Here is a 138,512-nt window from a genome sequence, read left to right as displayed (position 1 = left end):
CGGGAACCCAGACAACGACTGGAGTTCCGTACAGTACCCTCACATCCCGGTCCTGGCCTGTAACATGGACCTGCTGTGGATGGCTGAGGCCAAGGATCCCAGGTGCGGTGCATGTTTGTTTAAAATATACACATTATTATATACATCAAACCCAAAGACTATATTAGAGGATCTGGAGGACCACAGAGTTACTATAGTGAATGTGTTATTATCTTTGTGTTATAGGTTTGGTCACGGTATGTTTCTGGTGTGCTTGGAAAGCCTTTACAAGAAGATCACAGGCTATGATCTGAAGTACGAGGCTCTGATCGGTAAACCCAGCGTCGTCACGTACAACTACGCCGAGCTACTGGTCAGACAGCAGGCGGAGCGACTCGGCTGGACCACACCGGTGAAGAGGCTGTATGCCATAGGGTGAGCCAGTTATCTCCTGACTTTGAATCATTTAGTTTTTCCCTTTTAATTTCACAGAGAAAAAATTTGACTTTTCCTTTTATTGTCTCCATCTACAGAGACAATCCCATGGCAGACATATACGGCGCCAACCTCTACAACAGCTACCTCCAGGCTTCTCGGTCTTCCAAGGCCCAGAAGCAGGCTAAGAGTGGGGGAGGTGGTCTCGAGCCCTCGGCAGAGAATGTTGACCATGGCCCTAAGTTGACATCAGCCGAGCTCGGCGGAGTGTCCAGCGTGTACGGGGCAGAGGAAGATCTTCCAGACAACTGCAGCTCCATCCTGGTGTGCACTGGCGTGTACAGCAGAGACCAACAGGAGCTGCCCTCGGACACAACACAGACCGTCACAGAGCAGCACATCTTCCACGGCCACCGGGACTTCCGCTTCGACCCCAGCCTCACACAGCCATCCTTCATTGTGCAGGATGTAAAGGAGGCGGTGGAGCTGGTGTTCCAGCAGGAGGGCTGGCCCCTGGAGTAGGACCAGATCTAACACCTCCTAACCAATTGTAGCAGAAGCTCAAGGGTTTGTATTCTGTTTTAACATAAGCTTAACCACAGGGTAGATGTAGCTGTTACTGTAGCTAATTCTTAAAGATTTTCATCAAGTGCCCTAGAATCTGCTGCATAAACAAGTTTTAACACCAAATGTATAAAGCTATAGACGTTTTAATGCGGCATGTTTTTTAAATTAATATATTTTTCACAAACAATAACCGCCTCACTGTTTCTAGTCGCACAAACTACACTGACGTCTGCCCTTTCTTACCTTTGTACGCAATAATATAAGATGTCCTTTACAGATAGTGTAGGCGCTGAGTTACTTTCTTTTTTTGCGAAACTCAAAGACTTGAAATGAAATATCTGTATGTTCACTGACCAGAGCTGAGAAATCTTTTAAGTCTAGACTGATCCAGAAAAGATCTGTTGACTGTGTCGCAGATAAAGATGAATCTTCTTATTTTCTCAACAGTCTGCCAAACTAGGTCATCCTGCCTTCCCAGATACACAGACCCCAGCAGGGCTCATGTAGAGCCGTCCTGCTGCTTGTTTGCACTGCTCTCACATTTCAGCTGGATTTGTTTTTAAACTAGGATGAACATGTAACCACTAATGCTGATGAGATTAAGTCGCCAGGTTTCAGTTTAGTACATCACCAGACTAGATTTTTTAGCCTTATCTTTTATTTAACAGAGGATCTGCAATAACCAGATAGTTCACAGCAATGAAAAGGGTGCTATCTTTCTGTCAAGTAGTTTTAGTTGTGAAAATTTTATGAAGGATTTATGTGAATTTCTGTATTTTTTTGTGTGGAGAAAATATTTAATTACATCACCAGCACTAGTCAAAATGTCATAGTGCTGTTTGTCATCTTTGTAAGTGACAGCTATACAAATGTATGATTGGTATTTGACTTCAATTACAGGTTGAAACCGGTAAACACTGGGAATGTACTGTAATAGCCAAACTTTGTGAGAGGAGAATTAAAAAAGGCACAAAAAACTGCACATCAAGAGAAAACCGTGTTTTTACAGAGTCCTCTGGCAAAGGTGTGGTTTGTAAAGTCATCACATTCAGCAGCAGTTATCCTCAGGAGAATATTACATATACATTTCCCATTTAAAACCTTCGATGGAGGTTTTTTATCCAAATAAATAATAATAAAACCTACATTGATTCACACACAATACAACCGATAAAAAATCATGTAAATAACCTCCCTGCTCTTTTTTTGTTTTAAACATACATTTAGTTTTCAGGCTGCCGTCACTATCTTTTTTTCAGACAAGTCTTAATCTACACATTCCTGCTTCAGTCCGCTTAACACCCACACTTTTTATCTGAAGACCCAGTACCATAGACAGGGTGAGAGCTGTTATTGAGCATGAACTGAGACTGGTCTTGAGAGGCCTCGTCTACCATCGGCATGCCGTTGCGTGCCAGCAGCTCCCGGGCCATGAGGTTGAACGCTGTATCCACATTCTGGGCTTCCTTGGCCGAGGTTTCTAGAGCAGCGAGGACACCGTTGTTTTCTGCCAGAGTGCAGGCATCCTCGAACAACACCTGCCGCTGATCCAGGAGGTCTGACTTGTTACCTGCAGAGGTGAACAGAGCAGCAAATGTTGGAAACACAGTGGATATAGAGGTTTGTGGTTACAACTACAAGTAGGAGATTGCTGTTCTAAAAAAAAACGTTTTAGAGAATCTGCTGATTCAAATGTATAAAAACCCCAAAAGAATGAATTTATAGTTCACTTTATTATCATATAGATAGAACAGCATAAAATCCTCACATTTGGAAACCAACAGTGTTCAGAGTTATGACTTATACTGTATCATGGGGAGCAAGTACAGCTGATATAAACACATCTCCACAGGTCAAACCAAAACTTTCAAATAAAACCCTAAAGTTCAAAAATATTAGTGATGCGTGTAATTTATGTGTTTTTTGTGTATTGCAGGTAATTCCAACAATGGGCACATGTCCCTCAAAAAGTACGCAAGATTTATCCAAACAATCAAACCATTATTAAATTGCTACAATTCAATGTGTTGTGTTTGGGAGAACAGTGAACGAACCACTAGCATCACAAGAGTGATCTTTTGTATATTTACTGCAGCCATAGCCTGTAAACTTCCAACCGCAGCTGTAACACCTGAACACCGCCACCTGCTGGAGCGCAGAGTGCATCAGTGAAAAGTAGTGAGTTAGTGAATTAGAAGTTCAGCTTTAAACGTGCACAGTCGGCACAAATGCAAACTTCAAAACGACACCCAGCCGAGGCACCGTCCGTTCTGAGATCCCTGTGTGTTGTGTAGTGAAGCAGCACAGAGAGCATCATGGGGGGGGGTCAGTGAACTGTCACTAGAGCTCACCTGACAGGGCTGAGGGGGAACCACACTGACTGACAAGTTTGATTTCTTCTCACCTATGAGTATCAGGACCACGCTGGAAGCTCCGTACTGCTCCACCTCCCTGATCCAGTGGGGGACGGATTCAAACGTGTTGCGGCGGCTGATGTCGTAGGCCACCATCGCCCCATGTGCGCTGCGGTAGTAGCTCTGAGTTATGGTGCGGAAACGCTCCTGTCCGGCTGTGTCCCACACCTGCATCTGTGAAAACACACAAATAAAACACACCAATCCAGTGAAACTACAGTTGCTACAAACTGTGGGTCTAATAGCAACTAAATATAATTCATATACAGTTATTATATTATATAGGAAGAAATGTTGAATTTTTCCATTTATGTGAACAGTGCTCATGTCAACAGAACCCCTCATTAACATGACAAGCAGGTAACAAGTTAACACACCCAGAAAGCTAACACAGAGATGGTGTCAGTTAAAGGAGCAGCCACTCCTCTTACTAACGTAGGAAAAACACTGATTAACTTAAACAAGCAGACGCACTATTTACTATAGACTAAAGTAAGTATAGATACATATCACATGCACGTGTTTTCGTTACTATATATTTATAAAAATGCAAATTTTAATGACTTTATACCTGTGAAAATGATTGTGCAGTAGCACCATATGTCTGATGCAAACTGGACTCAGCAAACATATGTACTAACACACACATCAACATACCTTGATTTTCTTGCCATCGATGTCCAAGGTACGAACAGTGAAGTCGACCCCGATGGTGTTTTGCTGCTTTTCGATGAAAATGCCAGATTTGAATCTCTGAACCACGCACGTCTTCCCCACATCCGAGTCCCCAATGAGGATGATTTTAAAAAGAAAGTCAAAGGAATCCTCAATCTCCGGTCCTGCAGACTGCATGGTTGAAGGGAGGAATATACACAAACACACACAAAACTGAGGCTGAAACTCTGGATCCAGGACCTCTATGCCTGTTTGCAACAGAACGGGTTCCTTCTGAGTTGTGTCAATAACAAATTTGACTATTTACAGAGACAGCAGTCACATCCTTGTTAGAAAAAGAAGCAGCTGGAGCTGAACAGTCTATGAGGCTCGAAAAGGTGATCGTCAGGTGAAAGGTATCCAGGTCAGACGTAAAAAAAAAAAAAACTATATGATGAATAATTTAAACTGCTACAGCTGCAGTCGGTTCTATCAGTAACAAATAAACATACTTATCTCATAACAGAGGATTCAAAAAACAAGTAAAAACCGACATCTTCGTTTCCATGTCTACGTTACACTATTCACCACATTGTTCAAGTCCTAACAAGTGTAATCTCTATTTCTGCCCTTTAGACTGTCAGTCACTCTGCCCTCTACACCTCTCACTTTCATTCTGCGACTGTGTCAGCCACGCCTCCTACCTGTCCTGGTAGGTGTGATCTCCAGCTGCCGGCCCACCTGCACCACTGCATCTTGGGATATGGATGTGTGTTTCTTCAGGCTGCAGAAAGGGACACAATACCTGGAAGAGGTGAAAAAGAGATATCATTTATTGAAAGCATGGAGTGGCAGATACATGGAGACAAGATTGAGCTACACTTGTTTTTAGCTGGTTGAATTGTACAGAGAGAGCCAAAATGCTGGAGGCGTTGTTGGAACGGAGGCTTAACTCTTTATGCACAGTTCTGCTTACAAGACTCAATGTGTAAACTCTCCTGAGCAAACATCTCAAACCACTCCCACAGTCAAAGTACTGCCGGCAGAACGTAAACACCCGGCGTCTTTGTATTAGAATGTTTCCTTTGAACCTCGCAATTTTTCGTTGTGCATTTAAAAAGTGTCAAACATAATCAGCGTCCTCATTATGAGCCCACCTACTGACTCCTGTCAACACATTCCACAGCAGCAGACAGAGACCCAGAGGAACGTCCATCACACAAAAGACAAAAAGGAAATACAAGGGAAGCAGTTAAACACAGTCATTGAGGAATAAGGTGATCATTTTACCTCCGGCTTCAGCGCGAGATGCTTGAACACAGAGCGAGTGTAATGCTTTGAGTCTGAACCTCTCTCCTCTGCTTCTCTCTCCCTCCACCCCCTCACTTGTTTCTGTCGTCATCTCAGCCCACTGAAGAGCAAGGCACAACAGAACAATGTGTGAGTGTGAGGGACTCTTGGTCATGCCGGGTTTATCTATCTTTGGCTGTGACCGAGAGCCAGTGTCTTTGTGAGGTTGGGTTGACATGTGGTTCTGCTGACCACCCAGTGATGGAACCAAAGAAGAAGAGGACACGAGCCAGCTGGAGATGTTTAAAGTGTATTTATTGCAATAACAAGCTATGTTAATTTACACAGTGTGAGAATAAGACAGAAAAAAACAGGGTGATGTGGGTGAAGCCATCTTAGAATTTAAAAGCTGATTAAATGGTCAGAACAACAATTAACATCTTTTGGGTTAGATCATGTTTAAATCATGTAAACATACTAAAACCTGAATATTTCTTAATATAATTAATTAAAGTTTACATTAAATTCATTCAACAAATTGCTCCGGTGTATAAATCAAAGACAATAATGAAAAACATCAACAGGACACGTTGGACCATGTCTCGATTACCATACTAGAGAACAGAAATCCTGCTGTGACTCATCATGGTGTCAGTTCAGGAGCTGTGGTTGAACCTAAACAAAGCTGCAGTGTCACAGACTCTGCTGTGTCATCTCCCCGGCAGCATCTGCGCAGCACTCACCACATTTCTTAGTCTATAAGTCGTCCTGGAGCTTTGCTGGTTTTTTCTTTGTTTCTGAGGTTTATTCCCAGAGGTCTCCTTCAGTGATGTCTCTGGAGGGGGTGTTTGAATCGGCTTCCATGGGATGGGATTGAAGAAGCTGGGTGATGGGTAGGATTTGTCATAGGGACCTGAAGGGAATCAAACCGATAAGATAAATACCAAGGATCCACAAGGGAAAAGAAACTGACAAGCTATGATCCCATTTACAGTCTGAAACCAAAATAGAAAATGTGTTATGCCCAAAGATAGATTTGTATCAGTTGTAGGGTTTCAAAACATTTTTAAATGATTAATCCCAGTGACTAATTCCCACATGACGGAAATGACCTTACTTGTAGGGCAGCAAGGTGATTTGGGAACTGTTCTGCTCTTTTCATTGGTTGTCGTCACCCATTCCTTAAACTTCTCCTCTGCCCTCTTACGGCGCTCTTTTTCCTGCTCCTCCTTCAGAGCAGCTTCCTCCTGTAAAAAAACAAAAACATCCAATCTTCTCTCACATCATCAGACTTTATTTATAAATAGTAAAATGATGACAAAAGTTCAGCATTACTTTCTCCTTCTTTTCTTTTTCTACTTTTTCTCGGTTCTTCTTCTGCAGCCAGTCTCGGTACTTCAGCTGAGCTTTCTGTTCAATCTCCCTCTGTTTTTCCAACCGCCTCTGCATCTCCTCCTCCTCCTTCCCCTGTTTCACGAGCTGCTCATGTTTCTCCTGGAATTGTAAGAAGAGAACAGATTAGAGAAACAACAAATGTAGATAACTGTGGCAATACTGTTGAGAAACTTGGATTGTGTTGAGTTTAAAGAAACTGGTATACCTGTTCTGATTTGATCTTAAGCCATTCTTGGATCTTCTCTTCCATGACCATCTTTTTCCGTTCACGCTCCCTTTCTTCTTGTTGTTGTTTTTCTTTGAGTAAGCCCTCCTAATTAATAGTGTACAAAAAGTTGGACTCAAACATTCAGATGGTGTGAAGGAATAAAGATGGTAAACACTAAAACAAAAAGAGGAACAACGCTGCTGTTCCTTTACAGTGACAGAGATGATGTGAACCAGTGGCTGACCTCCTCTGCTTTCTTTTCCAGTTTGAGTCGATCCTCTTTGGCTTTGTTCACCAGCCACATCTCCCATGCACTCAGTGTGGGTGAGGCCGCAGGCTGCACTGCCGAACTGAACCTCTGCTCAACGGGTCTTTTCGGAAGCTCACACCTATAACCAAACCAAACAAGATGAGTATGGTGGCCCTGAAGGGCAAGAAACTATGACAAAAAAGAACATAAAGAAAACACAGTGGCATTAAATTCTAATAGTGAAGGTAGGTAGTGAAATATTGACACGGCTCATCACTGATTGGATGAACACACTCATAGACACATAAGGAAATGCTGTGTGTGTGTTTTGTTATTTGTTGTTTTGTTTTGAGAATAGCTGTGTGATTTGCACTTATAGGTTCAGTGTGTAGGATTTAGTGACATCTAGTGGTGAAGTTGCATGTTGCGGTTGAATACCCCTAATCTTCTATTCTCCTTCCAAACATTAACGAGAAACTGTGGTAACTTCAGTTTTTCATAAAAACTCAAAAGGTGTTTAGTTTGTCCAGTCCAATATTAAATATATAAATATAAAAGACCCACTCTATCATATCACTAGGATTATTGTATATATTTATTTCTGCCAATAGATCATTTTCACCTAAATAGTACACACTGAACCTTTAAGGGCCAAGATAAGAAGGAACAAGATCATTTTCCACTGCAAATATAAGACATTGAAATATAAGTAAACACATTTACTTAAAAAACATATTCCATTATACACAGACATGTTACCAGCCTAGAGCCTGATGGTGTTTGAGTCGGTTCAGAAAGTGTGATCAGCTTTAAAAACTGATCTGTACCTGACTGGAGAGACGCTGAGTCCGGACCGGAGGCTCTGCCGGGGTGAGTCCTCCTCACCCCGACTCAGCTCCAGATCCTCATCCTCACTATCAAAGCTGTCATGGTAGATGGGGGAGAGCAGGGAGAACGTGTCCTCGTCGTCGGACAGGACTCCGTCATCCAGGCCCCCGGGTGCGTGGACATCTTTCCCCCGGCTGCTGCTCTTCAGAGGGGTCGAGCTGAAGACCTCCGAGGCAGAGCCGGGAAAGTTCGGCATCTTCCCTGCAACGCCAGACATCACTAGCCGATGTCTGCCGAGGAGCACATGTCGTCACACAACAAACGTTATTGCATGTAGTTGTGAGCAACTTCTGTCTTTGAATCGAAGTCAAATAAACACACGCAGCGTTCAGTGTGTAACAACACAATGCAAACACAACTCACCCGCTGACGTTACACAATCATGTTTACAGCTCGTTTCGGCGGTTGGCAGAGCGGGGCTAACGTTAGCATTAGTGAGCTAACTTAGCTAAGACATAGCTAAACGTCTGATGCTAAGTGCTAACTCCGCAGGGTCCGTGGCTCACACTGTGTAACAACAGAGAACAACAAGTAGTTTACCCGTGTGTGTGTGTGTGTGTGTCTGTTTGTGTGTGTTTGTTAGGAAAAGCGTGGCTGTAGTTCTCGTCTCTTTCTTTCTTCCAGGTGATTTGTAAACAACTCCGCTTCCCATGATACGCCACGCCCCCACGCTCAACTGGACTCTGCCTCCGTAACCATGGAGATCTCATCATGTTTTCAGTCTCAATCAGCTTTACTGTCAGAGAATGTGAACAAGTTAGTTTGCCTCACCAACTGTTTAAAGAACGACTAGCTAAGAGGGCCTTTAGAGGTATTAGATTGTGTCATGGTGTGGTTAATTGTTGTTTGACAAAAATTATAAAAAATTTCAACCATCCTATGGCTAAGAAGCTCAAATAATTGATTTAAAAAAGTTTTATTCAACCACACAATGGCTAAGGAGCCCGAATTCTGTTTAGGATGAAGACTATATTAATGTTCCATATGGAATAGCAAAGATAACTGCTAAAGAACTCCTGAGTTGCAGCACCGTTGTTTTGTTTATTTATGAATATAGAAAGAAAACATGTTAAATGTATATATCCGTCTTTTGTCATAAATCTTTTTGTTTTCACAAAAATATACCGAGAAAATCGGTAATGTGATTAATCATGATTAATCCATAGAAACCTGTGATAATTTGATTAAAAATTTTAATCATTTCACAGCCCTAGTTTTCACAGGATTCACCATGATGAGTTTATGTTTTTCGGTTTAACATTCAATTTAATAGGGAATTTGAATGTTAATGTTATTGTATTCCCCAGCATTACATTGTACTGAGGGGAGGATGAAAGTTTTCTGGGAAATATAATTTAAGACGACACATTTCAAGTATGTATATCAGCTTATATTGTGTAAATAAGCAAAGGAAATAAATACAAAAACTGCAGCAGATGAAATATATATTTTTCTTTATAAAAGGAACTTGAGGATTTTATATTATGAGAGGGAAAGTTCATTTCTAAACGATTCCACGGGAGAACTGATGCTGCACAGTGACATGTTCAGACATGCTCCCTCAAATTGGTGCCCCCCAACATAAACACACAAACTGTCATGCATCCCCAAGAACTTTTCGACTGTATACAGATGCACACACAGGCAGACAAAATTGTAAGCTATAAAAAACAATAATCCAGGAGGATGTTTTAGATGCTGGCTTGCCTGTCCACGGAGCCACGGGTGGTGACATCAGCAAATGTCCCTACTATGCTGCCAAAATGAGTAGGTTTTTATACTTCTCTTTGTATGCACCATGCTGCTATGAGGAACTGTTGTGAGGTTGTTGTTGTTCAGGTTTGTTTTTCTCTTTGTTGTGCATCCAGCGGCGTCGAGCGGAACGGCATATGCCGGTCAACTCGCCATGGCCGTACTTGACACCCAACGGGACAGGTTCTGTTTGCGACCTTGGATTACTGCTCTGGCTGGATTCGCTGCATGGTATCTGATGTGATCCCACCTCCAGCCTGTCATTCTGCTGCTGAGAGAGGGATAGGGAGGAGAAACATTGAGGGAAGGCGAATAAGGAGATTATTTCATAGTTTAATACAGACATTCTTTAGGGGTCCAAGCTAATTCAATATTGCACATTGCAAAAGACGGAAGCTGACAGGAAAAATATTTGGTTTTATTGGACTATTAGCTCATGAACTCATCCATCTCTCATGCTCTGCCTTCATGTGTTGTTTCTCCGCTTCCTTTGGACTATCCCTCCATTTTATGGAGGGATAGTACCAGAGTACCAGAGTATCTGGTCGTACCTCAAAACCTTCTGAAGCTGTTTGCTGATATTGGCACAGGAGAACATTGTGTGAATAGTTTGATTTTATAATTTTTTTCATTTTTACTTGAAATTACTTTTTGATGCGACCCACATAAAAACTGTCACTGGCTATACAGCTGACAATGATGCACCTATCTACAATACACTGTTACACAAGTAATGTTCTTTTTAATTCTTTGCTTTGGGATTTTAAGCTATATTAGGATTAAGATGTAAACAGAGACAGTTTCTCTGTTAGAGAGGGAAATTCTCTTCTTCTAATATTAATGGTTTATCTAAATTCTTCTAGTAGTTTATCTACTTGACGGTTAGCTATGTACGAGATAGGTCTTTTAACAGCTCATTTGTTTTGAATACACAAGTATCCACCATCGCTACAACTGTGTACCCATCATCCATATCGTGTTGTGTTCGGCTTTGACGGAAGTGTTCTCCTGTTAGTACAACACGTTTGTGTCGCTTGTACTGTATGTAGTGTAATTCATCTTAACTTTCACCCTGACTCAGTATGATTGATGCACACAGAGTACCAAAGGAGATGTGTTGGTAGTAACATTTAAACCAGGATGCTATGCTCTCAACGCATACTGCGTGTGACTATGCAGTATTCTTTCATTAGCAAAGCAGGACAGCAGCTGGAGTGCAGCTGTTTGGTCACAGCCATGGAAACCTAAGTAATGATACTGATGTGTTATGTATTCGCGTTTCTCAGGTTTGTGCTGCAGAAAGATTGCTATATAGTAGGTTGGGCATGGAGTGCCTGATATACCCCTGTAGTGTCCATGTTTAATTCCTGGACACTACACATACTGGAAATTAAAAGTAGAATGAAATGTTTTTAGAATTTCTAAATAGTTGACAGGGAATTTACTTACTCGAATTATCAATTAATTTTTTAAAAGCTCATTTCCCCCTACTACTTAGTCTATACGGTTTTTATATTGTGTTTTATTTACATTGTTTATATTGGCTTATTTTTGTTGTGCACTGGTTGCTGGTTGTACATCAAATTGCCCTTGAAGGATAATAAAGATTTTCTTTTATGGACAACTTTAGTTAATCACAAGCTGCACAAACCAAGCAGGAGCAGCGGAGGAACCCAGCAGCCAGTAGGGGGCAGCCTCAGGACATCACATGGAAAGAAGCTGCAGCAGACTGTGATTCTTGTAAGGTGTCAGAAGACGAAGAAGGTTGGAAACTACTGCGTTATTCTCTAGCAATAGGTTTTTAAAGCATGTTAAATCATCCAGTATCTAAAATCCCAAACTATAAAAAGTAACTTCTAAGTAGGGCTGTCAAATATAGACACACACACACGATTATATTTCCATCTTCTTAATGTGCTTAGTTCCTTGCATAAATCAGCAGGCAATGTGGCCTAGTCGGTAGAGTGACGGTCCTCAAATACTAGGGTCTCGGGTCCTTCCCATCTTCTTGCCGGCAATAAAATGAGCTCTTAAAATTGGCAGGATTTAATGTAATAAATTAAATTAATAAAATATAAAAAACAGAAAAAAAAAGGGAAATTAAATTTTTATAAAATTAATAAATAAAAAAAAGCTGCGGGCGCAATTCCTGCGCACTAGGCTTCTGCACACATGTGTGCAATGGTCTTCTGCGCACATGTGCGCAGTGGCCTACTGTGCAGGATATGCGCAGTGGTCTTCTGCGCACATGTGCGCAGTGGGCAGGATGTGCGCGCAGGTTTTTTTTTTTTTTAATTTAATTTAATTAAAAAAAATGTAAAAAAAATTTTGGGAATTAAATTAAATTAATTTGCTGGCAAAATAATAATAATCATTACAATTTCAATAGGGCCTCACTGTCTGTCAGTGCTCGGGCCCTAATAAATAAAATAGTGTGACATTTTTATCCCTCTCTCAGTCCATCACTTTGATTCAGATTAAAAGATTTCTGGTGAAGGATATCTCATGAATGCTGCAGAGCATTAGAGTGAAGTGTAATTTCCCTATTTTAAAGTGGAAAGAGTTTGAATTGTAATAAACTAACAGAGTGAGAGAGTGTATATTTTAAGGATAGGTGGAATTATGCTCAGTTTAATAACTGTAAACTGAACTACTTTATAAGACTGCTATCATTTGAAAATATGCACCGTTATCCCCAGGAAGACGAGACATAGTGTTGCATTCAGTTGTGCTTTTGAAAAGTGTTTGGTGATAAATGAATACAAATAAAACAAACTAAAAAACAACCTTAAAAGACTGCGTGAAATGTGTTTGAAGATCGAATTGTGAAAGTTAAGTTACAAAGCTGGTTTTACTGTAATGAGTCAAACAGCGCTGTTCCATTTGAAAATATTCCCTGAATACAGTCGAGAGGGCGAATCTCTCTTTTGAAATGTTAGTGACACAACTGGTGCAACAGTTGTTTCGCCCTAATCCAAATCAGTTATGAGTTCGGACCCAGCTCCTGTGTCCACTGGTGTCCTGGTTCCACCCATGGCAGCGTAGTGGCGTGGGGCCGGCTCATCCCTGTGGCCCAGAGAGCGCATTTCTCCGCGCTGGTTCAGGGGTAAATGATGCTGGTCTTCACAGGTGGCTGAGCTACGCAAGCCTGTAGCCGCAGCCCCTGCACAGTAGGGTGGGTGTGTGTGTGTGTGTGTGTGTGTGTGTGTGTGTGTGTGTGTGTGTGTGTGTGTGTGTGTGTGTGTGTGTGTGTGTGCAGGCCCGGCCCGAGGCATAAGCGATACAAGCGGGCGCTTGGGGCCTCCTGACCGCCAGGGGGCCCCCTATCGGAAAAAAAAAATTATAATTAAAAATAATAATAATAATATTAAATAACTTAAACAAGTGACCTGATTGAATGAAATAAAGAATACATCTATACAAGAAAATTCAGATTTTACGATCAATATATCTGCCAGCGTTCAAGTCATGCATATCAACTGCGTGCTCAATCTGCTGACAGACACTGCATAATACTCAAGGTTAAGTTGGAAGGGACATATATAAGCATGTCATCTAAAAGGACGTATCTCTCTGGTGCCCAAAAACGGAAAAAGAAAAGGACAGAAGATGAGAAAAAAGAGCAAGATAAAGGTATGATTGCATGATTATTTAAAATATGTTTTGAACTCATTTGAGGGAGGAGCAGCTCAAGCTATCATAGGAGTTAGCTAGCTAGCTAGCGAGTTAATGTCATCTTATATTTGCCATCACATGAGCTATATTCATCAACAGTGTATGTATCTCATTAATATACATTTATCTAGGTGTATATCAGATGTCAACGATATTGGCAGTGTTTAGGATGTTCAATCAAACATGTACTGCTAGCTCTTGCCAGGCTTAATCTAACGTTAGCTCGCTGACTGAGGTGGACATTAGCACTAGTAGCTAGCTACATGAAAACAGTACTGTTTTATAAATGTGACATAGTGGTGAGTCTGACAGCGACTAAGAGTCTTAGTCCGTGAGATATCGGTTTATATTGGAGGAAACAGCCAACGGTGAACTTAACCTTCTAGGTGTAAGGGATGCAAGCTAGCATTGCTGTGCCTGTGCACGTTAGTAAAAGTGACATCTCAGCCAAAGATGGAGCACAATGTGCGCTCTGCTCTAAGATCTTTGTTGAGAGATGGCCTATTGGTCTTTATGAGAAAACACCATGTTGAAGTGAGGAGACGTCTGTGATAAAAATATACTTATATTGTATTAATATTATATTTAGGATGTTAAGTGTTCACCACACTGCAATTAGGCTGTGCCTAATTTTGCCTCACTAGAATAGGAATGGTTAGGTGTGGAATTGTTTGTTGATGAGTGTAAGTAATGATGATAAAATAAACTCATTTTTCATAAACTCACTATCAACTATGCACTTTTGCAATGTTATTTTTTCAGGAACACTGTTGAAGTATTTTGGAGCACAACCAACTGTACCTGCCCCCGATGTGTCATCAAGTGTCAGTGCCTCCACAGCTGATGATACAGCAGGTGAGGTTTTTCTTGATGGCAAATGGCTACATAGTCTTTTAATATGACATGACACATTTAAAAAAAAATAATTACATTTTTTTTATTTGTTGATTTATTTATTTTATCTTTGCAGGTTCACCCCCAGCAGACTTACAGTCACCTGAAAGTGAGGAAGAACTTTTACCCATTGAGGAACAGTTACCAGCATTGACAGTCACTGATACACCGACTTCAACCTCTGCCGGCATAACAGGTCAGTTAATCTAACAGTTTTTGTTTTGTGTTGCCTTACTTAACTGTGAAATATCTTGTGTTATGTTATGATTCTATTTTTGTATCTTTGTATTAGTATTAATAGCAAAGTTGGCCAAGCAATATCATATAATGATGTCATCAATGACTTTGCCTCCCGAAAAGCTAGGAAGGAAAGATTTTGAGGACAGTTACATTGTATTGAGACAGTTGGGAATATTTTCACAATAATTGATTGTTGAACCCTTGCTGTCATGTAAGTGACTTATCAGTTTTGTTATTATCGTTTATTTGAATGTTTTGAAACAGTTTGATTTTAGAAGTTCCAAATAGTTAGTTTAAAAGGTTAATTGAATACTGAGTCACTTTCATTATTTAATCTATGTATCTATGTAACGTTCTATTTTTTATTATATTCATGCTTGTCTATTTTGGTTTTATTTTGTAATTGGAAATTGCTAACTTAATACGCATTTGCACAGTTGCAAATTATTTATTTAATATGTTTGTGATCGTTTGTTTGGAATACAGAGGCACTATCATTATTTATTTTTTATTTTTTAATGTTATTTTTGATAATACTAATGTTTGTGTATTTTGATTTCAGTTTAAGATTGCACATTTACAAATCTGTTGAAAGATCTGTTTATTAAACTGATACTTTAAAAAAAAATACAAATGCTGTTGTATTTAATTATTTTACAATTTAACTTCAGTAAACCACACTTGATGCTTTACTTTGAATATGAAAGTTTAAAATAAATCTGTGATCTAAGTGCCCTCTAAGGTTAAAAGGTGACTGTTTTGGTGTAAATAACGACTATAATAATACAGGGGTCTATCAAGGGACAAAAGTCTAGAATATTTTTGGCATGAGAGCAACTGAATGAGCCTTCCAGGCCCAAGAGGTCAAGGGGCACTGAAGCCCAAGCCCAAGTCACCATCTCAATAAGTCAAAAAGCAAAATGCTATGAATATGCTTAAATTTAGGTATTTCCCTTCTCCAGCTGGCCATATAAAAAATACAGGAAATCACATCTACGTAATTCAGTATTAATACAATTGATAATGTCGATTAATTAATTGTCAAATCATTGTAGTGTGACATTTTTGTCAATAATCGTCGAGCGCAAATGACTCCGCTAGGTGGGAGGGGGGGCCCCAATATCAAATTCTGCTTAGGGCCCCCGAAAGGCTTGGGCCGGCCCTGTGTGTGTGTGTGTGTGTGTGTGGCCGCGGCGTTTCCCGGTTTTTCCCAGCACTACGCAGCCGGTGTGAACAGCCGGTGTGGCTCGCTCGACCCCAAAGCTGGATGAGGTGGACAACAGGGAGGGAGAGAGAGAGAACCAGGGAACGTGAGAAGTCGTCACATGTGCAGAACACGAGGGAAGGTATCATCGGACAGGTATGAGATGAGATTTCATATAGATGAGTTTTTTTTCTACAGGAAAAATATCAGGAATATTTTGGAACTAAAAAGGTATAAAATAAAACACTCTGCTCTGGTCAGATCATGGAGTCAGTACACGGAGTGACCACGGAGGAGGTTCATGCTGCACTACAGCGCTGTGACTGGAACCCTTTGCGAGCTGAGCAACAACTCAAGGTCTGAACCATGAAGAAAACACATTAACTACCTGTTTCTGGTTTGAACCAACTGATAATACACACATATACAGCACCTTTAAAAAAAAAGTCATATACATGAGACATAAAAGCCGTTTTCAGGCATGAACTCTGGTAAATATCTACTGAATTGGGTTTGGACGTTTTCTGGAGTTCACAACTAGAGGAAAACGTTATTGTCCTCTTGTCTCCCCCCCCCCCCCCCTTAAATAACTTAAATAAGTAAAAAAAAGTAAACGTAAAATAGGTAGAGTGTAGTCAATCTAACATGCTAGTTAGGTGAAATGGTCAGCAGCTGGTGGTAATGACCGTCACTCAATAATAGTGACTCCCTATTGGTTGAGAGGCGGGATCTAAACAAACACACGGGAGAGTGCACAGAGAAAAAGAGATGAGAAAGGAGACCGACTGAGTTGAAGTAACGGTGAAGTAAAAGAGGGAAATTAATAAGGATACTACAGCAGTATCAATCAGAGTTTTTTGTTTTCATTCAGCTCGCGAAAGGGCACAGTATTGTATCTTCCGCTTTCGAGATATCTAGCTTGCTCAGCATTGTGCACGTATACAGTGCTAACTGATTTAGCGGAGTTGTACCGCCGCCATCTAGCAAGATAACGTGCTGCTCAAATAGCATCCGAGCAACCCGGACGCTCGTGGTTCCTTTGAGGCAGCCTACGTGGGAGCTACGCCACTGAATAGCGCCGCTAGCTACCGGGAACGTTAGCGGTTCCATTCAGCTACGTGGGACGACCAGTTGGCCAGGAACGATTGCCGGTTAGCTACGTGTGGATGCTAGCGGACCTACTGAAGGCAATATTATCGGTGCACGCGCCACAAACGTGGTGGTCGTGAGTAGCCCTTATACGGCGCCAAAGAACCCAGTTAACAGGACCTGCAACGGGGGGTTGAACTGATCGTTTTATTTGTGCCTTTCCAGTGACGGCTTTTGTATTTTCTTTTATACCTGTATGATGTTCCGGTTTGTAACAGGTGACTGTCATTTCATGTGACCACAAAGTTTATGTTATACCAGGGAGAGTTTTGTGACGGTCACTATTCTGTCTGGCCTATTATTAGCTCCCATATTGATAATTCAGTTTTAAATGTGAAGTGCTGTTTTATGCAGTTAATTGATAAGGGAGATTGCTATTGTCATTATTGGCCTAGTGCCCATATCCATTGAGTTTGTTATACAGGGACTAAATATAGTTTAAATGGCCTAAACATAACTACATATTATTTCCGGTAGCGAATCATTATTATTTCAACTACATGACTGCTTTGGTTAGATAAATTATTTGTAAATAGTTGACAATGTGTTATGGACTCCACTCATTTCCATTAGTAGACATTATTCAGGTGGTATAAAGTGAACTCAGGTAAAAGCCAAGTCCTAACAGGGAATTGACTATAGGGCTACATATATGGACTATTACAATCAATAATATATTGAAATTAATTAGAATAAATCTATTTCTGTACAAAAATGTCGGTCTTTTTTGTATGCGTGTGTCAAGTTATATACAGCCTATGCCTACCGTGCGCAAAAGCGCTGCTCGCTGTTTAGCCTTGGTAGGCTATGTGCGTGGTGCGCCAACTTTTTTATGAGATAGAGACCCCCTTAGAGACAAAAAGATAATTCGAACCCTGCTTCCACATGTAGTACCCATTGGTTTGCAGGAGGTGGAGCAGTCAGACACAGAAGCAGAAAGGGGAGGTGTTGTCTCGTTTATGGCAGCTGAAGTGGAGCATGGATATAACCTGTAAGATAAAAGCGAGCAGACAAAACTGAGGGGAAGCGGATACTGTAACCAGAGAAGAGCGTTTTGTACTGGGCAGGGGAACCAGCAACTGGAGCAGAGTTTCTGTGGAACATGCACATGACTAATTTCTGTTACTGGATTTCCCTCAGATGCCATTTTTTTCCACCTCGATCCACATCTCGGCGCCTCTGAAGGGAAGTCCGCAGCACTTGGGCCACGGAGACCTCATCCCTGAACGCGGCTTGAGAACAGGAGAGCCTGGACGAGTCAGTCACACCCCTCATCCTCCTCGTTGATTTACCTGGGCTCATCTGTCTACTTGATATTTTTCACGTGTCTAAAATGGGGAAAAGCATTGGGCTCGGTTTCGGTTCCTTTGCATAAAATACAGATACAAATTTCCCCTGTTTTTCCTCTGCCTTTACCATTTATGAAATCATGTAAACTCCCACCTCCGCTGCCCGAGTCCCTGAGCTTTATTACAGAAAGATAACCAGACTGCAGCGCGGACCTTTCCCCTGCTGTCAATCTGTGAGTCAAAGCTGTCAAACTAACTGTGTTCACTTTTGTGACCTGTGCAACAGCAGCGGCAGCTGGAGGACGAACCCTGTCAGAGAGAAGCACGGATCCAATCTGCAGAAAATGGCAGGTAGGAACTGAAAACACAAACGGCTGCAGAACATGGTGAGCGGAGCTGCAAAGACCATGAGACAATATAACGTCAGCAGCAGGATAGAACCATGCATCTCCTGGTATTATAATATTGTCTTGGTCCTGGTCTGAAAACAGCAGGACCGTGGTTTGTAGAATGTACAATTCTACAAACCAAATCTAGAAGGTTGGTGGTTCAATCCCAGCACCTCCAGTCCACAAGTGTCCTTGGGCAAGTTACTGAATGTGTGCGGGAACGAGTGAAAGCAACTTGTACTGTAAAGAGCTTTCAAGGGTCTTTATAAATATCTATATAAATACATTGATCATGACCTACTACCTACTTGCTTATTATTTAAATTATATTTCTTTATTTAGTTGTACAATTATTTTCATTTCACTTCATTTGCATCCCTTTATCTCCCATAAATCACTTGGCTTCCAAAGGTTTGTTTGTTAAACCACTCACTCATTCAGTCACATTTGACCAGTCTGCCCCCTAGTGGCCATTTTAGGCTAAACCAGGTTTGTTTTCTCAGCACTGATTCTGTAATCGTGTATTTCCTGCGTTACAACGACTCTTTGTGTCTCAGGGTTGTCTCAGAGCCTGGAGTCGGTCCTCGGCGGACCGCGGCCTCGGGCTACCACAGGCGGGATGATTAGAGTGGACCAGCATGGCAGACTCATGACCCCCATGATGGCAGCTCACAACGCGCTGATGCAGCAGGACACCCGTCGCTTCAGCGAGGCCAGCATCAACCCCCCGCCTCGACGGCCGCCCCCCAACCTGAAGCGCCTGAACATCAAGTCCCAGAGGAGGCCCATGCTCCCACTCCCAGGCGCCTCCCGGCCCACGCAGTTGATCCTGCCCCCTCCGCCACAGCCACCGGCACAGCAACCCCCTCAGCCTCAGCCGGGCTCCAACCTGGCTAAGATGGCCCACTTGGCTCGCTCGACCCCGCAGCTGAATGAGGTGGACAACAGGGAGGGAGAGAGAGAGAACCAGGGAACGTGAGAAGTCGTCACATGTGCAGAACACGAGGGAAGGTCTCATCGGACAGGTATGATATTTCATATAGATGAGTTTTTTCTACAGGAAAAAAATCAGGAATAATTTTCACTGAGACGTTATCCTGCACATTACATTAGCTGCAAATAGTTTTTGCACCTGATTGATTTTGTATATATTGTGTTAGAAGTGATTATTCTGTTGAATAAAAGTGATGATCTCCTCTGATCTGATTTGACACATTGAAGTGCATTGGGGGTAATTAGGCATCAGGTTTTTCAAAGAATTAAAACAAATATATTTTCTTTATAGTTATATAAATACCATATTTTTTTAAGGTTTTAACAGGATTCACCATGATGAATTTATGCATTACGGTTTAACATTCCATTTAATAGGGAATTTGAATGTTAATGTTATTGTATTCCCGAGCATTACATTGTACTGAAGGGAGGATGAAAGCTCTCTGGGAACTATCATTTAAGATGACACATTTCAAGTATGTATATCAGCTTATATTGTGTAAATAAGCAAAGTAAATAAAAACAAAAACTGCAGCAGGTGATATACCTATTTTTCTGTACAAAAGGAACTTGAGGGTTTTATATTATGAGAGGGACAGTTCATTTCTAAACGATTCCACGGAGAACTGATGCTGCACAGTGACTTGTTCAGACATGCTCCCTCAAATTGGTGCCCCCCAACATATACACACAAACTGTCATGCATCCCCAAGAACTGTTTGACTGTATACAGATGCACACACTAGGGCTGAACGATTTGAGAAAATAATCTAATTGCGATTTTTTTTTTTTCCCAAATATTGCGATTGCGATTTAATATGCGATTTTTTTTATTTGATCTTTTTCCCCCCAAAAAAACCATAATGAATGATTTAAATATGACCAACACAATATTAGATACATTTACTGTACAATATTCTTTCCCACATTTAACTTACAGAAACAAGAACAACAAATCAGTGTGCATTTAAGTAATTTAATCAAAGTCATTGTAAGTATAAACACAAGGCATGCACTGTCTGTGTGCAAAATTTACCGTCTTGAGAAAAACATTTTTTAAATTATAGTCTTACTGCTCCAAAGTCAGTAACATTTCCAGTGTTGGGAAGGATACTATATTCTATATACGTATTCTGAATACTTGGATTACTTCCACATTGAATTGTATTTTATAAGTGCTGGAATACACCTCCGTCTCGTAGATGTGCATGTAGGTGACCGGGGGGCTCTGGAGCCCCGCCGCCCCGGAGCACGGCTTGCTTTTCCGGGGAGCGATTTTCAGGTCCGCCGCCCACACCGCGGTCAGCAGCGGGATGAGCTCGCTCTGTGAGTCCGCCAGGTCGGCCGAAGACTTTAGGACCCTGTAGGTGATGCAGGCTTGCTTTGCTATCTTCTTGATCAGAGGAGTTTTGTGGTCCCGCGGCATTCTTCCGTCGGGTGAGGAGAGCATCCCAGAGGCCTACTCTCTTTCGCACGTTTTAATCGCTCACGTTGCGATTAGAAAATCGCGTTTTATCATATCGCGATTTTATCGCAAATGCAATTAATCGTTCAGCCCTAATTACCGCCATCTACTGGATCTCAATCTTTCTGCATTGAGGTTCTTTGATCTTTATAAAAAAGTGCAAGCAAGGTTTAGGAAATTATGACAGATCATTTTCTGTCCTTTAGAGCTCTTTGATCTGTTTGTCGTCTTTGTATGCTTTGATCTTTGTTGCTGCTGAATTCTTTGAAATATTAGTTTATAAAGGCTTGGGAGAGGAAGTAAATACAAGCCGAAAACTTGGTACCAGTCTATTATCACCAGGAACTGACCGACATCCGATGCCAGTCCATCATAACATGGATCTACGCTCCAACCTAGGACCAGTCTATTACCACCAGGATCAAGCCGACAACCAGGTACCAATCTATCATAACATGGATCACCTCGATCAAGGTGGTGGTCACCAGCGACCAGTCTATTATCAGCAGGATCAAGCCGACCATCTGGGACCAGTCTATTATCAGCAGGATCAAACCGACAACCTGGGACCGGTCTCTTATCACCTGGATCAAGGCGGTGGTCACCAGGGACCAGTCTATTATCACCAATATCAAGCCGACAACCTGGGACCGGTCTATTATCACCAGGATCAAGCCGACAACCTGGGACCAGTCTATTATCAGCAGGATCAAGCCAACAACCTGGGACCAGTCTATTATTACCAGGATCAAGCCGACAACCAGGGACCAGTCTATTATCACCTGGATCAAGCCGACAACCTGGGACCGGTCCATTATCACCTGGATCAAGCCGACAACCCGGGACCAGTCTATTATCACCTGGATCAAGCCGACAACCTGGGACTGGTCCATTATCACCTGGATCAAGCCGACAACCTGGGACCGGTCTATTATCACCTGGATCAAGCCGACAACCTGGGACCGGTCCATTATCACCTGGATCAAGCCGACAACCTGGGACCGGTCTATTATCATCCGGATCAAGCCGACAACCTGGGACCGGTCTATTATCACCTGGATCAAGCCGACAATCTGGGACCAGTCTGTTATCACCTGGATCAAGCCGACAACTTGGGACCGGTCTATTATCACCTGGATCAAGCCGACTACCTGGGACCGGTCTATTATCACCCGGATCAAGCCGACAACCTGGGACCGGTCTATTATCACCTGGATCAAGCCGACAACCAGGGATCAGTCTATTATCACCTGGATCAAGCCGACAACCTGGGACCAGTCTATCAACAGCAGGATCAAGCCGACAACCAGGGATCAGTCCATTATCACCTGGATCAAGCCGACAACCTGGGACCAGTCTATTATAACCCGGATCAAGCCGACAACCTGGGACCAGTCTCTTATCACCTGGATCAAGCCGACAACCAGGGATCAGTCTATTATAACCCGGATCAAGCCGACAACCAGGGATCAGTCTATTATCACCTTGATCAAGCCGACAACCAGGGATCAGTCTATTATCACCTTGATCAAGCCGACAACCAGGGATCGGTCTATTATCACCTTGATCAAGCCGACAACCAGGGATCAGTCTATTATCACCTTGATCAAGCCGACAACCAGGGATCGGTCTGTTATCACCTGGATCAAGCCGACAACCAGGGATCGGTCTGTTATCACCTGGATCAAGCCGACAACTTGGGACCGGTCTATTATCACCTGGATCAAGCCGACTACCTGGGACCGGTCTATTATCACCCGGATCAAGCCGACAACCTGGGACCGGTCTATTATCACCTGGATCAAGCCGACAACCAGGGATCAGTCTATTATCACCTGGATCAAGCCGACAACCTGGGACCAGTCTATTATAACCCGGATCAAGCCGACAACCTGGGACCAGTCTCTTATCACCTGGATCAAGCCGACAACCAGGGATCAGTCTATTATAACCCGGATCAAGCCGACAACCAGGGATCAGTCTATTATCACCTTGATCAAGCCGACAACCAGGGATCAGTCTATTATCACCTTGATCAAGCCGACAACCAGGGATCAGTCTATTATCACCTGGATCAAGCCGACAACCTGGGACCAGTCTATTATAACCCGGATCAAGCCGACAACCTGGGATCAGTCTATTATCACCTTGATCAAGCCGACAACCAGGGATCAGTCTATTATCACCTGGATCAAGCCGACAACCTGGGACCAGTCTATCAACAGCAGGATCAAGCCGACAACCCGGGACCAGTCCATTATAACCCCGGAGCCAACGTCCATTGCCACAGTTTCTCTTAGATTACTGTTTCAATTTATATTTTTGTAAAGATTATATATAATAAAATTTTAAATAATGTTATGTACATTTGTCTGTCTTATTAACATATTGTAATGGTACAAAGTCTAGAAATGATCTTGGCTCAGCAATATTTTTTCAATTTTTCCCACAATAGAGATTTTATCAAGTAGAGGAGAGCGGGGTAATGTGAGACATTTTTTACATTTGCTCCCCTCTAGGCGAGCTAAAATGACATATCGGTAAAATTTACACATTTCCCATTAATTCAGGATGTTTCCTAACAATGGAAATGATCAGGATGTCTTCAGCAGAAAGGGCAGTGAAAATATGATTGTTTTTAAAAAAGTGGTCTTGTGAAAAATCAAGGGGGTAAAGTGATCCACTTACTTTTTCCACTTTCAAACTATCATAACAACACATGTTATAATAGTTAAAATCCTGACAGCTAGATTGACAACCACACATTCCAAAACTAATATCGGACTAGTAACAGAATCATGGGGATTGGTCAATTAAGCACATTTATAATTATTATGATTAATGTGATCTCTTGCACACCCTAGCTTACCTGCACATTGTTTCTCTGTCCAATTGCCAGGAACAGGGATATTGTTTTTCCCTGCGTATTCAAATGCCAGTTCACAGCACTTAACTGGAGCAAGGCCATGGAACTGGTCAGCTAGTTGTTTCGAGTGTTTGGCAAGCTCCTCCTCCATCTCATCTGTGAATATTCACTATACCTCAGCTACTGCACCCCAGGCTACTGATTTTACTTTCCCTCTCTCTTTCTTTTTATGAATCTTTTGAGGGTAGTCTTATCAATATTTCTATCCCTTCCAGCTTTTCTTAAGGACTTCTTTCCTTGCATGACCTCAGCGGCTGCACTCTCCATCTCTGCGAGAGGTGTTTGGCCACAGGTTGTCTTCCTGGTGTAGTTTCTTGGCATGATGGCTTTTCTAAAATGTTTATGACATTAAAAATAAAACATATATAATGTAATATAACATTAAAATATGTTTAAGAATAAACTTAACTTGTGCTTCATGGTGAAGTGGGACAGTGTCTCTCTTTACCCCAGAGCATTTGTCCCACTTTACCCCAAAGCCACAATTTTAGAAAAACAACATCTCTTATCAATTCAGGCAAATCTTCAGCTAGCATCAATCACATGGTTTTATATGTTGGAAGTTCACCAACATGTATGATATAAGTTTTTCTACCTGAATCAATTTGTTTGGACACAACAGTTGATTAAGTTCAAAGCAAGAAAATTTACTACATTTTTGTGAAAAAACATACTTTACACAGAACCAGCACCAACTTCTCCTTCATGGCAAGGGGGAGAAGCCTACCTCATGAGGTATATAGAAGAAGTCCACGCTGGTTTATTTACGTCCTCCCGGCTCCTCACACACAGTGAACGATGGCAACTAACAGAAAAAGGATGTTGATGACGTGACAGTTTTTGCTGAAATAAAGTGACACCCAGCGGGTCAAAATGCTTCTGTTATCGTGTCTTAACGCAGCGGTTCCCCGGTCTTGTTTCCAAACTACGTTGCTAATTCAACAGCTGCAACAGCTTGAAGCTACACGGAGGCAGCTAGCTTCCCCCCAGCTTCCACACACAGTCAGCACGGACACCCGATACTAACTACTACCAAGTGTTTGCTTCTAACCTGACGGTGTTTGAGAAACAGTGTCATGACAGCCGAGGGATTAAAGTCAGCGGGTTTTTGCGCTGTTCCCACCGCAGTTAGCATGGTGGTTAGCCCGCTAGCCCCGTTATGAAAGTTCGTTATAACCTCATGTGACCGTACACACATGCCGTAAGTGCTCTAACCAGCCACCGTCAGCTGGACAACGCCGCTGGCTTAACACACTTGTCACATTAATCATAGAGTCGTAGTTGTGATTTTGGTTTATTGTGATGTAGGGAATGGAACAGGGAAACTGTGGACGTTTACTCCAGTGGAGATTGAAAATGAAAATGGACGAATTTAAAATAGAAAAATGCACAATGACTCAAATGTTTTTATTTTGTATTGAATTTGTATTTTCACTGAGACGTTATCCTGCACATTACATTAGCTGCAAATACTTTTTGTACCTGAATGATTTTGTATATATTGTGTTAGAAATGATTATTCTGTTGAATAAAAGTGATGATCTGCTCTGATATGATTTTACAGATTGAAGTCCATCGAGTTGCATTGTGGGTAATTGGGCATCAGGTTTTTACAAAGAAGTAGAACGATGGGTTTAAAAAAAAAAAAAAAGATTAAAACAATCAAATAATGATAAATACCATATTTTTTTAAGGTTTTCACTAGAGCTGTGAAAAATAACGCTTTAACGCGTTATGATTAAATTACAGGATTAATTCGTTTTTTTTTTAACGCATTTAACGCATGCGCAGAAGGACCTTCCAATTCCGGCGCCTCTGCACTAGTTGCCGCTCTAATGCAGTCAGACGGCAGCTGCCATTCAAACAAACAAACAACATGGATAATTCTGATGACTCACTCGCAGGACACATTGTGCAAAAGAAGCGGTCAGCTTTACTGTCAGAGAATTTGAACAAGTTAGTTTGCCTCACCAACTGGCTAAAGAACGACTAGCTAAGAGGGCCTTTAGAGGCATTTGATTGTGTCATGGTGTGGTTAATGGTTCTCTGTACAATGCCCTTGACATGCTGCTGACACACAATAATTTCCCAATTTTATATCAATAAAGTATGTATCTAGTATCATAACATCCATCCATCCATCTATTAATTATACTGCAAATACCTGACATGCCCCAAGTGGCCTGGGAAAAAAACTTTGTTTTAAAAAAGAAATTATAAAACTTTATTATAGCATTCATCCAAAGAAGGATACAAAGTGGTTTCCTTAAAAAGGTGGGATAGAACAAAAAAGAATATAACAGAGGGATAATAAGAAATATAACATGAAATGATGTATTACAAAAGAAACAACATCTGTTGTAACCAGTTAAGGATTTCCTTAAAAAAAATATGTTTTAAGCAATTGCAGAACCTCGATTCGCAATGGCAAAAGCCTGGTGTATAAAAAACTGTTGATCCCTCCATTCAAAGCAGCTTGTAAACTGCTGAATCAGCTGTCATTAACCTCCCTTCATGGCGGACGTGGCCTGAACTGTGATTTTGGAAGTCAGCTAACTGTCTCCTCTATATACAGGCTGTTGTTTTCTAAACGTACGGGCCCAGTTGAATTTAAACTGCCGATGACTCTCACTTAACATCGTCTGTCTAATTATCAGCAGGCTGCTTCCACAGGGATATGTGACATTTTGTAAGTGTTTGTTATAACCTGAAGCACTAAATTATTTATCTTATGTTGTGTTTTATGTTATTTAATGCTAAAGTCTACAGCTTACGCAACAGCATGCTTTCTAGAGTTGTCATTTCTTCTATGACTATATTTATTGCAAACAGCATTTAGCAGAATTTCAATGACATAATTAGATTTTAAAATCAAGAGCCAACAGTTTCCAATAATTCTCAAACGATTGAGGGAGTAAAAACAACAAACATCATGTTTATGTCTTACTGGTAATTATAGAAATATTTCTGGGATGCTCTCTAAATAGAATCCGTTCATTACTCCTGACGGGTGCGATCTCCAGATATATGTCACATTCTCGTAAGACGTCCACAGTTCTGAGTAGGATCATGACACAGGAGGGAAAATCAGTCACCAGCACGTGCAGAATGCAAGAAGGTGTGTCTCATCCTGCGTGTCTCAGGTCCAGCTCCACAGTCGCACCAGCGCGACGGATTCAAGCGCAATCCGCAACTGGTGCCATCCTCGAACGGGCAAGAGTTTCCATTCAACCCAGCAGCCCGGCAGCCAGCCCGCATGCCAGGTGCCATGGTGGCTGGGGACCCTCAGAGACTGCCAGAGGGCCGGAGCCAACGGCGACGAGCCTCCCGGACGCCTCGTCCAGACCCGGGGCGGCCGAGGAAGTCCCGCAAGAAGCTCCAAGTCATCATTTGCGTGCTGCTTGTGGAGCTGTGTGAACGATTTGCATTCTTTGGGATTGTGTGCAACATGATTCTCTTCTGCACTGTGAAGCTTGGCTATGACAACTACTCAGCTGCGACGGTCAACCTGTGCTTCATAGGAGCCAGCACCCTGACCCCTGTTCTGGTGGGGTGGTTTGCTGAAACCTTCTTAGGAAGGACCAAAGTGCTCTACGTGTGTGCTGTTCTTCACGTCTTCGGTGAGACACAATGATTTCAGTTTGATAAGTTTTGTCTGATGTGAGAAATTGGAAAGTGTATTTCTGTAATAATGTAAGATAAGGGTTTGGCTTGATGATACAAAGATCAGCTGTGATGAGTCTTTTCTCACTTTTCCTTCATGATACAATATCTAGATATTTTTCAAAGCCTGGAAAAAAGTTTTAATTGTTCCTCTTATACCTCTGTTCATCCATTCATCCATCCATCCATCATCAGGCAGGGTACAACCTGGACAGTTTCTCGGAGGTCGACATACAGAGACAAACAGCCATTCACACGTCGATTTAGATTCTCCAATTAACCTAACCTAAATCTGAATGTCTTTGGACTGTGCGAGGAAACTACGGTACATGCAAAAAAATTACTGTAAATACAGGCAGAACATGCCAACTCCACACAGGGCCTGCTGGCCAAACCAGGATTCAAACCTATCTCTCTTTGAAACAACAGAGCTAACCACTGCACCACCATCCCACCCTTCATTCTTATTGAACTATATTATTGATGTGCATAAATCTACCAGATTGTTAGTGTGGGTTTATTTCAAGAGTCTAATTCTGTAAAGGTGCTTGGTCATGGCTCCACTCCTGTGGACTCCTATTTGAAATGGAGCGGATGACGAGGACTTCACATGTCTTTGTGAAATTCTAGGTACAGCCATGCTGCCCGTGGTGGCATTTCCCTTCGAGGATTTCTACATCGACACTCATCACATGACCCACCAGCTGGAGCCCCGGGAGCAGCAGATCTTGTTCTACACGGGCCTCCTGGCTGCTGCTCTGGGCATCGGCGGCATCCGGGCCATCCTCTGCCCCATGGGTGCCTACAGCCTGCAGAGCTACAACCAGCACCAGCTCCTCTCCTTCTTCAACTGGTGGGTGTCGCTATCTGAGAGCCGTCATTTACTCGTCAAGCAAATCCTCCACAATGCACTGCTGTTATTACTGTGATCAGTTTAAGGATCATTTGAGAAATCATCTTCATGTAGTTCTGTACAGATCAGTGCTTCTGTTGCATTCTGAAACATTTTGTAAGACGTTAAAATGTCCCTGTATAGCACCAACCCCCTATGGTAATGCTTTCGAAGAGTTTATGACACGGAGTAGAAAATAGAGGGGTTCATCCTCTGGGGAAAGTGACCATGCTCAGTAGACTAGCAATTGTATAACTGGTTTTCCATAACTGGTATGTATATTTATATTATTTATTCTATAAATCCTCCTGACGAGCATGTATGAAACATTGTAACAACAATAAAAACAATACAACAGACAAATACAGCTGTTATACACTATAGACACAACACAAACCTCCTTTAAGAGTCTGATCCTGGTATTAGATAAAGTTAAATTAAAACGATGCAATAGATTTATCAAATAAAAAGAAAATGATGCAAACAGAAATCAGAATTCCTTTATTGTCAAACCAATCAAACAATGGCAACATTCTTGGGGGATTCAACAAAGCAAATTTTTGCTATGTGCCCAAGTAAAACTTAATGTTTAAACAAATGAAGGACTTTCATTTAGAATTGATGTCCTTGTGTTTAGGTTCTACTGGTTGGTGAACCTGAATTCCACTGTTGTGTTTCTGGGTATTGCGTACATCCAGCAGTCTGTGGCCAAAAATCTGGGCTTCCTCATCCCCTTCACCTCAGTGCTGCTGGCGCTCATCGCCATACACATGATGCGCAACAAACTCACCTACAAACCCAAGAAAGGTAACGTACATAGAAAAAAGTCGTTCTGGCTCACAGTACTGTTACTTTTGTCTATGACGTGTACAACCTCACACTTTTCCTCCATGTTTGTGTCCCAGGTGGATCCTTACTGACCACACTGGGCGTTTTTCTGAACTCTCTCAAGATGTGCTGCCTCCACTATCGGCACCTGAGTGGAGATGTGGTGTCTTGGTTGGACCGGGCCAAGGAGAACAACGGTGGTCGCTACAGTGAGACGCACGTGGAGAACGTTAAAGTCCTGGCAAAGCTCTTCCCTCTGTATGGCCTCCAGCTGCTGTACAGAGCCTGCATCACACAGGCAGGTCAAACCAAGGATTCCTTTAGTTAATCATCGGGATCATTTCCATAATGTTAAAGAACATGTTCCCCACAGATTCCCTCAGGTTACTACATTCAGACGATGAACTCCAACCTTCACCTGAACAACCTGCTGTTGCCTATCGGAGCCATGAATGTGATCAGCATCCTGCCTCTGCTGCTCTTAGCCCCGCTGATCGAGTGCGTCACTACCTGCTACCTCTCCATGGACAAAGCTCCTATGGCCCCTGCGAAAGTCATCAGTGAGTATATCTGAATATATTCTCCTCCACTATTGGATTTCACTGTCTATTTTCTTTCATTGACTCAGTTTTTTATGCCTCCCTGGCAGCGACAGCCGAAGGCAGATGCAGTACATGTTTGGGTTGTCCGTCCATCCGAGCATGGCCACTCAAGAACAGCTTTAGGGAATTTAATCAGATTCAGTAAAAAGGTCCAGTTGGACTCATAGATTAACTGATTAGATTTGGGTGGTTAAATGTCAAGGGCTAATATCGCTGGAACCTCACAGCTCCCCTCTTTGCCTTGTGAACGTGTCATTCAAGAACATCTCTAGAGGATCCTCAGAAGAGGAAATTTGGTAATGACTTTCTCGCTCTTCTATCTCTGTGTCATCCTCAATCTTCTCTCCTGTAATCACAACCCCCCACCCCACCTCCCCCTCCATTCCTCAGCCCCCTCTCTTATCATCCCACCCTGTCCATCCTCCCCCCTCCAGCTCTGGGCCATGCATGTGCCACTCTGTCAGTCCTGGTGGCAGGTTTGACGGAGCTGCAGAGGAAGACTCATCCGCTGGTGGAGCAGACGCTGTCCGGGAAGGTCCTGCAGGTGTCGTCCATGCCCTATTTCCAGCTGGCTCCCCAGTACATCCTGCTGGGTCTGGCCGAGGCTCTCGTCACCCCTGCATGTGAGTGAAAGACTAGAGTTCACGCTGGATTGGAAGCTTTTGTGAATTCATCAGATTACTAAGATTTACACATGATAGGAGGGTGCAGGGGTGGTGCTGACATGTCACAAATAGAAGCTTCTGCTGTCACTTCCTCCCTGGCAGGTTCCCTCATATCTTTCCAGCTGACCCCGAGCCACATCAGAGGCATCTCCCTGCACTTCCTTACTCTGTCCTACGGAGGGGGCTGTTTTCTTGGAGCTTTTATCGTCCAGCTGGCGTACCTTCTCTCTGGAGGTAAAAAAAAAAGTGAAATGTTTTGTTACAATTACAGTGGCACAGTGATTTGATAAGAAAGCTGATGCTGATATGGTCGCGATTATATTCGACAACAGGTAACTTCTACCCAAACATACTACATGATGGGAATCTGGAGAGGTACTTTTTCCTCCTGGCCTCACTGATGGCTATTAATACCCTTGTCTTTTGGAGAGTATCTTACAGGTACAGTATTATTTCCAACAATTTTGTCTAAAGTATTTTATTAATTATACATGATAAACACTGCCGTGTGTTGATTTCTGTGAGTTACCCTGGTTCAGGTCCAGTTCAGCTCATTTCAGGTGCTTTTCAACAGCTAGTACATAGTTGAATATAAGACTATCATTTAAAAGTTGTGCTTCTTCCTGTTGTCCTGCCCAGGTACATAGACCTGAGTGTGCAGGGCAAAGCACTGACCATCAGCCCTCTGACCGAGAAGCTGCTGCGTTACAAGGCCTGCCTGAGTTTCTACGACACCGTGGATCGCTCCTACACGAACAACTCCATCGACTCGGTTCTATGACCGTCTCCGTTACGACCTCAACTCTAAGCGGCGCTGGCGCTGTTACTACTGTATGTCTAAATGTGTCACTTTGGATAATGTAGCTTGAACTGAGGGAATTAAATATGTGAAATGTACTTTTTTGTTGCTTTCCGATTATTTTAAACCATAAGGTTAAACCGAGTTACCTGCATGTCCCACATCTCTGCTGCAGCTTCCACCGGGTCGTGACCTTGGAGTTCGTCCACCACACATCAGGCATATTAGCCGTCGACCGCGCGGCAGGAGAGGTCCAGAAACAACACTGAACTTTTTCACATTTTATTTTTATTAGTAAACATGTTCCCATGTAATGTTTGACCTCTATTTAAATTTGTTTTACATTTTAAATGAAGGGGTTACACTTGAAGAGAAATGTGTATGATTAACAAAAGAACTTGAAAATAAACGTGTTATGTTTCTATCCTCTTTTCCTTGCATGTAAAAGAAAAACGATCAACTCAGGTCCAGCAAGTTCAAGAGTAATGCTCACTCTTGAAGTGAGGAAACATTTAAAGTAGGAATAATGTGCAAATGAAAAGGTTCAACAGTGAATTCTGACAAAAAAAAACTGCACAAAGCTAAACGAAATTTTGTTCAAAGATAGTTCCCTGAAGCAACCCTTTACTTTGGTGCACGTATTTTAACAGACGAACCTCTGGAGACCATGAACCCGGGGTACAGAGGCTTGGAGAATGTGGTCTGAACTCTGTGAAGGAGCATCATTTGACCAGAATCAGAGACGCTGTAGAAGGACAGGCTCCCGGCCTCGTGGTTCAGATACACTCCTACAGTAACGGAGCAGGGCACAGATATCTTAGTTTTGACTTCATTGTGCCAGAAGGTGCAACTAGATGTTGAGAGGGAAACGCTCCAGGACTGGTCTGTGTATCCAAAGCAATTCTCTTGCAGCTCTGGCCCTTTGTAGCACATAGCGACCTCAACCCTGGGCCCCTTCCACTCGACCTCCCAGTAGCACACGCCGGATAAACCTTCAGTGCACAACACTTGATCGTATTCGGTGAATCTCTCCGGATGGTCGGGGCGGTGCTGAGCCCTTTTAATCCAGGTTACCTTGCGGTTTCCATCAGAAAGCATTAGGTTTTCAAATGCTGTGTTGGGATCCAAACTGAGGCTGCAGAGATCTGAAATGTAGAATGTTAGAAATTATTATTCCGTGTGAAGGGACGGGCTTAACCCAAATGTGTTTTTGCCAGGATACAGTGATCAACTCACACAGGAGGAACTCTTCTCTTTTCATCGGATCAGCTTGAACTAAAACAAACACACATAATCTCAGCATCTTTAGAAAAAGAGAATATTTACACAATCTCATATGCTTCCAAAAAATAAACTTATTTTCTTACTTGTCTCAGTTATTTCTGCAATTCCCTGTGTGATGTTTTCCATTTGATCTTTCAAAGTACAGATGGCCTTTGTCATAAAGTCAAAAGATGTGTCCAGGTTGATGTTGAAATCTGGAGACTCATCAGGTTCTGGACAGTTGAAAACGGGCTGGGAGCTCTACACACGTAAAAAAAGACACACACACATTATAAGCTGCAGTCCTGAACACCAAATAGATGATCCCACCTGCTTTGTGTCGCTGTACCTGCAGGAAATGAATGTGATCCTCAGTGAGCGACAGCTGCTTCAGTGCGTCCTCTCCCTTCCTCAGCTCAGAGATCTCCCTCTCCAGCCGATCCACCAGCGCCCCGGCTCGGCTAACCCCAGCCTTCTCCTCGACTCTGATCCCCTGCTTCACAGCGCGAAGCTTCATATCCGCCGTCCGGACAATTTCAGTGTAGACCCTGTCTGCCTCCTGCACCGCTGCATCTCCAGAGCTCTGATATGTTGCAAAGACATTAGGAATAATCTCAGTTCCTGTAAAGGAAATGGTTTCAGGAAAAAAATAACCGGTAACATTCACCTTGAGGGAATCAATCTTCTGTCTCAGTTGCTGCAGCTTCTTCTCTTTCTCGTGAATTCCCCGCTGATACCTATGTTTCTTCTTTCCAAATTGTTTCTGAGAATAAAACCATATTGTTAACACATTTGTTCGTTGTTGAACGGTAACATAGATTTACACTTTATTAGAATGGAATAGATTAAAAACCCCACTAAGAATGTATGTTTTTTATCACACAAAAAAAAACTAATGTAATACCAAACTTCATCAGTCACAATTTGGGGGGATTTGCAGTATTACATTAAGAGTCAAAATAGGCATCAATTAAGTAACATGCAATACTTGTTATGTGTAAGAACTATAACTAAATTAAGTAATATAGTAAAAGATGAATGTAATTAAACTAATCAATACACTGTAAAGACAGGAAAGTGGGAGAATATGTACAGGGAATGAATTGCACATGAACTGTTGATATTTAGTGTAAAAATGTATCTAATCGTTTTTTAACGTAAAAGGGCTGGCCGACATTAAACAGCCTAACCTGTCTGTCTTCCCTCTCCGCTGCAGCCGAGACGGTGTCATGACTTCTGTGCTCGTCCATCACACACAGCAGACAGATGCAGTGGCCGTCGCTGCGGCAGAAGACCTCCAGCAGCTTGTCGTGCTTGGGGCAGATCTTGTCTTGCAAGGAGGCGGACACCTCCACCAGCTTGTGCCTCTTGAAGGCTTTAGACTGGTAGTGGGGCTGCAGGTGAGTGGAGCAGTACGAGGCCAGACACACCAGGCAGGACTTCACGGCCTTCAACCTCCTCCCGGTGCAGACATCACACGCCACGTCCCCGGGGACAACCTCGTCCCCCTCAGCAGCAGCAGCAGCAGCTTTGGCTTCTTCTTTTGACATTTTCCCCATCGCATCCGCCAGCACTATGTTCTTGCCCAGGACGGGTCTTGGGTTGAAGGAGTGGACACACTGGGGACATGTGTAAATTCCCTTCTGGTTGCCCTGGTCCCAGAAGGCGTTCACACACTCCTGACAGTAGCTGTGTCCGCAGTGAAGGGTCACCGGGTGGTTCAGTTCATCCAAACAGATGGAGCACCGGAAAATGTCTGACCCGCAGCTTTCTGCCATCGTTGGCTGCTCCGGCTAACTTTCGTTTTCTCTGAAAGTGAAACTGTCTGTGAAGTGGGAGTGGTTATGGTTTGATTGTGCTGGAGTTCAATAATGAACCTGACAGGGCTGATTACAGGACGTGTTTTATAAATGCGTCGCTCTTTGAAGCTCATTAGTTTGATTTGGTGTCACCTTTAAAAAGAATTAAAAAGCGAAAAAAGGGACATTTACCAACGGAATTCATTTTGGTGCGTTCACGTGATGTCAGAACTATCAGGAAATGTTCATTTCTGAGTGGGAGAATTCACATAAAACGACACCTGCACAACTCGAACACATTTTTATTACTAAAAAATGGATTAAACAGTAAAAAGCTTAGAGAAAGATATGATTTGGGGGGATCACAACAAGCAGTTATGAAGTACAGAAAATACAGGAGTAGAGCTACATTATGAGAAAGTGTCTTGAAACATAATAAATAAGGAAATACAGTCTGATAGTTTGTGTAACTTCTAGGAGCACATATTAAGAAACAGACAAAAGGATTTTGTTTGACATAACATCATTATCTTGCTTCGGAAAACATCCACACAAATAAGAAAGAAATTGTTGGTTTTTCTTCTATCAAATTTAATGTGATATGCTAATGTTTTGTTTCTATGACAATCCTGATGTCAAATATTTACATATATTCTCTCTTAATTAAACATGACCATGTCTGTATGTGGTATCATCCTTATCAAACAGATTTAAAACGAGGATTGGTGAGACCAGACTCCGGTCAGGCGCTGTGCTGTGGTCGTCAGGGTGGTGCTCCAAACTCTGCTCAGTTCGATGGTCTCAATTACATTGATTGATTTTGTTTTGGGTGGGTCCTATCTGTTCTAGATACAATCGTAAGTAGTGTAGTGTTGTCTTCTTCCTGTATAAACTTAAACTGTGAGACGAGTAAATTTTAAGAGTGTGAGTCAACCACACAGTTAAGTTTTAAGTTGATCTGATGAAAGCTCTGCGACAAGTGCATCAAAGTAAAAATGTGGGATATGGCCAGAATGGCCACTAAATCCAAAATGGCGTGCTTCCTTTTGCGTTTTTTATAATGGTCCATGAGGCTTTCTTCTATGATAAGTCACGATACACCTGTGTCCCAGGCGTTCCAGGTGGCGATGTTGAGCCATTTTGCCATGCCCATTTCCATAAACTCCAGGATACGTACAGTTTCACCACTTTCTAATTTACTGCAAAAAGATTTTTGAATATGTTGAATCCCTCAACAAGCCCATTCATTACGCTTAGAATAATCCTTACAATTTCAATAGGTGCGCCCACTGGTTCGGTGTTCGGTGTTCGGGCCCTAATAATAAGAATAATGCCTACAATTTCAATAGGGCCTCCCATCGGTTCGGTGCTCGGGCCCTAATAATAAACATTCAAAAATAAATGGGGCCTCGCATCGGTTCGGTGCTCGGGCCCTAATAATGAGACAGATATTTTAACTGTCTCTTGTTCATGGTGACTCCCACTGTCCATATGCCAAGTTTTAAGTGACTTTACTGTAGAATTTTTTGGGAAAAAATGAAAGGCAAAGTTGGCCACCTTGATTGTAGCACATATCTTGCTAATATTAAATATAATTTAAAAAGACATCCTTGAGAGGTGACCCATATATTTCACCTCACTCTTGTTCATGGTGACTCCCACTGTCAGAACGTCAAAGTCAATCAAAGGCAAAGTTGACTACTTTTTCATTAATTGCTCATATTTAATATAATTATTACAAAATCCTCTGGATATCTTATATAACATCAGTTTACACCTCTACTTGATATTTAACAGGATCAGGAAGTACCACCTTTAAGTCACATGTCTCTCGTCGCACCGTAAACAGCTGCAGTTGAATTCTACTTCCGGTCTTCGGTTGCCAGGGAGCGGAGGACAGCGTCCGGGCAGCGGAAGCGCTTTTCACTTCCTCCGCAGATGTTCGTGTTGCGCAGAGAGCGATGGAGCTGCCGGAGACGATCCGAAGACATTTGGAGGATTTCTCCCGGAACGTTTTATTCGACCGGAGCCGAACTGAGACGCTCTCGAAGCGGAACGACGGGTTCTCGCTTCCCGGTGAGTCCCAGAACTCGAAAACCCGCTGCTGCTGCTAACATGCTAACGTAGCTAGCTGGCGAGAGGAGTAGTTTTTGTTTACAGCCACTGAAGCTGATCTGTTCACTGATGGTTCTATGATTTCTCCTCCAGACAAGCAGGTTCTGTCCAGTCTCCAGCTCCAGATGTCTCTGTACTTTAACATGTGGTTCTTCCCCTGGTGGTGGATCAGTGAAATTGTGATGCTGCAGCTCAAGGTGAGGCAGAGAAACAGGGAAAGTGATGTGAAAGAATGTGAATATTTAATAAATCAATGATCAATAATTACAACACTGCGATAGAATGAACACCATGGTTCTGATCCTGTTTGGACACAGGAAGTAAATACTGATGTGAAAACAAATATAAGTCAGATCACTTAATTCATAAGGTGGACAACAAAGCAGATTTGGGGAATAATGAAGTTAATAAAGTATTTCTTACACAAATGTTGCTTTATAAGAACAACTCCTATTTTTCCTGCATATTTGATACAACACCATACAAAAAGCATGTGTAAAGCAAATGCAAAGTGGAAAAATCACAATTTCTTAAGGAGTAAATATGCACATTAGTTCCATATTGACCAATTGTGTGTTTATCCTTTTCTTTACATTGTTTTTCTTGTTTGTTTTTGTGTTTTTTTTTTATGTATCGTTTTGTTTATGACATGCCTTTATTGTAATATATTTGAAGTTGAACAGTTAAACTTTGCTGTGTGTCACCAGAAACTTAATTTTAATCCTTAATATTGAAATCTAAATAGCGCATTGGCTGAAGCAGGTTCCAGGCGACTGTCTGCAACAAGTGTTTGTCGACCAAAGTAGCGGAGACTAACCTGCTCTGGTTGATAACTCACAAATGGAAATATACAATATTTGTTGAGTCCTGAAACTAGTCGGTAAAACTGGTGGCTCGCATTATCCAATAAATCCAAGTATTTCATTAAATTTAAATCTTAACAGCAAAAAATAAGGCTTCCCCCGACACCTCGTCTCCATTCATTCACAACTAAACAGTGAACAGGTGACAAACTTTATGCTTCAGCCACTGACGCCAACAATAACACAGACAACACCTGACTCCTACTACACAGGGGTTCATTTTTTACTTCTCAGTTAATTAAAACTGCACTGCTGTGATTGGCCTCCCTTCCAGTATCCTGCCTTGCCAGACTACTACAAGTTCATCCTCGTGACCCTTCTCATCCTGATGACTCTGATCGAGGCGATCAGACTTTATCTGGGTTATGTCGGGAACCTGCAAGAGAAGGTTGGTGCATCAAGCAAATATAAATGAGATTCTGCAGTTGACGTGAACAGGGAGTGTAACTGATGTCGTGCTTGTGTTTGTGGAAGGTCCCAGAGTTGGCTGGATTTTGGCTGCTGAGCATCCTGCTGCAGTCTCCTCTCATCCTGTTTCAGCTATTTAATGAAGCCATTCTCATACAGCCCCTGGAGAGAGGAGTTCACATAGTTCTCGCTATATTTGTTCTCTCACAGGTATGATTACCTTTTTTACTTGTACCATTTCCTTTTTAAGCAATGTATAAACAGGCTGTTATTCGATCTTCATGTGTCTTTTCCTGAATGATCCAGGCCCTCTCTGGTTTCGTGGCGCTGCGGGACATGGTGAAACACACAGAAAGCCAATTTCACCTCCGGCAGTTTGACTGATTTCTGAAGCTCAGATGTCTCCACCACATCTGGACACACCTGGACATGACAGCGACTTATGACATTTTACATGGGACACTTGCTGAGCACAGCTGTTTGCTAAAAAGAAAAACTTTTGTACCATATTTATTTTTATATTTAACTCACATTATATTTCATGGGATTGCCTTGTTGTTATTTTTTGTAGGTTGTCAATAAATAAAATCCATATAACATGTTGCCTGTACATCATTTATTAGCAGTGCAGGTATAATTAAATATCAAGCAAAGATTGATGTTGGATAGTAGGTGTTACTTCGGGGTGTCTCTTCTCTCCTATCCAAATGTGATTAGTTTGAGTCGAGGGGACAGAATGTTGTTCTCACAATTTTGAACAAAGTGAAAAAGAACACTCCTGGAACAGCTCCCTGATCTGGACCTAAATGTAAAGACTTCTTCCCTGAGCTAGACACCCTTCCAAAGGGTTTTGTGGAAATGGCTTTCCTGTCGTTTTGGCGTAATCCTGTAAATAAAAACAAACAAACAAAGGCAGATTAAAACAACATCTTTTGTGGAGTTAATAAAACAGTCAAATCTGTACTTCTCAGATTTATGGATGGAGCATCCTACAGTGGGGCGGACTGTGATGGTTTTCTGATGGCGACCATCTCCGCTTGTGGCGCCATGCTTCTTCTTTCAGCGCTGCCCTGAGCCTGAAGCCGACTGAGCGTGTCTCTCTGTTGATGTTTCACCTTCATAACGTTTGGAGGCTTTGACACAAGGCAAGAAACATCCAACTGCCTTTTGTTCTCCTGAGTATCTTTACACAGTCTGAGGAAATTGGGAAAAAAGGGATAGGAAGCACATGAAGTCTTTTAAAATAGTTTTATTTAACATTTAACAGGGAAAAAACAGAAACCTCAGAGAAAGTCCCTAGTGAGTGAAAGTCCCTCCCTCTCCCAGGAAGGACAGAAGTGAAATAGATATAACAAATATATTATTTATAACATTCCTGAGAAAAGACAGTGTCTAACATCATCTAGCATGTAAGTCACAAACTTTAAAATGAAATGTTTAACCTGAATATTTTAGAGACAAGAAAGCAGAAGAAGAGAAGAGGGAGTACTTGAGAGGATAAAAACAAATTTACCTTCTCCCTCTCAGGTTTGTGGCTCTCAACCCAGACAAACTGCTGTGTGGTTCAGTTTCTCTCAGCGGGACGTCAGACCTCATATCTCTCTGCTTCTGCTCCTCCAGTGGTTTACATCCCCACAGGGACAACCCCACTGCATGAACGACAGGTAGAGAAGAGGTCAGAGGGAAGATTGTGATACATTGATGTAACGGTATCCTAACAAACAACAATCTGTACAAACTGCATCAGTATAATATTCATATCAAAGAACAACCTTCTGTGGGGTCGTCTTCCTGCTCCTCGTTCGGCCATTTGATGGTCGTCTCATCTGTGGCGGAGGTGAAGGCGTCCTCCAGCACAGAGTAACCTGCTGAAACACGTAAAGAACCTCTGGCTCCGAAAAGAAACCGTCTGTTGTCCCTGGTGAAACTTGACAGCAGGCGCTTTGTTTGAACCATATCTGGAACCATATTGACGCACGTTGGCGAGGGAGAACTGAAACACACATATGATCACTGCTCAGCAAGGAGTTATCGCTTGTCTGTCTGATACGATTCTGCACTTTGAGGTTTACCTGTTTGCTATTTTTAGGGGAGGCAGCAGCCCTGAAAAGTGGAGATAGGTTTCAATCAAGGAGATTTCAAATCAGCAGCAGACATGTATCAACTGATGGAGAAACTTAGTTTTCATCCGGAGCTGAGGTGCACGTGTAGACAAACCTCCGTAGAGTTTGTAGGACACTAGGGATTGTCGGGGGTAGTGAGGCTGTCTCCGGTTGGGATGCAGGAGTTTAGCTGAAGGTATGAGAGCACTGAGGTGCAGCAGCTGAGAGGAACATCCCCACTTTCTGGTATCTATCGCCAGGTCACCTGGGGGAAACAAAACAAACTATATGTGCTGCACAATACCATTTCAAAGGACGCAACGGTATCTCAACCCTGCTTTCTTTATAACGGTTTCAGTGCAGGGCTGAAGTTTCTGTGGACAGGACTAAAACTACATTGAAACAGCCGGTGTAAATCCACTGGCTGACTGTGTATTGATCAAAAGATCAAGGAGAACCTTTTAGAGAGGCTGAACGTCTAAAGATAAAAATTACCAGTGTGAGGTGATGCCTTTGCCCTCTGAGGTGAGTGTGCAACCCTCGTGTTTTCCAGACCAGCGTCCTGAAGCACAGAAAAAACTACATTGAGTTCAGTTTCCTAAAGTTTCACCTTGTATCAATTAAAGCATTTGTTAAGTTGTGTATGTTCACGGCTGATCGGTTTGCAGCCCGGCCACAGGGTCACCTAACTGACCTCTCCAGTGTCGGGTGGAGGCATCGCAGCTTTTTTCATCACACTGTTGACCTTCACAAAGAAAGAGAGATAATCAGAAACCTCTCACATCTTTGTTGCTCTGTCTCATAAACCTTCCACTGTCTGTGCTTCATACCAGCCATTTAGTCCGGTGTCGCCCGACAGGCCTCTCTGTGACGCTCTCTTTAACTGTGGTCTCACCAGACTCCTGCAAATTCTGTTCACCAATCAATAAATATGACTAGGTTAATCAGACAGGGGGGCGATGGAGCTTTTAATCTCACAGTACTCTTGATGTTGCTTTTCAGGACCTGTGGCTGTGTATCGTTCTTCTCCGGCCGCTGCTGGTTCCTCTCTTTACGACTCTTAAAGAGTTTCCTCTTCTTCTTCTTCACAGGATTTAGCTTTGGAAGCGAACAGTTTGTGGCAAACTGCGGAATCAAGAGGATCCAGATGTGATATGAACTTTAGGAAATAGGCACAAATGTGTAAACACAGATTTCTTCATACCTCTAGATGGACAGTTTGCTGGTTCAGTAAATGAGCCGGGAGTCCATCTGAATCTGAACTGTTTGATCCACTGGTGCTGTAGAAGGAAAATTAAAATATTCACGTCCAAGCTGAACAAGGTCACATTATACACATATTCCAAATCAACCAGGTGTAACATAAATGATTATATCACCTGGTTTCTTGGTCAGAGTCAGAGTTGTTACAATCTTTGCCCAGCCTCTCTCGGGCGTCCTTTCTCAACAATGCTGCCAGCTCCGTCAGACAATAAGTGGTCTGAAATAGTAAATGTGAAATATAAAGACACACAAAATGTCAAATTTAAATACTAAAGTCGCAAAATCAAAGCTTTAAAAATCGGGATCCAGGTATATTACCGTGCTTCAACAATGGAAAGAGTCTAAATTTCATCATATACAAATAAAAGACTCTCACCTTCGTTGGATCGGGGTCACAGAAGTCCAGCAGGGTGTCGCAAAAGGAAAAGCCCATTGACTTTAGGTCCCGAGTCGTAAAATGTGTCCCCCCCCTGTCCCCTGACAATTAAAACAGATAGTTGCTCATACATCAGGCGTACAAGCTCACATCACGGAACATTAACGCTCACATTCAGGAGATCTGAGCTCACCCAGAGTGGAGCCTCCGAACGTGGCCTCCATCGTGTAGCTGTTCCTGATGCCAAGTCTCCACATGGCGATTCGTCCTGTTCCCTCTTTGCTCTTCTGCACCTTGAATTTACAACTCTTGAAGGAGAACTGAGAGGAAGCCAGTGCAGTTTAGAGCTTGTAGCTGAATGCTGACAACACACAAATGAATACCAACGAAAAGACACTGCCTCTGAAACATGAGTCATATTTTGTAAGAGATTTGATGGGTTGTAACTGTAGAAAAAGCATGGACTAGTAAAATGGTACCATAACTCCCAATAATTATTTGTTTGATTCGCAGTTTAAATATATTAAAGGCTTTAAAGTGACTCTACCTTGTTATTGGCGTTCTTGCTCATCATTAGAGGAAAAACTCTTTCGTAAAGCTTTGGAGAACCTCCATCTCGGTTGTTGCAGCCGTACATGAAGACATTATTTTTGCGGTTGTGGCCATGAAAGTCACAGTAAAGAGCTACATCTGTCTCTGCCATTAACCTGGAGAAGATACAGCACAACAAGGAGCAGAATGAAGGATATGGTGCAGAGTAGATTGAGGTTAGGGTTAGGGTTACAATTGACAAAATGTAGGAGGGTAATACAGAGCAGGCAAATAAAGTATGTTCCAAGTATGTTCCATGTTTGTGAAGCTCCTGCAAACTCTGGAAAAAATGTTGCACAATCTGCGCTTATTGAAAGAAGACGTGCAGCGAGACTTAACTTTATACCATATTGGTTAGGTTTGGTCTTTTCTCTCATAGTTTCATTGCATGTGAGCTTAAAATGTATATTTAATTAATTAATATGAATATTGGCATTCCATATTGTTATTGTCGTTGTGTCTTTACCTCTCCACCATGTTGCGGATGTGCCACACACACGGAAAAGAGTCCCTGAGCAATGTCTTGTAGTTTCTGTTGAGGTCCCTGCCGGCCAGAGAGCAGCGGTAATTCCCCACCACCACACCATCAGGGTTCAGCATCGGCACCACCTGCAGCACATCATACAAACCTGTGTGTGATAGCATTGCAACACAGACGACGTTCTATCTCTAAATTGCTATTCAGACATAGAAAATGTATAGGAGAAATAATTGTCAAAATCATTCTGATGTATCACAACACGTTTGACGTCCCTCACCTTAAAAACAAAAGTGTCCCTGAGCAGCTGAGCGTCCGACGAGTCCCCGAGCAGAAAGTTCAGCAACCCCTCCATCATCCAGGAGCTGTTGGTTTCCCCTGGGTGCACTCGGGCCGTCACCACCACAGCCTTCTTGGTCCCGCCCTTCCCCTTTCCATCCCCCTGGGATGTGATGTTCATCACGTACACGGCGTTCCCAGCGAGGCTGTGGCACAGCACCCGCAATTTACAGTAGGACGCCACGGCTGGGTCGGAGGAGACCCGCTGCAGGTAGCTCTGCAGGTGTGAGTAGGTGTAGGGGTAGCAGTGGGCCAGGTAGCAGGTGTCTGAGGCATGAGGGAACCGGAGAGTCCAGGTCAGTGAGTACAGGGTGATGGTGTCGCTGTCGTTTGCATTTGAATCCTACAGAGAGACACAGACACTGGCTTTCAAGATAGTTGCTGCTTCTATGAGTGTAAATTCTATGTCGTAAAGTCCTCCTGTTGTGGTGAGCTCCTGTAATTCTGGCAACACGACCGACGACAGAAGTTTGTGCAACTTACAGATCTCAGACTCAGACTTACTGAGTCAAGGCTCAGTTTGTGGAGCTCAAGTACAAACATCAACTTGCACTTTTAACTTATGAACGCAAGTTTATGCAAAATGTGATGACAAGTGGCTCCCAGAAAAATATAAGCCTCTAACAAACACACAAGTCTCTGCACTGGTTTACTGAAAACACGTAGTCGACTACAGAGCATAAATAAAAAGTCGGGAAATGTGAACGATCGCTGCTGCTGCTCCTAAATCAGAGTGTACTGACTAAAGACAGTCCGGAGTCGGACGGTTCACTGACCTGACTGCAGTTGCGATAGTATCTGATGTTGGAGCCGGTGCGTTGCCATCCAACACCTTCCTCCTTGGCCGCCCTCTCAGAGTAAAAGAGTGGTCTCATACCCACAGAGTACAGGCAGCTCCTTTTCATCAGGTTGACTATAGTGAAGCGGTAGGTGACTCCAGCCTCCATGTTCCTGACCCTGAAGTAGAACCACTGCGTGTGCTTCTTGGTGTACGTGTCTGTGCACAGGGTGAGCTCATAGTCGTAGTCCCCCCTGGAAACAGAGGGAGAGTCACTTAACTTAAAGGTGATGGGAAAAAATTAAATGCCTGAGATGCAGTTACATCTGATAAATGGATTATTCTTGTGGAGACTCACACTTGCACAGCTTTCTGGAGGTTCCCACTCTCAAAGCGGGACTCAAACTCCAGGGTGAAGTCTGTCGGATCGATGTCACAGGGGGTGGCGCACTTGATGGGCCCCATGCTCCCTCCCACACGAGAGCAGGTGAAAAAGGGACGTTTAGTGGCTTAAAGGAGGGAGAAGAAGAAAGTCTGTATTGTAAGGACAGCTTCTTGGAGCAGTGGTAAAATATTGATGATGCATATTCATCGAAAAGCAGGAATTACATGTGAGGGTGGTGACATTGATATGTTCTGTACCAGGGCATTAGTTAGCCATTAGTCCCCGTAGTGGGACTAATAGAACATCTCAGAATCCACACCTTGAGTTATATTTTTATTTTTTTGTGCACTAATAAATACATTTATGGAGTAAGATGTCCTTGGGTTAAATGTTACCTTGGTCAACACAGTAAACCACTTTCCCTCTCTCTTCTCCAACAGGCATTGGTGTCCTCTCATGTCCTGTGGGCTGATAAAAAGTCTCTGGCTCTGGTGGATCCCACTCTGCAAAATACACTCTCTCATTATCATTACACGTTAAGATCAACTGTTTTTTTATACAACTGAAGAATCGATATTTTCAGAGAAAAGCGTCTCCTCACAAATTGGACTCATTACCTTTGCTTGGGCCGATAAACACCAATGATTAACATTCATACCTGGTGATTTTAAAGGTTTTAATAATATCCAAACTTACCTATGTGATGGATAATGTCGCTGATGACCTCACACTCTATGGGCCACCGGGGACGGCAGATTGATGGAAAGCTCACCAGGTCCTGCGGTGCCCTCAGACTCAGAACTGGTCTGCCACCATTGAAATCTATTTCCAGCTGCCGCGTCCGCAGAGTCTTTTTCAGGTTTGTGGACACTGGGTGAGAACATGAACCACAACATTCACTACCTGTTCTTTCAAGCTCTTTTTCTTCCACTCTGGATGAATGCATTTTTCATCAGGTCTACCTCACCCACACGAACCCAACTAAAAGAGAATATGCTGCACCCGATTCCTCTAATTGTCTCATTCACAAAAGAGCTCTTGTTTAATAAATAATGATGTGGAATTAAGGACGAGATCCTCTCCAACACAGGAACTCATTATCACGGCTAAACACGGTTGATATACGTAAACATTGTTACGCTCCCATTTCAGAAACAGTGAGATATGCATATGTTAGTAAATGCCACCTTAGTGAAAACACACTTACACTGCCTCATCTCCGCCAACTCCCCCTCATCTTCCTCTGTGCTGGAGTTGTTGGTGTCCGGCTTGTCCAACTGGAAGGTGTTCCACCAATTCTTGATGGCAGAGACGGCCATGGTGGCTTGATTGAAAAAATATTTAGTTCATTAGTGTTGTATTAAATACCAGACTAGATCAGAAGTGTAATGGCTTGACCCCTGTATCAGGATAATACAGAATTTATTATCATGAACAAAAAGAGTCTAAAATATGATTTTGAGTGACAGAGGAACAACAACAAAAAAACAAGTTAGGTTTAAACTCACAAGTGAGATGTTAAGGCAGGAGTCTCTCTTCGGCATCTTCAGCTGTATTTCTGCTAAAAGGGGAAATGCCAAAGAATTTAATTAGCCATTTAGTAAAGTTTTATTGGGAGGGTATAAGAAGCCGTATCAACGAATAATGTAGTCTAAATATATATATATTTTTTGAATTTTGTATAATAAGAAAAAAAAAAAACTTTTTAACTATATATCAAGCTTTAGTGTCTATTTGTCCAAAAGATGTCCCTGTCAAAATAAAAGCCACCAAGTCTAGTTGGGTTGTACTTGGCTGGATCTCGAGCCTGAGACATTGGAGACAATATCCCCAGGTCCAACTTCCCAGAACATCAACTTGTTCCGGAATAATATTAGGTTGACCATCTTTTCACCGCACAGCACAGTGTTATTTAGGTGTGAAAACACTGCTTCTTGTTTTTCAGCTTCATCCCGGGGTGAGGGTACGTTTTGGATAAGATTCACTCTCAATTCTTGCTTCCTCATAAAGTGTTGTGCATGAACGAACGCAAAAGAACGCGCTCATTGAACACGTTCACTTTTATGAGAACGATGAACTGAACGCAACTCAATGACAAATAATGTCCTCGCGTACCAGGAAACTTCTCTCTTTATGTGTAACTTTATTAAAGTCCAGCGATATGGAGCCAGAACAGTCTCAAAAGGATTAAATGCACACAGAAATGAATACGTGCGCAAAAAAGATCCACAAATACATTTTCAATGCACACACAAATATGTTTCATTCCATACATAAGTAAAAAAAATCACATGTAAAATATAAGATTCATAAACATATTTCCGATGCACACACAAATACAAAATAAATTCACAAATATATGCATGTAAAAGTATTTGCAATCTTCATCAAATACATATTTGGAGCTTGTTACATTCATATATAAACTGTTGGACCTGCATTTACAAAGTGCTTTTAATTTGTAAACCTCGCTGCATTTGTGTGTGAGACTTTTGAGACTTTTGAGACTCCCCTGACGTGTCTCTGTTTCACGAATGCGTTTTTTCTAAGAGGGGATCGTCTGTAGCCAATCAGATGTCTCACTCCTGTACAGCCAATCACGTGAGTGCCATTACACGACGTCATTAAAACGCGCGCAGGCAGCCTGGAGGTTTTTAGCGCGCCAGCCAATAGACACTGTAGACGCTGATCCCCGGCTCCTCACACACAGAGAACGATGACAACAGAAAAGGGCTGTTGATGACGCGACAGTTTTGCTGAAATAAAGTGACACCCAGCGGGTCAAAATGCTTGTGTTATCGTGTCTTAACGCAGCGGTTCCCCGGTATTGTTTCCAAACTGCGTTGCTAATTCAACAGCTGCAACAGCTTGAAGCTACACGGAGGCAGCTAGCTACCACACACAGTCAGCACGGACACCCGATACTAGCTACTACCAAGTGTTTGCTTCTAACCTGACGGTGTTTGAGAAACAGTGTCATGAGAGCCTTGGGATTAAGTCAGCGGGTTTTAGCGCTGTTCCCACCGCAGTTAGCATGGTGGCTAGCCCGCTAGCCCAGTTATGAAAGTTCGTTATAACCGTATGTGACCGTAAACACATGCTGTAAGTGCTCTAACCAGCCACCGTCAGCCGGACAACGCCGCTGGCTTAACACATTTTTCTAACTACACGTCGAAATGGCGGACAGCCCACGGATAGCACTTGGCTGTGATTGGTCCACTAAAAACATAATTTCCGCCCGGCGTCATTTCCGGACCTCTAACTTCCTGTTTCATTCCCTAAATCACAATAAACCTAAATCACAACTACGACTCTATGATTAATGTGACAAGTGTGTTAAGCCAGCGGCGTTGTCCGGCTGACGGTGGCTGGTTAGAGCACTGTGTGCATTGAAAATGTATTTGTGGATCTTTTTTGCACACGTATTCATTTCTGTGTGCATTTAATCCTTTTGAGACTGTTGTAACACGCTTCTTGTTCGTAACTCTGACACTCCTCTCATCCAGCACTGTATTCTTCACTCCCCTTCCTCATTCAACCTTGATACGCCAACTCATCAGCCAATGAGAGCCTGGCATCCCACAAAACCCTACAGCCATTGGCCTAGTCACGTGCCCCACCCCTACCTGTTCACTGACCCTCGGGACATTTCAATACTTTCTCCTCAGGAGAGACGCTGTCTAAATCGAATGCTTTCACCATGTCGTTGCTCAGTGCCCGTAAAATGTCCGCGATTTAGCCTAACCGAAACCAACTAACTCTACTTCGCACTACGTTACCCATCACCTATGGCACACATATGCAGACCAAACAAGCAACGTATTCCAAGTGTTTTCTTCTGGCCAGTGTCTCGGCCCCATACCACACAACTTGGTAGAAGGAAGCTTCATGGATCAGAGATGAACCTATACGGCTCTATTGAGCCGTATAGTGAATGAATCTGTAGTAAGGCTGTCAGATATATGTAGTAAAGTAGAAAATATTTTCTCTGAAGTGTTTATCAAAAGCAACAAAAAATGACACCGACACACACACGATAATTTGTCCATCGTCTATATCAGCTTAGTTCCAAATGCAAACCATCAGTTGAAGTGGCCTAGTTGGTAAGTGTTCAGTATCTAACAACAGCGACCTGGGTTCGAATCCCACTCGTTCTCATTTTCAAGCTGGCAATATGTTACACTTAAAATTGGCAGGACTTCTTCTATTAATTGCTAAATATCTTACACTATGTTAATTTAAATTAATTAAATATAAAAACAGGAAAAAAAATTATTTAATTTAATTTTAAAAAAAAAAAAGAAAAAAAAAGCTGCGCGCGCAATTCCTGCGCATTGGGCTTCTGCGCAGGATGTGCGCAGTGGCCTTCTGCGCAGAATGTGCGCAGTAGGCTTCTGCGCAGAATGTGCGCAGTGGGCTTCTGCGCAGGATGTGCGCATTGGGCTTCTGCGCAGAATGTGCGCAGTGGGCTTTTTTTCTTTTTCCCCATTTAATTTAATAAAAAAAATATTTATTTAATTTAATTAAAAAAAGATATATTTAATTTAATTAAAAATATATATATATTTAATTTAATTAAAAATATATATATTTAATTTAATTAAACTGTTTCATATTTAATTTTATATTTAAAAAATGTATATTACATTTCATCATCATTCCTCCGCGCTGGTTCAGGGGTAAATGATGCTGGTCTTCACAGGTGACTGACCTACGCAAGCCTGTAGCCGCCACCCCCTCACAGGAGATTATGTGCTTGTGTGTGTGGCTGCGGCGCTTCCTGGTTCTTCCCGGCCCTACGCTGCCGGTGCGAACAGCCAAAGTATTTAACATGGGCGAGGAAAGGAGGCGGAGCGCTTTTCACAGCGCTTCTACCTCCGGTGCGTCCCGGGGTAAGAGGATGATGGTGTGACGTTAATGTATTGTTTTACATTGCATGTGTCACGTCCTGATAAATCAGTCTCCTATGTCGCCTGTACCAGGAGCCGCCCCTGTCACTGGTTATCTTGGCTCGCTGTCTGGTCGGTAACCAGCCGTCCGGACCGCTCCGTGAAGAAGGAGGAGGAGATGTTTCTTTACTTGGAATGCGGCCACTGTATTTCTCGGATATACAGCAGGAGCAACACTCGCATCACCTCTAGGTGCTCCGTCACTTCTCCTAATAAAACACACTTTTAGCGTATTTTCCCACAATACCCTGGTGCACTACGTCACACACTACAAACTTTCCTTAAAGGGGCAGGCCATACCTGCAACACAACAGCTCTCGGTCTCATATACAGATGGCAAGAGAAAGCAGAGACGCAGACTCAGCAACTACATCCGAGATCCGATGCACCTTATTATTATCTGAGGGATTTTTACACACTGTCTGATAAACATTCCGACAGTAAAGGCAAGAGGTAGTGATGGATAAGGTTTTCTTTAACAAGTTAAGTCTTTCATTCTCACTGTACACCTTAAAACTATGAAATGAACTGAAATATGAACTAGTTAAGAATTTAAATGGTGAACTATGAACGTGAACTATTCATGTTTACTTGTATGAACTGAACTTTGAACTTGTTCATGAGAGTAGTGAACTTGCACAACACTGTCCTCATAACACTTGATGAACTGGGACAATTCACACTGTGTTGTGTGGTTTTCCCAAACAGCTTCACAGTCACTGTGTGTGTTACAGGTACCATGTCGCAGCGCTCTCCGCTTGGTGCGGCGCCCTCCTGCTCTGGCTCGGCTGTCCTTCTCCGTGGTTTGGTGTGTCGGTGACTGATTGGCTTTTAATAACGTATCTATAAAGAATGCACATCCACATTAAATTCACAAAATCAAAATGTTCCCTTTTCCAGTTTTCTTATTCCAAAGTTCTTTGTTCAAAGGGTGTTTTTGTTTGTTTTTTGATTACCAAAGGAAGTTTTGTCTACTTTAATGTTCCAAAGGATGTTTTATTTTACTTTTATGTTCCAAAGGATGTAATTTTTTTTACTTTATGTACTTTAGGGTTAGGCTATTAGTCCACAAGATGTTTCTGTCAAAATACACTTTACATTAAAAAGCCACTGAGGCTCCAGTGTAGTTGGGTTTGTACTCAGGCAATTGAAGAAGTCCAGTGTCCACGCTGAACTCACGGTTTGGTAGATTGGTTTCATGTTATTCTCCTCATCCTCTAGTTACTAGAAATGTTTATTTACTAGAGTCTAGTAAATAAACATTTCCCTTCGTGGTGCTTCTCCTCAGTAACACCCCTACTACCATCACTGTGAGTCCTACCCAGTCTATGGTCCTACCTGATCTTCTGCTTAGGGCCCCCTGGTGTCTAAATATATAAATGCAAAAATAGCAAATAATAATAATCACAATATATCAAACTAATGCAACAGCTCCTGCACAAGCTATTAGCATTAGGGCATACACAACTGCCTATACACAACATGCCTTGTGCGGATAAGTTGGTGCAATCGAATCTGTTTCAGCTCCAAGGGAACTCTTTCTTTTGGTGCATGAACAGTGTTGTTAGGAGATTGTGCTGAAAACAGAAGACGGAGATATAAATATATCCTCTGGTTTGATCTTTATTGCAAACAATTTGATTTTATTTGACTTGGTACTTATGGTATTTCATATAAACTGCTACTGTTCTTGAGCTAACTCGAACAGTTCACGCATGAACACAACGGTCAACGTTCAGCACAGACTTCCTCCCGCTTTTCTTCCGTTAGTTTAACTTGACAAAGTCTGTTTTAAAACCCGTTTTAAAGAAGTCGGTCACCAACATACCGATACGTGCTGTAAAAAGCCCTTTTCACCGCTGCTATCGTCATTGAGCTTCATTCTCATCTACCAGCGCAATGTCCGCGACTCCTGCATCGATTCGACACAAATGTCTGAGAGCCACTTACCTCCATCCCGTTTTAATTTCGCCGCTTGACATGATGACGAAAACACTCATCACGATTTAAAACAACTTCCAGCGCGAGAGGAACAATCTGTGGAAGTGCATGATGTCACCAAGCAACAGGCGGCGACACCAACACCGCGGTTGCCATGCCCCGCCCCCCCCACACACAAACCAGGAAGTGCTTAATAAACACGAGTAGCACACATGTACTTACTATGTTTACTTTCAGATTGATTAAGATGTAAACAAATCAAGGCAAGACATTTGGAAAAAAACCGTTTAATAACTTTTTACAAAATATACAAGTTCAGTGACATTCACTTTTCTTCCCCCCCAAAAAACAACAACACAGCTTGACCCATGAGACAGCTTATGTACACAGTTGTAAAAACGCTCAGTAAAATACACAATCCCTCCATTTTAAACTGCGGTGGTCATGTAGTTGGTGGTGAAGTCTTCATAAAGTAACGAACTCAAGACATTTGGCACAAACGTAGCTACAAAAACAACCCCACAAAACAACATGGCCGTGTTAGAGCCTTTAAATGTCTCCCTGTACAAAGATGTACAGTCTCCGTGTGAACAAGAACACAGTGGTAGAAAAAGCCCACTGACCACTGAGCCAAACGTTAACCGGGGGGAGGACGACCTTGTGGGGCCGGTAGGAGTGGATTTGGAAAATACATTTTTTAGACGGGTGGTGTACGACCGAGGCCAGATGTTACGTGCTGTTCAACTTCCGCTTCTTCAGTCGCTGCCGCCAGTTGTCAGGAAGGGCCTCGAAGTTGGCATTCTTTGAAGCTTTTCCTCTGAGGAGATAAAAACAAACAGTTAGTGCAAGACAGAAAAAGGCAGAAGACACTAGAGGTTTAACAGTTTTTCTGAACCCCTTTAAAAGGAGGTGATTGGATATCAAGTGGTAGCATACGTCTGGAGCTGCTGCTTCCTCCAGTCCTCTATGTTCTTTTTGTTCATCTGGTCTCTGTCCTCGTCACTGGAGCTGCTTTTCTCTTCCTCCACCAACTCTTTTTGGATGCTCTGCCATTTCATCACCAGAGAAGGCATTTTGGTCTTACTCTTCTTCGACTGTAGAGCGAGTATATGAAAGGAACGAAAAAAAGGATTACATGAATGCCTTGATTTCACCCCCTTTTAAACATCTTGTGTAAAATATTAACTTTCGTACGAACCTTATCCTTTTTGACCTTCTTGGTCTTGTCAGTGGGCAGATCTTTGGCCGCAGGAGGCTCCAAAGGAGGCTGCGATGGTGGCAGAGTCGGTAGAGGAGGTAAGGCTGGGGCTGGTGGGAGCGGAGGTTCACAAGGAGCCATGGGGGCAGCGACTGCGACAGCCGACATGCCCCAGTAGGCAGTTGCTGACATAATAGGAGCTGCAGACAAAAGTAAAGCTACGGTTCAATTTCATTTGATTTATAGCTTGTTTGAATTTGTGCTCCTTCCTTAGTGAGCTGGTACACTGCTGTCCATAACCCAGTATACACAGCTGATCCTTATTTAACAGTGGAAGAAGGTTCAGCAGACAATCACATTAGGAACAAAGGTCGTAACAAACTGCAAAAGTAGTGATGTGTGTTTACCTGCAGCGACAACCGGCTGAGTGTAGAGAATGGCACTGCTGCCAATAATGGCTTTATTCAGCTGACCAGCCTTACGTTTCTGACCCTTCACCAAGGGGCCCGGTGACTCCACAATCTGTAAAATGCAATAAAGGTTTAACGCTTCTGCCCTCTCTTGATTAACACATGTCAAATTGTCATGTACAGTAAACTATATTATACACACCTTCATGCTAGCAGCGCCTGGAGGTAAAGGAGGCCTCCCACTGCCGTCCTCCTCAGTTCCAGGAGCTGGAGGCTCTCCGTCATTGTCATCATCCATCTCCATCTCCACCTCCATGATGTCCCCATCACTGTCAGGCGGAGGAGGCGGTGGAGGAGGCGAGCCTGGCGGGAGAGGCGGAGGCGGGGGATAGTTGGAAGGTGGAGGCGGGGGGCTGTCGGGAGGCGGAGGTTGGGATGGGGACCAGAATGCACTGGGCTGAGGGGGGGCTGGCGGGGCAACAGCAAAAGTAGATCCTGTAAAAACAAAAAACAAGCATGGGGTGTTAGTGAGGGACAGTAAATTGTTGAATTAGTTTTCCTTTAGTAAATCAAGTTAATGAATATCATCTATGAAAAGGTTAAATAGGAGAAACATGAATATTTTAGAAATTTTCCTTTTAAAAGTAACTTAAGACAAAAACAAAAGTCGGAGACTGACCTGGGATCCCACCAGTAGGTGCACACACTGTTATCGTATCTCCTTGGCTCGAAGTCTGTGTCTCCGCTCCTTCGCTGCCTTTCAGCTCCTCTTCCTTGTCCTCCTCTGAAGGGAAATCCCACTGGGAGGTACCGGTCCGGTCCTTCACATAGAAATACCGCCTGTGTTCTCTAAAGAGTGGGACAACAGAGATAGAAGGCAATAGTCTCAACAACTGGTCTAGCAACTGGCTTGATTGGCATGATACCCTGGCAGAGTGGGGCAAGGGAATGGACACTATTGCCACAGTGACGGGCAGGGGTGTTGGCAAGAACAGCCTCTTTAAGCTGTCTAGAGGAAGGGGCCCAATTAGAGTGTGGTTATGGATGTGGACAGGGAACCCACCTTGCTCTCAAAGATAAATAAAGCAAAATAAATCATCTCTAGGGTCCCGAGAGTAGCATTCAGCAGCTCACACCATGGTTGTCACACACTTTTTTTTTTTTTTTGACAACTAACCCAGACACAGGTAGACGCCAGGGAAAAAGCATCATCCTTATCATCATAATCATCAACAACTTCATCATCAACATCATCGTCATCATCATCAACATCATCATCGTCATCATCAACCACCATATTTCAGAAAATTACAAGCACACAATCAATGCATTTCACATTAGAAAGCAGAAAATTAAAAAACAGTAAAACATGAAATAGAGTTGGTCTGACCTGCTGGATTCCCGTCATTGCTCCATCTTCACCTTTTAACTGATGCGTGACACTCGGCGCTTCCTGGGCGTCACTCTGTCTGCATTGCATTCTGGTTGTTGTAGTCCTGTAAAGTTCAAAGCTCCCCCACGCAAACAAACCTTCCTACCGTACCCGCCACCCCACCCGTATCAGTCTGTTATGGGACAGGGAGTCCTGTCTGTGGTTGGTACATTTTACAGGAGGCAGGCTGGCCCAGAGTGGATGCTCCCTTATCAGTGCGTGCAAGGCAGAGGGCCAGGACTGCATCACATAAACCTGAAGAGTCTGTTTCTGGTAAGTATCTTAATCCACTCGAACTGGTTAAGCTTCTCCCCAAGTCATGTTACACAGTCTGTGACTCAGCAGTGAAGGGGGTGTAGTCACACGGTAAGATTTTTGGGAGACGAAGGAGTTTAGAGATGTGAAAGGTAAGGAGCGCGTACCTGTCCCAGTGGCAGGACCAGCCTTTAGGGGCGGCGTTAAGTTCGTAAAATTTTATGTGTTCAGCAGCTTCCTGAAGCCTGCGGCGAAGATAGACTCCATTCAGAGCGCCCTCCCTCCAGTCAGCAATTCGTGTCTGGAAGAAAAAGGACAAAGGAAAGAGACCGGAGTGAGATAAAATTCCAGAGAGCAGAGGTAAAGGAACAAAGAGATGGAAAGACAGAGGAGCAAAAAGATAGATGAAACACAGAAAGCTAATTACAGTAAGTTTCCAGAATGACAGATTGTGATGGATTATTATGAGAATATTAAATATTTAATGCCACCACGTGGCTTTGTGCAATAATTACATGAAATAGAATTATGCAATAAATATTTTACACGTCGCACTGGTACAGCTAAAACTGAAAACTAGGGTTGTACTGCTTTGTTACTCAGCTGTCCGCTCACCTCTGTTTGTAGAAGAAGCAACTGGAAGTTAGAGATTGCTTTTTTGTTTATCCCCAGGAACTCCATCTTGCTGGTTAAGGTGTTTGCCAGCTCTCCAATCTGAAACTGTATATTTCCGCATAAAAATAATGTATTAAAATAGATTGTAACAATTATTACGTTTAGTGATAGTAACAAGATTGTGGTTACCTTGAGCTCAGGCGTTTCCACTTTGAGCTCAGGGGTTTCTGATTCTTCTTTTACCGGAGCTTTTGAAACCGCTTTGTCTTCAGAATCATCGCTTTCCTTTTTTTCTTCTTCTTCGTCTTCTTCTCCCTCTTCTTCGTCTTCCTCCTCCTCTTCTTCCTCTTCTTCTGCAACATTCTCAAGGACTTTAGGAAGTGCTATAGGACACAACAGAGGAAAACAGATCAGAAGGAATTTTGGGATGAGCAAATTAACAGGTAGGATTTCATATGTTGTTTACACACCCTTGTCGTGAATGGCACCCTTTACAAGCACATGTGTACATATTTGAACTCACTGGTGTCTGTGTTGTCCTGCTGGTCTGAACCTCTGCTGTTAGAATCAGGGCTGGAAGCAGAGGGGAAGGCAGTCTTCCACCGGTTTTTCTTTGGAGGAATACCACGAGTTCCAGAGGCATCTTGGCTCGTCTCAGAACAGGGACTGGAAGCCTCGGTGCTCCCATCGCCATCCTCCAGTGCCCGCAGCTCAGCCTAGAAGTCAGAGGTTCGAGTCAGTTTACAACTTGTTCATATTGACGTTAAAATTTAACACGAATGTCCGAATCTCACTGCTGTGCACTAAAAGAGGACTTCTCCCTGAAAAGGCATTAATTCCAAACCTTTTTCCTCTCCAGAGCCAGTTCCAGATCCATTGTGTCTTCCTCTGTCTCCTCCTCAGCATCAGAATTGTCTCTCGACTGCTTCTTGGCACAAGTGTCTTTATGGGGAGTGGGAACAGAGTCCGATTCGCACGGGGGGATAGCTGGGGATCCTGCTGGACGTACACCCTCTCCATCAGAATCCACACTGTTCTCTGTGTCATCTAAACCTTTAATCAGTCTTTTTCTCCATTTCTCTTCTGCTTCTTTTACTTCAGAGGGGATCAGTGGACCAAGCAGAGACGCAGCTACTCCATGACGCTCCTCCTCTTGACTTGTGAGTCCTACAACACTCTCGATTACCTCCTTTGGTACAACCTTGAGTCAAAAATTAAAATCAAAATTAAACACAGCAAAATCCTGGTGATTCATATTTGTGTGGACATGAATGAAACTTGCCTTCACCTTGTTTTCTTTCGGCGCTGTCGGGACTGCAGCAGATGCAGATTTCTCTTTCTCTGTATAATAAGCTCCATGGGCGGTACCATTGCCATTAACACTAGAGATAAAAAGAAATATACAAAACACACAATTTAATTTCTGTACAGGTGAGAAAATAAATAGAACTGTGCTTCAGATAATGTTGGTATCAGTCATTGGTGAATCCTACCTGTTGGCACGCTGTCCCAGGCTTTGCACCTGATCAGCGAGATTGTGTGGTAGCTCCCAGGAAACCTCATTGGACACAGTGTTCCAGTAGTAATAGCAACCAGGGTTCTCTTCCCACACCTCCTGCCAGTCTCCCATCTCCACACCCACTGCAAAAAAATGACATAAATGAGGTGCTACGAAATGACAGCATATTTTGCACAATATCTCTATACCCTGAAAATTCTGCAATATACTAAAAGGGTAGCTGGCAAAAATTTGTTTCCTTATTTTATGAACAGTTATTACTATTCAATTGCTTGTTTATGTATTTCAAAACAGGAAATTTGACAACACATAATTGCTCACTCGATTTAAAAACGAATAGAGACATTTACCTCCAGCTAGTGAATACTGAGTATTGTACTCAAAAGCTGTGCTTTGTTGATTCTGTCCATCACCGGCAGAGGGCCGCTGAGCATCAGCCTCGGGTTTGGGAGGGATGTTAGTCGGGACTGAAGGATGAGATGCTGCCTCCTCTGAACTTGGCTGAGTGGTGATTGCATCAATTTCCTGTGGTGAAAAAAACACAAAAAAGGAAAGTTTTGAGTCCCAAGAATGAAAAACACTTTCCTAATCCTTAGTCTTTACATAAATACTGTGATTTATTCATGAGTAAGTTATCAAGAGAAAATCAATTATAAGTCAGAAAAGCCAAAGCCTGCATCTACGTTGTACTAAAAACTGCTACTCGCATATGATTCAATATTAATAAGGCCCACAGATCTCCAGTTTCTCATCTTGAACACTTTGTAGAATAGTCTTATTGTCATAAAATGTTGCCCTCAAACCGGTGTTCGATGGAAAAATAAAGTCAATTAATTATACATTTGCTTCATTGTGTTTTTTAGACTGAACTACTTTGACTGCTACTATTTAATTTCAATCACTTATAACTGAATCCTGATAAAAAGGTAAATATCAGTGGCAACTGCATATAAGAGAACTGGGTTGGAGAGATGTTTCTTCCTACAGTGAGACATACAAACAAATGCAGTAGCTTACAGCCTAAACTTGCAATCTCAAATATTCTATAATTACTTTAAACACTGTCCTAACTATACTGTGAGGATTGTTCTGAAACGATAACATGAGATCAACATAAACACTGTTTCAAAACAAGGGAATCAGATACATAACAGTATATACTCACAGCCATGAAATTGGCCAGTGTACTGTCGATGTCAGCTGACTGGTTGTGTTGAGAATTTGCAGTTAAGCGTAGAGAGTCTCCTGCATCGTCGTCATCATCACTGTCCTCGTAGGTTCCGAGCAGGGACAAGCCCTCTACAGGTGGACACAAAACAAGTCAGTTCAACTATTCCTATTAGGACTAAGCATTGACATCCACTCTTTGAGGTCCAACAGTCTGAACAAAACATGATCCATAATCACTTAATGCCTAAACCTAGACTTAGCCTAATATTTTTGAATCATTAAAACTTGGCTTTGGTCATTATCACGGCTTCTGGTCATCACAAGGTCAGTGTTTAAGGTAAGGTAAGAAAAAGAAGTAAACAAACATTGTTTTCCCAGCTATCCTAACTTTACAGCCTTATTAAATCCGTATCCCAAACCTTAACCTATCCAAGCTTAAAGGGATAATTCAAATTTGACTGAAAACTACATCATTTCCAAAATGTCTGCTGTTATGTTAGGAGGTGGATAACAGAGGTCATTTGGGGGGAAAACATGGTCTAAATGTCAGCGTTTCAAGTCAAATTGGTCCTGTCAGGGTTTACGCACACTTGGAGGACACCACATGGAGGCACGTTGTTTTTGTTAGTTTTTTGGGGGGTGAACTATCCCTTTAACCCGGTTCACATGTGACCCCAAACCCTAACAAGGACCCCAGAGATTACGGTTCTCTAATTTGGAACCTGTGAGACAATGTCAGTGTTGATACTGGAAAACATGCAAACACACAAAATAAAACGAGTACACACACACACACACACACTTTACCTGTGGCCTTCACTACAGGCAGCTTCATGATTGTGCGGTTCTTCGTGAATCTGTGTCCGTCGCCGTCCTGCTCATCTGCGAAGCACAACAGCCACAACATTCACGCGGATCTTCCACAGTAAACCTGCACAGAGCCGCCTGGTCGCTCCGCTACACGCACCCACATCCTGGCTAACTGCTAGCAACTTCCATGAACCACCCGCACGCTCCTCACATTCCTTCATGCAGACAATAACACGCCTCGGTGTTTAATCGTCACGTAGTTTAATTGGGTTTGAGTTAATTCACCCACTCGTTTGCAATAAGCTTGTTTTTGGCCAGCCGTCAAAACATGCTAGCTTGCTACCCGCTAGCTTAGCCAACTAGATGTTAGATGCTACAACTGAATGGAACCAAGATAACGCAGTTCTTACTTGATTTAATGCACTAATACACATTTTAGTTGTAATATATGCATATTAAATATATAAAATATAGTAACTAACCGGACTGCTAGTATTAATCGTCCAGCAAACCTATAGCATTTAGCCGCTAGCTATCCTGAAGCTAACAAAGCTCCGAGATGTTTTACCATCAGATCCCGAGGCTGCTTCCTCCCTCTCCCCGACATTCCCACTGCGTAGCCCGGGTGGTGAAAGCTGAAGGATCGTTCTCCGACTGACCGTTCCACCCGTGAGGCGAGTTTTCTTACCCATCCCTGGCATGAAGGCCTGCTCCCTGCGCTTCGCTGGCGTCGGAGTAGCGGTGGGTTTTTTCGGAGGTGCCACAAAACACAAGAGAGCATCGACTTCCGGGTCACGGTGTCTACCGGAGGAAGAAGCAGAAGAAGAAGAAGGAGGAGGAGGAACACGGTGTTTTGTTTTCGTTGCAGCGGCTCAATGGTGACAGCAGCTTTAAGTTGTTAACGAGCTTACAACCCCTCCGTCCGCACAAGAGGAGCTGACGACGACACTAAACAACCCGGGGATAGATTGTGTCTTTAATGTTTAGCGAGCTCGGGGATCGAAGCCAACCCTGGAGTGTGCCGCTGAATACACATGACATGGAGGAGTGAGGAGAAGCAATTCGCCACACGCTCCCTGGGACAACCCACTCATGTATGAACATAAAGACCCACCTCAGGGGCAGCAGTCAGCGGGAGTCGGCGGAGGGACAAGCGGCCAAACCGGGAGCAGAAGCAGGCCTGTGTCTTCCGTACCAAACTCGATGGGGGCGACGATGGGACCCGCGCTGAGCTGGCTTCACGATGTGGGGGTTGGGACTCTCCTCAAGGCCCGGAGGACTCTGTTCCAGGCGGCCATCCTGTTCTGCGTCATGGGTCTGCTGCTCTGGGTGTCCATCTTCCTCTACGGGAGCTTCTACTACTCCTACATGCCCACCGTGAGCTTCTCCACCCCGGTGCACTTCAGCTACTCCTCGGGTTGTGACGCCTCGAGGCCAGGGCTCTGCTCGTTCCCCATGGCCAACATCTCCTTCATGAAGAACAACAAGGACCAGGTGATGGCGTTCGGACAGCCTTACAGGGTGTCCTTGGAGCTGGAGATGCCCGAGTCTCCAGTGAATGAGCATCTGGGGATGTTCATGGTCCGGATGTCTTCCTATGCCAAGAGTGGGCAGACGGTCGCTTCGGTGGGGAGATCTACGATGCTGCATTACCGCTCCAGCCTGCTGCAGACCCTGAGTACTCTCCTCTACGCGCCCTTACTCGTGACCGGGATGGCTGAGCAGAAGCAGCTCATAGAAGTGGAACTCTACTCTGACTACAAAACCAACGCCAATCAACCCACTGTGGGTGCCATCATCGAGGTCCACTCCACACAGGTGCAGATCTACTCCTCTCAGCTCCGGATCCATGCCTACTTCACCGGCATACGTTACCTCCTCTACAACTTCCCCCTGACGTCTGCAGTCGTCGGCGTGGCCTCCAACTTTGCCTTCCTCAGTGTCATCGTGCTCTTCAGCTATCTGCAGTTCATATGGGGGGGGCTCTGGCCTCCAGACCAGGTGAGGGTCCGGGTGATGATTGGAGACAACACCCGCATCACGCAGAGGAGAGAGGAGGCCCGAAAGCGCATGGATCGAGAAAACTCTAACAAGGAACTTAACGCTCCTAAGGTGATCGGTGCTGTGACTGACCCGTCTGATTTCCAGGGAACTGACACGGTAGCAGAGGAGCCGTCAAAGAAGGCCTCGTTGATCCCAGAGGCCTGTGAGGCTGATGCGCCTGATACCAAGGAAGAAGGGTCTCATGACTCTGAGGGGCCCGATGAGAAAGAAGACTTGGGCGCGCCGGGTGGATTCCCGCTGCCTGAGCCACAGATTGAGACAACACTCCGTCAAAGACCTGGACCCTGGATGAGCCTGTGAATCATGTACTGCACAAAGCGAGAGTACCTACAGTATGTTCTTAATGCCGAATAATGTCCCGTCACTCTTCAGAAGATGGGAAGTTGTTTGGCAGATGCTACTGATAGATCTCCTGTTACAGTTCGCACAAGAACAGATGCATGATAATATATTACCTGTGACAACTAACGTTTATTGCCTTGTCTTAAAAAATAAAGTTTACCTCATTGTAACTTAGACCTCTGCTAATGTATTTCGGCTTATTGTCTTCTGAGTGGACAGACTGTCCTAAACCGCATTATACAACAGTGTTATGTTTGTGTTTAGGGTGTGTCCGTAGCATGAGGAGCTACATTCCAAAGCAGTCTTGTCCAACGGTGTTGTCAGCAGTAATCCTGTGATTCATTTTAAGTCTGTTGAACCTGCTTATGCTTTATTTGTTTCGCTTAGCCAAAAATATGGGACGCACAGATTCTGACAATCCTCCCTTGACGTTGGAAAGTTTCCCTCTTGGTTGCTGATTCCAATGTCGCCGCTGTGAACTTTCAGCTACATTTTTTAAACTAGAAATTTGACCATCCAGAACTTCACACCCTTTTAGAGGAAACCCACGAACATGCCTCGTGATGGTTTCTTTCTCAGAGACTCTTTCAGACCAATTCGATTTGGAAAATTGGCCCCAAAAAAGTTCCTTTGTTTTCAGAGAACCTTCTAGGAACACTCACAAATGTCCCAGCCTGAGGGATACAAGGAATGTGTCTGTATGTACTCATCATACTAATAGAGTTGTTCTGTCTTGGTTTTCTCTGCCGTGACAGATGAAGTTAACGCTTAATTGCTTTAACAGAGTTGCTTTTCATTCCAACTGATCTATGTGTTCTGGGGGTCAGGGTCACACAGTGCTACACCGTTACAGTGGAGTCTGTACTCTGCAGTTACATGTTGTAAGAACATGGTATTTATTGTGTTCTCATTACGTCATAGAACCAACAATTTTAAATGGTTCTTCTAAGAAAGAGAAGTTTGTGAATGGGTCTGTTGATTGAAGATTGATGACCGTACAGTGTGAGAAGGTTAAGTGAAGGGACTGTTGTTCGACTTGTGTCGATGTAGAAGTTAGTATCAAAGATATTGATATGAAGCACTTATCACTTGTTCATCTTGTTTTTCTGTTCTTCAGAATATTCTGCTCAATTCCTCTGATGTTACATGAGTCTGTTATTTATGCACTGATACTAAATTAAACAAGTAAACATGCAGCGCTGCACATCTTCTTCTGTCTTGTCTTTATTTACGATTTGCTTCTGGGGCATAACTCTCTTAAGTGATGTTTACAGCAAAGTGATATTTGTGTCAAATCTTTAAATTTTTTATTATAACAACATTATATATTATCAGTCAGCATGCCACAGTGCAAAACCACTTCTGCATCCACATCCACTCTGCCACTACAAACCCACTCGTCTTTATCGCCTGATTATCAGTCCATCCCTCAGGTTACTCTGTTGTTTGCCTGCTGCTATTTCTGGTCACAGATCAGTTGTAGCTTGACAGTATAAGACCAGTGGTACCACAGCTTATTTCGCTGGAGCTGCTTCATGTCGAGGGACTGAAGGTGAGCCCTCTACCGAGGCATCCTTTGGTCAGAACACCTTGGATAGGTTTCGGCCCTTGTCCTACCCAGTCCCTGTGTGAATCCTGGGGTCCTCAAGGAGCTCCTGTAATTGATGACACTCCATGACCTGTCATTCACCCATGTTACATGTGTGTATGAATGGGATTAAGGGGGGTGGAGGCTGTTAAATGAAGCTAGGTGATCATATACGATGCGTGTACTGTATATATATGAGATATATCTATATATTCCACACTATTTCCATTTAAGAATGACAGAGGCCACTGTCTCTGAGTTCTGCACCAGCTCCTTCAAGTAGTTTATCTTTGACATAGAGAATGTAACAGAAATACGCCTTTATACACTGAACCTGGGAAATAACTCCAACAAACAGTGAAATTGTCCTAAAGCCTGTATGAGCCTAAGTGTTAGCTGAGAATACACTACTTCAGTTTGTGCAACTAATTTAAAATAATTATATTTCCAGTAAAGTAGTTGGTATGCAGCCAATTTAATTCCATCTTTTTTTCCAGTATTGTTGAAAAGGATTCAAAATGATAAATTGTGCCTTGACATTTAATCTTGTTTACAGAACATTTTCCTGGTACATTGCGGCATTAGAAAGCTGCCTTTATGATCTGTCTCTAACCAGAGCCGTGTGGCAATGATATTAGGGCCCAGGAGCAGCCTTTATTCAAAGCCACAGCCCCAATCTGTCAGATGAATTATGCATTGGTCTGGATAAGAAGTGCTCTAATTGACTCAAACCATCAATCACGTGTATTAAAAACCTCACATTAAGCCTCAGCAGGTACAGATATTATCTCAGACTCCTTTGGAACAAGAAAAGCTTCTTCTTCGTCTCTGCAGTATAAAATACAAACTTACAAATAAACATTGAGTTTGGTGCAATCTCACTCTTGTTGATTTAATGATTAAATTGTGTATATGCATCAGGGATATCTGAAATTAAGCAACCCATATATGCTCTGCAGCCTCAGCAACAAGTAGCTGCGTATTCCAATTAATGGAAAACTATAAATGCCGGAATTACATTCCCTCAAACATACTCTTTACTATATTTAAATTGCCAAGTTTAGTTATTTTGTACAATAAGAAGAAAATGTAAGAACCTTTGGAACAAAAAAAAACAGTCTAATGTTGTTTCTCCCAACAAGGATTTAACGCTTTCTTCCCTGTATGTTTTTAGTTTATAAGTTTGCATGTAAGCAAGTTTACGCAAAACCAACTGGACGGATTTCCATGAAACTTGGTGGACGGGAGAAGCAGGTCACAGAAGAGCTCATTAGGTTTTGGTGCAGATCTAGCGATACAGGTGGAGAAAACAAAGGGAGAGATGCAGACGACTGAGCCGGAGCAAGGGAGAAAAACAGAGGAGTGAGACGGAGAAAGGGAGAGAAACAGAGGAGTGAGACGGAGAAAATTAAAGAAACAGGAGGGAGACGGAGAAAAGGAGAGAAACAGACGAAAAAAGCGGATGACTGGGATATAAGAGGGGAAGAAAGGGTTTCTAAAACTGTTCATTTGTTAAGATGTGAAACAGAAAAATTGAAATCATAGCTTTTGCTCCCTTTATTTGTCTGAAGTGAAGCCCTTTATTTGAACATGCACAATTTTCACATTTTATTTATTTTCTCTTATTTTGAAATGCAGCCCTACTTTTATCTAGTTAATGAGAGAACATTATACATATCTGCAATCCTACATATATGTTCAGTACTACGTTACGTGACAATAAATATTGTCAAAAAGTTTTTGAATCTTACTGAATTAATTTGATTTGACAGTCTGTTAGTGAGTACATGCAGATATATATAAATATATATCACACTAAATAGTGAGACATTATGATCTTCCGGACCTTTGCTTGAAGAAATTGTCTCTAACTGGACCTCTTTAAATTTTAGTTGAATACCCCGATCTAGATGATCTAGACTGCTTTCAAATTACAATGTCACTGCTGGTTACACCAATTACATGAAGGTATTTACCGATATATAAATTCCAATAAAAGACATTTCACATGTATCAGTAACCAAACATATTGATATGTTTTTATTTCAAAGTTCAAGTGTCGCTGTTCACACAGGCCTCGTTTTTAGACTACTTATCAATCAGTGTCTCACATTAAAACACATATGACTCACTTTGCCATATATGGACCACAGACCATCAGCCTGATGTACAACACACCTCTATGCTCTAAGTGCTCCACTTGAATGCCATCCTGTGCTGACAGCCGCGACCAAGGCTGAAGGTCATTTTGTTCCTTGACCCTAAATGTTGTGCTCCTCCTCCGGTTGTAGCTCCACAACCGCGGCTGTGTTCTCACTGGCTGCCTTTGACACTTCTTCGTCCTGCGCCTCATTTGCGCAATCAGCCCAGCGCCCCACCCGCCTCACTCCCTCGCCTACCACTGGGGCGTTAGCACAGGGGTTGTGGTCGTAAATGACAAGTTTCAACCCCTGCATGTGAGACAGGGCTGGGAAGCGGCGTATTTTGTTCCGATCAACATCAATGACCGCTAGAAAGTGCATTTCCAGCAACACTGACGGGAACTCTGTCAGCTGGTTCCCAGCAAGCCAGATGCTTCTTAGCTCTTCCAGTCGTCCAAGTTCTTGTGGTAAACTCTTTATCTGGTTATACCCGAGGTGCAGGGTCTTGAGATTAGAAAGCTCACAAACCACCTCAGGAAAAACAGTGAAACAGTTAGTCTCCAGCCACAGAGTATTGAGTTCCTTGAGCACTCTCAGTTCACTGGGGAGGTAGTAAAGCCTGTTGTTACCTAGGTAAAGGATGCTGAGCTGAGGCAGTTTGCAGACAGCTGCTGGCAGCTCTTCGAAGCAGTTAAAGTCGAGGGCCAGCAGCTGCAGCTTCCTCAGCCCCTGCATATCATCAGGTAAAGTGCTGAGGTTGTTGTCGCTCAGGTAGAGCTTCACCAGCTCACCAAAGACACACGCAGCAAGAGGCAGGCGACGCAGCTGCCGGCTGCTCAGGTCCAGGGTCCGATCGAGAGGCATCTCTTTCAGGTCCCCCACTAAGAAGCGTTGACAGCGCTCTGACGGAATCAAGGCGATGACACCTCGCATGACGTTACCCATCTTCCAAATGGTCTCTGACACACCCCTGGTCCTTCACACCCCAATAGTGCCAGGCAAGGGTTGCACTTACGCAGACTTTTGGCATCTTTTAGAGAATTTCATGTCGTCCAAATAATCCTCCTCCACTCTGGAGTTACTCATCTTAAAAATGAAAAACCAAAGTTAATAACAATTTAATACATCTTTGTGAAAATGTAGCTGTACGGAGCCGTAATTACATGATTATGATGCCGAATTGCAATCTCTCATGTGATAAAAGCCACAACGGTGAGCAGTTTAAGACAGTATCATCATTAGTCATCAAGAAGGAAACAGATGACATAATGAGCATGAAGGCGATCATTATACGTTTGAAGATAACACTTACTTTCCAGTGTTGTCCTGCTGTTTTCCACGACTCTCAGCATCTCCAATAGAAAGCCATTTGTTTACGCAAATTAATGGGCTGAAAACCGATTGTACTCCCTGGACAGTTATTCCCCAGCGCACTCCTCTTGCTATCTCCTCGTGGCTCTGAGCTTTGCCCTGACTTTCATGGCGATGGCAACCACTGGCTGCGCTCTCCTCCCCATTTGTGCCTAATGACCCCCCCCCCCTTCTTCTTCTCCAAGATGACAGAGGTGGTGGAGCGAGAGAGAGACAGGGAGGAGCAGGGTGCCAGGGATAAGCTCGAGAAGTGCTCTGTGATTAAAGAGCAGCAAAGGTCATTTACATTCTTTTTTAATCGGCCCGGAAGCTGTCCTGGATCTGTGCCACCGGGCCAGACAAGTGGGCCCCCCCACAGAGGGATAATGTCAGGAATTTGTCAATGCTCACTGCAAGAAAAAAGAAGTGTGTTTTACTTCCACTTATGTTTTGGTGAATCAGTGCAATATTTTTTTAATGTTTTGCAGGGAAGAGAAATTAAGTCACAGGGCAAAAACTATGAGAGGGCTATTGAAGTGTGATCAAGGGAGTATGGTTCTCTAGATCTGTGATTTGTCAGTGCCACATAGTGCATGTCTTTTTGAATTGCTCCGACATGTGGGGTCATTGTGGCGTTGATTCCTCAGTGCTGTAAACACTCCAATCCTCCAAATCCAAGTTCAAGCTGAAGTTTTAGTTCAGTTTTGCTCCTGAACTGTGGGAGGTCGCAGGTCATCCATGCCAGCCAGAGGTGTGATTTGCCCATGTTGTCTACATACCTTTATTAGTGCTATTTTCCAACCAGATAAAACTGGGGAGGAATTTCCTTTTCCTTATCACGAGAGGCAATGGTCGACCCCCCCTCCCCCCCTCCAATCTGTTTTCACTCACTGACAGACTGTTTTTAGCACTTGTGCCTCTCCTTATCCATTCGCTGCATTGGGGGGGGGGGCCTCAAAGAGCCCACAGACGGAACACAGAGAAACACGTCACTGCATAATATACCCTGTTCATCGCAGAGATTCTAATATGTCATAGCAGAAGAGCTCAAGTGTAATAGATTGTCCCATCATGTATTAACGGACTATGGACTGTCATAGGGTATTAAATACGCTGCGATTTTCCTGCTATAACAATAAAATATCTGCGGGGAAAAAGGTCCATGCAACACCGAATCTAAATCTGATCACTAAAACAGCTTTGTCATGATTGTTAAAACCAGGGAGGATCAAAGCCACATTTTCTCCTCATTTATAAGTTGGACCGAGTCCTGAATGTAGAGAACAAAGTAAAATATCTGGGTCACATCATTAAGGTTGATTTATGCGCTGATGATGATTTTCATCGTTAGCGCTGCAAACTGTATGCATATGTTCAGATGAGGTCAAATAGCACTTTATTTAATATTAGAGCCTAACGAACTCCACCGTACTTCTCACTGGATTGCTCCCTTCATCGGTGTCGAACAACTTCTGTTCTACAAATACTTTAAACACTTATTTTCTCTATCAATGTTGAAAGTATTTGTATTCTATTGATGTGCTCTGATACTCATGACATCTAATTTACTTCTCTCTGTCCTGGGAGAGGGATTCCTCACATGTGGCTCCCTGAGGATTCTATGTTTGTGTGGAAGTGTTTTCTGACTCTTGATGAAGCTTTAGAGAGTCAGTGTGTGAGATTTAGGTGAAAGGAATCTATTAGCAAAGATTTTATATTAAACAATCCTGTGTGTGATCATCTAAATTGTATGAAGGGTTAGGATTTATTGTTTTCTTTACCATAGAACAAGCCCTTTAAATTTAAATACTTAATATTGACATCTGGAGCGGGTCCTCTCTATGTAGGCCGCCATGTTTTTTTTTTTTACAGTAGCCCAGACTGGACAAACTAAACATCTTGTGAGTTTTTATAGCAACTGAAGGCTACCACAGGTTCTCCTTCGCTTTGGAAGGGGAAGATCAGGTGAGGGGTGTTCAGCTGCAACATGCAACTTCACCACTAGATGTCACTAAATCCTACATGCTGAACCTTTAAGGACAGAGGATGTGGCACCTTGTTAAGCCCTGAGACAAACTGTGATTGGTGAATATCGACTATACACATACATCCTGATTGAATTCTATGAGTGATGATGATAATAACAACAATATTGATAACAACAACAATGACAACAACAACAATCATTATTGTGATTATTAATATTATTATTTTCAGATGTGAGGAGATAACCACGTGTGTTCTTCTTCGTAGTATCTGTGCTCGTTTAAATAACTTAATAAATAAAGAGATGGGCGGTTTTGTGTACGGAAGTGGTCAGCAGGTTGTGAGGTCAGAGTGTAAAGGCTATCCCTGTTTCGATTTAGAATACACACAGCCATCTTGGATCTAACGAAGCGAAGGGAAATTGATGCGGTGAGGCTCCTTTACTTCTTTTTTCGCCGCATTAAAAGAGGCTCTTGGCAGAATTCAACCCGGCAGCATGAGCCAGTCCCCCCGAGGTTTCCTTCAGTTTCCACACGGAAGCAGCGCGTTAGCTTGAAGCTCCAGCTGAGCCAAGCTGCTGCTGCTGCTGCTGCTGCGGACGGAGCGTAAAGTAAAGCGAGAAAACGGGACAGCTGTCCGGGCACACAGAGGCAGAGAGGGCCCGTGTCACCGTCCGATTCTGACCGCGGCTCTGCAACCAAGCCTGGGGGATTCGCGGTTGAAAGGTGTCGGTGTGTTAGCTCCGGTGAGGGTAGCCGCTTAGCTAGCCGTGCTAACACAGAGTGATTACAGTTAGCATGCTAACGCTAGCTGCTCTACTGTTGGCTAACTAGCCTGTTAGCACTGCTGCTGCTCCTTTTTCGCAACTGTGTTGAATTAGATAAATGTGCATCAATTAAATATAAAAGTCATTAAAGAGCTACAAGAAATTACTCACCTGTTAGCTGGGCTGTAAAAAACAACAACACTTTACTTTGTAATGGAAGTTCATCATCTTGTTTCCATTGAAACCAGACACACACACACACACACACACAGACTGTTCAAAACTTTATCTCAACAGCGGTTTCATGCCAAAATATGTCTTTGTGCATTTACATAGAAACGAGAATAACAAATGCATCTGGGGTTTTCTTGCACTCAAGGAAAATAATGTCCTTTTATACACATGGAAAGTAAATTTCACGTTATGTCTTTGTGTTGTCAGTGACGAGCTGAAACAAAAGGATCAACAACAAAAGGATTAATCTGTCAAATGAAAACAGAGGTTCAACATTAGACGATTTTTAATCATATAACCTATTATGGTGAAACTTGCACATCTCAAAGTTTGTATGGGGAACATTCAGGTTCAAATAAATCAGGGTGGGAGATTTTCAATATAATTTTTCCCTCTCTGACATAATTCCGATATCAGGACTTTGTGAATTGGACGATTCAGAAAACCCGATATTAGTGAATTTAGGAAATTTAAAACTTATGTATATGTATTTCAGCAGTGATTGAAATGATGATCGTTCACATCATAATGTTGCACTTGTGTCGTGCGTAGAGTACACGTCACCCTTTTACTTGTGGATGTGCAACATTGCTGACATTTTAGAAAATCACCACTTCTTCACCGCTCTGAAAACGATGAAGAAGAAGTGATTTCCAGGAAAAGGAAACAGCAGTGTTATCTGGGTGAAACTAATATACTTTAAAGACATGGTATCAGATCAGTACAGGGAATTGTCTACCCGCTGATGCCCATCCCGGCATTTGTCACACTATCTGAGGCACATGCGATGCTGATGTCAGGACATCTCTCGTCTAGTGTATTTAGATCATAAATCTTATATGTATTAGTTTAGTTAATGACTTCCCTGACTTTTTTCTTCAGGTCATCTTTAATATCCCCACTCTTCTCGCTCTCTCTCTCTCTCTCTCTCTCCAGGTGGCAAAAGGCATGTTTGGTGCTAGAAAGAAATTTGCAGAGTTCGTCGAGGTGGTCGATAACGACTTCTCTGATGAAAGCATGTACTACAATCAGCCGTCGATGTTCCCACATCGATCGGACAAAGACGTGAGTTTTGCCTTCAGCTCTGCACTTATTGTCTTATTTCTTGAGTTATCACCAGAGGAGCCGTTTTCCCATCGTCTTACTCTGTCCTCTCCTCAAATGTTTTTCCTTCAGATGCTCTCCTCCCCCTCGCCATCGTCGTCGGGTCAGCTATCGCAGCTGGGTGCGAGTCTGTATGGTCCACAAAGTGAGTTTGTTTCAAATACAGACAATCACCACAGTTTTCCCATGTCACAAACCTGGAGTGGTAAGATATTCTATGCTTTTTGAAACATGAAGCTTGTATTTTTCAATATTTTTAGAGTAGGACAAGCGTTACTAACTGTTGTAATGATTGACATTGGACTGATATGTTTGGTTGCCTGAGAGCGTCTGTTTGTCTTTCTGTCTTACTGTAGGTGCACTGGGCTTTTCAGTCAGGGGCATTGGAAACAGCACACCTCAGTTAAACCGAAATCTCACACAAGGCACGCAGCTACCAAGTCATATCACTCCCACGACAGGAGTCTCCACCATGTCCCTCCACACCCCTACGTCACCAAGCAGGTCAGTATGAAGGGGCTCATTTGTGCGTTTGAAGACAAAGGTTGAACAGATGCCGGTTTATAACTAAAAGGGCTGAGGGATGTGATAATTTACATAATGTGATGGTAAAAAATTTGTATTGTTTCATATCAATGCACTATTGTGCATTTCACTGTGTCGCAAATCAATCTTTATGACTATTTACTGTCATTTGGACGACACTTTGCCTTTCGTAACTCATTGCACTGATGCAGACAGGAAATATGCATCAAGGCAACACAAACAAACATTGAGGAGAGTGAATTTGACAGAGAACAGAGTCATTCTGAGGGAAAGATGGACTCCAGCCAGCCAAGACAAAACAAGGAGCCTGGACCTAAAAGAGAAACTACCTCTGCTTCACAGTCGTGGTTTGTGGACATTAAGTTTGAATGAAACAGGCTCAAACACCTCGAGACTCTTAAACTTCCTTCGCAATAATCACGTCAAACAGTATTGATCTCAAAACAAACTCAAACTTATCCGTTGCACAAGTTTGCCCTGAAATAAGCCAAAACTGATCTGATCTTGTGTTTACAGGGGGACGTTGCCAATGAACACGAGGAACATGCTGAACCACTCTCAGGTCAGTCAAAGCATTGGGATGAGCGGCAGGACCAATAGCATGGGCAGCTCGGGGCTGGGCAGCCCCAACCGCAGCTCACCCAGCATCATCTGTATGCCCAAACAGCAGCCAGCACGGCAGCCCTTCACCATAAACAGGTAGACACAGCTGAACACTTGTTATTCATTTCACTATATTTTTATTAGAAGTGAATGTTTTGATGCTGATGTCATCTTTTGGTTTGGGTTTCTCTCTCTCTGCAGCATGTCAGGATTCGGTATGAACCGCAACCAGGGTTTTGGGTTGAACAACATCTTCAATGGCACAGGTTAGAATCTGTAATCAATCAACCTAGTGATCAGTATTATTAGGTTTTATAGAAACACTCCTGAAACACATCTGTATATATAGAATATTAAGAAAGCAATCTGATTTAAAAATAAATAAAAATACAATACAGAGAGATGTGCATTTCATAAATACTTACATTTTTAAAACTTGAATTAAATGATTGAATATACGACCATAAATAATATTAATACATTTGATCGAATGTGACATTGTTCCTAACCTTTGTGCAGATGGGAGTGAAAACCTAACGGGACTGGATCTGTCAGACTTCCCTGCGTTAGCAGACAGGAGTCGAAGAGAAGGGACTGGAAACCCAACACCGGTGCTCAACCCTCTGGCTGGAAGGGCTCCCTATGGTAGGCCATTAGACGGAGTGAAGTGTCTTATTTTTACACACATTAAGCAGTAGGTTGGCAGAGGAGAGGAAGTGGCTTTAGCTTCCTGACTTCGTAGTTGAAGGTTTGTTTCAGTGACCGTGTGAGATTGTAAAAAGAATTGTAGGAATATCGTTGAATGTGTGTTACTTGCATTAGAACGTGTGTAATCTCTACTTCACTGTGATCATCAAGTTGGCATGGTGACAAAGCCATCGACAGAATCGACACAGGACTTCTCCATCCACAACGAGGACTTCCCCGCACTGCCTGGCCCCAACTACAAGGACCCCACGTTGAACAGTGAAGACAGCAAACCTGTGAGTGGGAGCGACTGATGACATCACTCTGGCTGTTATTCATCAAGGCTGCACATCAAAGAGAAAAGAAATGATCACACGTTTACACACTTTAAAACTTCTTTTCTGTCGTTTAGAACTTGAACGTCACAAGCAAGAGCACATCCAATGCAGATGGGCCCAAGTTCCCCGGAGACAAGACGACCTCAGCACAGAACAACAACCAGAAGAAAGGGATCCAGGTGTTGCCCGATGGTGAGACCTCTCAGCCAATCGTATCGCTCCAATTCCACTGAGACATCCCTTCTTAATCGCACAACTTGGGTGAGGCAGTTGGGCTCTCTACCCTGTATTTTGGGTTTAGATAATTATTGGATAAGGGACATAGAGGAAACCAAAACATTATGTTTTGCTATGATACAGACCATCATTAAGACTTTACGTGCACTTGTCTGTGACCATAACTTATTAAAATAAATAATTGGCTTGGTTTGCTCTCGGATGCGTGCACAAAGTGTGGTTTAGAAATATGGAGGTAATGTATTGACTCTAAGAATTAACTGTAGTTCCCAGTTTCAGTGTCTTTGCTGAGCTCTGAGTGTGTCGTGCTGCTGCAGGTCGGGTGACGAACATTCCCTCAGGGATGGTGACCGACCAATTCGGCATGATCGGCCTGTTGACGTTTATCCGGGCGGCAGAGACGGATCCTGGGATGGTCCATCTGGCGCTGGGGAGCGACCTCACGACACTGGGACTCAACTTAAACTCACCAGAGTAAGGGAGCTGCCCTATTATATTAACATTTATATTAGGTGCTAAAACAACAAATATAAATAGGATTAGTAAATCATTGCTTCAGCAATCAAAATCAGAAGCTTATTTAAATACAGTTATAGGAAATACTGCAGACAGATATGATAACCATGTTTTTATAAGAGACGAAAAACTTATGGAAACTTTATTCTCTGACAGAAACTTATACCCCAAGTTCGCCTCTCCGTGGGCCTCAGCACCTTGTCGACCTCAAGACATCGGTAAGACATTAACATTCAGTTTAATGAGGCCACATGTGTCAGTGACTCTTCTGAGATCTGCTCACTCCTCTCTGTTCTTGGCTTCTCAGACTTCCATGTTCCCTCTGAGTATCTAACCAATATCCACATAAGGGACAAGGTAAAGCAGAGCCACAATAAATGGCCCCATTTTTAAAAGATGTGTCTACAGTGCGAGTGGAAAACTTACTCCTTGTTCTCCGCTTGTAGTTGGCTGCGATCAAACTGGCTCGATACGGTGAAGACCTGTTGTTCTACCTGTACTACATGAACGGTGGAGACCTGCTACAGCTTTTGGCAGCAGTAGAGCTGTGAGTGTTTTCCCCCTTTCACTGGGGATTGGTGCAGAAATGATGTCTCCATGTGTCTATTGTCTGTTCAGAGAGAAGCTCACAGGGTTTCTCCACTTTCTCTTATTCCTCTTTCACAACCTCACTCTCCAGCTTTAACCGGGACTGGAGGTACCACAAAGAAGAGCGGGTTTGGATAACGAGGGCGCCGGGCATGGAGCCCACACTGAAGACCAACAACTATGAGAGGGGCACCTACTACTTTTTTGATTGTCTTAACTGGAGAAAAGTGGCCAAGGTAAGGATCCGTCCCCTCAATTCATCTGGAGAAAGTTTTTACCGGCTCTAATTGTGGAGGAGAGATTTTCACATCGTTGAAACTGTGTCTGCGTCTCCAAGGAGTTTCATCTGGAGTACGAGAAGCTGGAAGAGAGGCCTCACGTGCCGACAACGTTCAACTACAACCCAGCCCAGCAGGCCTTCTAAGGCCCGACCAGTCCAAAGGCCGCAGCTGCTCCCGAAGCACAACGATGCAGGGGGGGGCGCTGTGGTTCTCACAGCTTGGTTTTTATTCCTCGAGGATTTGGCTAAATGACTGCGGGGGTCATCGCCACCATCAAAACTGCCCTGCCTTTCCAAAATTTACATGCTGCCCAAAACACCAACACTTGTTCAGTTTTTATTCTTTATGTTCATCCTGTTGTTGTTTTTTTTGTCTTGTTTCGAGCAGGGTCTGTGTTATGTTTACGTCTCTGAATCTGAAGCCTGTTTTTCTCCCGGAGAGGAGGACTGACCTTGTGGCGCAGGACAGTGACAGAGCAAGGGTTAACGCCTCATATTTACAGCAAGTGTTAAGACCAGAGAAAAGAGCGGGGAAAGCAAAGTTAACTTCGTCAGACTCAAGTGAAAGAAATGCAATGTTTATTGTTGCACTATATTTAGTAATAAAAGAACACAAAATTTGTTTGTGCTTTTTTATGTGAACACTCCCTTCTTTTTTCCTTTCTCCATTTCTTTTTTTGGCTGGGGGGGGGATAGAGGGGGTCATGCAACTTTTCCACATGCATCACTTTTCATTTCACCCGTTCTCTTTTTCTTCCTTCCATTAACTTTGCTTTCTTGAACCTCTTTTCTTTAACTCCAATTTGTTTCCGTCTCCCACTCTGTCCGTCTCTCTCTCTCTCTGTGAGTTCTGTGCCAGTTGAACTTGGACACAAATCTGGGAGAAGACTTTGGCGTCTGCGAAAACGTGGACGAAACCTCGCAGAAGCTAAACGGCGACACGTCGTCGCTCCGGAGCAAACAAAACACTTTCCAGTCTTTGTTACAATTTTGTAAGAAATGTGTAAATTTTTTTGTTTCTTTGCATCACATAAATTAGTATATGTATGTACGAATGTGTATATATGATTGCTATATATATATATATGTATGTATATATATATGACATCTATTTTGGAAGAAATTTTGCCCTGCCTTGTACCTCGTTTTAATGAGGTGAGCATGGATGCAATATGTGGACGCAACAGGACATTTCTGGATCTGCTGGACAGGGTGTCACATGGCACCGTGGGCACTTGCAACAAAAATGATACAAAATTTAAATGTCATTCAAGGAAAGGCCTGATTCTCACCAAAAAAAACAAAACTAGAAAAGTTCAAATTGAGCAAAAACCATGAAGGGATGTATTTGGATTAAAGCTGTTTGAGCAGCGGTGAACAGCAGCATTTCATAAGAAACGGGGAAAAAACGTCAATTTAAGGAGATTAAAAAAAAAATAGCAGACCAATCTTGTATTTTCTGAAGTGAAAAGCTTCTTTTCTTTGTATTAAAGCAGAAAAGGCTTTCTTGAACCACTGTGTGTGTTGTTTTTTCAGCTCAATGATCCCTCATGAATCCTCCTAGGGTCAGTTTTATTTGTTCTGTAAGACATTCACATGTAGAAGTGTTTCCTCTACACATCACGACAGGTTAAATGTTCACACGGAGACATTCAGCTTGTTTCCTGTGCAGCGAGACCTTCACTCTTCAGTACAAAGTCAAGACTGACAAAGTGAAGTCTATTGAAAGTGCAAGTTTTATTATTCTTAAGAGACTTTTCTCTTCAAGCAGGTTAATTCATGGAATGTAGTCTTTGACCAAACTGGCCTCATGTCCACATGTTCACATATAAAATATAAATGCGCTGCAGAGAAATTAACACTCAGATCAAGAACCTGATGTGTGTTGGCGTAATTAATTAGGATTATCCATAGTTTAGAAAGGCGCTCAGACACCTTGGTTGATACGATGTATAAAACTAACAAAAAGAAGTAGTTGAGAAATATGGCACACTAACAATAAAGGGTTTAAATGGAAAAACATTCTAAAGAGTCCTCGCTCGTGTGCTGCAGTGCACAGAGCTGCTATCGAAGGCCACACACAATCACAACAGCACTGAAATGAGATCACATGCAAACTAGTCGATGATCGAACTCTGGTCGGCGGAGGGCGCAGAGCAGCTGAGGCTTCTACTGTAGTAAAAAACAATCCAGTTCTTGAAGTGTAAAAGTAGCAAAAGGCTATTTGCACTGGAACTGATTCACCTCCACCTCACGCTCGTCTCACCGCAGCACGTTTCAAACTGCACTTGCTTGTTTAAACACTACGAATTCAAAGTGAATCGATGAGAAGCCGACAGATGAAGGGCGAAACTCATTTGTTTCTGTAGAACGGAAACAAAGAAACAGACACTTGCTGCTGTAGCACTTGATGATGAAAAACATTCATTCTGTGATGAAGATAATCCCTTCGTTGTGGGACACAAAGAGTCTGACGAACATCGCCTGTTGTTTCAAGTCTCTTATCTCTGAGATCTTCTCTCCACTCTTCTGCTCGACAGGTGCACGCAGTCTTCTCATACTTTACAATCCAACAGGACAACATCGTCCGCTAGCTTCACTTTGAGGCCGGGTCAGTCGTGCTGGAGTCGTCTGAAGCTCCTCCTGCTTTGGAAGCTTCTTCTGGAGGAGAAAATGTTTCAAGTTACTAGTGAAATCTAAAAGGATGAAGGCACAGACCTCCTCATTCATTAATCATGAAACATCATCTACAATAAGCCCATGTAACAGGGTCAGATGTGCATAATTCAAGGCTTCGTTAATCATCAGAACACCAGCCGACCTCTGTCCTTCTTCTCCTGAGTCTCTTCGGCGGCGGTCTTGTCTGCTCTGAAGAAGATCCTAGCGCTGCTCAGGGAGAAGTGGAGCAGTTCAAACTCCTGCAGGGAGAGAGAGGAAGACAAAGAGTTCAGTGTGAAGCATCCCGCAAACATGATCATAACACTTCCCTTCCTTGGATTTCCTTGTTGCTTTATAACTCTGCATTTCAAAGACAGACAGCAGAATCTCCGGAGAGACACTGAAAAGGCAGAAAACGTAAGAATGTACCTGCAGGTAGATGTCCAGCCTCTTCTGGGTGAGGTTCATAGTTTGCAGCAGTTTTTCATCCTGACTGGCCGACTGGACGTTCTGCTCCTTCACCACCGCGTTCATCTCTTTCTTGTACTTATCTCTGACGGCCTGGAACCAGTGCAGCGAGTCGAACTCCAGATACTGGTCCAGCAGCTTCAGGATGTACGCCACACCTTAGAGAGAGAGTCAGATTGAGACAGTCATGACCCTGCACAGAGGCAGTGAAGCATGAAGCTGCTTCAATCAAATGTGATTTATTACCCATAGCAAAGCCGTCGTCTGTGAAAGCTGCTCCACTTTTGTTTTTTTTGTTGAGTTTCTCTTTGCAGTTGATCGAGTGCTCCACGAAATTCACCGTCTACAAGAGAGATTTGTTCGTGCATCAATTATTAAAAGTGCTGCATGTCTGGACATTTGACAAAATTTGAAAAATTTCCCAAAAGGTCCCAGTGTCTTTCCTGTCCCAGCAAATTGTAATGAATTCATCCCTGAGTTCACTTGGAATCAGGGATGAATGGTTAACAGCAAGAAGTTGCCCAGGGCTGTTGTTGAGATATGATGTTTTGTTAAAATGGGACAGGTGGAAGAACAACTCGAAAACCAGTTGCCACCGGCCACTGTCTGTTGTTGGTAAGAAGGAATAAGAACAAAGCTGACACACAAATGAAAAGAGACTCAGTTCTGACCAGGGGGGGTACAATCATGTAGAAGTTCCTCAGGTGCATATTCTTGGCACTGCGAAACTCCGCTGCAAACACCGCCACCAGCATCTTGAAGTACTCCGTCCCCTCGGCAGAGTTGCTGGTCAGATCCCCCAGCACCGAATCTAAGACACTGGGAATAAAAACACAGAGAGTTTTAAGATTAACTGTCCAAATAGCAGGTGACGTGTCATTCACATTTTTGTGGTGAACTATGGTGCCACCTTGAGGTTTAAAAATGGAAATGCAGCGCAGATATCTTATCATAAACCGTCGCTGTCAACATCCACTGGAGTTGCAATAATAACAATAACCTACAACACTTATATTATGAAGTTGTGCCCACCTAGCAGCTTTTAGAGTCTCCTCTGAAAGTCCCTCTTCCTTCACCAGCTCCTCAAAGTTCACAATGTCCTCCAGGTCAGGAACAAACCTGCAACCGACACGGGCATAAAACATAGTAGAAAGAAATGCCAGAATAAAAGGGAGAACTCTTGTAAATGCATCCAGGTTTTTGAGCATAGTTACGGTTTTGAAGACTTTTTCATTCCTATTCGATCATATTCATATTCAATCAAAGGGAGCATTGTTTATTACACAGTGCTACAACAACTGTCTACCCACCTGATAGCACTGCTGCAACAGTGGAGGCCTCCAGAGCGGATCATGCGAACGTAGCCCATGGCGTTACCTGAGAGGAAAACAGGGTCAAATTGGTGTTGGCTGACCTAATTTCTATGATGAACGAGTTGAATTAGTTGAATGGTATTTTCTCACCGATCTGGCTGATGAGCTGTCGGAACTGGTCCAGGTAGCTCTGTCCATCAGGACTGATTCCCAGCTTCCTGATGCCACGGTTGAACTTCTCCGCTCGCTCAAACGGATACTGAGACAAAAACAAAGAGTTAAACAGCAGCTGGGAGGGAAATCATGTCCTTGTCCCCGGTGATGTAATAAAACATTTGTTACAGCAGACTTCAGAGTTATTACTGGAATCCAACTGGTTCCAAGAACAGAAAATCTAGACCTTGTTGCAGAGAATTGATTACTGATGTGACACATTAACCTCCTCTATGGTTGATTAGTTTTGTCTTAATCACTGATGACAGGCTCTGCAGCTCTCATGCATGATCATTGAACTGGTTTTACAACTTTCTGACTGGAGGAAAACACTTTGCTGTGTTTGTGTACCTGGTGAAATAAAGTGATGAGCTTTGAGGAGAAAGCTCATCCCCAGTCGTCTCTCACCTTCTGATCAGACTGGTCCTTTGTCTCTCTGAAGAAGCGGATGTCCTTGATGAGTCTGGACTTGATGTGTTCGTCGTACATAAACTGGCTGAAGATGTAAAACTTCTTACGCAGGAACTGGTAGGTGAAATTCACCTGATGAAAGCGGGGGGGGGGGGGGGGGGGGGGGGGAGATGTGCAACAGGTGAGAAACAAACAAATACTTAAGTGGAAAAGTTCTCAAACTCCTCTGCGTCTCCTGGGAGCTCACCGTGGTGTTCATGATGCCGGTGCCGTGGGTTCGGATGGAGTTGGCAATGTGGCGGATGTTGATGGTGTTCAAGTGCTTGTTGTTACTTGCCTTCTCTATGAAGATCTATCGGAGAGCGATGGATTAAATGAAAGACTCGATATCCACTGGGTTCAACATACAGAAGGAGAACGAGGAGGCTCAGAGTCTCACCTGGTTGTTGAGGTTGTAAAGGTAACGTGAGACAAAAACATGAATGTTCCTCATTATCTCCAGGACGTCTAAACCCTGAGGGCGAACACAGAGGAAACAGTTAATCATCCATTAATCTGCTACACTATATTAAAACATCCACTTCTATTACAGAGTAAGTTCACAATTACCCCAGTCTGATAAGTGAACAGAACCTTTTTTCACTCTCAACTGTGCCCCCATGCTGATTCGTATGTCGCCATCACCAAGATATCAACACTGACAACGACATCATGACACTTTTCTTAAATTGGTGAAATCTTTCTTCACTGCAGCTGCAAAAAGATTTATCCAGCGTCTCTCCCTCTCTCTCATGCCAACACACAAACCGTGTTCACAGGAGACACATCCAGGATCCATTTTAATGTCAGGTGTGAACACACGTACTCAGCGCTGGCCACTTGTGATCAGATCAGGTTGGATGTTAATATCAGGGCCGGTGGCACTATAAGCATCATGTAATGTGACATTAATGTGTTTCATCACAGTACAGTCAAATCATTTAGTTTACATTTCAAAAAACACATGTAAAATTATCTTTTCAATGATGTGTAAGGTGCCGTCACACAGACCTGTTCCAGTGTCTGGCTGGGCAGGTGAGCCTCTGTCATGGTGAGTCCGTAACGCTGTGTGGCGAGGTTCCTCATCTCGCTGTAGGTGGCCCAGTCATGCAGAGCCACGGTGGTCAGGTTGTAGAAGGTTTTGTCCAGGTAGTGAGTCACGTAGGCTGCAATGTCAACACCGAGTTAGCTTACCAGCAGGGGTCAGCATTACACAACACACACTCCACTCCGTTTTACTGACACGATTCAGTTTTTAATAAAACATCAACTTTATAGATGTAAGGATGAGAAGAAATCTTTTAGAAAGTTTCTGAATCAGCAGCAAAAGTTGCCCCCAAAAATTGCTCCAACATCCAGCAACAACAAACAATCTGTGTGCATGAATGAAAAAAGGTTTCCCAGCACCTTTGATATGAATGAAGCGGTTGAAGAAGCGGACGGGTTTGAGGGAGAAGAAGTGAGCCAGATCCTTCATGCCAACTTTGAAAGGGTTCCTGTCGTCCAGCTTCAGGTGAGTGTGAACGGAGAGACGCAGGTCCTTCTCTATCTCCTTACAGAGCTTGTCCAGTAGGTGCTGCACGAGAAAAATAAAACAAAATCCACAGTAAAACTACAAACAAAAAACCTAATCACTTAGGCTACGACACAACAAAGTCCACATATGTACAATCACATCCTCAACCTCCATGTTGAAACACCATCTCCTAAATCAACACTGTGTTGTGATGATTGGATTCCTGTACATTTCCTCTTTCTGCAACATTTCATCTGCTCTCACCTCGTTGAAAACATCCATGATCTCCTTGTCATAGCTCTCCAGTAGCTGGTCACATGACTCCATGTGTTTGGCATGTAACATGGACGGCACACTGTCCCTCAGCGCGCTAAACATGTACTGCTCCGGCCAATCAGACATCATCAAGGGGACAGAACAAGGGCAGAAGTAGAGGTGACGATTAAAAAACATAATCAAAACAAAGTGCATGTATTCAAATTAAAATGCATATACAATGTTTTAAATCTTGTACGTGTATTCTTGCTGCGTCCACCGCATTGTCATACACGTCATCTAAGTAGATGGGAAACACAGCTCGGTGCCAGTAGAGGAAACTACAGTCGCACTGTATCTTGACCCTGAGGAAAACAAATTAAAAATTCCTTAGGTATGACTCCTACAGTATGTAAAAAAAAAAAAAAAATTGCTTCATGAAAACACATTTCTGATAAGGTCAGACATTAACCGTCCTTAAGGACATCTCAAATGTAGATGATTAGTGGTTGATTTGACCCGTCTGACTGTGAGCCAGTCAGATCAGAACAAAACTCTATGATCCTCCTTCAGAAAGAAGTCAGAGCCACCCGTGACATTGCCCCCCCACCAAGTGGCATCTCAACTTCTCAAGGACACAGATTTCATCATACACCAATTATAAATCTAGCACTGGAAACTTTGTTTCTAATCAAAAGAAGAAGAAAGACACCCCACCTCTCACGCAGCTCACTGATCAGATCCAGCTTCTTCAGCACAAGCTGCAGCGGGAGCAGTTCCTCGTCTTTGAACGTTTTCTGGAAGGAGCGAGAGATTGATTTCAGTGTCAAGCTAAGAGTCAAAGGAAATAAGAATGAAACAGAAGTGTCTATATCCCATTAACCATTTGTTTTCCCCGACATACCAGCTGAGTGCCGACGCACAGAGCCAGAGACACCACAAGGCGGCGCTCTTTTGTGCTGGGTCCACTGAGGGCATTTTCTGCCAGCACCAGAGAGGACAGCACATCCAGTCGCTGCTCACTGTACTTCTTGTCAGAGATCACCCGTTTCTTCAGGGAGTTTAACACATTAAGTGTCAAATAAGATGAAAAGAGAAACTACATGAACTCCTTCTGTAAATACTAAGCATTTGAATAGATATTTTTGGGCTGTGTTTACCTTGGCTGTGCCGATGGCATTCAGGGCCTGTGACTGCAGCTGCTGAGTGATGTGAGACACAGAGTCGGCTACAACCATAGAACGCCTGTGAAACGTGTGCTCCACAGCCTGAAGGGAAACGGGATTAAACCTCATTTTAATAAAGGTACTGGTATGAAGCATGGAAACAGTCTCTGGTGCACACACCCACACACCTTGAGCAATTCAACCAGTCGACAGAGTGCTTTGACCGAGGTCTTGGTCATGGGCCGCTGCATTGACATGTACATGTTCATGGTGGTCTTGATAATAGTGCCGATGCCGTACGCATACAGGATTCCCTGTGAGGACCGGGACAAGAGGGGACTTTCAGAGTGGTATTTTATGAAAGGACACTTACAGAAAGTTTGTCAGTTAACAAATAAATAAATGAGCATAATACACTTATTTCTCTTGGTTCATGGAGACTTAAAAACCTAAAAGCGATGTTTGTATGCATCAGTGTAGTTTCTGCTGTGCTGTCTTTACCTGTACAAACACATTACACCTGCTGTTAAGGTCCTCTGCCAACTTGTCCCCTTTATGTTCTTTGGACAAGATGGACTCCATCTTCATCATCCATGAGGTTACGAACACGTAGTAGGACTGAACATCCCTGAAGAGAAATGACAACAGTGCAGATTCTGTTTACATATCTAAACTCACCCTTTTCTCCAGATTCATAACCATAATCTAATCAGTTAATCTTTGAGTCTAAGTGAATGTTTGTATCAAATTTGAAGACATCCCCACATGCTTATCTTCAAATATCATGACGAAGAAAAACATAGACAGACTTTGTGAGGCCACCGTACTGACAGATGGACATAAAAACTTAAAACATAATGACTCCAGCCACTGGCTCTCGCCGGCGCGGAGGCATAACAATCTGGCTTCAACAGAACTAGTGTGACTGAGTTTGGACACTACTGACTTTGTTAGCGTCTGAGCTCTCTGCTGCAGGTAGGTGTCTCTCTGCCCTCTGATGCCCTGTAGATTCTTCTTATCCATCAGTTTAGCTGCAGCTGGGACTTTACCAATGAGGAACGTGTCAGGAAACCAGATGATGTTTGCAATCAAAGTGACAGCGGGAACCTGGAGGAAGGGGGCAGACATAAACACACATGAAAACTAGAAAGGCTCTCAGGAAGTATGCACGTCTACCAAGGCCCAACAGTCACCTTATGAAACCACATTTAAATCCACCAGATCCAGTTTGAAACCAGGATCAGGAAAGGGAGTCTCTACTAAAGATGGAAAGTCTTATGGCAATTTTACGTCGTCGTCAGGAATAAAGAGTGAATCAAACAGTTTATCTGTCTTTATTACGAAGCTTCGGACATAAGTCAAACGGAGAGCAAGGCTGTCTGCTTGAGAGTGCAAAGAGCCTCTCAAGAACTGGCAGTTAAGAAGCCCCCCCGAGTTCCGCAAAACAGTAGCAGGAACTTCACGAAAACACATGTGCTGCACACGTTGGGCAGGCAGATTATCAGATCAGCACAGTACAGGCAGGGCAACAGACTGCTCACCTTTAGACACAGCAACGAAACAGGATGCCATGTCTAGACACAGTCTCGAACAGTAGAATTTTCCATTACAAAAGACAAAAGTACCTTTTTACAGACATCAAGCAGGGCCTTGAACAGCTTTTTGTCCACACTCCTGAAGATGTGAAAGTGAAGCACAAAGAGACCACAGACGCCAGCATATTTGTCCCTCTGGTCAATTTCTGTAGGTTCACCTGAAAACCACATGAACACAAAGAAGATATTTCAAAGTTGCAAGCGAAGGGTACCACCGGTCAAACTAAGTTTTCCTGGGAGAAGAAACTGACCAATCTTTGACTCAACGTTGGTGAATATGGTGCGAATGTTGATCGCAAATTCCTCAGCAAAGACGCTGTTTTTGGCAACAGCCACTCCTTCTCCATGGTCGTCAAATCTCTGTTCCACGCAGGCCTGTCACACATCGTAAAGATTAGGAGATCAGTGATCAAGTACTTGGTTGTAGTGGACTTTCCTGGCCTCAGTCGTCACTGTGACCTGGAGGTTGAACTCTACCTAACCTTCATCTCATAAAACCTCCATTTCAGGCAGGAAAGGATGCTGTTCTTCCAAACAATCTGCTTTGAACCTTATATTTAGCAATGACTAACACTATGGATTAGTCAGATGTCACAGGCTGAAGGAGGTCAACAAATAATGATGCCCAGAACCGACGAGCAACCCCCATGAGAAAGTGCTTCCTCTCTCTCCCTTCTCAGAGGGAGGATGCTTCCTATCAGGTGATATCAGACAGAGGCAATAAAACCACATTCCATTCTGAACTGCAAACCAGCTCATTTTATTGAAGGTCAGAAGCAAAGTGAGAATTATAAGTCTGTAGTTTGTTTAATATAATTTTATATTTGCTTTTAAGTTACCTGCAGTATCATGCCATCCAGCAGCTGCCCCTCCAGCTTGAGCAGGAGCTTCTCAAACGGTTTCAGCTTCTCTTCAGGGATGGAAAATTTCCCAGGGTTATGGTGCACTGATTTCAATAACCTGTGATAGAATGATGCAGTTATTGACGGCAACAAACAATGAATGATCATAAAAATGCATTAGATTTAAGGGTAAAAGGTGAATACAAAATAGCCCTTCTGTCTGTATGTTATCTTACTGGTTGCAAACTGGTATGTGTGTGGTGTGTGTGGGAGGGAGAGAGGAGAAGACAGAGGGTAACAGGATGTGTGTGTGTGCGTGTGTGCGTGTGCGTGTGCGTGTGTGTTCACCTTTTATACATCTTCCAGTGATCTTTCAGTGTGCCATGATTCTCAAGAATCTCATCCAGCGTGAGCAGCACCACTAACAAATCTCCGAGGTGTTCGTACACAGTCTGCAGCAGGAAAACACAAAACAGACACAGTGAGACATATTTAATACTCAAGACACAGACACACACAAAAAAAGAATCATTACATCATAAACCAACCTGGAAATGGACGCCTGATGACTCAATGATCTTCGTTGCACCCCTAAGATAAGGGAAGAGAAATGTTGTAACAGAGCAGAAACATTATGTGGATATTTAAACCAGAACTGCATTCTGCACATTCTGTTTTTGCCTCCATGTTAAGTGGGTAAAGACTCTTCACAACGAGGGTATTTAAACCAATCCAGCCAGACAGTATATCCACTGTGCAACACTGACTGGCTTCTGTTCATGCGTCTCACTTGTTGCTGTTGTAGAGGGCAGCCAGCTGGTGAACAATGTTGACCACCACTTCATAACATCTGGACACAAAGCACGACAGTTCCTGTACAAAGAGCAAAGAGAGAAGCTCTCAGCGTTTTCTCCAGTAAATGATCTTATCAATAAAACAAATGACTGATTACTCACTTGCAGTAATGAGATGAATCTACCCATCTGAATCTGTGACTCTCCTTCAACCACACCGGTGTCAGACACTGCAACACAAAAGTACATAAACAACGTATTTGCATCTGTCGTATATTCGTTAGAGTAAAACATGTGGATATATGCTTACAAACACAAAGACATTCTCAGAGAGTCCACCAGATGTGTGTCTTATTTACTTTACCCTTTGGGGGACGACCTTTGACCTAGGGAACCATCTCTTACCAGTTAACAGATGGGCTCAGAAGGAATGTTCTTGACCAGTGTGCCTTCATGTTCGGACACAAAGATGTGCCCTTATTCAGTCAGAAATCCCATGTGGGATGCATTATACCTGAAGTCATGGGTGGAACCAAACTCCCTATATATGTATGCTTTCATCCCCTGCAAGTCAGATTTCACCATTTGGCTGTGTGATGTCTCAGAGTCTCTAGAGCTCGTCCTGACCTGTGATTTCTTGTAATAAACTTTGTTACACTGAAACTACTTGGTCCTCAGCGTCCTTCCTTCATCATCAACAACTTCAACAACACCCGGCTGCTTGTGTTTACTACACATCAATTCTTTAAAAAGCAGAAGGTTTAAAGTAAGAAAAGCGGTGAAATGAGGAAGTACTGCTGGCTGACTGCTTACCTCCTTCTCCGTAATACAACAAGCCATTGTAGAACTTGGTTTCTGCCTGTAGGTGAACATAAATATCAGGCAGGAAATCTGAATTTGCATTTCATAAGCACAACAATTACAGACTCTGTATACATTTATTCTTTGCAAGCTATTGTACTTATACTTTGTGTCTGTGTACCGAGAGCATCAGAGCTGGAGGCGATCCAAGTCAAACAGTTGTAGCGGCCTGCTAATGAGGCTATAAAAGTCTATGTGATATACTGAGGAGATAAGAAAGACCCTAGCTCAGCATCAAGCTGCAGTTCTAATTGCAGTTGGACACTCTCAAATGACAGCACTATATATCATGCTTAAAAGTAAAATTAACCATGAAAAGCCCTCTGTAATATGTGAGGAACGAAGAATCAACCCTAGTTAAGTCTAATGGTGAAAGAAGACATACCGATTAGAGGCTCAGTTCAAAAGCCTCTGATGACTAAGATGTATAACGGTGTCCGAGTTGGACTGATAACCAGTTATTTAATGAAACCATTAAAAACCAGTGAACTAATACCAAAACTCACTAAAAGGAAATACGACACCAGTGGATGAGTCAGAAGTTTTGAACTAGAAAGAAGGTGAGGAGAGAATAGAATCTGGGCCAGTGTTAAACTTTGTATCTCCAACAAAGTGAAGAGTGCATCGTTTGACAGTACTTACCTCATACTTGAGTTTCTTCACCTCACTACAGAGTGCAGCATAAACTGTGATGACTTTATTTAGAACCTGAACACCACAGAAAACAAGACGGATTATTGTAAAGAAAAAAAAAAAACTTTGTGGATCTGAAACTTCAACTGTTCCAGACTCGTGCTCTTTTCTTACCTTGTTGTCTGTTTTAATTAACTCCAGTAAAGACGACTGCTCGTATGGGATGAGCTGAAAGAGAGTAACACAACGTATTGGGAAGGAAATTGTGCAAGTTCCAACTGTGTGAACTCAACTGTGTGAACTCAACTGTGTGAAAGCTCAGGTTGATGTTCGGCAAACGGGGTTTTTACCTTCAGGGCGATGGGGTCCAGAGTGAAGTCCCACACGTCTCCGATGGAGTCATCCAGCGCCTCCTCGATGCCCCTCAGCTGAGAGGTGTACTCCTCCAGGAACTTATTGTAGTTCTTCAGCTGGACCTCAGTGTGTATTTCTGTATGATTGGTGGGAGAGTGAGATGAAGGACATTGTCAGGAGGGGGAGTGTACTCATGATTTTCATGTTCCTGAACTTTACTTCACCCTTTGGATATTTTCTGCTTCTCCTCCCTTATGTTAATGGCACTCAGTAGAGCACATAACTCTACCAAGGCCAAACACTGCGTCCTTCACCATATGAGTTGGAGCACATCGCCCAAAAATTACTTTGAGATAAAAAAACAATCATATCAGTTGATGTTAATAATCCCCACGATAAATATCCCATTATGTTTTATAAGTTTAAAGACTGATTTAAAGTGAAGGTTGTGGTTTTAAACTTGTCTTTACGGACAGTGGACGACAAATCGGAGGTAGATCAATTACGTATTTGATACCTCATCACTGCATTAGCCATACATTGATGTGTATTTGACCTTTGTTATATTGCTACTGATGAAGATGATACAGGGATAAATATATTGTTGTAAAGCGGAGTCAAAATAACTTTGCAGGTGTTTTCTTCATCCACAGCAGATGCATGAAACTGTCACTGAGGCTTTGCTCCCAGCTCTGACAGACACATGTGTATTTACATAGGTTTGAATGATGGTAAAGGATCATGATTAACAACTGGATGAGGATTACCTCCTGCACAACAACCCAGCTTTGTATTTGCATACGAGGCAGAAAGAGGAACCAGCACAAATACAGAAAACACTCAAACGCCAACGTTGATACTTTACCTTTAAACTGTTGCCCTTTAATCCTGTGTTTTGTTTACGTGAATAAAAGTAACGTAAGATGATGTTATCTTAAGTGAAGGTAATGTTTGTGTACTGTCATACACTGTGATTAGCCTTATTTGACAGGTAGCCGGCTAGTACTGACAGCTAACACGTCCCTGCCTGCTGTTACACGAGTTTACACTTTAAACGTGAGCGAACCTGGCTGTGCTGATGAAGTCCTGTCAGTAAATATCAAGCGAGATGAGTGGACATATCTTTATTAATCCAGTAAATAGACTGAGCCCGGTGGCAGGGCATCTAGCCAGCAGCGAAAGCTAGCACAGGAGGCTAATGTGGCTAGCTGCAGCGTGTCGCCATGTTTGTTTCTTGTTTATGTCTACATGTCAGGACTCGTCACTTACTCTGTGAACCGTCGTCAAAACGGTCAAACTCCCAGTCAGGTGCGATGGTTTCCACCGCCATTCTGCCCGGAGAAGAGACCCTGAGAGCCCGCTGCTACACTGAGGAGAGACTCGGTCCCATGATGGGTCTCATGATTCTGTGAATGGTCGCTAGGGTTCATGGGAAGTGGAGTCCGCGGAAGTTGATGAATAGATAAATAGAAAGATGGATAGAGGGATGGAAAGATAATTAGAAAGACGGATGGATGGATGGATATATAGATATATAGATAGATAGATAGTTAGATAGATAGATAGATAGATAGATAGATAGAAATACAAATTATACTATTACTACGAGTAGTATGAAAAAATAACATAATAACTATAATAATAATAATGGTCTGCAGCTTTGCAGACCATTGACATTCACTGATAAGGAAGAATCTACCACTTCATTTCACACACAAGTGTAGAGTGGGGGAGGGCAGAAAGCAGTGCAATTTGAACTTTGAACTGAACTGCAGAGACTGCTGATGAAGATGGAGATCAGTGAGATGATGCAAGCAAGCTGCATTTGCTTGGGAGTCTGCTAATCTTTGGGACAGTTTAAATTACATGCTATCCGTGTTGAGAAACTCTTGAACAACAAGAAAAAGAGAAGGAGGGGGCAGTTGACAGAGAAACTGCAAATGGCACAGCTGGCGGCGTATCGAAACCAAGTCAAGGGTCTTCTTCTTCAAGGGGAAGAACTTTTGCCTGTTACACATGTGGCCAAATTGGACATTGGGCAAGGGAGTGCCCTGGGAATTGACAAGCGATGGAGCTGGGGACAGTGAATGATTCACCTGGTGCGGATGCTGAGAAGGAGAGAGAAGTTTCAGAAAGTATTACAGCCTGTGTGCTGTGAGTGGTGTATTATGTGAATATTTTTGTCCTTTAAGAGAGATTTGTAAACCCCACAGAGAGAAATCACATTTGTGAATTTAAGCAATGCAAATACATTTTTATTGATTGACTTGATAAGTGATGCTGTCTTTTTAATACTAATGTGTGAAGTTGTCGAGCTATTATTTCATGCATTGAGAAAAAAACCATGCAAAATTAATCATTAATCATTGATGCTGATCAATTAACCCTCAAAATGCCAATACAAAATGGCGGGCTTCCTGTTGCGTGCTTCAAAATGCTCCTTTAGACGTTTTTGTTGGTCTTATCATGATACACCTGTGTATCGATTTGTGGGAAGATCGGTTAATGTGAACTCTGGTGCTACGTTCCATTTTTCACCACTTTCTAATTTTCTACAAACTTTGGTAATGATTTGAGGATGTTAAAGCCCTCAAAATGCCAAATCATTTGCCTGAAAAAAAAAAAGTATATATATCAGCAGCTGCCACAGCTCTGAGACAGGTTTGAAGTCCAGCGTCCTTTGTTTTTGGTTGTAGCCTCTCCTGCATTATCAGCATCAAAGGATTCATGGTCCATGTGTGTCCGAGGGCTTTAACATGCTCAAATCGTTACCAAAGTGTTTTGATGTCGTGTTATCAAACTTTGAACCCACGCCACGTTCACACCGGGCCTGAGCATCGAACATTAGGAGACACTGGGAGGCCCTATGGAAATTGTAAGGACTATTATTATTTTCTTTTTATGAATCCTTGCAGATGTTCTTGCGATATCAAAAACGTTTGTGAGGTCACAGCGAACTCGACCTTTGACCATCAAAATTCTTTTTGAGGCCTAATATCCAAGGAGACACTTTGGTACCAAGCCCTTATTGTATGCTACATCCCACATCTATATGCTTTGTGTCTGCAAAGATCCCATTTAGGCATATATACTGTAAATTCATGTAGTTTACGCCCTTTAGTCGCTGTGCTTGGCAGTGCTTGTTCCTTTAAACAAGTAAACAGTCGCACAATGATAAAGTCAGAAGCCAGACCTAAACTTTGTGTTTAGTGCTGTCTGTCATATACAGGTTATACACAGGCTGTGCAAGCACGAGACGTGATACATGAGGTGACAGTGTGAGTTATGTGTATGTGTGTGTGTGTGTGTGTGTGTGTATGTGTGTGTGTGTGTGTGTGTGTGTATGTGTGTGTAGGACGGTTCGGGTAATTCCACAGTGAAGACTCGGCACACCAATCAGACGACGACAGAGGCCACAAGGAAGAGTCTGTGTCACCAGCAGTGGACTGTGAGAAGAACAGATGTCTCTTCTCCTCCCATGGTCTCACATTAAGGGTAAGGCATTTGTTTACTCTTTACTCTTTTGAATCTTAAGAAAAGACTGCTGCTGTCAAAATAAACTGACTTTTTTTTAAATTTACTTTACTTAACTGGGCTTTATCTGTGTTTGCAAAGTTGCTGGGACGAGAGAGAGAGACGCTCTCAGAGAGTGTTGCAAATTAATTTGACACGAGAATTAAAAGTATGTCAGGTTTGTGGCTGATGGTGGAAATCCCCTCATTGGACTGTGTCTCCTTCACGTCAGTTTGATGTTTCCTGATAATCTTTCACGTACCTTTTGAGCATCTACTAGCATCGACTTACTCAAGGACATCACAGCAGGATTCCACATAGACAACATTAAACACCTTGAATAACCTGTCGTTGCCTCCCACGAAGTCAGATGATAATCCAGCTGTTGCTTGGATTATCATCAGACTCAATATTTAACATCATGCAAAAATGCTTATTTCCAATAAAGTTACAGTTCAAACTCTAGTTAAACCTTTTGAAACATATGAGGCATCTTTGATACATTTTGTTCCAGTGTTACGTGTTAAGTGTATCCATTATGTTAAACTTATTTTTACATTTTGTACATTTCCTCTCTCATAACTTGATGACCTTAGCTTTTTTCGCACCTGATCATCTCTTAGGAATTTTTCAGAATGAAGTGCATTGTCTCTGTCAGACAACATGGCCTCAGTGTTGCTGAGGCTGGCATAAAGAATGATAATCATGGCAATTTCCACCATCAGATGACACTGAAACCATCCATTGACCCATTACATTTGGGCACTGATACAGATCAGGGGATCCAGTTCTCTTTTTCAATATCTTAAGCTTTGCAATAGACATTTTTGAAAATAATTCATGAAACTTTATGAAAGAAATCAAGAATTTATAGGGGATTTATCCAATGAATATATGTATCAACTGAATTTCACTACGGTTTCATGGGGGGACTGTTATGAAGGTTTGAACTCTACTTAGTGCCATTCTACTTTATTCTATCTTTGCCTGTAAAATAAACTTATCTCCTGTTTTAGCAAACTGTGACCAGTTAAAGGATTTCTTAGTAGCCGGAGCAGCGGGAGAAACATCCTGCCACAAACCTCACTGCACACCATGGTTGTCTCGAGGTCCCAGGACGATCAACAACCCACAAGAAGCCAAAGTCAACCGTCCAGAACGAATCCCTCCTCATCCCAACACTCTGGGAGTCCACAACCACACAGCTCCAAGGAGAACCTTTTACCGGTTGACACCAGATTGCAGATCAAGCCTAGGGAGTTAACCGAGACGGACTACTTGCTCCCCGATAAACTCTACGGAAGTTCAAGGGTCACTGGATCCACGGCAGAAAAAGATGCAGTCGTCCCGAGTGCACCTGCGGAGTCGGTGTGTTCCTTGGTGCTGCAGATCCTGGTGCCGTTTCTTTTGGCCGGGCTCGGGACAGTCTCGGCCGGGATGCTGCTAAACTTTGTTAAGGTGAGGACACAGAAATCTTTAAGATGAGGTCAACAGTGAGGTCATCATTTAGTTTACAATGCCTGGTTGCTGAATCAAGGAAACTGTATGGCCAAAGACATTCTCCTTAAAGAAAAACAGGTACGGAAGAAAGACAGAGAAGAAGGAAACTAATTCCAATTCAAAAATCGGTGTATTAAAACTGCGTGGGTATTGTGTGTTTGTGCTGTTGGTGTAAACTGAAGCTCATTTATCTCTGAACTGTTGTGTTGGCAGGACTGGGACGTGTTCCGGGAAGTCAAAGAAATCTTCATCTTGGTCACTGCTATCTTAGGCATGAAGGGGAACCTAGAAATGACTCTGGCCTCGAGACTCTCGACTGCTGTGAGTGAGCACTCACGCACTCACACATGATTAGTAGATTGCATTCAGTGTAAGATAATAAAATTCTCTGTGCAGTAAAATGTAAAATATAAACAAAGGCAAAGTTGAAGAAAACTAAATCTGAGTGACAAGGAAACACTGACTCTCAGGATTATACGTTGCTCTTTTGTATCATGGGTGTGAAACTCCTCACGGGCCTGTGAAGTCCTCGGCAGCAAAACAATTTACTATAAATAGTCCAACAACTCGGTTAGCCTGGAATGATGTGTTCCTGGAAAAGCAAATAATATAACCATGTAATATTTTCATAAAGATTCTTCATAAACTATCCAAAGATAGATTTTTCCTCTGTGCTACAGATCTCAACTGTGTAAAAAGTACTAAAACTCCTCATCGTTCTGGGAAACCTTGACACTGTGGTTTGACTTGAGTCCGTGTTGGGATAAAGTGTGTATTAATCCGCAGCTGAAACTAGTCACCACCTTTTATCTCTCTTTCTACGGAAGCGTAGCGTACTCACAATTTCCGAGACTAGTTCTAGGAAACATTAACGCTGGAGTCAGTGAAAATAGTCCCCACCTTCTACGGTAGCGTATTGCATTCACTTAGGGGGAAAAAGTTCCCTTTTTCTGAGATAATTATCACATAAAAAAAGTGAATGCAATGCACTTCCCACAGTAATTACCCATTTTTCTTTCCATTTTCTCGTTAAGTTTGTTTAAAAAAAATTATATATGAGGTTATCTGCAAAGATAAATAACTATATTAAAACAAAAATATACATCAATAAAACAAATGATTATGACCAGTTATCTTTTTATGTTCAATTAGATTTTTGTCATTTGACACAACATTGAGCTCATAATCCAATTTACAGTTCCACTGTACAATTAATTCAATGATCTACACACATATAGTGTGATGTATTTATACGTTCTACTGTATTTTATACAGGTAAATGCAGGGAAAATGGAATCTGCCCGCGAAAAGTGGATGATGATCGTTGGGAACCTGGCACTCAAGCAGGTACATTATTATTTTTCATTTGTCTTATATCATTATTTGTAACATATCTTAACTCAAATCAAGCATCTTTGAATCCTTATCTATTTTTCTGCAAAAGTGAGTTCAACTCCAGTAAATCTTTTTCATATTTTCTTACTTCCCAGTTGCAGGCCACAGTGCTGGGTCTGCTGGCCTCTGTGATGGCGACTCTTCTGGGCTGGATGGCAGAAGGGACGATGCCCTTCAATCACGTTGTGCTTTTGTGTTCAACCAGTGTTTCTACTGCCTTCATTGCTTCAATGCTGCAAGGTAACAACACAAACTGTTCAGCTGTCCCTGACCTTCTGTGAAAATCAGAAGCAGAATCAGAAATACGTTATTGATCTCTCGGATGGAAATAAGGTTTTGTCACAGTCGCTGCAGTAGAGAAAAAGAAAACTATACAAACCAAGACAATTGCAATGATTAGAAATGCAAAATACGGGTAAGAGTTTGAAATAAAAAGTTTGTAAGGTCTGTTATAGGAATTTCAATACATGACATAGCAAAAAGTTATCTTCTGGTGTTTTAATTGAACCGTCTGCGTAATGTGGCTCAATGGTTAGGTCACTGTGACAGACTGTCACACAATGGCCCTGCGCCATCAAAAGTCCACTTCATTTATACTAAACAAGCCCCTCCTTATCACAGAGGCAGTACGTTATCCAATCATCTGTTCCAATCAGGTGTTGTGACATTCTGTCTCAATCAATGTCCAGGGGATCTTCTTTGAAGTCTTACAACACAATGAGATGAGGATTCTGCTCAGACTCTAGGAGAGACTCTTGAGTGTGAAAGCATGTTTCCAAGATACCCCCGTCTTCTGGTCAGTCACACCTAAAAGCCCCTCTGCTCCATCTGCTGATTGGCCCCTGCTTTGAAACCTTTTGTTTAGCAACAGGCAGGAGTCTACAGCAATACACACCTGAGTGGCAGTAGAGGAAGTCACTAAACACCTTAGTTCCCTTCCAAAACCCCCACAAGTTACAAGTCTATCTACATAAAATATATTTGTAATAATATTCTTCTACATACAAGTCATTTGTTTCATTAAACATATCTGAATACAGAATTTCCCATTACAAGTCAGTAAAGTAGCAGGCGTCATGCATGGTCTGAGCCTTGGTGGATATAAAATCCTCATTTTGAATGTTCAGGTTTTCTTTCCCTCTACAACATTAAGAATCCTCTTGGTTCAGAAGTTATTAACAAAAGGAGAGTCTCTCAAAATCAAATTGTTTTCTGTTGACAAGTAAAACATTAGCGTAACACTTGAATAAAGACATGATACACAGTCTTATTTTCATCGTTGAAATTGATGTAAATGGTAAAAGTAAAGTTTATCCGTGTTCTGACTTCAGAGTCACGTCATACATGGAGAACTCCCCCCTGTCTTTAACCATGCCCAGGCATCATCATGGTGGCAGTGATCCTTGGCTCCATGCGACTGGGGATCAACCCTGACAACGTGGCCACACCCATGGCCGCCAGCTTTGGGGATCTCATCACTCTGGCCTTGCTGGCCTGCAGCAGTTGGTGGTTCTACTCTATCTCAGGTAAAGGAGGACGATAAGATAAGACAAGATGAGACAAGATAAGACAAGATAAGACAACATAAGACAACATAAGACAAGATAACATAACATAACATAAGGAAACATACACACAAGACATATATAATTCACAAAGGGGCTTTTCTCTCATGTAGTTAGTTGCCACGCATGTTAAACACTGATTTTATCTCATACAAAGGGATGACAGAGGCCCACCATACAGGTTGAGACCAGGCAATGTAGATTACATTTTTGCAACTCTAGGCTTTCACATGACAGCATCGTCTATTCAGCATAAAGAAATGTATATTCTAATGGAGTCCGGAAACAGAGCCTTTAAAATTGAGTAAAGCCTGGAACAGAGGCCCTCTAAATGATCCAAAAGATTTATAATGGTTTGAGAAATTGGAAATCTTCTACTCTATACAATATTCAAATCGTCTGAAAAAAATAATTGTGGTTCCACCCCTGATCCTCATTCCTCAAGAGTTTTTCCAACAGTAACAGTATTGCACATATAAGACATTGAGATTGCATATTGTAGTAAACACAAGCAGCCGGGTGTTGTTGAAGTTGTTGATGATGAAGGAAGGACGCCGAGGACCAAGTAGTTTCAGTGTAACAAAGTTTATTACAAGAAATCACAGGTCAGGACGAGCTCTAGAGACTCTGAGACATCACACAGCCAAATGGTGAAATCTGACTTGCAGGGGATGAAAGAACACATATATAGGGAGTTTGGTTCCACCAATGACTTCAGGTATAATGCATCCCACATGGGATTTCTGATAAGGGCACATCTTTGTGTCCGAACATGAAGGCACACTGGTCAAGAACATTCCTTCTGAGCCCATCTGTTAACTGGTAAGAGATGGTTCCCTAGGTCAAAGGTCTTCCCCCAAAGGGTAAAGTAAATAAGACACACATATGGTGGGCTCTCTGAGAATGTCTTTGTGTTTGTAAGCATATATCCACATGTTTTACTCTAACGAATATACGACAATATAACCTGATTATTGTTAAAAAGATAAACTAAATGAAAATGGCACGTGGCCGACGTACGTAACCTTCTCTAAAGAAACTTTATATGAAAAAGAAGAGGATCAGCAAGGACAGTTTGATTCTCTAACACATGCTCAGGATCAGAGAACGTTTTAAACACTTGGTCTTTCTCTGAGCACGATCCCAAGCAGTTTCCACTTTTGACCAGCAGATGCCTCCTTTTGCACATGTCTCACAAGCATCGGAGAGCCATCATGTATTAGTATGGAAATGAAAGTCTAAATAAAGACTCTTTTCTCTGGACAGAGCTGCAGCCCTACGTTCTGTACCTGGTGGATCTGTTGATTTTGTGCCTGATCCCTCTGTGGGTGATGATCTCCTCCAAACACCCAGCCAGTCGACTCCTGCTGCGCACAGGCTGGGAACCAATCATTACTGCAATGGTCATCAGCAGGTACTTACCTCAGCCTTCTACCCGACTCTTTCCCCAGCTTCGACATTTAATCACAATATTTATAAGTAATACGTTTAGAAATACATTGAGTATGAGTATGAGTCGGAAAAACATCACAACTCTCCAATCACTGTAATCCACATATCCACATACAGGGCTACACTACACATGTGTAAATTAAACTGACATCAGGGTCTGAGTCAAGACTTGGGGAAAAAATGCTGAATTGATTAGAAAAGTTAAAATATTACTTTAAAAGAAAACTAAAGAAGTCCAATGGCAGAGTTTTAAAAACAATGTTGATTTAGATTTTATTAAAAAGGTTATTGTCGTTTCTTTCAAGCAGCAGAGTGTCGTCAAAGTCAATGTTTGAGGAAGGAAACCCCGGATAAAGAACTTGAAGTATAGCAGAGTTTACTATTCAGAAGTATTACAGGTCAGGACGAGCTCTAGAAACTCGGAGATAACACATAGGCGAATAAGTGAAAATCTGCCTTGCCTCTTGCAAGACAACATTACATTACATTACATTTAGTGGTTCAGTATCTTGCCAAGGACACTTCGGCATGCAGATGGGGAAGAGTGGGGATTGAACTGGCAACCTTCTTGTTGGAGGACGACCACTCTACCCCCTAGGCCACACCGCCTCAACAATTCTTATAGGGGGGGGGGTGTGTACCCGAAAACTAGAGATAAGGTGACAAATTTGGGAGTGCTTTGTATTTAGGATTAACGGACCTGTTGAAGAACATCCATTAAATAAGCGGGTCAAAGAACGTTCAGAGAAGGGAGGGAACTAACAGAAAACATTTGGAATAGTATTTAAAAGTCTGAGCATAAGGCGTCATAAAAGTCATTATGTTTTATAACCATGCTCAAAAGATCTCTTATTGGAATATACGACATACTACATTAAAAAGACCAAATATCATATAAACCAGTGGTGGTCTAGACCAGGTCTGAAGAAAGGTCTCTTTTATATGCTGATATTCACACATTTTCACTTGCTGAGATGTTTAAAGCTCAGCCTTAATGAACATGTTACCAGCTATTGGTGCTCTGGCTTTAATCGTCATGTTACCAAGAGTTGTTTTATCTAATTCTTCATTTAGATTTCTGTAGCTTGGTGTATTTATTTATTTGAAATACACAAATTTAAAGTTTTAATCGATATTGTTATTTTATTACTTTGCTATTTTTTAGCACCGTCTTCCTTTAATAACCCCTACAGCTTTAATCTTTTTGTCTGTGTAACCTTAGCCTATAATTTAAATGAACTTAAAATCATCATAACACTCTTTTGATGAATGATTGAAAAGATTGAGGTTCTATCATGACACAGTTATCAGTGTTTATAAACAGAGACCAAAATCTGAATATCATGGTGTTGATGTGTTAAAGTGCCAATAGTGTACTGATCATAAAGAGCTTCTGAAAACTGTTTGTTTTTCTTCTTTTAGTATTGGAGGACTTATTCTGGACAAATCTATGTCGAATCCAAACTTGGCAGGCCTCATAATTTATGCTCCAGTCATAAATGGTGAGTTGTCTTCTGAAAATGTGCATTAAATGGGCTGCTTTGTGTTTGTTTGTTCGTGTGTGCGTGTGTGTGTGTGTGGAATGATACAGGCTTAAAATTATTCGATCATGATAATCCACCTCTGAATTTACACTATGTAAAGTCATCTTCTCAAAGGATCAGTGGTGGATGGATTGAAGGATGGTAGATGCTGTGTTTTGTGGTTCCTCACCAGGGTCATTGTAGCAATTGATGTCAGTCCTAGCTGTGAGGTCATTCTGTTGTGAAGGTGTCTGCATGAGCAAATTATCTCTGATCTTCATTGTTCATGTGTGAACGATGCAGTTGTTGTGTTCCTCCACAGGCTTTGTCTTTCTCTGTTGTTTAGACCAGAGGTGAGATTGAGCCCAGGCTATCACGAGTTTGATTTCAAAGGCGGTCGTCACATTTAAATATGTTGCAATCGTAAAAATGCGGCCCTCTTTGTTGTCGAACAGTAGGTGAAATCACCTGGTACACCCGGTGACCCCTGCCCCCGACATTTCTTTTCTTCTCAGGAATTGGAGGAAACCTCGTCTCCATACAGGCGAGTCGGTTGTCTACTTATCTGCATTTGAATTTCCCACCTGGAGATCTTCCAGAGGAGCGACAGGGCTGCTACAACCCTTGTCGCACCTTCTTTGGTTCAGGTGATAAATGGTCTTTAAAGCGGTTGAATTGCCCTTTCCCTCTACACACATACTGTAAAAGCTAAAAAAACTAAACTTGTTGGCTATGATGTTAAAAAAAATTAGATTAGAAAATCCAGAATGGAATAATCCAGCACAGTACACACATAGACAGATAGATAGATAGTGTAATGGGTAATTTGTGGAAGTGATGATGCATTAGCAGACGTGCATGTGGAAGATTGACCAGATTGTTTATCTTAAATGGAAACTTTAGCATTACGATTATTGCTCAGAGACTTTTACTTCATGGCCTCTTGAAGCCTGAACTTTATGGTGTCTCTTTGCAAATGGTTGGGATCTCACAGCCTCAGTCAAAGACAACAGCATGAGATTAATAAAAGGTAGAAATTAGTCAATAAATAAGTGGCCATTCAAATGAACATGTGAAATCTGATGTTCAGCTTTGTCTTGGCAGGAGCAAACCACCGCTCTGCCCGGATCCTGCTTCTCTTGGTCATCCCTGGTCAGTTCATCTTCTTATACACCATCAACCTAATGAAAGGAGACCCCAGGTTACCAGGTCCTCTCCTGACGGTCGCCTTCTTGTCTGCTTCCCTGATTCAGGTGAGACAGAGGCAGGGTTCAGTTTCCCTCCGCGGCCTGCTGTAAAAATAAATCTCATCCTCCTTGTCTCGTAGGTCTTCTCTCTGCTGTGTACAGCCGACTGTATGGTCCACTGGCTGTGGCGGAGGCGTAAAGACCCCGACAGTTACTCAATACCCTACCTCACAGCCCTGGGAGACCTTCTCGGGACCTCACTCCTCGCTCTTGCATTCCTCATGCTGTGGTGCATTGATGATTAAGGCAGTGAGCTCATAGCAGGAGGAGGAAAAAATACAACGGAAAATCACACGGGCTGGTGAAATGAATTTTTTTTTAAAGGACAGAGAGAGAAATTATTGATTGATCAAAGATGATCATCCATTCCTTCATTTCTTTGGCTCGTCATGTTTGTCCTAATCGTAATATTGCTGTTTCCCGGTTTCTATAATTTCACCTGCTGATTCTATGGAAGACACATCCGCTGCTTTTATCGTTGCACAATAACAGTAAACCTTCCTGGGCTTTTGGGAAGTTAATCAAAAACGCCCATGTCTGATTCTGTCACAGCTGTATCAAGCGAACGCAAAAACCTAAATGATTAAAACTTTAACCCAAGGACCAAGTTAACCGTATTTCACAAAAAACTACATGATGAGATACTTTCCAAGAAAGAACCCAGGACCTTTTGGAGCAGTTTCAATTTAGGGGACGAATCAGGATTTCTATTTTTAAACATTGCAACATTTTTGTGAATCTCTCAAGAATAAAATGATGTAGAATGTCAGTCTTTCTTTGAGGACTGATATCTATGAGTGATTCCATTTTGGTGCAACTTGATTGAATTTAAAGGCACTGTTGAGCCCTGTCGGAGGTATGTGCTATTGAACCAAGCAGGATATTCACAAGGGTGCTTGAAACACAGATGTGATCAGCTACACAACTCTTGGCTCAAACGCTTACATGCACACGTGAAGTCTTGAGCTGACATCCTGAAATGGACTTGGAAGCAATCAGGATCATTTTGGAGCTCTCTGATCCAAGGACGAAATTCCTGTCGGCCTCTCAGGACTGGATGGACCAAATGTTTTCCTTTTTTCAAAAAGTCAGCGGACCTTGAAATCCTCCTCAACCTTGGACAATAACTAGATGTTCTCTTCAATTCTGGCTCAACTTGAACCTGACACTTCTCCTCTCTACTCCGGCAAATGGACCTTCTCTCGGGGACCAATTGCACATTCCTAAAAGATTCCTGGAACATCTATTCATCATGTCACTGCACATGGAATTAGGAGCCCTTGTGAACAAATTCACTGTGACCTTAATAAATAAGTATACAGGAAGTCAATATTTTAGTATTTTGTAACCTAATTTTGATTTAAGTTATCTTGTTGAGGGTTAAGGACGGGGGGTGTCCCACCTTTTTAAGCCCTATGAGACAAATTGTGATTTGTCGTTACAATTTGTATTGATTCATATAAGATAAACAACAGAGGAAGCACAATATATGCCAAGAACCAAAACAGTCCATTTAGTTAATATAAAACTATGTCACTGAGCATCTGCAGACGGACTCACAGCCCAATCAAACACATGAGATGCACAAATGAGTCCAGCACCCCAAAAAATTAGTGTGCTTTTGAGTTATATATTTATAAGAGGTGTGGGGTTTTTTGTTGAAAAAATGCTACTTAGCGGATTACTGAGCCGTTCAGGCTATCTCCTCCTGTTCATTTTGTGGAAAAGTAAATGTTTTACTTTGTGCCCTGAACCTATTGTCACCTTTAGATGACTTATTAACCGTCTCATTTTAAAACCTTGCTTTAAGACGGCACCTACTTAGAACCAGTCTGAACTCAGTCAGGCAACAGCCTTAATTCTCCAATACAGGATCTTTGCATTTGACTGTTCTTAATCGACATTCTGAGATCCTGGGACTCTGTGTTCATCCTTTCTGCAGAAAGCTCTTAATAAAATACACATTGACAATTTGGTAATCAAGCCTCTTGTATTTTCAGATTTCCATCACACCTCCCTCATGCTGTGGTGCATTAGTGACCCAGGCAGTGTATGAGCTCAAGCGAGACGATGTCTGAGAACAAATACAACGCAAGATATCATGTGGTGGTAAAATGATAAAAACAAGAGCAGAGAGAGTCGATATTGTTTGCTCTCATTTCTCAGATCACTGGAGGTCTGGGTTCAGATTGTGGCCGTGGCCAGAGGGCTTTAGCTGAGTAGAGGGTCCTTAACATATGGCCCACGAGACATTTGCATTCACATTGTTAAATGAATAACCTGTTTATATACTTTTATGACCTGAACTGTTTATGATCTGAACTTGTATGACCTTTTTATAACTTATTTACTCTCCAAATGACTGTATTTCGGTCTGCTCTATCTATCTCCAAAGGTAAACAAATCAGTTTTCTCTGTTATGGTAGCTTTGATGAAGGGGCTGATGGGAACATGTGGGATGTATCGGCTGCAATGTGCCTCAATACTTTGTATTTCATCGCTTGTTCAGGTGAAATTGAAAAACTCCACTGATCAATGTTTATCTGCTGTTATGGCCGTGCTGACAGTGGCTGATGTATCCTCAGATTTCATGCAATCCTGTCGATCTGGGGGCGGTGTGGCCAAGGGGGTAGAGCAAGCGTTCTCCAACATGAAGGTTGCCGGTTCAAACCCCACTCTTCCCCATCTGCATGCCGAAGGGTCCTTGGCAAGATACTGAACCCCTATGGGGCACCTCATAAATGTTGAGTGTACTAAAAATGTAAGTCGCATCGGACAAAAGCGTCAGCTAAATGACATGTAATGAAAGAAAGGGTGATGGATTGATTCCTCTTACTGCAGCAGCAAAAACAGACGTTTCCTGTCTTTGGTTCCTGTTTACCACAATGTATAAAAACCTTCTTCTTTAACTATTCCAGGTTCCACTCTGAGCATTCATGCTGACTGTGTGACCTTCTGCAGAGCTTACTATTCAAAACTCAAAGACAATTCCGGTCTGAGAAACTCTATATTTCACATCTTGAGATAAATTCCCACCACGCAGGTTTTTAGGATGACCTCATGTAATTTGTACACTCTTAAAAAGGCCAGAGTCTCTGTGTTATTAAATATTTCCATAAGATGAATGCATTGGGAGCTCGGAGAGCTTTTCGTGCAGCTCTCATTTTTCTAACTACACGTCGAAATGGCGGAGAGCCCACGGATAGCCCTTGGCTGTGATTGGTCCACTAACGCCAGCATTTCGGAATGGAAACTTCCTGTTCCATTCCCTACATCACAATAAACCAAAATCACAACTACGACTCTATGATTAATGTGACAAGTGTGTTAAGCCAGCGGCGTTGTCCGGCTGACGGTGGCTGGTTAGAGCACTTACGGCATGTGTGTACGGTCACATGAGGTTATAACGAACTTTGATAACGGGGGTAGCGGGCTAGCCACCATGCTAACTGCGGTGGGAACAGCGCAAAAACCCGCTGACTTTAATCCCACGGCTGTCATGACACTGTTTCTCAAACACCGTCAGGTTAGAAGCAAACACTTGGTAGTAGATAGTATCGGGTGTCCGTGCTGACTGTGTGTGGAAGCTGGGGGGAAGCTAGCTGCCTCCGTGTAGCTTCAAGCTGTTGCAGCTGTTGAATTAGCAACGTAGTTTGGAAACAAGACCGGGGAACCGCTGCGTTAAGACACGATAACACAAGCATTTTGACCCGCTGGGTGTCACTTTATTTCAGCAAAAACTGTCGCGTCATCAACATCCTTTTTCTGTTAGTTGCCATCGTTCACTGTGTGTGAGGAGCCGGGAGGACGTAAATAAACCAGCGTGGACTTCTTCTATATACCTCATGAGGTAGGCTTCTCCCCCTTGCCATGAAGGAGAAGTTGGTGCTGGTTCTGTGTAAAGTATGTTTTTTCACAAAAATGTAGTAAATTTTCTTGCTTTGAACTTAATCAACTGTTGTGTCCAAACAAATTGATTCAGGTAGAAAAACTTATATCATACATGTTGGTGAACTTCCAACATATAAAACCATGTGATTGATGCTAGCTGAAGATTTGCCTGAATTGATAAGAGATGTTGTTTTTCTAAAATTGTGGCTTTGGGGTAAAGTGGGACAAATGCTCTGGGGTAAAGAGAGACACTGTCCCACTTCACCATGAAGCACAAGTTAAGTTTATTCTTAAACATATTTTAATGTTATATTACATTATATATGTTTTATTTTTAATGTCATAAACATTTTAGAAAAGCCATCATGCCAAGAAACTACACCAGGAAGACAACCTGTGGCCAAACACCTCTCGCAGAGATGGAGAGTGCAGCCGCTGAGGTCATGCAAGGAAAGAAGTCCTTAAGAAAAGCTGGAAGGGATAGAAATATTGATAAGACTACCCTCAAAAGATTCATAAAAAGAAAGAGAGAGGGAAAGTAAAATCAGTAGCCTGGGGTGCAGTAGCTGAGGTATAGTGAATATTCACAGATGAGATGGAGGAGGAGCTTGCCAAACACTCGAAACAACTAGCTGACCAGTTCCATGGCCTTGCTCCAGTTAAGTGCTGTGAACTGGCATTTGAATACGCAGGGAAAAACAATATCCCTGTTCCTGGCAATTGGACAGAGAAACAATGTGCAGGTAAGCTAGGGTGTGTAAGAGATCACATTAATCATAATAATTATAAATGTGCTTAATTGACCAATCCCCATGATTCTGTTACTAGTCCGATATTAGTTTTGGAATGTGTGGTTGTCAATCTAGCTGTCAGGATTTTAACTATTATAACATGTGTTGTTATGATAGTTTGAAAGTGGAAAAAGTAAGTGGATCACTTTACCCCCTTGATTTTTCACAAGACCACTTTTTTAAAAACAATCATATTTTCACTGCCCTTTCTGCTGAAGACATCCTGATCATTTCCATTGTTAGGAAACATCCTGAATTAATGGGAAATGTGTAAATTTTACCGATATGTCATTTTAGCTCGCCTAGAGGGGAGCAAATGTAAAAAATGTCTCACATTACCCTACTTGATAAAATCTCTATTGTGGGAAAAATTGAAAAAATATTGCTGAGCCAAGATCATTTCTAGACTTTGTACCATTACAATATGTTAATAAGACAGACAAATGTACATAATAACATTATTTAAAATTTTATTATATATAATCTTTACAAAAATATAAATTGAAACAGTAATCTAAGAGAAACTGTGGCAATGGACGTTGGCTCCGGGGTTATAATGGACTGGTCCCGGGTTGTCGGCTTGATCCAGGTGATAACAGACTGGTCCCAGGTTGTCGGCTTGATCCTGCTGATGATAGACTGGTCCCAGGTTGTCGGCTTGATCCTGCTGTTGATAGACTGGTCCCAGGTTGTCGGCTTGATCCAGGTGATAATAGATTGGTCCCAGGTTGTCGGCTTGATCCTGGTGATAATAGAATGGTCCCTGGTGACCACCGCCTTGATCCAGGTGATAAGAGACTGGTCCCAGGTTGTCGGCTTGATCCGGGTGATAATAGACTGGTCCCAGGTTGTCGGCTTGATCGTGCTGTTGATAGACTGGTCCCAGGTTGTCGGCTTGATCCTGCTGTTGATAGACTGGTCCCAGGTTGTCGGCTTGATCCTGCTGTTGATAGACTGGTCCCAGGTTGTCGGCTTGATCCAGGTGATAATGGACTGATCCCTGGTTGTCGGCTTGATCCTGCTGTTGATAGACTGGTCCCAGGTTGTCGGCTTGATCCAGGTGATAATAGACTGATCCCTGGTTGTCGGCTTGATCAAGGTGATAATACACTGGTCCCAGGTTGTCGGCTTGATCTGGGTTATAATAGACTGGTCCCGGGTTGTCGGCTTGATCCGGGTTATAATAGACTGGTCCCAGGTTGTCGGCTTGATCCTGCTGTTGATAGACTGGTCCCAGGTTGTCGGCTTGATCCAGGTGATAATGGACTGATCCCTGGTTGTCGGCTTGATCCAGGTGATAAGAGACTGGTCCCAGGTTGTCGGCTTGATCCGGGTTATAATAGACTGGTCCCAGGTTGTCGGCTTGATCCTGCTGTTGATAGACTGGTCCCAGGTTGTCGGCTTGATCCAGGTGATAATGGACTGATCCCTGGTTGTCGGCTTGATCCTGCTGTTGATAGACTGGTCCCAGGTTGTCGGCTTGATCCAGGTGATAATAGACTGATCCCTGGTTGTCGGCTTGATCCGGATGATAATAGACTGGTCCCAGGTTTTCGGCTTCATCCAGGTGATAATAGACTGGTCCCAGGTTGTCGGCTTGATCCAGGTGATAATAGACCGGTCCCTGGTTGTCGGCTTGATCCGGATGATAATATACTGGTCCCAGGTTGTCGGCTTGATCCAGGTGATAATAGACCGGTCCCAGGTTGTCGGCTTGATCCAGGTGATAATAGACCGGTCCCAGGTTTCCGGCTTGATCCGGATGATAATAGACCGGTCCCAGGTTGTCGGCTTGATCCAGGTGATAATAGACCGGTCCCGGGTTGTCGGCTTGATCCAGGTGATAACACACTGGTCCCTGGTTGTCGGCTTGATCCTGGTAATAATAGACTGGTCCCAGGTGACCACCGCCTTGAATCAGGTGATAAGAGACCGGTCCCAGGTTGTCGGTTTGATCCTGCTGATAATAGACTGGTCCCAGGTTGTCGGCTTGATCCTGCTGATAATAGACTGGTCGCTGGTGACCACCGCCTTGATCGAGGTGATCCATGTTATGATGGATTGGTACCTGGTTGTCGGCTTGATCCTGGTGGTAATAGACTGGTCCTAGGTTGGAGCGTAGATCCATGTTATGATGGACTGGCATCGGATGTCGGTCAGTTCCTGGTGATAATAGACTGGTACCAAGTTTTCGGCTTGCAACCAACACCAAAGTGTATTTACTTCCTCTCCCAAGCCTTTATAAACTAATATTTCAAAGAATTCAGCAGCAACAAAGATCAAAGCATACAAAGACGACAAACAGATCAAAGAGCTCTAAAGGACAGAAAATGATCTGTCATAATTTCCTAAACCTTGCTTGCACTTTTTTATAAAGATCAAAGAACCTCAATGCAGAAAGATTGAGATCCAGTAGATGGCGGTAATTAGGGCTGAACGATTAATTGCATTTGCGATAAAATCGCGATATGATAAAACTCGATTTTCTAATCGCAACGTGAGCGATTAAAACGTGCGAAAGAGAGTAGGCCTCTGGGATGCTCTCCTCACCCGACGCAAGAATGCCGCGGGACCACAAAACTCCTCTGATCAAGAAGATAGCAAAGCAAGTCTGCATCACCTACAGGGTCCTAAAGTCTTCGGCCGACCTGGCGGACTCACAGAGCGAGCTCATCCCGCTGCTGACCGCGGTGTGGGCGGCGGACCTGAAAATCGCTCCCCGGAAAAGCAAGCCGTGCTCCGGGGCGGCGGGGCTCCAGAGCCCCCCGGTCACCTACATGCACATCTACGAGACGGAGGTGTATTCCAACACTTATAAAATACAATTCAATGTGGAAGTAATCCAAGTATTCAGAATACGTATATAGAATATAGTATCCTTCCCAACACTGGAAATGTTACTGACTTTGGAGCAGTAAGACTATAATTTAAAAAATGTTTTTCTCAAGACGGTAAATTTTGCACACAGACAGTGCATGCCTTGTGTTTATACTTACAATGACTTTGATTAAATTACTTAAATGCACACTGATTTGTTGTTCTTGTTTCTGTAAGTTAAATGTGGGAAAGAATATTGTACAGTAAATGTATCTAATATTGTGTTGGTCATATTTAAATCATTCATTATGGTTTTTTTGGGGGGAAAAAGATAAAATAAAAAAAATTGCATATTAAATCGCAATCGCAATATTTGGGAAAAAAATCGCAATTAGATTATTTTCTCAAATCGTTCAGCCCTAGTGTGTGCATCTGTATACAGTCAAACAGTTCTTGGGGATGCATGACAGTTTGTGTGTATATGTTGGGGGGCACCAATTTGAGGGAGCATGTCTGAACAAGTCACTGTGCAGCATCAGTTCTCCGTGGAATCGTTTAGAAATGAACTGTCCCTCTCATAATATAAAATCCTCAAGTTCCTTTTGTACAGAAAAATAGGTATATCACCTGCTGCAGTTTTTGTTTTTATTTACTTTGCTTATTTACACAATATAAGCTGATATACATACTTGAAATGTGTCATCTTAAATGATAGTTCCCAGAGAGCTTTCATCCTCCCTTCAGTACAATGTAATGCTCGGGAATACAATAACATTAACATTCAAATTCCCTATTAAATGGAATGTTAAACCGTAATGCATAAATTCATCATGGTGAATCCTGTTAAAACCTTAAAAAAATATGGTATTTATATAACTATAAAGAAAATATATTTGTTTTAATTCTTTGAAAAACCTGATGCCTAATTACCCACAATGCACTTCAATGTGTCAAATCAGATCAGAGGAGATCATCACTTTTATTCAACAGAATAATCACTTCTAACACAATATATACAAAATCATTCAGGTACAAAAAGTATTTGCAGCTAATGTAATGTGCAGGATAACGTCTCAGTGAAAATACAAATTCAATACAAAATAAAAACATTTGAGTCATTGTGCATTTTGCATTTTAAATTCGTCCATTTTCATTTTCAATCTCCACTGAAGTAAATGTCCACACAGTTTCCCTGTTCCATTCCCTACATCACAATAAACCAAAATCACAACTACGACTCTATGATTAATGTGACAAGTGTGTTAAGCCAGCGGCGTTGTCCGGCTGACGGTGGCTGGTTAGAGCACTTACGGCATGTGTGTACGGTCACATGAGGTTATAACGAACTTTCATAACGGGGCTAGCGGGCTAACCACCATGCTAACTGTGGGAACAGCGCAAAAACCCGCTGACTTTAATCCCACGGCTGTCATGACACTGTTTCTCAAACACCGTCAGGTTAGAAGCAAACACTTGCTAGTAGATAGTATCGGGTGTCCGTGCTGACTGTGTGTGGAAGCTGGGGGGAAGCTAGCTGCCTCCGTGTAGCTTCAAGCTGTTGCAGCTGTTGAATTAGCAACGTAGTTTGGAAACAAGACCGGGGAACCGCTGCGTTAAGACACGATAACACAAGCATTTTGACCCGCTGGGTGTCACTTTATTTCAGCAAAAACTGTCACGTCATCAACATCCTTTTTCTGTTAGTTGCCATCGTTCACTGTGTGTGAGGAGCCGGGAGGACGTAAATAAACCAGCGTGGACTTCTTCTATATACCTCATGAGGTAGGCTTCTCTAAGCTCGACTTCAGTTGCGCCATCTACTGTTCTGGCGGTGAATTGTTTTCACAACAAAAAGGCTCGTAGAACTATAAATCAAAAAGGGTCCGTCCGATTCGTCCGTCCGTCAGTCCGCAACGGACTCGGAGAAGCATACTGAGGCATTTAGGCTTAATACACAGTGTAAATTACCTTGTTTCGAGTCGAATACGAATATCCTAACTTGCCGACATTTAGATGAGACCACACGAGCAGTATGGAGGCATGTAATGTTTTTTATGATGTTTACATACATCTGAAGAAGTAGTTGTCTGGGCTAAACGCTGTTTACTATCGAAGTCTCAAGTGTTTTGTCGACTCAAACACTTCAGCCACCCCTCGATCGGCATAGTGGTGAGTAATTAATGAGGGAATTTTCATTTTTCTGCAAACTGTCCCTTCAATGAGGTTAAATGGATGAGGTAAATTGAGTTCAAAGCTTGACCTCTACATGACAAGTGTTCTATGACTAGTTATATAACTTATGTTGCTCAACTTGGCTGTAGTACAGGAAATACCAATCCTCAGTTGTTACCATATATGCAAAAAAAACAAACATACAAGGCCGCACAAAGGGTTGGCTCAACAATGTGTGCCCGCATTATTTCCAGACACTGCTAGATCGGTGGCTGTGGAAGTCCCCTCTTCTGAAAAAGAGAAGCAGTTCTGTGTAAATGAGGAACTAGAATCAGCGACAGGGTATAGACCAGATATAGGAACGGTCCAACGATTTGTGTGTATTGAAAAGATCTTTAATCACTAGCAACTATGGTCCAGCAATGTCCCTGTTGACATGTTTTGCAGGAAATCGCAGTAAATGGATGGATAAAATATGAAATGATATTTAAAGAAAATGTTTAATTCACTAATTATCTACTGACGACTACGCTGATGGAGGGGTTGGTGAAGTGCTCACAAAACACTTTTATGCCTAAAGTCAACAGGAAGTAAGTAAATGATCTTGTTTTGAGACGATTTGACTGTTCGGGCTTGTGGACACTTGCATGACACCACAGAAGCAATATGGACACATTTTGTTTTTTCTGTTGTTTAATTACGTCTGAAGAAGGACACACCATTCATTAACTTCAATTGTATTGGATTCTGCTGCAGCAAAGTTTACCCCTGAATCTGGTTTGTAAAATTCACCCCGATGGGAAACTGTTGGCTCGTTCCCCTCCCCCCAAGGTTGTTTCCTAGGCCAAGATCAGGATCTTCTGATGATGAACAATGCCTTAGTTAAGGACAACAGGCCAAGATTCATTCAGTCAACAAAGGTTAGGTTGAACAGGGTTCAACATGATCAATACATGGGGAAAATGAACATGATTAGTATGGTGCAAGATCAAAGGTTACATTTCCCTTACATCCCCCTCAATCCAGAGTTCTTAACCCATGTCATAAAGGTTTGCACTGATGTAAAGAGGTGTGGGCGGCAGGGTTGTGTTAAATTCCTAACCCTTTAAAGTCTGGTTAATTTAAATATCAATGTCAAGAAGCAAACTAACCCTCCGAATGGTGCTTTGGCTGTACAATGGGATGCCTCCAATTACAACTCATATCAACGTAAGCTATTATTGTGAATAGTTAAAAGCAGAACTACAGATAATTGCAATTGTCATTAAGGATGTGTGACGAGTTTTAGAAAGAAAAAAATTGGTGTGGCTTCCTTAAAAGACTTCTAAAATATCCAACATGCAACAAATGAAAAACTGCAGGTAAGTTAATCTTTCAAACTAGTATATAAACCACACACATAGGAATTGTAATAAAGCTGATTCAGTTTCATGTTATTAAAGTCATTGACTAAAATATTTCTTGAAGACAAACCAAGTAGGATGAATGCAAAGTTTTGTAACTTCCCTTTGCACTGTGGACTGTATATAAAATGCTCAGCACACAAAAAAGAATATAACAGATGTGTCGCATGTTCTTTTATCCCAAATATGAGAAGAGCCGGTCACGGTTAGGTTCAATCAAATATTTGATTAAGAAGCAATGAAAAGGTATGAAAGGTGATAATCTTCCACAGAGCTGTTGATAACAGTCCACATCAAGTCTTTCCACTTCTCTCTGTGAAAACATAATTATATAATTAATATGAGAACTGTTTACAACACTGGTGTGTGGAGATTATAATCATATCTAAACTGTCTAATTCACTCTAAAATTCAATAACAGGCTTAATAAACGAGGTGGCAATGGTAATGGTGGTTATACCAGCCTGTATCAGAACATTTGTGAAACATATAGTTACTATCACATGCAACTTACACATGTAGCGTATTGATATTAACTTATTAAAATTTAAATCAAGTCACAACCAAACACATGACTCTGTAGTAATGTAGTTAACTTGCTTTAATCTGTTCGTAATTAGTCGTGTTAAATAAATGGAAACTTTTATAACAATTACATATTAAAAACCACTTGAGGCATGTAAGTATATGAATATATTGATGCTATATATGAACATGCTTTGTACCTAGGAATGCTAGCCCCTCCATCAACAAGTCAAAGGGCATCCCCTGAGGTATGCTCTATGGTAAAGACATGCTTCGTACCTAGGAATGCAAGCCCCTCCATCAAGAGGTCAAAAAGCATCCCCCGAGGGAGAGTGCTCCTGCCCCCCCCCCCCTTCATTGGTTTAGAGTTCAGTTATAATGCCATCTTCACAGACACACAGGAACAAACATAGATTTTAAAATCCCAACAGAAATGAGGTCAATGTGAAATCTAAACATAAAATTTCAAATGAAATATAAAATCTTAATGTAAAATCTTTGATTCACATCTAAATGTTGAATCTAAATCTGAAATGCCAACGGTAAATCTAAATGTTGAATCTAAATTTTAAATCAAATGGGAATTGGAAATGCTAATTTTACACTTTAAATTTAAATATGAAATCTAAATGTTCAATTCAAATGTAAATCTAAAAGTGCAGCTTTACAATCGCTGCCCCCACACGCTGCAAAGGCACGTAGACAACACGCACAGCACTTTGTCTAGAATAACAATTCTTACATAACGCAATCACGAACATTGAAAATTACGTTGCATATAGCTATAATGATAGCTCGAATTTTTACGAATAAAAGTTCACGGAGACGCCTGTGGATCCCTGTAATGCACGACAAGCCCTATGCAGCTGTAGGCAGGGGTCATCTGTGTAGTTACCTTCTGAGTGGGCTCTGTAGTCTACGGCTCTCACCTGATATGGGTCACTCAGGGGGGACACTTAGGGGGACATTCAGAGGGGACATTCAGAGGGGACACTCAGGCTCCCGGAACTAAGGACTAAAACTTACAGGGAAACAAACTGTTGGATCTGTGCTGTGCTGTTCTCAAGGATCACACGAAGGAGTCACCACGATTCCTGGGGAGGAACCACAGACTGTATTTGAGGAAAGGGGGCGGAACCCGATGGGTGGGGACGCTCACGTGCAGATTCCTTTCTGCAGGTGACGTCACACATTACACGTGGGGAATGGACAGCAGAGCAGTGGAGAGGAGGGCTGTGTAGAGGAGGACAGCGGAGAAGAGGACTGAGGATAGGAGGACAGACAGAGGAGCAGAGGACAGACGAGAGACGGATTAAGGAGTGGAGCACTGTGGAGAGAAGGACAGAGGAGAGAAGGATTAAAGAGAGGAGGACTGCGCAGTGGAGAGGAGGACAGAGGACAGATGACTGCACAGTGGGACGGGACCTACTCTTTATCCCTTTCTTCTCAGAACAACGTGTAGAACGTGGGCTCGGAACTCGGAATCCAACAGCGGATGTAAACATGGAGTAAGGATCGTTAACACGAAGACAGCAACTGTTCTCGGACTCCGGATGAAGGAGGAGCTCGTCGAGAGAAAAGGTAAGTTCGCCTGCTTTAGCAACCGATCTGTTTCCGAACAGCGATTTGTTTCCACGTTTGATTTGTCACGACTGAACCTGGTGTTGGCCTGGTCCACAGCACAATGGAAGGTGCGAGACAATAATTCAATTAAAACAAAAGCAAGATAGGAAAAAGTCCAATGCAACACAAAACTATATTCATTCAAAGGTGCAGTGCGACAACTTTATCGATATGCAATGCATGTGTGTTATTTCACATTTTCACATGACGACCCAACCTGCGTCTGCCCTGTTTGAGTGCAAGTCTGCAGAGCTCAACTAGAAAACCCTGGGAATGCCGAATGTCTGACAATGAATAATATCACATCTGATTTATTTATCTATACAGCCGCTTTCATGCATGAAATTCAGCTCAAAGTGCTTTGCAATAAAGTCAAGGACATCAACAAGAACACGTTGGCAATAAAACAAAGACTTAGGCGTAAAAAAAACATAGAAGTAGTAAAAGGAATAAAAAGAATTACAAAACAAACTGAATAAAAGCAACTGGTGTTAAAAAATGGAAGATGAGAAATAAAAGCCAGATCATAGACACTGGTCTTGATTTGTTTGTTTAAACTATCCAGGAAGTGTCAACATTCCGACTTCTGTTATCTGCATTGGCAACAGACTCTTTGATGCTGTCACAGAGAGCGATTACTGACTTGTAGATAGAATTGGCCCTGTTTTTGAGTAGGGCTTAATGATTTGTTGAAATAATGTATCTGACATTTTTTTTAAGTTCCGTATCTTTGGCATTTGTAGTATTTTCGCTAGAGTCAATCATTTTAACATGGGTATAAACCAGAATCTCAGAAGAAGGGCCGCATTTTTTAATCGAAAAGTTCTCTACCCCTAGGGAATGATCTCTGACCTGATAATGGATGAGTGTAGAACATGGGACCTCATCTTTAGGCACGAGGCACGTCCACACTGAATTCTTCTACACCACGGGGTGTAGGACGTTGTTTTGCCTTGGGTCATGGGCATAGCCAACCTCTCTATATTGTGTGTGTGTGTGTGTGTGTGTGTGTGTGTGTGTGTGTGTGTGTGTGTGTGTGTGTGTGTGTGTGTGTGTGTGTGTGTGTGTGTGTGTGTGTGTGTGTGTGTGTGTGTGTGTGTGTGTGTGTGTCAGTATGTCAGTATGTCAGTATGTCAGCATGTCAGCCCCTGCTTCGGAGCTGGTTGGAAGCCGAAAGGGAACAAAAACTTCTCTTCTTGCTGTACACTCCTCCTTTTGGGCCAGCGTAGATTCGCTAATATAATGTGTGACCAGATTTGGGTCATTGTTGGAAGAATGGGATTATATGCAACTATTTCATTGCTTTGTCACTTTACTTTTATTAAATATAGTGGGTTTGATTCAAGACCTTCCCTATTTATCGTATGACAGACGGTTACGTCTTTGCTTATGTGAATAAAAAAACTAAGCTAAAAAGACCGAAAACTAAAGGAGGAAAATCTCCAAAGCAGCTCAGACAAGAAATTGTCTGATGAAATGCATTAATTTGCAATTAACTTCTTATATTGAGCTTTCTTATATTATTTTCCTTTTAATTTCACGATGCCTTATCATAAAAAATGCGCAGTTTTAACACAGGATGTGCCAGTTTAAGAGCAGCACAGTGTAAATACAGCTGTCTCAGAAGGCTACGGCACTCTGCCACATACTCTCGAGTCAAGTCTTAGCTCCGGCACTACATAGGGGGTTTTAGAAAAATAACATGCACTTGCTTACCTGCGCGTGGATTTCTGCCTACCTCAAAGTAGGGGTGGGAATTGGCAAAAATGTGACGATTCGATAGTAATGCGATGTTTGGGCCACGATTCAATATAATTGCGATTCTTAACATATTGAGATACAGCAAGTTTTGCGATTTGATTCTGCGATATATTCCGATTCATGTCCCCCATATTATTCAAAGGCTTTACAAAAAATGAGGAAAATAAGACTGCTCAACTCACTTCAAATGTCACATTTAATTCTGTGAACAACATTGTCTTCTACACATTAACTGAAGTGCAAAACCTAAGAAAGGGTAGTGCAAAAACTTTGTCCTTGAACATTCAGGACACTGGCCCATTGTAATTATTTTCTGAATAGGAGACCTCTCACATGAATGCGGAGCTCCCAGCACATAACTTCAAATTATTTAAATACAACACAGTAACATAAAGCAGACATAATAGAGTAACAATAAACCTGAGAATAATCAGATAAATAAGAATAACTTTGAGCTTCAATCAAATTGAGAAAAATAAACCAAAATGTGTACTGCTAGAGTCCAGTCCAGTTGGCTGCAAGGTCATGAACCAAAATGTTAAATTAATTTGGGAATATTGGCATTTTTGTTCAGAAAAAGGAGTTGGTCAACATGCTCAGATGTTAAAGTGCTCCTCTGGGCTGTTACTATATCTCCTGCAGTGGAGACCACACCCTTTCAGCAGACACACTAGTGCCTTGAATGCTCAGGTATCTTTTAAACTCTGAACTCTCCTCGTCATGCTTTGCCAGCCAGGGCCCGTTACATATATAATTAAAAATATAGCAAAAATAAATAAATTATATAAATAAAAACAAACTGTATCGATATAATTGCGTGCGCAAAATGTCGCGATACTGAAAAGAATAGATTTTTTCCCCCCCACCACTACCTCAAAGCCACAAGCAGTGGAGGCTGACCACTCAACACTTTCCGATAAATATATGGCACATGAAGCTAGTAAGTCCAATAAACCTTTGGAATAGGTGGCCCTCTGTGCTGTCTGGTTACACACACACACACATTTGCCGCTCCTGGTATTTCATGACGCCTGATACGATGATGATTTAACAAGTGAACACAAGTTGCACAACACTATACAGGGTGCCGCTGCAGAGCCGCGTGTGGCCGACCCCTGGCTACGGCGAAAGAACGATCTGGTTACTTTTCCACCGTTAGAGAGATGCGGACGTCAAAACATTAGTTCCGCCTCACATTTCCCCTCCCAGTCGCGTGCCCCACCTGTTATGCCTCTGAGCCCCACCACTTTGAGAATCACTGACATAGTGAGATAGAGGTTTGACAATTTAAATTTTTCCTTTTTTTTCTTAATTCAATTTTTTTGATAGAATCATTTGTCGTTGGATCCTGGAAAGCGACACAACTCGCTACAACATACAGGGTTGAATGATGATCTTGAAGATGCTGCATGTTTCGCCGGCACATTTTGCAGATTGGATATCCAATCTATATCTCCCTTGTCATTTTTTAGATACCCTGTTGTAGAAAAACCTTTGACAAGCATGTAGCAGAAACTGTGTATGGCCTTTGAAAATGTCTAATTATAAACATGCATAAAGCAAATGCACTCACTCAGCTAAGCATGTTAATTTGAATGTGTTACACTAATTGATGACAAGCCCCCACCATACAGGTTAGACCCATATGGGTTAAGCCCAAGCTGAATCGAAAATGTCTATGTACAGAGAGCTGTCTGATAGAATAAGAATCTGCAAACCTATATAATCTGTCCATTTAAGAGAGATCAAAGTCCACCTCTACCATCCAGCAAGTTAAAGGACGCATGATCACGGGTTGATAGGGCTGTGAACTTTAGTCCCTGCCTCTCTCATGATTTCTCTGAGTGGAAAGTAAAGGAGGTTAATTTGGTTGTAATTACTTGAGCATTGCTAGAAGAGAGCCTGTGACTCAAGCATTTCATTGTCAGCGACTGCTTAATGTTATTGTTGTGCATTTGACAATACAAATCTTGAATCTTGGAACAGTGTTTACTCCATAGTCCTCTATCCAGTCTGAAACAAACCCTGTCATCCCTAAAAATGTCATCATCTGTCCCGTAAGGATACATCTCTTTCTAGATACTCAACTTGTGGTTGGTAGAACTGTAATTTCGTCTTGGCCAAATATTTCCACCCTTGGCCCTACCCCTTGTTTTCGAGGATTATCTTGCCGCTTGAAACGGAGTCACAAGGGGCAGATGTTGAAATCTTCCCCTTCGAATTGGGACAGCACTTCAAGAAGTCATTGCATCATCAGTAGTCGTTGCGAACTCCTGACACGTCGTCAGTAATCGTCGATGTAAAGAGACGAGACAGTTTTGCCGTGGATGTCAGTAGCGCGTGACAATAATATATTGAAATGATACTAAAATAAGATGTTACAATCATTATCGTTAGTAAATCATTATATATGTAGAAAGTACTACTATTTGGTCTCCCTCCCAGCTTGCCAGGGATTCGCAAAGCATTCTGAATACCCCTAGGTTTAAAGTTTAGGTCTGAAAATCTCCGTTTGAAGGGTTATAGAGCCCTACACCCTATCCATTTTTTTTTTTTAAACTAACAATTTAGTAGCACTTAAATGGCACCTACTTATAGAACTTTATAGTTTTGCTTTATTTTTGAAGAAATTCCTGTTGTTCTTGGTTTGTAACCTCGGGGTTGAATGCTGTGTCAACGTAATCTCTAAATTTATGGTTCTCCAAGGGTTGCGCGTGTTGCAAAGCAATTAGAGACGCCTTCTTTGTGTGTTGCAGTCTTCGACTGTTCTTGCAAGCACGCAAGAAGGAGTATGCAAGTACACAAGAGGCAGGCAAGGGGCTCTTGTGTGCTTGCGTGTCCCTGAAAAAGCAGAAGCATTTCCCGGCCTTTAGTCTCTTTGCATAAAGCGTCAGCTAAATGTAATGTAATTTACTATGGCCCACTGTACTGCACTTCTCAGTTTAGACACTAGGTGGTGCCCAGCTCACCCCTGACCTGCCAGCTGTCCCTCAGAACGCCGCCACGCGTATATGCATGCAAACAACTGCCTTCAGCTAATGAAATGCTAAAGAAAGCAGACCACAAGTCAATCACGTAATAAACTTAGCCTCAGGTGGCACATCAGTGAGAAGCATATGATGGTCTGGAACAGCTTCTGGCGAATCCTGTAGTACTTCATTCACGACGTGTAAAGGCCGGCGCATGCTTCTGCGTTTTCAGAGACACGCAAGGACACACAAGTGCAAGAGCCCCTTGCGTGCAGATGGCCTGCAATTCCTAGAAGGAGATCTCGGCTAACGTTGGTTTGCAGGTCGACGAGTGTACGAAGCTGTCATCTTCGATTGTTTTGCCTATGCCTTGCTCTGCTTCATGCTGTAAATGTTCAAAATCATAATTATCTACTCACCACAATGCCGATGGAAGGGGGGGATGAAGTGTTTGAGTGCATGAGTTGCAGAGACAAACAGCATTTCAGCCAACGTGACCTCTTCTTCTGACATGATAAAACAACAGAAAAAAACATAACTTGCCTCCATACTGCTTGTGTGGTGTCCCTGACATTCATATTTGACTCAAAACGACGTAGTTTAAACCTTGTTTTTAGCCTCAAAGTCAACTACTGGAAGTGGCTATGCTAGCGGATGAAGCCACACCAATGCACAGCCCTCACGTGCCCGTTTGAGAAATTGTGTGCGGTTTTCCGTTTTGGGGAACTATCCCTTTTGATGGTTGGACGAATAAGCAAGTGCTGAAAGATCATTTTATCTGTTCAGCTACGCTTGAAAAAAACAGCAGAGTCGTGCGGTTTAACTGAGTTGCTTTCCTTTGCAACCAACTGGGTGATTACTGTGGGCTTCTTTGAGATTTTCGTTCATGTCCTGTCCTTCATGTGAAATTGTTGGAGGTTGCACAACTCATTTATATGCAAGGTAATATGAGAACTACAAGTTGTGAAGCTTGTATTGTTTTAATGGAAAATGGCACTGATCAGTGTCGAACTACTGTCATGACTGACGCTGTATTCCTGACAGGATGTCATCTCAAAGTTCATGCCCTTATTTGGCAATGCTCCCGTTCTTTCCAACGTTGTAACTGTTTAAATTGATGCTTTCAACTGTTAATTTGTCTCCTTCTTTTAGGAAAGTTGCCATTTGGACCTACTACAAGGCATAGCAGAGGACAAAAATGGATTATTCTACACAGATGAATGGACACTACCAACCAGTTGGACAACCCTACCAAACTGTACATGCTGCTACTCCACCTGCTTACGACACAATGAGAAATCAGCAACCTGGGACAGCAAATATCTCTTGTCAGTTCTGGACAGCGGACCCCAGAATACAGCCACAACAAAATGGCCATGTACCCTTTCAAGATGGAACTCAGCCTAACAGTCAGATGGCAAATTGGCAAACCTCAGCAGCTCCTCGTCAGGCAAGTTCCTCCCAGTCAACAGCTGGGAGGAATGATAAACATTATGTTTTATATAAGAAATACCCCCACTTGACAGGTATACTAGGTGAAGTCACTTCTATGCCTTATCAGAACCCTGCTCAGAATTCAAAGATGCAGACTCTACCCACAATGAACACTGAACACTCTCAACAAAACACGACTGCATATTTGATCCAACCAGCTACATGTCATGGTAACCAATCCATAAGGACACAAGATGTACAAAATAATGGGGTCCAGAAAAGTTATCAAGTGGTAAATGGCAAGCTGTCTAATCCCTGCTCTACGTACATTACAGCAGCTACCTTGGTTCCGTGTAAACAGACAGTTTGTGCCAGCACAATACAGCTAACAAGACCACCTGCTAACAACCAGGATTACCAACAAAATGTCTCTCAGCATAGATTTCCCACAAGCAACTTGCCAAACTACAGTGAAGCTATCTCTGAGTCTTGCACACACAACAGGCTCACAAGAAATCCCCCACCAAGGGGACAGATTTGGGGTTATTCCAGCATGGGTCAGACAACTCAGCAATACACTGCTCAACTCAACTCAACACCTAACAATGCAAGAGAGGCCACCTACAGGCCACCTTGCAGCTCCATAAAAAGAAATGGGCTGCCCCTAATAGCTACTGCTGATGCGCAACAACAAATGACCAATCAAAAAGGGGAAGCTATGATAATCACACAAATTGCTGAGGCTCTTTGTGAATCGTACCAAGGTGACAAAGTCGGTGGTCATCCAGTGAAAACTAATTCACCATCCATGTGGCGGCTCATCGCACCGGCAAGTCAGGTCTCCGAGGTCAGAATGATGGAGCGTCATCAAACAATGCAACTTGGGACATCAGCTGCTGACAGATCTAACTCATTTTCCACCCAGCGCCTACAGCTCAATGCTACACAAAGTTTGCCTCAGAGTGTTTTGTCAAGAACACAACACATTGTTACATCACCTCAGCAAAGATCTGCATCAGATGTCTACTGTGTCACAACAGAAGATGGATTTACAGATGGAAATAGGGAGAGGAATGCATTTTTTCCAAAAAATAACAGCGTCTCTACGGGAAATGTAGTTGAATCTTCAAGTGATGTATCTCAGTTTATGCAGCTGCCTGAGGGCATTTTGCTCCAGAGAACCGAGACAACGTTGACTGTAAAAAACAATAACGAAATGCTCTGTTCAGTTGGAAAAATGGACAGCTCCATCCAATCGTCTCCCAGTCGCATGTGCAAGAGAGCTGTTGCTGTTGTGCAACCACTGTTAAAAGAAAACTACACGGCTGTCAACCAGCAAAACTCTTCAAACCCAATTCAACAATTGGAAAAGTGCACTGCAAAATATTCCTCTTTACTCAACCCTTTAGAAATATGTACTTCTCCGGCTGTGGCAAAAAGGAGTCAAGCTATACATTTGAGTGAAGGATTGAATAAACACCTACAAGATGGAGCTCAAGACAAGACACAAAACCAGTCATATGCACATGAACAAGGATCTGAATTATCTAGTGACCGGAGTGTAGCACTAGCTGTACAACAGTCTGTTACCTCTGAGGGGCTAGAAGGCCAACATCGTGATATGAACAAAGCTCAGGTGCCACTTGATCAAAATACCTGTGATTTCGACCTGTCCTCGATCCCAACAACTCAGTGGACTACTGCCAAATTAATGAATTTTATAACGGATTCTGAAAAAGCCCCGACAAAACGTTCGAAAAAGTTGGAATCTGTTCAAGAAATAATGAGAATCTTTTGGAAGGGCAAGGTTGACATTTTCAAGAATAAGCTCAAGTCAGGCTGGTACAAAACTTTAATGACGGATGTTACGACATTCTGCTGTGATCATGTGACTAACGACTCTGTCATTCTATCACAAATAAAAGGAAGCTTTTCGAGGCAACTCCAAAAGTACCATTTCCTCAAACATAATGAAATATATTCAGAGCCGCCCTACCAATCATCATGGTTGAATATAAATGATCAGCTAGATGACATTGACAAAGAGTTTGGCTTCTCCCGGAATTTAAGGCTTCATGTTAGCTCACGTGGGAGTGACAGCCAATTAGATGAATTTGAAGCCACAAGCAGCATGTTTGAAGACAATTTAAGTGATGTGTCCAACGACGCCTTCTCTCAAACAGAGCTCAGATCTGTTGTCCAAGTTGAAGAAGCCCCCACTGTTGAGATTACATCAAGTCGAATTTCCTCACCCAATGACATAGACCCAGACAGTGCGAATTCCAATGACCAACATTACTCGTTTGAGATACAAGTTTTGTCCCCAGAAGAAGCTAAAGTTATCTTTGGGAAAATGCAAAGTAAGCTACCACAAAGTATGGACACTCTGAGTCAGCCAGAGAATGTCACGAAAAGCTCTGTTGAGAAGGAGCTGCCTGACTTTGGACAGAGTGTCACAAAAAGCTCTGTGGAGAATGAGCTACCTGAAGTTGGTGACACATTGAAGGACTCAAAACTGGAGAGCAAGAAGAAAGTGTCTTTAATAGATGAATTTTGCTGTCTCGCAGGGTGGATAGAAAAGTTTTATGGGAAAGGCACTTCTTTGAAATGTGCGTGCAAGGAAAAACAAGATCACAAAGACTGTACAGAAAAGACACTTGATAAGGAGACGAAAGTACAAAATAACAATCAACCTGCGATCAGGTTGGACAAGGTCCACTCTGCCATAGAGACAGACCATCAACTGAGTACTGAGGAGAACATTGACAGTCAAGTTGTACCATGTAGTTCGACTGATCTATCCAATGACATCAGTCATACTGTAGACTTAAACGAAGATGAGAAGAGACTTCGCTCACATTCTGCTCAGGAAAAACAGAACATGTCCCCATCAACAATAGACGATAGCCAGTTAAGCCCTTTAGTCTTAAGTGACAGTGAAGTTGAAGATGTCTCTTGCAGAGGAAGTGAAATTCCAAAGCAAATCCGTCATAATGGTATTTGGATGTCAGACTCTGAGGAGAAATGTGTAAAAGAACAGCCGAAGTCAGTAGGAAGAGGTCAGTCAAGCCCTTCAGACAAAAGCAAGGGAGAATTCATGAAGGTCATTAATATTGTAAGCCATATGTCAGACACTGCGGTGGGCTGTCCACAAGCACAGCTGACATCCACAGATGTAGCAGGGTCCTCCTTGGAAGTTGAAAAACCAACTCAAACCGGACCAGCGGCTGGCCTCCACAACACCTCCAGTCAATGTGATAAACTGGAAACAGTTGAAAGAAAGAGGAAGATGCACAGTGATGAAGATATGTGTCAATTATTGAAGAATTTAGAGAAACGTGTAAATAGGAACGTTTCTGGTAATGCTGCTGAGAGTAAAAAACCTTTGATCTCTAATGGTAAAACAGTACAACTGGTCCTATATGGCTCAAAACCAACATTATTTGGTGACAGAAAGAGTGATGGTGAATATACAGGATCTCATGCATCACACAGACCTCCAAACATGGTCTCTGTGACTCTCAATCCTTCGAAGAGAAAGTCAAGTGTTCCCACACCGGAATATTCTGTCAAAGGATGGATTCTTGAAAAATGGAGGAGAAGTTATCTACCAACTACACTAAAGCTCAGAAAAAAACTGAAAACACATCACGGTACCTTACCCCGGACATATCTCAAGAAAGCCGAAACAGCTTGCCCCTCCAAAACCAAAGAGCTGCCAGTTTGCAATGACATGAAGAGAAAGGGAAAAACCGACTACGGCGTGAATCGAAAGAAGAGGAGACTCATGTGTACCAGACTCGTACTTGGAGAGGAGAGTAGAAAGAAGGATATGGGTGCCCTGCAACCGTCTGATAAGGAGAGAAGTGACGACGGAAGCCATACCCACACACCTGGTCCAGAGAACTACATCCTGAAGTTCAGTGTGTTACCCAACACTTTCAGCTTTGCAGATGGACCCAATGGGAGAAAGCAAACAACTGCTGACGTGTCAGGTAAATAATAATTTAAACACTATTGAGTTTCTCCAATGTTGGCAATTTTATTAAGATATTACAACTTAAGACTCATCTTTCTAAAAAAAGCTTTGATCATGTGATGTCTATTGCTGTTATTATCTGTATTTTTTTTTTTTTTAATAATTCATCATATTGGTTGTTTTTGTACTTTAGGTGTAATGAAAAGTGCTAAACAAATACAGTTATTATGATCATTATTTGTATTCTAGGACATTTGTAACCCAATATCAAACTTTTCCTTCTGTTTTTGAAAAGCCCTTATTGATGTTGACCTTTCACTCTGTGTGGTATGCGCTCACTAACTATAGTCTGGCCTAGTATTACAAATGTATACATGTATTCAAAATAGATGCTGGAACCCCAAGAACGCATGGTGTCTGGAGCAAGACCAAACATGGTTGCCTCATTCAAATTGGCCCATAAGGAATAGTAGTGGGAGACAGATAGACTCCAGATTTGGGAAGGTGTGGCACCATTATATTTAGGATGAGGTGAATAGTCTGAAATAAAAAGGAGATGGAGAAACCCATCGCCTGATTAGTGGAGATGGGCAAATAGAACATGGGGGTGGGCGATGTGAGCAGCGGTCGTTAATCCAACAAAAGCACCCACAAATACACCAAACACACATAAACACATAATTTGTCTATAAACTGCAGGAGACGTGTTGAAGAAGATGCTCATGAGGAATGAACATCTTCTATATTCTTTGATAAACAGCATTGCTTGCAGTTCTGACATGTGCATGTGCAAGCCACATTTCCAGCAACTGCTCAACAGTGTGTATGTGAGGGACTTTCTCATTGTCGTGCCAACTGTGTGTGCGCCCCTGTTTGGGTGTGTTTTGTGCATAAAAGGTTACAACTGAGGATTGGTATTTCCAGTAGTACAGCCAAGTTGCATCAACACAAGTTATATAACTGGTCGTAGAACACCGGTCCTTTAGAGCTCAAGTTAAACAATTGGCGCACAGTGGTTGAATGCCTTTGGTGTTTTAAATATTTGTTTGCATTGGATTCCCGTAATCACCAGAGCCGCCCAAGTCTGTGGGCATTTGTGTGTGGAGTGAAAGATCAGATCGCTTAGGCTTTATCCACACTTTTCCCTCTCAGGTTAAAAAGCATCACTGTTGCTACGTTAATGCATGCGGCCCACTCCAGAGCTCCCAAGTCTGGAAACTGTTGAACTTTTTAGGTTGAAATCCCTGTAGTATGGGTCATCAGAAAATGAGACATACGATTCAATCCCCCAGTTGACTGATTGGTTCTTATCAGTCAAGACTCATCTGCCAGCGATGAGTGTAAAACACTGTAATGTTTCTGCCAGTGACAGCTCCACCTTGCTTGTTAGTCCCAGAAAGGAAAGCTTAATATTTACCATCACTTATATGTAACTTGTGTGATAAATATAATCTCTCATGCTTTTGTTTCTATAAAAGATGTTCCAGTGTCCTTTTGTTTAACTAATTCTGACTTTCTTTTCTTCCAGGTAACTCTACTGGAGGAAACAGCCCTGCGTTCCCAAGACCTCCAGCCTCTTCCAAGAGTTTCAATAGCAAAACATTCAGACGGAGCAGCCATCCAAAGTAATAATATACAAGCAATAGTTTTGTGTAAAACAGAGACAGATTAAACATCTTCATTGTGAAATATTTTTTTTGTGAAATGTTTCATTCTGTGTACGTGTATATTAGCTTTACAGTACCAAGTAAGTTACGACTGCACATGCCACACAAAAATCATATTTTATATTATAGGTGTCTTTCATTTGAGTTCGAATTCTGAATGCCTTACAGAAGTATTGAGTGCAAACGTAACTTGAGTATCTGTAAAATGTACATTTCATTTACGCTATTTATATTTTTTTACATCAAAAATATTTGTGTTTTATTTTTAAATTTTTGTAATGTTTTTTATACATCTTTTCTAAACAAACACTTTTTTACTCTGTTTTGCAGTTGTTTGCATTATTTGTGTAACTAAACTGCACCATGCATAAAGAAATGTAATCATGTAAACGCCCTTTGTCTGTATACATTTATTCTTTGCATGCTTGTGTACTTGTATACTATGTGTCTGTTTTAGGGTTGTTGAATAAGCTGCTAAGCTAGGTGTGAAACTATGTTTCATTACGTGATTCTTAAAACCACAGGCAGCTGTGTGACGCATATTTGCACATGTAACCACAGGATGTGTCCCACCTTTTGCATTGCACGGTATCTTAAATCCTGTAAAACCATTGTATAGCATTAAGGGAGTTCAGTCAGACAACTCACGTTCAAACATTTATTTGCAGCAGTAGAACAGGTTTAGTGTTTGTCGTCTAGGCTCCAACTTAATCACTCCCCCATATGATAACACAGGAACAATGGGAGTGATGAGCAATAACTTGTAGACCAGGTGGATGCGTATAACAGATGGCTGTGGTGAGTGAGATATGTCACATGATTGGCGCAGTGCAGCTCGAGATGGCCAACTGAACTAGCTCGCCGGCGTAACTCTATTCACCTGAACTTTTGCTTTTTACGCTATCTTACAACCTTTAAAACCAATGTAAGCACAGGATGTGTCCTGACCTTTTGCTTTGCACACTGTCCTACATCCTGTAAGAACAATTTATAGCATTGAGGAAGTCAAAATACCACATTAGGTCATTACATCCGGCAGCAGACAGTATATAACCCTATGTTATTTAGGCCACAGTGCGCACTCGGTGCCTTTCATATGCTTCTGTATCTTACAACAAGACATCGAGAACTCAATCAGAACCTCACCGAGGAACTGACTTTACTTCATCTTGAAATCACTTTACATAGCGCCCCAATGACGATGGAAGCAATAGAACTCGACATAAGATTCCTTTAGCATCGGACAATCGGTATCTTGTAAATTTAGGAATAAATTTCCTTTTACCCATCGTGTAACAGTCACAAAACTTTGGGACCCACGCTTCTACGTCAGAGATGTCTGCCTGAAGGGTGAGTATCAACGGGTAGGTGGTGACCTTAAGTGTGGATTTTGAGGTATGGGAAGGACTCACTAGGAGTCTTCCACCACAAGGTGCGGATTGAACATTGTGAAACACTAGGAAGTAAGACGCTTACTAGCCTAGGACTGTGCGAGGACTAGCCCAATATAACAACCCTACGATCCTTACGAGTGATAGCTTATCTGTCGGTGTATAGTCATAACCTAAGGGTAACCAGATTCTGCCTAGACAACCCTGAGAATTGATCACTCTCTTGGTTGTCGCCTGTAAAGCGTCTCCAACCATAAATCCTCCTCTGAGCAAATGGGCTAAATACTTTGTACACTCTGCGATCGACGATAGGGCTACGGACGCTAAGGACCTTGGAAGTGCTAGGCTTAAATAGGCTGTTACAACATAGCTAGGCTGGTAACCATTCCAAGAGTCCCGACCTCGCTGCTGCTTGATTCAAAGAAAATGCCAAGAATTCCTCAACTCTTGTTTCATCAGTATTTACTACATTTGGAAAAGTGCAAATGAAATAAAAAACTTAAACTAGTTTTATGAATTTATTTTCTATCATTATACCGTTAACATCCACATATAAAGATTCTCATCAGTCACGTTGTGTATATGAATACAACACAGTATTCCGGATATTAAAAAACTAGACCCACAAAGTGCCCGCAGTGCTTTGCAGATGCTTATAGCAGAAGTATTAATTACATTCATGTAAGAGGGTGCAGGGGATCCTCTGTCGGCCTCAGACTTCGGGAGTGTAGCACCAAACACTGCTGCAGGTCAGTCCGTAGTTTTCTTCTCTGACAGACTCCGGCAGCTCAAACTGAGCCAGTTGACGCAGGAGCCGCCGGATGCTGTGTCCCTCAAACTGGGCTCTGCCGGGATCGCCGATCAGGACCTGGGTGCCGTGGGTTTTGATGCAACGGTTCAACCAGCGGTGAAGGCTGGTGGCCAGGGCCTCGTCGTAGAACATGTCACCCAGGAGGATCAGGTCAAAGCCCTCTGGTTCCGAACCAATCATGTTGTCTGTCGCGCAAATGGGCGGGTCCAAGCCGTTCAGCTCGCAGTTCATGTGGAACGCAACGGCTGCAACTGTCACACAAACCGACATAATTAGTTCTTAATTTACTTCAGTTTGTCTTAAGTATTAAGTATTATCACATTAACAGAATAAGTGGCTGCATAAACTGAAATCTACACATTTAGGATATGTAGTGCAGCTTATTCTTCTTTAAACATAGAGTATGTGGAAATGTTTTGAAATAACAACGTTTTCATCAACTATCAGATCCACAAATCATGGGACTCTGCATCTGTTTTGATTTATAAACAACAACAATCTTTGTTTAAATGATCTAATATGTCAGATACCAGATATTGTTGTACAAAAACCCTTTAAAAGCGTCTGACACTGTGTGATCATCTCCTGTGAATTATTTTGACCATCTATCCGAGACTCCAGTAATAGTGAAGTATACGTGTTGGAAAAGAAGTCTAGACCTAGTGTCTGGCCCGCTGCTGGAATTCTTATCTCCAACAATACATACATTGTACAGATCCTGTAAAATTTTGCAGTGGATTCAACCAAAGTGACAAATCTAGAATTCTTTATTTTAATTTTTTACGAACTTTTTTCAGGGAATAATCCACAGAATTTGATAATGAAAATCTGGGACGAGTGTTATGGAAATTTACTTAATAACGACTTATTTAACTTAATAACTACTTAGTTTATGATCATAGCAGATATTTCCATCTAGAGTACAGCTAAACATAAACTCTATGCATATAGCATGTGCACCCATTGTCTATTCATGTCTTGCAGAAATTGTTCCTGAGGTTCACCACAAGTCTGTTGTATCTGCAGCCTATAAGTCCCCCCCCCCCCCCCCTGATCTTTTTGGTCAGGGCGGAAACCACACAGAGAGAAAAACACCTCACTATTTCATCTCACTTACAACTTGATTAATTTGTCTTCATTATAAAAATAAATAAAAGTTATGGACTGGAACAAAAAACAACAATAGATATTGATGCATACCGGGGTCAATGTCATTAGCAACAACATGAGCAGCACCACAGAGTTTTGCAGCGATAGAAGAGGCTCCACAGCCGCTCCCCACATCCAGGACCTTCTTACCCAGACACAGTCCAGGGTTGTCCAAGAGATACCTGCAGGGACGAGGCAAAATATGAGTCTCTGAGCCACAGAAGTACTCATGAAGTCTTCTATTTGTCCTACCCAAAACCCCCCTCCCAAAAAAAAGAAAATTAGCTACAGCTGAATTCAGAGCTCTACAGCTGGATTGCTGACCAGGACCAGAAAAACAGGCCTAGCTCTCAGTTTCTTTATGGATTTAATATTTGATTCCATTATTTTTTAAAGCACTTAATGGTCTTGTGCCAGCTGTCTCACATGTATGAACCAGTATGGGTCCCTTGCTGGCTCAGTCTGCTTGAGGACCTGAGAGCTGCAGCGGTTGTGCAAAACAGGTGATCATCTCTGTGGTGGAAATCTAAAAAAAAATAAAGGTTGTGACCTCAAGTTTGTATTTTGAGAGTTTTTATTAAAGCTTTTGTCATATATTCGTTAGAGTAAAACATGTGGATATATGCTTCCAAAAACAAAGACATTCTCAGAGAGTCCACCGGATGTGTGTCTTGTTAACTTTACCCTTTGGGGGATGACCTTTGACCTAGGGAACCATCTCTTACCAGTTAACAGATGGGCTCAGAAGGAATGTTCTTGACCAGTGTGCCTTCATGTTCGGACACAAAGATGTGCCCTTATTCAGTCAGAAATCCCATGTGGGATGCATTATACCTGAAGTCATTGGTGGAACCAAACTCCCTATATATGTGTTCTTTTATCCCCTGCAAGTCAGATTTCACCATTTGGCTGTGTGATGTCTCTGAGTCTCTAGAGCTCGTCCTGACCTGTGATTTCTTGTAATAAACTTTGTTACACTGAAACTACTTGGTCCTCGGCGTCCTTCCTTCATCATCAACAACTTCAACAACACCCGGCTGCTTGTGTTTACTACACTTTTGCAAAGGGTCCACTCTGAGAAAATAATGTTGTAAAGAGTGACCCTAACCTTTATATTCTTGGTAGTAGTAAAAGTTTGTATTCAATACAATTTCTAACTGAATAATCACAGTTTAGAGCGTGACCAGTGCTGTGATTATATTAAATGTAATTTGCATGCACGCTCATATCTGCTGCATTAACACACCCACATACAGGATGTGGAACGAACTTATTTGACCTTTAGTATTGCTCAATAGGGCAGAAGCCTGCGTTATCGACAGCTAGACAATTGTCAAACTGCTATCATTTCATAAATGTGTGGTGTCAGTTAATGGAAAAATAGAACATGTACTCTGTAAATAGGTTCTGCAGGCCTGAGAGGAAGGAACACCCGCCAACACATCCACAGTTGAACTTTGTGGTCTTCACTCCACTGGCCGCTTCTTTTCCACACAGGAAAACACCTGTTGAACTCCGGGTTTACATGTAGGTAGTGTTGTCACTCAAAGGTTAACCTGTCCCACCACGTTCAAATCTGAAGATAATAAGGTCCATTAATGGGCATACAAAAAGACCCCAAAAAGATTGGGGCTCGAGTCTGAATAGCAGCACTTCTCCCATTCTCTAACCCTAACCCTAACCTTCCCTCCTCTCAGACTGCACCCAGTTCTGTCTATATAATGTGTTGAAATTTGTTACTCGAGGCTTCTCCTGAGACATGATCCAAGAAGATTGGTGAAGTGTCTGTCAGAAACCCAGAGACTCTGTCAGTACATTTATTGCTCTACAATAAATATTCAATTTTCAGAACTTCATGTATACAGTGTCTGATTATTCCTTCTTAAATCCTGGATCAACAAACACGTATGTCCAATCGCCGGAGGTGAGGTCAAGCGTAGTTCCCGGCAAAGACACCAGGCATCACATTAGTCTCCTGGATTACAGGCAATACCAATGTTTCTGATGTAAATGTGTTTTATAGCTTAATAACCATTTTTCAGTTTGAAAAATAAAACGTGATGAGCAGGATTTATCGATGGGTTGTATCGGAAAAATGAAAACACTAATCTCTCTGCAATTATCTTTGTGACTCTAGCATTATTTTACCTTTTGCTTTCTGCATTGGGGTTGGGATAAAAGTATACAATACATCAATTTTGGCAGAATGGCTGTATCATGATGATATCGTTATCGTGGGCCACATATCGTGAATTGTGAGTTACCTTGCCACTCCCAATCCTTATCTGCATCATGTGAGTGTGCTCCACCCTGGTTATACACCTCACACCCTGTAACACAGTGAGAACCTTTGTGTATGTGTGTAACCTGACATGACGGTTGAACTGATATCTGCAGCTTCTCTATTCATATTCCAGTTATTCTGGTCTGTTTAGTGTGTCGGGCATCGACTTATTCAAATCCATAGGGGGCCATAGTCACATCACCATCAGCTCTTCTCACCGGGTGACTGCCTGACCCCCGGGCCAGTAGATGGCCCAGTACGGCTCCTCGAAGGGCCACAGCTCGGGTCTCTCCCTCCAGAACCGGCAGTTCGGGGTGAAGAGCCTCAGTCGGATCTCCGGCGTCAGACTCTGCCCTCCACATATTTCCGTGTTCTCTCGGATGAAACTCCGGATGTGTTGGTCGGACTGGCCGATGTCTGAGAGACTCCGGAGTCCATCGGTCTGATTCAACGCGCGCAATAATGTTTTAACATAACGGGAACGTTTGGAGTTTAGCGTTAACAGTCCCAGCATGGTCGTCGCATGTTTCCGCACGGACGCATAATAGGTGTCGGACAACAGGTTCCATTCACCTCAAGAAACAAGCACCAACTTATTTCCACTTAAAATCGTTCCTACCGATAATGTGAGGAATTTAAATCGATGATGATATTTTCTTATATTATGAAATGAAAAATATTGTATTGGTCACCGTACAAGAGAGATAATTAACGTAAATTATGAATATTTTATGTGACAGATTAAATTTTTGTACCTGTAGATATATTTAATAAATTTGTGTTCCAAGTTTTCATAGCTGTATAAATATTGTATGAAGGTTTTTTAGCTGTAGAAGTATTTAGAAAATGCGTAAAAAAGTGATGTAGCTTTGTAAATATTAAGTAAGTATGTGGAAAAGTGTTGTAGCTGTAGACTTGTTTTTTGCATAAGTATGATGGACGTTTGCTGGTGAGAGGAGAACTCAGGAGGCAGCAGATCGAGTTTATTGCAGGTTTGATTAACATCAACGAATCTAGACGGTGTTCAACCTTAACAGGGTAACATGAGCAATGGTCACCTCTCTGAGGACATGTCCGCCTGTTTCCTATCTCCTGGGATTTCACCCAGCTGCATAACGTGTTATTTGTGTTCTTTGACTTTCACTAGCCTGATAAATTTTATGAAAGAGATAAGAGATTCCGTTCCCTCCCACTGAGTCTGGAACAAAGCTTGTATGTGTCAGGACACAGATTACTTTATGTTATGATAACTTGGTTTGCTCTGGGTCACACCTGCTGATACACTCTTGGTGAGAGAAATCTGTCCTTTTCCGGCTGGCACAGGATTTTCGGAAGAGGTCAGTCAAGCCCTTCAGACAAAAGCAAGAGAGAATTCATGAAGGTCATTAATCTTGTTAGCCATATGTCAGACACTGCGGTGGGCTGTCCACAAGCTCAGCTGACATCCACAGATGTAGCAGGGTCCTCCTTGGAAGTGGAAAAACCAACTCAAACCGGACCAGTGGCTGGCCTCCACAACACCTCCAGTCAATGTGATAAACTGGAAACAGTTGAAAGAAAGAGGAAGATGCACAGTGATGAAGATATGTGTCAATTATTGAAGGATTTAAAGAAACGTGTAAATAGGAACGTTTCTGGTAATGCTGCTGAGAGTAAACCTTTGGCCTCTAATGATAAAACAGTACAATTCGTCCTATATGGCTCAAAACCAACATTATTCGGTGACAGAAAGAGTGATGGGTGAATATAGGATCTCATGCATCACACAGACCTCCAAACATGGTCTCTGCTGTGACTTGTGTTGAAACTATACAACATAAAGGCTGAGTTTACATTTAAAGGAGATTTTCATTATTTAGATGTATTTTGTTGACTTATTTCTATTCTTAATGTTAGGCCTCTCTTACCCAGGAGGACACAGTGCAGAGTAGTCAGAAAAAAAACACATCAGTGTCTCCAATATGTTTGTGTTGTAGTAAAGAGCCGCTTGTTCTCTTCTGCAGTATCTAAGGGAGTCAAGGCCGAGCTAGGAATCCAGGCAGGAAACAAACAGAGGAGATACAAAATATCTTCAAGTGCATATTTCTGGAGACAAAAGACATTGCAAGGGTGTGATGACACGAGCCAAGGTCTAGATATATTTGTCCAATAGAATCATTGTTTTTTGCTGAGTGTTGTAAAGGAGTTGTTTAGATCCAACTGTTTGACATGAACATGCTCAGTGAGTTCAGTTAAAATAGCCTGAATCAGCATTATGCTCTACTAGGAATTTTTGCATAACTGTAATACCAAGGTAATGTTTGTGTTCTATGAACTGGTTTGGTTTGATGGAAACTGTTTAATCAAGTACCAAGTATCTGTACACAGAGGTAAGAGAGGTCAAAGTTGAAGGACACGTTATCTGGGATCGATAACGCCGTGACCGAGGACAGATGTGTGTTTCAAATTGTGAATAAAAGCCAGCTGGTCTTTGTCAGACTTGTGCCTCATGCTGTGATGTTGAGAACTCAACATTCAGCTGAATAGAGACCCTGATACATTCAGATAGATTCTTGTTTACATTCTTAGATAGACTCTTTTGTTATTTTTGTTGTATTCTCTGTTGTATTTCCTGCTGCAATAAATTCACAAAGACAGTTATATCTGAGAATTCTTATTTCATTTCTCACACCAAGAACCACAAGTATGATCTGGCTTTCCTGTCATTTGCTCTCTTTGCACCTATATTTTATTGTGTGAAGCACCTTGTAAGTCTGGTTTTGAAAAGGGCTACAGAAATAAGTCTAGTTAAGTCCATTACTATCATAAGGATTAATGCACTTGTGATGGGAATTTCTGTGACTCATGCACATAGTCAAACACTTGAAGGACTTTGAGTAAGTTTAATTTAGCTTCTGCAGACGGACTCACAGTAAAATCCCCCGACCCTCTCCCATTTGGTATGTAAAGGTGTTTATTACCCTCCTTGTCTTATCCTGTTGTGTGATCCCTACCATCTAACATGAGATCATAAAGTTAAAGTGTCTAACTAATAGTCGTTAACCTAAACCTTTAGGACGAGCAAAACCGCTTAAAACATCTGCTTATACTGTGAAAGACCCTAATTACCTTTCTAGTCAGCTTTACTATGGCTCTTCTCATTTGTCACCATGATGCTTAACACATCATCCATCTCCAAGAAATGTCTGTCTTTCACCCAGCAAGGTTTCTCTCATGCACATATTGGAGGAGTTGTGCTGCCCAGTAGCTCGAGTCCTTCCACAGCTGCATGTCTTCCCCGCTCTCTCTCCCCCTTTAATGTTTAGCTGTCAATAAATAAAGCCAATAAAAGCCTAAACTAAAGAATATCTATTTGGAGGTTGCATTTCCTTATATATTTATTTCATGAAAGCTCTGTGTCTCTCCGCTCTGGGATTCTGCAACAAACAGAAACGTTTTTCTTACTAGAACATTTCTGTAAAGTTGTTATGATGATTACAAAGTGGAGGAAAACTTCTCCACACCTCTGATTCTGCAGAATTAGTCACTTCTCCACGGTGAGTATACAGAGGTTCTCTCAGCAGGTTTTTGTTAAGGCTGAGTTGATGCTGGATGAGTTGGGGGAAGGTTTTTTGCAGCCACATTCCCTGCTGATAAATCACCCAACATGCGTCCATACATTGCACCCCCCCCCCCTCCTCAACTCTGCTCTGCTGTAATCCTGCCTATTTAATTTACTACCCGAGTTAAAAGGAGTATATCAAGCAACCACATCCCCCTTTTCCAATGTTACTTTTGTTCTCTCTTTCCTCCTCGGCCACTTCCCAAAACAGAGAAAAACACCTGAAGACATTTTTAACCTCAGAGCCAGGAAACATATTTTGAGTAAATAATAATTGTCATGGAAATATACTGAATCTAACTGCTCTGTTATGGAAATTTGCAGATCCTCCGGTCCTGACATGACTTGGCTCAAAGTTCAGTTGGATTGACCTGAAACATCATTGTATAATTCTACTTAATGTTTGCATCTGCCTGATACCAGGAAGTGTTCTATACATTGGAACTAGACGTCCCTGTGACTATTCGTTTTTCTGTCCAATGTCTATACACTCAGGAGAGGGGGGGACATTTGACCCATTGTCTGCTGATGTCTGATTGCTTGACACGTCCTGTCTGGCTGATATCGAAGGATGACGTGGAGCCCCACGATCTGTGCACAAAAGCCAGCACATAATATAAGTAATTTCGCTTTTGAGAGTTCTGTCCCTATTTGGCTTAATAGTTACATTATAACTTTTTTTGTGATCAAATATATTCTCTGTAACAGGGAATTAAATACAAATTCCCACCACAATTATAACTCGACGGGGATCCTCACAAACGCCTCATGTTATTGATTCCTCACAGTTCCAGACGAAACAGCTGCCAGCACAGTCTCATAAATGTTAAACCGATGCTGTGGCTCCCTCTGGTGCTCAAAAACCAGCTTATATTGAACACATGAGAAATAGTTCAAACCTGATCTATGTGTGTGACAACAGGCTGATGACAGGAGAGCAGCCAGTTCAACAAACCTTCCAGATGTGTTTCACTTTGGGATTTTTGCCATCAGTTTCGGTTCTAACTTCCAAAATAAAGGCACTGAAACAAGAACCATTTGAATCCACATTGAGAGAAACTGGGAGGTAGTGTTGAGAAATAACTGCAATCATATTATTTACTTATATATTTGCTTAGCTGAATGAGTGCGTTTCCTTTTGAGAGGGACTGTCCCTACGCCTGTTGTCAATTACACATTTTAAAAGGTCCTACACAGTGTCAGATGCTTGTCATAGGTTTTTCTACAACAGTTTGTCAACAGGATTACACAAAAAAGTATTATCTTGTAATATTACTAATAGATTAACACGCAATATAGTGGACAGATGAGCAATGGCCGTGGTCCAAGAAAGAATCCATTCAATTTTGGCACAGATCTGGACAAAGGGGCTGATCCAGGGTTTATTTTTTAGCTTCTTTAACATTACAAGAGAGATTACAACCTTTTGTCTAGAATGATGTCACAGTTGAATTATGAAGTCGTTTTAAACCCACACAACCTGTTTTTCCTTAGTTTCAGAGAAGCAGCTTCAACTGGTCTCCGCCGGCAGAAATACAAACCGTTAAAAATCATGATTTATTAGATCTTATGGACACTTTGGTCACTACAGATAAACACAATGAGCTGTAAATTAATTAATGCCCCCCCCCCTCCATTTAATAAACCCCTCTGTGTGACTGAGGGAGGACAATCTAATATTTGCTCCAGCTTCAATCCACAATGACAAAGGGCTGATCATGTTAACGAGAACACGACGCTTCACTGTTCAAAAGAAACTGATAGAGACGAGAACATAATGGCTAGCTATCATTTCTGCAGTTATGCAAATGCACCAATTAATATGCTTCTGAGGAATAGAGCTTTGTGCAAGAGTGAGCGCGGTAACATCATCTGAGGAACGAGTGGTGATTCTGTTGTCATATGAGGCAGTGAAGAACAAGGAGGTGGGGAGGGGGGGGGGGGGAGGTTTTCTCTCTCATGAATTTGTTGACAAAGATTCTCAGTAACAAGGAACAGTTTGCTCTGATTTGTATTTTTCTGCGCTCGTTCCCTATTTTGTTTATTGTGCCACGATGACTTGTACCATTGTGATGAAGAAGATCCTCTGCACAGTTGTCTGATGAGGATGTCGACCGTGGCTAAATAAAGGAAGTACTCGATGAGCGTATTTGAGTTTTTGATATGGATCTGTTAACAGACGTGCATGCAGACAATCAGAGAACACCCTCTGGAAGGAAGAAAGATATTAGTCTGCGTCGCCTCACTCCCACCACAGACTCTCAAGGTTTGCTTTATCTAAACAAACAGACAGGCCTGTACCTTCCCTACACAGGTGCCATCAATATACAGAGGATCTCATCACTTCAGGTCAACCTCTGATATAAATAGGTGGTTTCAGGCCTAATGTCACAGAAACACGTTAAAATCTTTATGATGTACGGGAACCAAACAGTAAATGTGAACCCTGTCACAGTCGGTGGGGAAAGAAGCAGGCATCAGCTGTTGGTTGTAAATTCCTCCAGTGGAGTCAGATAGAATTAAGTAATTAGCTTGAATTGTAAAATATGAAAGTGCTACGTTTTGGAGGATGCCTCATGATGTATGGTATTTATTTGATATTTTCACCAATTTCCCAGTTATTGATTCATGGATCTTGATGAAAAGAATCTATAAGTGTGGGAAATTTGGTGCAACTTGATTGGATTCAAGTCGGCTGTTGGGCCTTGATGGATGTATGTGCTCCCCTGAGTGACTTTCTAGTCTTTATGGTAAAACCAGTTAGGCCATTGTCGTATGTTCGCTAGAGTAAATGATATTGGCATGTGTTAAAAACATAATGACAGGCTTACATTTATGATGCCTTTCTCTGGAGTCTCAGACATTCTCAGAGATTCCTCCAGATGTTTATCTTAGTAGTTCTCTCCCTCTTTGGAAGGACCTTTGACTTAGGGAATGATCTCTGACCAGCTAATGGATGGGTGTGGAGGGAATGTTCTTGACCAATGTGTTTTCATCTTCAGGTACAAAAACATGTCCTCATTTAGGCAGAAGGCCCTATTAGTACGGACCGTTTGATTTGTTTTACATGATGATGTCTTTTCATATAGAGTTGTTGTCTTTGTCTTTTCATTAAAGTTGTTCTTGCACAGAAGAGGAAGGATTCAGTTTTTTAGGCGTGTGAAGTGTGTGGTGTGAAGTGTGTGCAGATGGATTTACCAGACTAAGTGAAGGGCAGATCACAGCATTGAGTGCTATTATGGGATGCAAACATCATTGAACCAGGTGACGCCAGCGCTGAGACATGTCGTCCATGTCCTCGTCTGTAAAGATAAACCAAGCCCAGTCAGTTTAATGGTTAATGTCTCATTTGTGTCCCCTCTTTATGACCTTTTTTCCAGCATAAACAGCACCAATTGACATCACGGGGACCTGAGCACAGTTCCAATTTGACAAAAGGGTTCTGGTGAAAGGAGAACTCAGGCAGCTGCAGATGTCTCATGCAGAAGATTTTAAAGTAGACGCTACAATGTTCTGTTGTATGCTCCTTTATCTCTAACCTGTCCTTGGGTACTGCCTGGAGAGAGAAGGGAATATCTGTTGAATTAGACACTCTTCTCTTAATGGTGTACAGATGTAATGCAATATACACTATAAATTCCTCAAAAGACATTATTGGTTTGGTTAAGGTTAGAGATAACGTTTATATTAGGCTTCACACAATGAATGAAAATCCTAAAACCTGTGTCTGTGTGCATGTTTTAAGATTAGGTTAGTGTTGTGTCTTTCCAGCAGTAGAGTCTTGTCAAAGTCGGTGTTGAAGACATTCTCAGCGGACCCAGTACTTACAAGTATAATGTCTATTACACAAGAGTATTACAGGTCAGGACGAGCTTCTAGAAAACTTGGAGATTACACACAAGCGAATAAGTGAAAATCTGACTTGCCTCTGCAAGTCAAGTACTTTTATAGGGAAGTTGTTTACCACAAACCTAGAGATAAAATGACGTCACACAACAGGGCCTTCTGCCTAAATTCGGGAATGTGTCGTTCCTTAAGATTTAAGGACCTGCTGATAACATTCTCTCCTCTTATTATTCCACAGGCGGTTCAAGGATAGTTCAGACAAGAAGAAACACACAGAACACATCTGGAAATAATTCTTAAAGGTCTGAACATAAGATTCAAGGCTCCTTAAGATATTAACATGTCATAATGATCTATACCTATGCTTGAGAAATCCATTAGCTGAATATTAACATATCATTTATGGTTTGTAACTGTGCTAGGGAGATCCATTAGCTACTAGCTACGGGGATATACTACATTAGCTTTAGGGTTAAATTTAGTTATAGGTTTGGTTTGGGTTTAGGTCAAGACTTAGATTAGGTTTAGGGTTAGTTTCTATAACTACACTCACTATAACTCGTAACTATGATAACGCCACGGGAAATTATACTATAAGTCAATGTTATGTCCTTTGAAGTCACGGAGACACGACTGTGTATGTGTGTGTGTGTGTGTGTGTGTGTGTGTGTGTGTGTGTGTGTGTGTGAGACTCAGCTCACTGGGAGATGGAGAGAAAATGAGACTATAAACAGTCTCGGTCAGAGGGGAGATTGGCGGTGGGAGAGAAAAGAGGGTGATTTAAGTCATAGAGAGACAGAGAGAGATGGAGTGTGTCTTTAGTTCTCATCTGTGACATGAAAACCCACCTCTATTAGAAAGTTATTTCGGCACTACACCCCTGAGAGCCGCTCCGTCGTCAGAATGTCACCAGCAACAGAACAAAATGGGCCGTTTCCCCCCGAAAAGACGGTTTCAAAGGCAGCTGTGAGATGTGAAGCCGGAGGAGGCAGCGGGGCTCCCTGGTGGATACCGCTTACTGAAGATCAGGGGGAGGGGATTTGGCGTTGGAGCAGAAGAAAGTGTGCACACGCTGGCTGCGGATTTCATCTCTCTAAACACTCCCCGCGTCAACCAGTTTAAAACAGCAGCGGGCGGCCATGTTGTAG

At 42.4% G+C, this 138,512-nt stretch overlaps 15 protein-coding genes and 2 long non-coding RNA genes across 25 annotated transcripts in view; 9 read left to right on the top strand and 8 right to left on the bottom strand.

Annotated features, from left to right (window-relative positions):
• hdhd5 (haloacid dehalogenase like hydrolase domain containing 5) overlaps positions 1–1,201 on the top strand; it is a 3,417-nt gene extending 2,216 nt beyond the window's left edge. The window contains exons 6-8 of the mRNA XM_053427411.1: positions 1–102; positions 226–414; positions 513–1,201. The exon at positions 1–102 is cut by the window's left edge and continues 73 nt beyond it. Coding sequence (XP_053283386.1) covers positions 1–102; positions 226–414; positions 513–936 — 715 coding nt within the window. The 3' untranslated portion in view covers positions 937–1,201. The remainder of the gene's footprint in view (positions 103–225; positions 415–512) is intronic.
• A 352-nt stretch (positions 1,202–1,553) lies between these two features.
• LOC128444763 (ras-related protein Rab-19) lies at positions 1,554–5,457 on the bottom strand. The gene is made up of 5 exons (XM_053427413.1): positions 5,340–5,457; positions 4,754–4,854; positions 4,053–4,241; positions 3,386–3,569; positions 1,554–2,551 (listed from the first exon to the last, which is right to left on the bottom strand). Exons 2-5 carry the CDS (start codon positions 4,802–4,804, stop codon positions 2,277–2,279), a joined length of 699 nt encoding a protein of 232 aa, XP_053283388.1. The 5' UTR covers positions 4,805–4,854; positions 5,340–5,457; the 3' UTR covers positions 1,554–2,276.
• On the top strand, positions 4,799–5,662 carry LOC128444765 (uncharacterized). Its single transcript, XR_008339187.1, has 3 exons — positions 4,799–4,863; positions 5,236–5,326; positions 5,457–5,662. It is a non-coding gene; the product is annotated as an uncharacterized LOC128444765 (long non-coding RNA).
• Positions 5,663–5,668: 6 nt separating this feature from the next.
• ccdc34 (coiled-coil domain containing 34) lies at positions 5,669–8,735 on the bottom strand. Its single transcript, XM_053427412.1, has 7 exons — positions 8,444–8,735; positions 8,020–8,310; positions 7,187–7,331; positions 6,940–7,047; positions 6,675–6,833; positions 6,457–6,586; positions 5,669–6,252 (listed from the first exon to the last, which is right to left on the bottom strand). The coding sequence occupies exons 2-7, from the start codon at positions 8,295–8,297 to the stop codon at positions 6,050–6,052; spliced, it is 1,023 nt and encodes a 340-aa protein (XP_053283387.1). The 5' UTR covers positions 8,298–8,310; positions 8,444–8,735; the 3' UTR covers positions 5,669–6,049.
• A 4,426-nt stretch (positions 8,736–13,161) lies between these two features.
• LOC128445047 (uncharacterized) lies at positions 13,162–15,621 on the top strand. Its single transcript, XR_008339235.1, has 2 exons — positions 13,162–13,465; positions 14,270–15,621. It is a non-coding gene; the product is annotated as an uncharacterized LOC128445047 (long non-coding RNA).
• An 11,796-nt stretch (positions 15,622–27,417) lies between these two features.
• Positions 27,418–31,490, top strand: slc15a5 (solute carrier family 15 member 5). The gene is made up of 9 exons (XM_053427622.1): positions 27,418–27,679; positions 28,353–28,575; positions 29,252–29,421; positions 29,520–29,740; positions 29,816–30,002; positions 30,479–30,667; positions 30,812–30,943; positions 31,042–31,150; positions 31,349–31,490. Exons 1-9 carry the CDS (start codon positions 27,508–27,510, stop codon positions 31,488–31,490), a joined length of 1,545 nt encoding a protein of 514 aa, XP_053283597.1. The 5' UTR covers positions 27,418–27,507.
• A 523-nt stretch (positions 31,491–32,013) lies between these two features.
• Positions 32,014–34,594, bottom strand: LOC128444920 (E3 ubiquitin/ISG15 ligase TRIM25). Of its 2 annotated transcripts, XM_053427621.1 has the most exons (6): positions 33,962–34,594; positions 33,439–33,534; positions 33,121–33,354; positions 32,876–33,032; positions 32,745–32,783; positions 32,014–32,653 (listed from the first exon to the last, which is right to left on the bottom strand). In XM_053427621.1, the coding sequence occupies exons 1-6, from the start codon at positions 34,547–34,549 to the stop codon at positions 32,133–32,135; spliced, it is 1,635 nt and encodes a 544-aa protein (XP_053283596.1). In that variant the 5' UTR covers positions 34,550–34,594; the 3' UTR covers positions 32,014–32,132. The 2 variants fall into 2 exon arrangements, with proteins under 2 accessions (XP_053283596.1, XP_053283595.1); XM_053427620.1 differs by having other exon boundaries at positions 33,121–33,534.
• Positions 34,595–36,422: 1,828 nt separating this feature from the next.
• Positions 36,423–38,559, top strand: tmem17 (transmembrane protein 17). Its single transcript, XM_053427066.1, has 5 exons — positions 36,423–36,646; positions 36,779–36,882; positions 37,823–37,936; positions 38,023–38,166; positions 38,263–38,559. The coding sequence occupies exons 1-5, from the start codon at positions 36,532–36,534 to the stop codon at positions 38,338–38,340; spliced, it is 555 nt and encodes a 184-aa protein (XP_053283041.1). The 5' UTR covers positions 36,423–36,531; the 3' UTR covers positions 38,341–38,559.
• A 9-nt stretch (positions 38,560–38,568) lies between these two features.
• On the bottom strand, positions 38,569–45,587 carry agbl2 (AGBL carboxypeptidase 2). The gene is made up of 22 exons (XM_053426400.1): positions 45,476–45,587; positions 44,965–45,138; positions 44,664–44,771; positions 44,242–44,392; positions 43,882–44,137; positions 43,047–43,448; positions 42,755–42,897; positions 42,245–42,404; positions 41,891–42,017; positions 41,698–41,798; positions 41,438–41,538; positions 41,263–41,338; positions 41,064–41,183; positions 40,889–40,969; positions 40,753–40,803; positions 40,554–40,620; positions 40,174–40,323; positions 40,029–40,059; positions 39,729–39,949; positions 39,470–39,605; positions 38,950–39,150; positions 38,569–38,842 (listed from the first exon to the last, which is right to left on the bottom strand). Exons 1-22 carry the CDS (start codon positions 45,585–45,587, stop codon positions 38,785–38,787), a joined length of 3,027 nt encoding a protein of 1,008 aa, XP_053282375.1. The 3' UTR covers positions 38,569–38,784.
• Positions 45,588–51,429: 5,842 nt separating this feature from the next.
• fnbp4 (formin binding protein 4) lies at positions 51,430–59,398 on the bottom strand. 4 transcript variants are annotated; one of them, XM_053426486.1, is made up of 17 exons: positions 59,256–59,398; positions 58,565–58,639; positions 57,753–57,886; positions 56,938–57,112; positions 56,562–56,709; positions 56,351–56,450; positions 55,913–56,269; positions 55,592–55,784; positions 55,258–55,451; positions 55,069–55,173; positions 54,621–54,754; positions 53,446–53,615; positions 52,969–53,261; positions 52,764–52,878; positions 52,357–52,556; positions 52,095–52,252; positions 51,430–51,975 (listed from the first exon to the last, which is right to left on the bottom strand). In XM_053426486.1, the coding sequence occupies exons 1-17, from the start codon at positions 59,266–59,268 to the stop codon at positions 51,888–51,890; spliced, it is 2,652 nt and encodes an 883-aa protein (XP_053282461.1). In that variant the 5' UTR covers positions 59,269–59,398; the 3' UTR covers positions 51,430–51,887. The 4 variants fall into 4 exon arrangements, with proteins under 4 accessions (XP_053282461.1, XP_053282458.1, XP_053282459.1 ...); XM_053426483.1 differs by having other exon boundaries at positions 59,136–59,353; XM_053426484.1 differs by having other exon boundaries at positions 56,357–56,450; positions 59,136–59,353.
• On the top strand, positions 59,370–62,177 carry LOC128444171 (seipin). The gene has a single exon (XM_053426487.1). The coding sequence runs from the start codon at positions 59,660–59,662 to the stop codon at positions 60,929–60,931; it is 1,272 nt and encodes a 423-aa protein (XP_053282462.1). The 5' UTR covers positions 59,370–59,659; the 3' UTR covers positions 60,932–62,177.
• Positions 62,178–64,822: 2,645 nt separating this feature from the next.
• Positions 64,823–65,647, bottom strand: lrrc10 (leucine rich repeat containing 10). Its single transcript, XM_053426266.1, has one exon. The coding sequence runs from the start codon at positions 65,645–65,647 to the stop codon at positions 64,823–64,825; it is 825 nt and encodes a 274-aa protein (XP_053282241.1).
• A 2,719-nt stretch (positions 65,648–68,366) lies between these two features.
• cnot2 (CCR4-NOT transcription complex, subunit 2) lies at positions 68,367–75,449 on the top strand. 4 transcript variants are annotated; one of them, XM_053426263.1, is made up of 15 exons: positions 68,367–68,467; positions 69,975–70,103; positions 70,215–70,287; positions 70,499–70,646; positions 71,205–71,387; positions 71,493–71,557; positions 71,811–71,936; positions 72,150–72,274; positions 72,391–72,508; positions 72,871–73,027; positions 73,226–73,287; positions 73,377–73,426; positions 73,516–73,616; positions 73,749–73,893; positions 73,995–75,449. In XM_053426263.1, the coding sequence occupies exons 2-15, from the start codon at positions 69,987–69,989 to the stop codon at positions 74,079–74,081; spliced, it is 1,557 nt and encodes a 518-aa protein (XP_053282238.1). In that variant the 5' UTR covers positions 68,367–68,467; positions 69,975–69,986; the 3' UTR covers positions 74,082–75,449. The 4 variants fall into 4 exon arrangements, with proteins under 4 accessions (XP_053282238.1, XP_053282236.1, XP_053282237.1 ...); XM_053426261.1 differs by having other exon boundaries at positions 70,215–70,347; XM_053426262.1 differs by lacking the exon at positions 68,367–68,467 and adding an exon at positions 68,478–68,783 and having other exon boundaries at positions 70,215–70,347.
• Positions 75,450–75,655: 206 nt separating this feature from the next.
• washc4 (WASH complex subunit 4) lies at positions 75,656–88,473 on the bottom strand. 2 transcript variants are annotated; one of them, XM_053426259.1, is made up of 33 exons: positions 88,325–88,473; positions 87,052–87,191; positions 86,876–86,929; positions 86,711–86,776; positions 86,021–86,066; positions 85,370–85,437; positions 85,204–85,286; positions 84,962–85,004; positions 84,762–84,865; positions 84,411–84,531; positions 83,823–83,946; positions 83,602–83,729; positions 82,923–83,083; positions 82,478–82,604; positions 82,165–82,290; positions 81,971–82,078; positions 81,715–81,861; positions 81,528–81,607; positions 81,070–81,175; positions 80,820–80,936; positions 80,447–80,615; positions 80,051–80,205; positions 79,440–79,514; positions 79,248–79,352; positions 78,998–79,132; positions 78,527–78,635; positions 78,374–78,440; positions 78,096–78,182; positions 77,735–77,882; positions 77,310–77,406; positions 77,025–77,221; positions 76,759–76,855; positions 75,656–76,598 (listed from the first exon to the last, which is right to left on the bottom strand). In XM_053426259.1, the coding sequence occupies exons 1-33, from the start codon at positions 88,383–88,385 to the stop codon at positions 76,534–76,536; spliced, it is 3,516 nt and encodes a 1,171-aa protein (XP_053282234.1). In that variant the 5' UTR covers positions 88,386–88,473; the 3' UTR covers positions 75,656–76,533. The 2 variants fall into 2 exon arrangements, with proteins under 2 accessions (XP_053282234.1, XP_053282235.1); XM_053426260.1 differs by having other exon boundaries at positions 75,656–76,595.
• A 3,517-nt stretch (positions 88,474–91,990) lies between these two features.
• On the top strand, positions 91,991–99,947 carry slc41a2a (solute carrier family 41 member 2a). Its single transcript, XM_053426258.1, has 10 exons — positions 91,991–92,026; positions 92,282–92,389; positions 93,344–93,415; positions 93,559–93,703; positions 94,843–94,989; positions 96,277–96,442; positions 97,903–97,982; positions 98,519–98,650; positions 99,108–99,256; positions 99,331–99,947. Exons 1-10 carry the CDS (start codon positions 92,006–92,008, stop codon positions 99,493–99,495), a joined length of 1,185 nt encoding a protein of 394 aa, XP_053282233.1. The 5' UTR covers positions 91,991–92,005; the 3' UTR covers positions 99,496–99,947.
• A 12,049-nt stretch (positions 99,948–111,996) lies between these two features.
• si:ch211-106e7.2 (uncharacterized) lies at positions 111,997–124,672 on the top strand. The gene is made up of 3 exons (XM_053426878.1): positions 111,997–112,430; positions 118,355–122,631; positions 124,144–124,672. The coding sequence occupies exons 2-3, from the start codon at positions 118,401–118,403 to the stop codon at positions 124,242–124,244; spliced, it is 4,332 nt and encodes a 1,443-aa protein (XP_053282853.1). The 5' UTR covers positions 111,997–112,430; positions 118,355–118,400; the 3' UTR covers positions 124,245–124,672.
• A 1,506-nt stretch (positions 124,673–126,178) lies between these two features.
• etfbkmt (electron transfer flavoprotein subunit beta lysine methyltransferase) lies at positions 126,179–130,459 on the bottom strand. Its single transcript, XM_053426879.1, has 3 exons — positions 130,136–130,459; positions 127,685–127,815; positions 126,179–126,735 (listed from the first exon to the last, which is right to left on the bottom strand). Exons 1-3 carry the CDS (start codon positions 130,429–130,431, stop codon positions 126,386–126,388), a joined length of 777 nt encoding a protein of 258 aa, XP_053282854.1. The 5' UTR covers positions 130,432–130,459; the 3' UTR covers positions 126,179–126,385.
• Positions 130,460–138,512: the final 8,053 nt, after the last annotated feature.

This window comes from Pleuronectes platessa, chromosome 7, assembly GCF_947347685.1.
Source record: "Pleuronectes platessa chromosome 7, fPlePla1.1, whole genome shotgun sequence".
Lineage (NCBI taxonomy): Eukaryota > Metazoa > Chordata > Actinopteri > Pleuronectiformes > Pleuronectidae > Pleuronectes > Pleuronectes platessa.
The sequence above is the reverse complement of the archived record's forward strand: the minus strand, read 5'-3'. Positions and strand labels throughout refer to the sequence as shown.

Bases quoted from the DNA above. Each gene is read 5' to 3' on its own strand.
- slc41a2a (XM_053426258.1), top strand. From the start codon at position 92,006: ATGCTGCTAAACTTTGTTAAG. The intron at 92,390-93,343 runs GTGAGTGAGCAC...TATTTTATACAG, and splicing joins CCTCGAGACTCTCGACTGCT to GTAAATGCAGGGAAAATGGA. The intron at 97,983-98,518 runs GTGAGTTGTCTT...TTTTCTTCTCAG, and splicing joins TTATGCTCCAGTCATAAATG to GAATTGGAGGAAACCTCGTC.
- tmem17 (XM_053427066.1), top strand. From the start codon at position 36,532: ATGGAGCTGCCGGAGACGATCCGAAGACATTTGGAGGATTTCTCCCGG. The intron at 36,647-36,778 runs GTGAGTCCCAGA...TTTCTCCTCCAG, and splicing joins CGACGGGTTCTCGCTTCCCG to ACAAGCAGGTTCTGTCCAGT. The intron at 37,937-38,022 runs GTTGGTGCATCA...TGTTTGTGGAAG, and splicing joins TCGGGAACCTGCAAGAGAAG to GTCCCAGAGTTGGCTGGATT.
- LOC128444171 (XM_053426487.1), top strand. From the start codon at position 59,660: ATGTATGAACATAAAGACCCACCTCAGGGGCAGCAGTCAGCGGGAGTC.
- si:ch211-106e7.2 (XM_053426878.1), top strand. From the start codon at position 118,401: ATGGATTATTCTACACAGATGAATGGACACTACCAACCAGTTGGACAA. The intron at 122,632-124,143 runs GTAAATAATAAT...CTTTTCTTCCAG, and splicing joins AACAACTGCTGACGTGTCAG to GTAACTCTACTGGAGGAAAC.
- agbl2 (XM_053426400.1), bottom strand. From the start codon at position 45,587: ATGGCCGTCTCTGCCATCAAGAATTGGTGGAACACCTTCCAGTTGGAC. The intron at 40,324-40,553 runs GTAATTTTTATC...TGTTTCCCCCAG, and splicing joins AAAGGCATCACCTCACACTG to GTGACCTGGCGATAGATACC. The intron at 40,060-40,173 runs GTTTGTCTACAC...TCCACTTTTCAG, and splicing joins GTCCTACAAACTCTACGGAG to GGCTGCTGCCTCCCCTAAAA.
- slc15a5 (XM_053427622.1), top strand. From the start codon at position 27,508: ATGATTCTCTTCTGCACTGTGAAGCTTGGCTATGACAACTACTCAGCT. The intron at 29,741-29,815 runs GCAGGTCAAACC...TGTTCCCCACAG, and splicing joins ACAGAGCCTGCATCACACAG to ATTCCCTCAGGTTACTACAT. The intron at 30,944-31,041 runs GTAAAAAAAAAA...ATTCGACAACAG, and splicing joins GGCGTACCTTCTCTCTGGAG to GTAACTTCTACCCAAACATA.
- cnot2 (XM_053426261.1), top strand. From the start codon at position 69,987: ATGTTTGGTGCTAGAAAGAAATTTGCAGAGTTCGTCGAGGTGGTCGAT. The intron at 70,104-70,214 runs GTGAGTTTTGCC...TTTTTCCTTCAG, and splicing joins CACATCGATCGGACAAAGAC to ATGCTCTCCTCCCCCTCGCC. The intron at 71,388-71,492 runs GTAGACACAGCT...CTCTCTCTGCAG, and splicing joins CAGCCCTTCACCATAAACAG to CATGTCAGGATTCGGTATGA.
- ccdc34 (XM_053427412.1), bottom strand. From the start codon at position 8,297: ATGTCTGGCGTTGCAGGGAAGATGCCGAACTTTCCCGGCTCTGCCTCG. The intron at 7,332-8,019 runs GTACAGATCAGT...GTTTGGTTATAG, and splicing joins CTCAGCGTCTCTCCAGTCAG to GTGTGAGCTTCCGAAAAGAC. The intron at 6,253-6,456 runs GTAAGGTCATTT...GATTCCCTTCAG, and splicing joins ATCACCTTGCTGCCCTACAA to GTCCCTATGACAAATCCTAC.
- lrrc10 (XM_053426266.1), bottom strand. From the start codon at position 65,647: ATGGGTAACGTCATGCGAGGTGTCATCGCCTTGATTCCGTCAGAGCGC.
- LOC128444763 (XM_053427413.1), bottom strand. From the start codon at position 4,804: ATGCAGTGGTGCAGGTGGGCCGGCAGCTGGAGATCACACCTACCAGGA. The intron at 4,242-4,753 runs GTAGGAGGCGTG...TCAACCATGCAG, and splicing joins GATCACACCTACCAGGACAG to TCTGCAGGACCGGAGATTGA. The intron at 3,570-4,052 runs GTATGTTGATGT...GTGTTTTCACAG, and splicing joins TCGATGGCAAGAAAATCAAG to ATGCAGGTGTGGGACACAGC.
- washc4 (XM_053426259.1), bottom strand. From the start codon at position 88,385: ATGGCGGTGGAAACCATCGCACCTGACTGGGAGTTTGACCGTTTTGAC. The intron at 86,930-87,051 runs GTAAAAACCCCG...ACTCTCTTTCAG, and splicing joins TGGACCCCATCGCCCTGAAG to CTCATCCCATACGAGCAGTC. The intron at 80,616-80,819 runs GTGAGAGCAGAT...TTTCTCGTGCAG, and splicing joins TCATGGATGTTTTCAACGAG to CACCTACTGGACAAGCTCTG.
- etfbkmt (XM_053426879.1), bottom strand. From the start codon at position 130,431: ATGCTGGGACTGTTAACGCTAAACTCCAAACGTTCCCGTTATGTTAAA. The intron at 127,816-130,135 runs GTGAGAAGAGCT...TCGTCCCTGCAG, and splicing joins GGGGGTCAGGCAGTCACCCG to GTATCTCTTGGACAACCCTG. The intron at 126,736-127,684 runs GTATGCATCAAT...TTTGTGTGACAG, and splicing joins TGCTAATGACATTGACCCCG to TTGCAGCCGTTGCGTTCCAC.
- fnbp4 (XM_053426483.1), bottom strand. From the start codon at position 59,268: ATGCCAGGGATGGGTAAGAAAACTCGCCTCACGGGTGGAACGGTCAGT. The intron at 55,785-55,912 runs GTTTGGAATTAA...TCTGACTTCTAG, and splicing joins TGGCTCTGGAGAGGAAAAAG to GCTGAGCTGCGGGCACTGGA. The intron at 55,174-55,257 runs GTAACCACAATC...GGAAATATACAG, and splicing joins TGGAAACGCCTGAGCTCAAG to TTTCAGATTGGAGAGCTGGC.
- LOC128444920 (XM_053427620.1), bottom strand. From the start codon at position 34,549: ATGGCAGAAAGCTGCGGGTCAGACATTTTCCGGTGCTCCATCTGTTTG. The intron at 33,535-33,961 runs GTTAGGCTGTTT...TTTTATTCTCAG, and splicing joins CGGAGAGGGAAGACAGACAG to AAACAATTTGGAAAGAAGAA. The intron at 32,654-32,744 runs GTGAGTTGATCA...TCTACATTTCAG, and splicing joins AAGAGAAGAGTTCCTCCTGT to ATCTCTGCAGCCTCAGTTTG.